Source organism: Erinaceus europaeus, chromosome 5, assembly GCF_950295315.1.
Source record: "Erinaceus europaeus chromosome 5, mEriEur2.1, whole genome shotgun sequence".
In the NCBI taxonomy this organism is placed as follows: Eukaryota; Metazoa; Chordata; class Mammalia; order Eulipotyphla; family Erinaceidae; genus Erinaceus; species Erinaceus europaeus.
The window spans coordinates 49,223,038-49,367,216 of record NC_080166.1 but is presented as its reverse complement, the minus strand read 5'-3'; the positions used below and the strand labels follow the sequence as shown (position 1 = coordinate 49,367,216).

The window sequence follows — 144,179 nt, the reverse complement described above, 5'->3', positions numbered from 1 at the left end:
ACAGAATTCAAGACACATATCCCAGTCATTCTTGGTCTTTGTGTATACAGCTTTGGTAATCTTTCCTATTTCTCATCTAGTTGCCTAAAACATATGCTTTTTGAAATATGTTAGATATCCTCCAGTTGTCCTTCCAATCTCCTTCTTTATCTTGTTTTGTGATCTGAGAGACTGACCTAAATGGATGATATTACCATGGCTTCTGGTTCCCAATTGGGTTGAGACAGGAGGGAGTATTGGAAGGAACTAGACAGAAGAAAGGAGACTGAAGTCAAGTTATTTTCCACTCTATGGATCCCAGTACAGCTCTTGCTAGATGAACTCTGACTGGGTCCCAATGGCCCCCAGTCTCTGCCTTAAAAAGGCTGACGGAAGTCAACAACTCCCAGTTAGGAACAACTCTAGAGGTACTTCTGCATCTCATGTCAGTGTCTTTAATGTCTGCTCACCCCTTTGTAAACAGTCCCTTAATTAAAATCATCTTGATGCCCTGTTTGAGTGGGCCATCTGTGTCCCATCAGGATTCTGACACAAACATATCAGACACCTGCAAGTTCCGTATCTCTCTTAACTCAATGTCTTCATCTTCAAACCAATAGTCTGAGATCGAAGTAGTCAAAAATTCTTTTTTTTTTTTTTAATGGTGAGGAAAGCAGAGGACATACAGAGTAACTTTGTGTATGTGGCTTCATAAAGGTTGATGCAGAATGAGACATTATATAGAAAATATGGGCTGGGGGTAGATAGCATAATGGTTATGAAAAGAGACTTTCATTCCTGAGGCTCCAAGGTCCCAGATTCAGTCCCCCCACACCACTATAAGCCAGAGCTGAGCAGTGCTCTGCTTTAAAAAAAAGAAAGAAAGAAAAAAGAAAATATGGATACATTTTTGCATACAAAGAAACCTTATAAGGATTACCCAGTAACCTTATAATCTTGTAAACCACTACTACATCAAGTGTAATCTTGTCACACTTATAAATAAATAATAAAAAGATTTGGGGTTCCAAAGACAGCTCAGTCTATGGAGTGCATCCTTTTCCCCTGACTGTCAATCAGAGCACCGTGCAAGGGACAGCTTCCTGAGCACTGCAGTGGTGTTGTGATGTCTCCTCTCTCTTCCTCTTTGTCCTTCTCTGTCTTTCATCCTCTATCTGAAAAGAAGAAAGAAGAACAAGGTGGAGGAATAGAAGGAGGAGGAGGAGAAGAAGGAGGATAGGAAAAGGGAGAAGAATTTATCAGTAACAGTAGAATCATGCAGGCAAGAAGCCCCAGCAAAATCCTGGCAGCAACAAAAATCATAAAGACTCCCCAGTTGTGGTCCAGGAGGTGGCGCAGTGGATAAAGCACTGGACTCTCAAGTATGAGGTCCCAGTTCAATCCCAAACAGCACATGTACCAGAATGATGTCTGGTTCTTTCTCTCTTATCTCTCTCATTAATTAATAAATAAAATCTTTAAAAAAGAAAGACTCCCCAGTTTCCTTGGTCTGACCCACTCCACCATTCCCCAATCCCCAGCTTAAAAGGGTAATAATTCTCTTAGATACAGTATTTAAATGGCTTTTTTCTTTTTTCATTTTTATCAGAGCACTGCTCAGTGGTGTTAAGGATTGAACCTGAGAACTCAAGAGCCTCAGGCATGAAACCAGTTTGCATAGCTATTATGCTGTCTCCTCAGCCTTAAATAGCTATTAATACATTTTGCCACTAACCTAGCAGTGCTCAGCTAATCATTGACTAGCAACTTCCGTTAAAGTCAACCTTTTTTTTTTTTTTGCCTTGAGTAACTTCCATTTGGAAATTGGAAAGCTTTCTTATTTTTTTTAATTAATTAATTTATTTTTATTTATTTATTCCCTTTTGTTGCCCTTGTTGTTTTATTGTTGTAGTTATTATTGATGTCGTTGTTGTTGGATAGGACAGAGAGAAATGGAGAGAGGAGGGGAAGACAGAGAGGGGGAGAGAAAGATAGACAGACACCTGCAGAACTGCTTCACCGCCTGTGAAGGGACCTGCCTGCAGGTGGGGAGCTGGGGGCTCGAACCGGGATCGTAACGCTGGTCCTTGAGCTTAGCGCCACCTGCGCTTAACCCGCTCCGCTACAGCCCAACTCCCAGCTTTCTTATTTTTATTGCCCTAATGACCAAGGCCTGTGATGTCTTAATCATCTTAACCATTCCTTAGACAGTTCCATCTGCCTCCAACCCTGATTCAGCAAACTGACTTTTTAATAAACCATTCAAGGTTAAGCCTTATGTAAAAATGTTAAACTATTGAAGTTTGGAGAGAGATACATCCCTTAGTCTCCCGGTGTGGTACATTCATTGTGTAGGTACCAGGTACGAACTCCCACTGATAATCCTGCTGGCAATAAAAAAATGTTATTAATTCATACATATATTCCTTAGTACTCTTTTACTATACAATTAATCTTTTTTTTTAAATAACAAATACTACAACACACATCTGTCTCAAAAGTTCTAAAGTTGGGAGTTGGGCGGTAGCGCAGTGGGTTAAGCACACGAGGCGCAAAGCGCAGGGAAAGGCATAAGGATCCCGGGCTGAGAGGCTCCCCACCTGCAAGGGGATCGCTTCACAGGCGGTAAAGCAGGTCTGCAGGTGTCTTTCTCTCCCCCTCTATGTCTTCCCCTCCTCTCTCTGTCCTATCTAATAACGATGACAACAATAATAACTACAACAACAATAAAAATAACGAGGGCAACAAAAGGGAAAAGAAATAAAATTTTTAAAAAGATTTTTAAAAAATTTTAAAAATAAAAGGTCTAAAGTTTTCTGAAGCAAACTGGAGTCCTGCTGTGATATTGCGGTCTTACTCTCTAGGGCAGTTCCATTTCACTGTCCCTAAAACAAAGAGGGTGAGTGAGAAATCAGTCACCTCTCCTTCTAAGTGTGTGACTCACCAGGTGATGTTGCCTCACCACTTTTAGAAACTCAGAAACTCAAACAATGGAGGTTCCATTTACCTTTGGTTCAGCAGATTCAGATTCCATAATCTTTCCCTCCCACTCTAACAAAATTGTTACTCATTAATTTTAAGGGGATTTCCTAACAGACACCAGCAAGGATTTCCTGGTGATGTGGGTTGACAGCTATGGAAGCATTAATAAGAGAAGTGATAAAAATCTTCTCCCTGGGAGTCTTTATGTAAAGCAAATTTAAGTGGGTCTTGTTAAGAAACAGTACTAGTAGGAGCTGGAAAACACGAAATAGGTAAAGTGTTATAACTTTTGCCATCCCTTTTCTTCCTCTCTCTCTCTCTCTCTTTTCTTTCTTTCTTTCTTTTTAATTACTTTGATCGTTATGGCAGGAGCTCTGTTCTCACACTACAAATCCACTGCTCCCAACAACCATTTTTTGTTTTACCTTTCTTTCTTTTTCTTTTTTTTTTTTAATTGTATATATATAATTTTTTTCTTTTTTTACCAGAACACTGCTCAGCTCTAGTATATGGTGGTGCTGCTGTGTGTGGGGGAGTGGGGGATTTGAACCTGGGATTTTGGAGCCTCAGGCATGACGTCTCTTTACATAACCATTATTCTATCTACTCCCGCCCAAAGGCATATAGAAATTGAGAGAAGAAAAGGAGATAGAGTGGGAGAGACAAAGAAAGACACCTGCAGACCTGCTTTACTACTTGTGAAACTTCCCCCTGCAGGTGGGGAGTGGGGGCTCGATCCAAAGTCCTTAAGCACTGTAATGTGTGCAGTCAGTTGGTTGCACCACCACCAGCACCCCCCCCCCCAAATATTGTTTCATCCATATATCTTACAGGTGTATGTCTAGTGTAACCCCATCACTAATGGGACAAGAGTCCAGGCAAAGCCATATTTTACCACAGGTGATTTTTTTTATTGTTGTTGTAATCATTATTGTTGTTGTTATTGATGCCGTCGTCGTTAGATAGGACAGAGAGAAATCGAAAGAGGAGGGGAAGACAAAGAGGGAGAAGAAAGATAGACACTCGCAGACCTGCTTCACCACCAGTGAAGTGATTCCCCTGCAGGTGGGGGAGGGGCTCAAACCGAGATCCTTATGCCGGTCCTATGAATTTGGGACTTTTGGTGCGTAGGCATGACAATTCTTTTGCATAACCACTGAGCTAGCTCCCCATTTTCCCATCCCTCCACCACCCCCCATTCCTCTTTACTCCCTTTTCTTGGCTTTTCGGCAATGGACCTTGCCTAGTTCAAATCTCACCCTGTTTTGCCTTTCTTTTCTTGTTTCTTCCATTTCACTTGTAAGTGATACAACTCTATATTTATCCTTCTCCTTTTGGCTGATCTCACTTAACAGGAGTTCTTCAAGTTCCATCCAGGATGAGGCAAAGGAGATTAACAGTGGCCAAACTAGAGGCCAGATTATCTCCACAAGAGACTGTAACACCATGTTTCTATTTGACAACTCTAATTTTTTGGCTTGCTTTCCCCTCATATTCTGCCGAAACTTGTTGAATGGGGTAGAAGCAAAGAGGAAACAGTTTCTTCTCCCAAGGTTAGGGTGGGGTGAGGGAGGGCTTACTAGTTCTTTGAGGGGAGTATCAGTTTCAAGAGGCCATTGTCACTGAGGTGGCAGCCAGGTGAGAAGATGAAGAGGTCAAATAACAAGGTGTATTTCTGAAAAGATTTGAGACACTATTTGGGAAACTCAGAGGTTGCTGAGGACACTTTAAAGAGCTGGTGGAAGACCCAGGTTTGTGGTAGGAATGGTGTACAGGTGAAAAATTGTATCCATGTGACCACTGTCATGTAAATTACTACTTCCCTAATTAAACAGTATTTTAAAAAAATAGAGACATAGAGATACTAGCTCCAAAGTAAAAAAAAAATAATAATAATAATAATAATAATAATAATAATAAAGCTTGCTTATCTGTTTGGAGGGCAGCTCACTTCTACCTCTAAGAATTGCTCAAATATTTCTGCCCACAACCTAGACTCCTCAACAAATTGTCAAGCTCAAAACAGAAAATAGAGATTCCCCTTGTTCCACAGTCAAAGGGACACCTTCCAAATCTTCATTCTCTGCTATGCAACTGATTTCTTCCCTAGGTGAACCACTTCCTTCAAGAAAGCACTGTTCTTGCACGACAGCTTCCCAACAATATCAGAACCATCACTGTAAATTATCAGCACATTTCTCACATCCTTACACTCCCTCCATTCTTAACACAATCAGAGATCAGCTATGGTAAACTGTGCCACAAAAAGCCGCCCCCAGTTCTCTCCCTCATAAGACACTGAAGTATCATCCGGAAAGAAGTATAATTCCCACAGCTTTAAAGAGTCCTTTGTGTTTTTTTTTTTAATAAGTCTTTTTAAAAAACAGAATTATCTGTTTTTATGTATTTTGTCAGAACACTGCTCAGCTCTGGTTTATGCTGGTAGCAGGCTTAAACCTAGGAACTCAGAACCTCAGATAATAGTTTGTTTGTTTTTTTTTTACATAACCACTATCTTATCTTCCAGCCTGAAGAATTCTGTTATCTCAAAGGAAAATTCTTAAGACAAGAAAAGCATTTTATACACATGTACACATTACCTCCACAAGAAGAAGTAAAGAAACACAGGTCTTGGGACCAGGCTGTGGTGCACCTGGATAAGCATACATATTACAGTGCTCAACGACCTGGGTTCAAGCCCCTGGTCCCCAGTGGCAGGGGGGAAATTTCACAATGTTTTCTCTCCCTCCCTATCTCCTCCTCCCTTCTCAATTTCTCTGTCTCTATCCAATGGTAAATAAAATAATTAATTAATATAAGAGAAACACAGGGCTTCTAAATTCAAGGCAAAGATGATAAAAGTTCCAGAGCAGTACTTTTTGACATGTGAATCCCTGGGCAACTTTATTTTGGGACCCTGTGCCAGACCTAATTGTATGAGACTCTTTGGTTGGGAGGTCTAGGGAATCCTGATTCTAAACAAGCCCTTCCAGCAATTCTTCTGTATAGTAAGATTTAAGAGTCACAGCACTGGAGGCAGTCTCACCAATTGCAGTGCCCACAGCAGGAGTACAAAAGGAAACCACAAGACCACCCTTCACCTTCAGCCCAGCTCCTTCTCACACAGCAGGGCTCACAAGTAGTCACCTAAGTTACTGATTTAAACTCTGTGTGTACACTCCTGGGCCTAAGTGAGTTCTCAAAAACTAGGAATCTGGGAGCCGTGCAGCGGGTTAAGCTCACATGGCTTTAAGCGAAAGGACCTGCAGAAGGATCCCAGTTTGAGGCCCCGGCTCCCCACCTGCAGGGGAGTGGATTCACAGGCAGTGAAGCAGGTCTGCAGGTGTCTATCTTTCTCTCCCCCTCTCTGTCTTCCCCTCCTCTCTCCATTTCTCTCTCTGTCCTATCCAACAACGACGACATCAGTAACAACAATAATAACTACAACAATAAAACAACAAGGGCAACAAAAGGGAAAATAAATATTTAAAAAATTTTTTTAAATGACAACAATAAAAAATAACTAGGGCAACAAAAGGGGGGAAATATATATATATATATATATATATATATATATATATATATATATGTTTAAAAAGAAACAACTAAGATTCAGTAAGAAGCTCTGCACCATCATGGCTGAACAGGGTGTTAGAGTTCTTGATACCAAGAATGTGGTGAAGAAGTGAGACACATGTTGTAATGATCTTGTAGAGAGTGCTAGTCCAGAAGAGTGTCCAAATGGAAGCCAAAGAAAAATCACCAGTGGAGATGTAAATTTCCTTAAAGGTGTACTCAATGATTTTACTAAACAGAGCTTCTCTGTAAAATGCATCAGTTCCCGAATTGCTCCTTTGTGTTCTGCTTTTCCCTCAAGAACAGTGGAAAGTAACTTCGTAGTGGAGTTCTTTCTACAAATAAAGGAACTGTGTAAGTTCAGTGGTAAGTTCAGAAAAGTTTTCTCTTAGAAAGTAAAAATGCTGAGTCAATAAATGAAGCAAGCAAGTAGAAAGATCTAAAAAGACACCTCAAAGTACCTAATGAAACAGTTTCTACTTAGACCTAGATACCCTCCTCACCTACTTCCTATTAAACTTTCCCCAGTCACTCCAAAGCTAACGTTGTGAGACAAGGTAAGGACTATAAAAATTGAATAAGGGCAAGAGACTGGCATACTTTAATGATGACTCTTTAGTTACTACCAGCCCACCCCATCACCTGGGGTCCTAGTCAGGGGGTTGTGGGGTTCCTACACAGACATGATGGGCCTAGACCTCTAACAGATCCCTCTTGCTACTGTCACTGGTCATCTCCATCAGGAACAACATAATGGACCCCTTTGTGAGCCCCTAATGGACCTTGCCCTCAATGTAGGGAATATTCCATTCTCCGAAGGGTGGACAACATACTCTACCTACCACCCAAGGAAGATGGGTCCTGAAATTAGTGCAGCCTGGAATGTTCCTAGCCATGACGACAGAATGTGAGCTCAGACAAACAGGGATGCAGAGGTTACACAGGCTCTTGTGCTGAATATGGGCCACAGATCAAATCAATGGGGTTTGTCGTTAACAATATTTATATACTTTCCTCATATTTGGGAGCTACTTTCTTCCCTGATCCAGCTTTCTAGCCCTTTTTCCAACTATGACACCATCTCCCCAGACAATAACTTGGGTCCACCTGCATATTGATGTCAGGCTCAGGAAAAATCTAATAAAGTCACAGGCCCCTTGGAATATACCTAAAATAGACCTACTAGCTTTTTCTAAAATGGAGACCCCAAATCTTCATCTGTAATATTCTTGCCTTTAGGCTCATGATTGGTCAACAATTTGTTCTGCTTTATATCTTAACTCCTTTTCAAACACCAGGTTTCAGATGCTAACATGATGCCAACCAGACTTCCTTGGGCAGACGACCCCACCAATGTGTCCTGGAGCCCCACCTCCCCCAGACCCCAGCCCCACTAGGGTAAGAGAGAGACAGGCTGGGAGTATGGATCGATCTGTCAACACCCATGTTCAGCGGGGAAACAATTATAGAAGCCAGACCTTCCACCTTCTGTACCCCATAATGATCCTGGGTCCACACTCCCAGAGGAATAAAGACTAGGGAAGCTATCAATGGAGGGGATTGGATATGGAGTTCTGGTGGTGGGAATTGTGTGGAATTGTACTCCTCCTACCCTATGATCTTGTCAATATTTCCATTTTATAAATAAAAATTTTTAAATGAAAATAAATATGCTTACAAATCTAAAATGACAGATTTTTTCAACTGCCACTGTTTTAAGCCCCTGGTCCCCACCTGCAGAGGGAAAGCTTCACAAGTGGTGAAGCAGTGCTGCAAGTGTCTCTCTGTCTCTTTCTCTCTCTCTGACCATCACTCCCCTGCAATTTCTCTCAGTCTCTGTCCAGTAATAAATAAATAAATAAATAATAAGATTTCTCTAAAAACCAACATTTTTGAGTATCCCATTTACCATAGCATGACATTTCCAAAAATTAAAATCTTCTACAGTACTGGAGGAGACAGCATGATGGTTACTAAAATAAACTTTTTTTTTTTAATATCTGAGGCTACAAGGTAGGTCCCAAGTTCAGTCCCCAAACATGACCATAAAATACCTTCTACAGTCAAATTAGCTATACAAGAGGGGAAAATGCAGGATGAATATTACCTCTGATGACATAAAGTGTTAATGCCATCAGTACTCAGGAATAGACAAGGAATAGACTTTACACTTCAGGAAGTTGGAAAATACTGTAATATGAAACTATTTCCAAGTTACCATTAGCACTCACAAACTTTACATAGGATTTTCAGAATGAAGGCTCCAGTTCTCTGCCTTAGACTCTTGGTCAATGCACTATGATGACCACACATGAAGTTTTCTGCCTAGACTCTCCTATCTGGGGAAAGTTCTCTTGTCTTGGATTATTTCTCAGCCATTAAGCTTGTGTTATATAACCCTACAGCCCTGCCAACTGTTTCTTGGGCCAGGGGCTCGTGATTCCAATTGGGTCAGCTTGATTTCCTGCTCTAAGAATTTAAAATTAAGAAAGACAGACTGCTTCTCTATGCAACTGAACGTGAAATATGCAAATTTGGGAGCTGCCGGTCAGTCATGAATTGTTCCATGTGAGTCAGGAGCCAAGAAAATTCATCTGCACAGACAAGTGAAACAGAAGTTCAAAGGAGTGGAAAAAAATGCTTCCTGTATTCCACAGCATTTGCACTGCTGGCTTTGGGTGAAGCAGTGCTGCAAGTTAACTCAAGAGAAATTTGGCTACTTGTGATTGTATTTTGTTACTTCTGTCAAAAACGGAAACACAAATGAGCAAACATTGCTCTTTCCCTTAAGTCCTCATCCAAACAGAGAGCATCTACTGCATATTAATCTTTAATTGTTTCTTTAATTCATCCCCTCCTGTCTAGTTCCAATGCCACACATTAACCTCATCACAGACCCCTGCAAGCGTCAACCCGGCTTTGACCTAGCACGTTATGATTGGGCCCTCCTCAATCGCTATCGAACAGGCCATGGCCGGTGCGCCGCTATGTTCCATCGCTGGGGAGCCAGAGACAACCCGAACTGCCCCTGCGGCTACAGACAGACTATGACCCACATAGTCAACGAATGCCACCTCTCCAGATTCAAAGGAGGTCTCGAAACTTTACAGGCTCAACCTGACACTGTTGACTGTCTACGGAAGAAGGGCAAACGCTAGAAGAAGAAGAATTCAGATACAACTTGAAGTCATATAGACCTTTATATCGTTTTGTTTTTTTTTTTTTAGACCTCATAGAGTTTGAATCCTAGTGCTGCTGCTAATTGTGTGATCTTGGTCAAGTTACTGTACCTTCCGAAAGCAGTTAGTAGTAGTATTTGCTTCATGAGGTTGTTAAGGATTAAATGATAGCACATAATAAAATTTAGGGCTACTAGTACTTAATACGTGATTATCATTGTTATGCTACCACTATTGTTTTTTATTTAAATTGTATTATTATAAAGAGAATGTTTGATTTACTCTGAGAACCAAGACTGATTGCAAATAGATGCAATCATATATGCTTTCATTATTTTAATACTTGTAATAATGTAGCGGGAGAAATTTTACTTTATTTTTTTTTCTCCAGGGTTATCTTTGTAACTTAGTGCCAGCACTACAAATCCACCGCTCCTCGTGGCCATTTTTTCCTTTTTTTTTTTTTATTTTTCTTTTTTTTTCCCCCTATTTTATTGGATAGGACAGAAAGAAACTGAGAATGGAGGGAGAGAGAAAAATAAACACCTGCAGACATGCTTTGCAGTTTATGAAGCTTCCCTGCTGCAGGTGAGGAGCTGGGGGCATGGAACGATCAAACCCTGGTGAGTCCTTGCACATGTGCACTTAACCAGGTGCACTTAAACGGCTGCACCACCGCGCATGTGCACTTAACCAGGTGCGCTTAAACGGATGCACCACCGCCCAGATCCCCAAAAGTTTGCTTTATTAACCTACATCTATGTTAATTTACTTTAATGCAGGTCTTTAAAGGTAGGAAAATATTAACACTTACAGTAGACAATGTACCAGATAGTCTAATAAGCATTTTATATACATGTTCTAACATAATTTAAAGCAGAAGCTAATACCTCTAAATCTAATATGATAATTTTATTTTTATTTCATTATATTGTTTTATAGAAAAAGAAAAAGCAGAGAGAAAGAGTTAAAGAGACCACAGCACCAGAGCTTCCTTCACTGCGGGAGGGGGCGGGACAGGGAGACCTGGCTCAAACCTAGGTGTCTCACGTGACAAAGCAACGCACTATCCAATTGAACTATTTTGCAGGCCTGATATTTCTATTTTAAAGAAGACAAAATTGTAAAACATTAATCCCCCAATAAAGAAAATTTTAAAAAGAAAATAAAGACAAAACAGCGAATCACAAGCATCGCTTAATTTACTAAGAGATAGGATAAAAGAGATAGATTTAGGATTCAAATACATGTTTTTCTGACTCCAAAGTACATATTCTTTTCTTTTTTATATTTATTTATTTTCATTATAGGATAGAGACAGAGAAATTGAGAGGGGAGAGCAAGAAAGAGAAACACCTGCAGCCCTACTTCACTCGTGAAGCTTCCCCCCTGCAAGTGAGCACCAAGGGCTTCAACCTGGGTCCTTGTGCACTATGATGTGCGTGCTTAACCAGGTGCACCACTTTCTGGCCCCTCAAAGTCCATATTCTTTATACTGGCTTATTTAATATCCTCATTCCCTGAATATGTGTTTATAGTGGGGAAAGAACTGGGAGAGTTTGTGTATATTGTGCCATATAATTTTATAGATACATCATTTCAACCTACCATGATAGTTAGTGATAGTCACCCAGAATCTCTTTGAAGGGTTAGTCATCTGAGCTTGATTCTCCTAAAACTCTGCCACCCTGGGGGTCAGGTGGTTGTGCAGCAGGTTAAGCGCACGTGGCTCAAAGCACAAGGACTCCGGTAAGGATCCCATTGGAGCCCCCAGCTCCCTACCTGCAGGGGTGGGGGGTGGCGGGTCGCTTCACAAGCAGTAAAGCAGGGGTGCGGGTGTCTGTCTTTCTCTCCCCTTCTCTGTCTTCCCCTCCTCTCTCCATTTCTCTCTGTCCTATCTAACAACACTGTTAATTATAACAACAACGATAAACAAATAGGGCAACACAATGGAAAAAAATGGCCTCCAGGAGCAGTGGATTCATAGTGCAGACATCGAGCCCTAGCGATAACCCTGGAGGCAAACAAAAAAAAAAAAAAAAAAAAACCCTGTGGAACCCTTAACTCCACCACGTACACTAATTACCATGAAGTAACAGTTTCACTGCCATTCTGGGCAGACTAAACGTATGTATACATTGGAGTTGTTGATATGGGGCTAGGGAAGTGGCCCAGTACTACTATAGTGTCTACCTGGTACCCATGAGGCCTTGGTTTGATTTTGTCACCACATGAGCACAACAATGAATTGCTGGCATAACAGATAAGAAGAGTCTGTCAATATGCTAATTGTTATATAGACATAAGCAGAAATGGATATTTAGCTTCACAAGGCCTTTGTAGCATGTAATAAACATGAAGTTGGAATACATAAATATATATGTATATGCATATAATAAGAAAATTAGAATGCTATAAGCTTTCTCAGTCACTTTTTTTGGCCTGCAGGGTTATCGCTGGAGCTTAGTGCCTCCACTACAAATCCACTGCTCCTGGAGGCCATCTTTTTTTTTTTCCATTGTTGTTAGTGGAAGTGTTGCTGTTATTGTTGTTGCTGTCGCTGCTGTTGTTGTTATTGGATAGGACAGAGAGAAATTGAGAGAGGAGGGGAAGACAGAGAAAGATAGAAAGAGAGAAAGATAGTTACCTACAGACCTGCTTTATCTCTTATGAAGCAACCCTCCTGCAGGTGAGGAGCTGGGGATGCTTGTGCCGGTCCTTGAGCTTCTCACTATGTGCGTTTAACCCAGTGCGCTACTGCCCAGCCCCCATTCACTTTTTTTTTCTTTTTTTTGAACTGTGAATGTAGATTCATTTGCAAAAGCTTTCTTTAGTGCTTAAGTGTGCATACTACCTTCAGGTAAATTCAGTAATAAAATTCAAAGGAGTTTTGATGCACACAAAATTAAAGAGAACAAATTAATATTTATTTGATTTTAACACGTAAAGATTTTTGATGTTCTGAAAGCCACAAAAATGAATTATACTATAAGAAAATATTTTTAGCTTATATGTAAATTCAGGTGGTAATAAAAATAAAATATTGGGGGAGCCAGACAGTGGTGCAGCCAGTTCAGCACACGTATTACCAAGCACAAGAACCCAGGTCTAAGCCCCTGCTCCTCCCCTGCATGGAGAACACTCTGAAAGTGGGGACACAGGTCTGCAGGTGTCTCTCCATCTCTCCCTCTATCTCCCCCTCCCCTCTCAATTTCTCTCTGTCATATTTAAGAAAATGATTAAAAAATGAAAAAAAAAATGGCCACTACGAGCTGTGGATTTGTAGTTCCGGCACCAAGCCCCAGCAACAACCACGGTGGCAATAATAACAACAACAACAACAATAATAATAATAGTAGTAGAAAATATTACTAGACATTTAAGGATTACCATCCCATTCACCAGCAGAGCTTAACTTGCATCAAAAATAGAGAAATCCAATTCTTTGGGCTCTAAAAGTGAGTAGGAGGAAGCAGGTGGTGGGGCACCTAGTAAGTGTACATTACCATGCACAAGCCCCCACGTCCTACCTACAGGAGGACAGGCTTCAGGTGCTAAAGGTGTCTCTCTGTCTCTTTCTTTCTCTGCCACCCTTTCTTCTCCACTTACTCTGTCTCTACCAAATAAAGAAAGGAAGAAAGAAAGAAAGGAAAGAAGGAAGGAAGGAAGGAAGGAAGGAAGGAAGGAAGGAAGGAAGGAAGGAAGGATGATCACAGGGTGGGTTAATGGAATAGTTCACTTAAATAGTGTCCTGCTTTGGCATGTGTTCATCCTGGGTTCAAGTCTGGGACCCATCACACTGAAAGAAGCTATGGTGCTGTGGTATCTTTCACACACTAACTCTCGAAAGAGGAGAAGGAGGAGGAAGAGGAGGAAGGGGAGGAGGGAAGGGAAAGAAAAGAAAAAGTATTCAGGCACCCAAGCCTCAGCTATAACCCTAGTGGCAATTAAAAAAATAAGAAATGAAAAACTGAAGATTAAGAAAATACTACCCTGAATATGAGACAAATCATGTGCCTGTATGTAATTTCCCCTGCAGAGTGTTGCATGTTGAGTTTTGAAATGACTGTGCAACAGAGGCTAGCATCTGTGCCTTCTCTATACCAAAAAGTCTTTGAGAATGCAATTTTATTCTAATGTCAGGATAAAGACTCAAGGATAATTTAAACTAGAAAAATATCCTTAGTTGAGCATGTTGACTACATTACTACCACTGTTAGATCCTAATCCTATTTCCTCCATCCTTGTGCTTTTTTTAGTGTACATTTTCTGCTAAAATTGAGGGTCAAAAAAGAATCACACTTCTGGTTCCTGCTGATAGTGTAAAACTAAAATAGCAGCCAATGAAGGCACATATCTGTGAAGTCTTAGAGTGGTTACTTACTGGCAATACCTCCTAAGGAGATGTTGCTTTTAAACAAAAAGAAAGAGAGAAAGAAAGGAAGGAAGGAAGGAAGGAAGGAAGGAAGGAAAGAAAGAAGGAAGGAAGATAGACAAAGGAATGAAAAGGAAAACAAAGAAATCATTGCTTTTTAAAAAATTTTTTTGTATAATCTTTATTTATTTACTGGGTAGAGACAGTTGGAAATTGAGAGGGCAGGGGGAGACAGACAGAGAGAGATGAAGCAAAGCTGCTTCATCACTCACAAAGCTTTCCCCTTGCAGGTGGAGACTGGGGGCTCGACTAGGGTCCTTGCACATTATAACATGTGTGCTCAACCAGGTGCGCCACCAACCCACCCCTTGTAACTCACTTCTTCAGTTTCTTGAAGAACACCCTCTTTATAAAAAACATTTCCAGGACCAGCGGAAGGATTCCGGTTCAAGTCCCCCGGCTCCCCACCTGCAGGAGAGTCGCTTCATAGGCAGGTGTCTATCTTTCTCTCTCCCTCTCTGTCTTCCCCTCCTCTCTCCATTTCTCTCTGTCCTATCCAACAATGACGACATCAATGACAACAATAGTAACTACAACAACAATAAAAAACAGCAAGGGCAACAAAAGGGAAAATAAATAAATAAATAAATAAATACAAAAAAACATTTCTAGGAAAATGATGCCTTCAGAAAAATAACTTTTCTCCTTAAACTGAAGTGGCAGGTAATGTACATAGCAAAGAATATGTGAGTTTATTTACATGGTCACTAATCAATAAAATGGGATATAAAAACTAGGTCTTCAGTAATATGTTAACACAAAATTATAGTTTTCATTAAATATAATTATATCAGGGGCCGGATGGTGGTGTACCTGATTGAGCACACACATTACAATGCCCAAGGACCCAGGTTCGAGCCCCTGGTTCCCATCTACAAGGGGAAAGTTTCATGAGTGGTGAAGCAGGTCTGTAGGTGTCTCTCTGTCTCTCTCCCTCTCTATCTACCTTCCTGATCTCAATTTCTGGCTGTCTCTATCCAATAAATAAAAAAAAGATAATAAAAAATTAAATATATGGGGGTCGGGCAGTAGCGCAGTGGGCTAAGTGCAAGTGGCACAAAGAGCAAAGACCGGCATAAGGATCCTGGTTCGAGCCCCCGGCTCCCCACCTGCAAGGGGGTCGCTTCTCAAACGGTGAAGCAGGTCTGCAGGTGTCTATCTTTCTCTCCTCTCTCTGTCTTCCCCTCCTCTCTCCATTTCTCTCTGTCCTATGCAACAACGAATGACATCAACAACAATAATAACCACAACAAGGCTACAACAACAAGGGCAACAAAAGGGGGGAAATGGTCTCCAGGAGCAGTGGATTCATGGTGCAGGCACTAAGCCCCACCAATAACCCTGGAGGCAAAAAAAAAAATTAAATATATAATTATATCTAATGATATAGTTGGTATTTTTCATTAGGTGCCACTGGTTAAGTGTGGCATGTTAATGTTCAAATTCATCAGTAATCCACTGAGCCAAGTTTCCCAGTTCTGAGCATATGGATGCAAGTAGTAAATCCAACAGAATAATGGTGAATCTCCCTTTGCAGTTATGCATTCAGGGGTAATAACCTTGGGAAATTTCAGTTCTGAATGGTGTTAGGTTTGTTAACATAAACTCCTAGTAGTGTGATAATTCTTTCTGGTGAGGAATGGGGCATAGAGCTCCTTACTTACATCTGTGAGGCCATGAGTTTGATTCCTGCTCCCACAAGAGAACAGAAAAGACAAAACAAGTAAAAACTTCATGGATGATGGAACAATGCCTTGGGTTTGCTTTCTCATTATCTCTCTTATTCTTATTAAGTATATATGTTATTATACCCATGTCTCAACAGTTGTACTAAAAACCATTTTTCCTCCAGTAAAATTATTTGGGATATATATATATATATGCATGTGTGTTGGATGGGGGAACAGAACTTTGACAGTGACTGTAGTACAAAACTATATATATATATATATATATATATATATATATATATATATATCCCTTTTGCCTTACTACACTGTTAAAATGAGAGAAAGTAAAAAATTGTCCCATCAGCGATTCCAGCAATATAATATCCAGGAAATCCATTCATTCACCAGTCCCCAGACAAATATTTACACAATAGCTGCTTTACTGATTACCAAAACATTATTAAGGAAAAATGCTGTGGAAAATATTTCTGCTAATTATTCATAAGTCACAAGTGAATCTGACTTCTTTCTTTCACTTCTAGTCATGGGATTAATAGTGTTGCACACATTCATTGAACTAAAGCGCCTGCATCATCTCAATCCAGAAATCATACAATTGTACTTCATTGCCTTATGAGTAAGTAAGGTCACCAGAGGTGAAGTAATGAACACTCTTTCTTCCAGGGCCTTCTGTTGTTGTTTGATTATTCACCCATGTTTATTCACGTTTGTTTTTCAGATAGAAACAGAGAAGCTGAGAGAGAGTGAAAGAGGCCACGACACTGAAGCCTCCTTCATAGCAGTAGGGGTTGGACTTGAAACTGAATTGCACACATGGCAAAGCAGCCCACAACCCAAATGAGCTATTTAGCCACTTGGGTCTTATTTTGCTGCATTTTTCTTTTTAAAAATATTTTTATTTTATTTTAATGAGAGAGGGAGAGGGCAAGAGAGAGAGAGAGAGCAGTGTACTGCTCAGCTCTTGTTTGCGGTAGTGCTGGGAACTGAACCTGGGGTTTCAGAGTCTCGGGCATGAAAGTCTTTTGCACAACCCATTCTGTTGCATTTTTCATGGCAAATTATATCAAATTTCATTCCTTGCAGTATTTCAGCCTAGTATCACTGAATTAAAAAAAAAAAATGACTAGGAATGTAGATGTAACACTTTCAGCTTGATATTTCTCAAGTCCTGTTCTGAATGAATGCACTGTTATAATGACCCATTTTTAAGGAACTTCACCTCATCTGCATATTCCAGATAGAAATTTCATTGGAAACTAACTCTTGTAATTAAAAGATATCAAAAAGGGAGTTGGCTGTTACAAGAGGGGATTGTGGTAAATTGAGAAGTGCCCCCTGTCCGAATATATCGAAATCCTAATTTCCAGAACCTGTGACTATAACTTTGAGATAATGTCATTACTCTGGATTGCCAAGAAAGAATTAAAATACCACTACAGGTGTCTGTTCTTATAAGAGACATACAGAAAGAAAGTTGACCCAGACACACAAAGGAGAAAAACATTTAAACTACTGAGACTGAAAGATTAAAACGATGGAACCTCAAACCAAGAAAGTCAAACAATACCTACATAATCTGTAAGAGTCATTCTCCCCTATAGCCTCTGAAAGAATGTCCTGGGGGCTGAGAGGCGCACACAGGCACATTACAATGCGCAAGGACCCTGGTTTGAGCCCCCGTTTCACTCCTGCAGAAGGGACGCTTCATCATAAAGCAGAGCTGCGGGTGTACTTCAAAACACTCTCGAATCATTCTAGGTCTTTTGTCTAAGACCTATGCCTCCCTCCTCTCTCAATGTCTCTCTGTAGGATGTAAAAAAAAAGTGAACAAAAGGAAAGAACTGACCACTGGGAACTGTGGATTCATCATGCAGGCATCAAGCCCGGGCAACAACCATGGTGGCAATAAGACTATTTTAAAAAATAAAAAATTTTAAAAAGAAAGTCCTTAATTTGGGGATTCTGACCTCCAGAACTGTGAGAGAATAAAATTCTTTTGGTTTAAGTCATCAAATGTGTTGATCAAGTTTGTTGCATTGCCACTAGGACGTTAGCACACATACCTCTACTAGATTCACTCTGATATCCAAATTTTCAGTTCAGCTAGTTCAATATCAAAGGTACTAGTCTTTATGACTGTCTCCCACCAATCAAATTCACAGGAACAAGCTGAAAATCATCATATGAGTCTATTCATTTACCAAGATAATTATCCCCATTTCAATAACTAGAACTAATGATATGCTTAGAGCATTCAGAGGTATATTTAGAAGGAACAAGATTCTTCTGATAGTCAAGCTTATACACTAGACTTTCTGGAACTTCATTAGTTTTGTCTGGAGAGCAGATAGAAGAAAAACAGGAACTATGGGAAGCCTGGGGAGATAACCTGGCCTCTAAGAACACCAACTGGCATGCCTGGAGCCCAATGGCCGAAGCTTCAATGCCCAGCACTACCTTATGCCACAACTGAGCAGTGCTCTAATCCTCTCTATTTCTCTCTCCTTCATAGTAAATAAATAAAGGAAGAGAGAGAGAAACACAACAGAAAAAGAGCAAGAGAAAAATCATCCTGTTGGAGAGGTGGTGCCAGCTAGGGCCATTGAAATAAAATGTCCAGTATTCAAGAAATGAAAAAAGAAAGTGGGAGACAGCAAGCATAATGGCTATGAAACAGACTTTAGGGACTGTGCAGTGGTGCACCTTGTTGAGTGCACATATTACAGTGCTTAAGAACCCAGGTTCAAGTCCCCTGTCCCCACCTATGGAGTTCACAAACAATGATGCTGTGCTGCAGGTACAGCTTTTCTCTATTCTTCTCTATCACCCTCTTTCCTCACAATTTCTCTCTGTATCTATCCAATATAAATGAATAAGTAAAACTTTTTAAAAAGACTTTAATGCCTGAGGCCCCAAAATCCCAAGTTCAATCCCCAGCACCTTGAAAAGCCAGAGCAGAGTAGTGCTCTTGAGGTGAAGGAAAGAAGGAAGGAAGGAAGGAAAGAAGGAACGGAGGAAGGAAGGATGGAAGGAAGGGAGAGAGGGAGGGAGGAAAGAAGGGAGGGAGGGAGGAAAGAAGGGAGGGAGGGAAGGAGGAAGGAAGGAAGGAAGGAAGGAAGGAAGGAAGGAAGGAAGGAAGGAAGGAAGGAAGGAAGGAAGGAAGGAAGGAGAAGGAAAAGAAGAAGAGGAGGAGGGGGGGTCGGGCGGTGGCGCAGTCAAAGCGCATGTGGCGCAAAGCGCATGTGGCGCAAAGCGCATGTGGCGCAAAGCGCATGTGGCGCAAAGCGCATGTGGCGCAAAGCGCATGTGGCGCAAAGCGCATGTGGCGCAAAGCGCATGTGGCGCAAAGCGCATTGACCGGCGTAAGGATCCCGGTTCGAGCCCCCGGCTCCCCACCTGCGGGGAAGTTGCTTCACAGGCGGTGAAGCAGGTCTGCAGGTGTCTATCTTTCTCTCCCCTTCTCTGTCTTCCCCTCCTCTCTCCATTTCTCTCTGTCCTATCCAACAACGAATTGCGTCAACAAGGGCAATAATAATAACCACAACGAAGCTACAACAAGGGCAACAAAAGGGGGAAAAAAATGGCCTCCGGGAGCGGTGGATTCATGGTGCAGGCACCGAGCCCAGCAATAACCCTGGAGGAGGAAAAAAAAAAAAAAAAGAAGAAGAGGAAGAGGGATGTGGAGAAAGAAAAGAAAATTTAAAAACAAAACCCCTGTCTGGTGTAGACATTAGTGAAGACAGGTCTAAATTACATTAAAAGGGAAGGAAGCTCTCCCAAAAGAGCAAAACTCAAATTCAAATAGATTAAACTCTTTACAGTTCAGGTGGTTACATGAGGCTTACAACATTATGGAGGAAAAGTAAAGATACACTGGGGTCCAAGTAAGCAAGAACATAGGCCCATGTTCATGGAGCCGACCAATGCTGGCAACACAGGAGATGACAGACACTATGATTAGTCAAAATTTTAGCTGGTTTCATGTCATGTTAAAATTACTATAGACATATCAAAATATCATTATATTCATCACTACTTTAAATCTATAGTAATGATCTCTAAGACTTTGTGAGAACTGTGATGGTTCTGGGAGAGGGACATAGAAATTTGGCTATAATAGGACCTTGCCAGACTTCCCTGGACAGACAACCCCACCAATGTGTCCTGGAGCTCTGCTTCCCCAGAGCCCTTCCCCACTAGGGAAAAAGAGAAGACAGGCTGGGAGTATGGGTCAACCTGCCAACGCCCATGTTCAGGGGGGAAGCAATTATAGAAGCCAGACCTTCAACATTCTGTATCCCACAATGACTTTGGGTCCATACTCCCTGAGGGTTAAAGAATAGGAAAGCTCTCAGGGAAGGGGATGGGATACAGAATTCTGGTGGTGGGAATTGTGTGAAGCTGTAACCCTCTTATCCTATGGTTTTGTCTATGTCTCCTTTTTATAAATAAAAATTTTTTTAAAAAATAAGAAAACAAAAAAAAAAAGAAAGAAAGAAATTTGGTGGTGGGTGCAGTGTGGAACTATAGCCCCTGTAATCTTATAATAGTATACAACATTATTAAGTTACTGATAAAAATAACATTAAAGCAATAAATAAGTTAATAAGTAAATAAATTTACAGTAATAGTAGCCTGAGAAAAAATGCAGTGGATAAAGTGTTGGACTCTTGGGGGTTGGGTGGAGGTACACCTGCTTAAGCGTGTGTATTACCATGCACAAGGACCTGGGTTCAAGCCCCTGGTCCTTACCTGCAAGAAGAAAGCAACACAAGTAGTAATGCAGGGCTGCAGGTGTCTCTCTGTGTCTTTCCCTCTCTCGATCTCCCCCATCTTAATTTCTCACTGCTCTGTCAAAATAAAATAAATTTTTTAAAAAATAAATAAATGCTTTTAAAAGGGGGGCAGAGTTAGACAGCATAATGGTTATGCAAAAAGACTCTCATGCCTGCCTGAGAATTCAAAGTCCCATGTTCAATCCCTGCACCACCATAAGCCAGAGCTGAGCAGTGCTCTGGTTAAAAAAAAAAAAAAAAAGTCAATTGGACACTCAAGTATGAGGGCCTGGTTTCAATTCCTATTGTCACAAGTATCAGAGTGATGCTCTGATACTATCTTTCTTTCCCTTCTCTCATTAATAAACAAATAAATCCTTGTTAAGATTGTAATAATAATTAGGAATAATCATATAATTCAATGTGTTAATAAAGAACTCCATGCACTATCTCATCTATTTATCACTGATATATTTGATTTCCTTGTAATGTTATGTATTCTACTTTATGCATTAAATAAAGGGGTCACCACGCTGTGAAGAAGGTCCAAACACACACACACACAAAAGTTAAGAGCCTCGGAGAACAGAATCTATTTTCTATCCCATTTATATTAATTAATTTAATAAATCTTTATAATAACTATTTTGTCCCATGCACAAACCCCTGAATCAAAAAATGTTTTGGAGGAGTGGAAGGCAGCAAGTTTAAAAAGGAAACAGAGAGCAGAGTAAAGCATTAATTTAAACCACAGCAAAAGTGTTACAAAAATAATGACATAATGAAAGCCATGAATTTAGGGACAAATCCATTTGAAGGATTTCTTAGTGCTATGTAATTTGTTGCTGCTAAGCTTCCAAACTATATAATCAGGCTGACAAATGACTAATGCTGGGCAGGTCCAAACAAGTGAATTCTAATTTTGTTTGGGACTATCTCCTCATTTTTGGACAGCCTTGTGAAATGCAGTGGTCACCTGTCCCTCTTTATGACTGACAAAAGCTTTGTGTATTTTTTCTTATCTAGACTACAGACCCTGCTTGAAGTAATTACATAGAAGCTTAGAACACATTTACTTTGTCATTCATTTTTTAATTATGTTCATATTGAAGAGAATACACGTATTTTACAAAAGTATGTGACATTTTGACTACACAATGTCTAAAAGAAAAAGAAGATAGAAAAAACAAATTTTAGTCCACCTTCTTCTTCTAGCATTTGCCCTTCTTCCGTAGCCAGTCAACAGCGTCAGGTTTAGTCCACCAAAACTCATAAACTCACTCATTGGTGTAGACCACTGATTGTTTAAAGAGAATAGATATCAGGTGCTAGCACTGAAAAACATGAGAAAACCATTCTGTCAAAATTTGAAGCTCAAAGTAGAATTAAAATGAATGAATGACAAGACAGCAGATCAAGGCTAGATCTTGAGGTAAAGAAGTAATGGCAAAAATATTAGCACCCACAATGTGAAATGAAAGACATGAAGCCAGGAAACATGAAAACCCAGAAAGGAAACAGGGCTGGTCAACCCAGCAGACAATGGAGGAAGGCTGCTAGGCTGCTTCCACCTCCCTCGGCCCACACATACTGCTTTCTCTTTCCTCAGCCAACACAAAGCAAAAGCCACAGAGAACACTTGTGTTGCTGAGACTTTGATCTTCTGGCTCTTAACACCGACTCTAGTGATCCTCTCTAAATAGTGAAGGTAGGCAAGATAGCTCACCTGGGAGAGTGCCTGCTTTGCTATGCATTAGATCCAGGTACCAGCCCAGCCCTACCACACGAGGCAAAGCTTCAGTACTGTGGTGTCTTTCCATCTTTCCCTCTGTCTCTTTATCTCTTTCTTTCTATCTGAAAAAAAAAAATCAATCTGAAGCAGCAAAGCATGAGCAATGAAAAGAAAATTAAAGTCAAAAGAACTAAAAGAAATGAGTATGGTATAGTAATAAAATGAAATGTTTGGAATCGGGGAAGTTTAAAAAGGGGTCTAAGAATAGTCTTCATTCTGCACAGGTCTGTCCCCCCACCCCCATACACACACATAAACATATATACTATTTTTGCCAACTAGTTAATTTAGTAGTAAGTCCTAAGGTGTGAATTTGTTCCCTGAAATTCATATGTTGGGAACTTTGTCTCTAACATGATAATATATGAAGGTGTGACCTTTGAGAGGTAGAAGATTCCTAAAACAGAGCCCTCATGAGTGAAATTTGAGCCTTTATGAATGAAACCCAAGAAAATGCACTTGCCCAGACCTGTTCACTTAATGGTGGCCTTTTTGGCCACTACCAGGCCACCCCACCACCTGGGGCCCAAGTCAGGGAATACTAGGATTTTTTTCATGGATATTATGGGCCTCGACCTCTACAGACCCCTCTCTCCACAGTCACTGGGTAACTTTAGTTAGGAATGTCATCATAAGCCCTCTTGTGGGCCTCTCTAGGACCTTGACCTGACTATGAAGTAGCATTAGTAGGGACTGCCCCACTCTCTGAAGGGAGGCTAGGTCGGTCAGCCTACTCTGTTACTTAAGGAAGACTGGTCCTGAAATGAGTGCAGTCATAATGTTCCCAGCTGTATCCATAGACTGTGAGCTAAGACTGACAGGTACCTGGAGGATATACAGTCTCCTGTGATATATGTGAATATATATATGGGCTCTGGGTCAGACTGATGTGGCAAACAGTTAATTGTATTTTATATTTTCTTTAAGTTTGGGAGCTACTCTCTGCCATAGTCCAATTTCCTAGTTCTAGTCTCAACTCTGACACCATTTTCCTAGATAATAGTTTTAGTCTACCTCCATATAACTCAGGCAAAAATCACTAAAGTCACAGGCCCCGAGAAAAATACCTAAAATAGACTTCCTAGTTACTTATCACCCTAAAAAAAATCCTTATTCTCACTTGCTCTATTCCTACTTCCTGGTTTATATTTATTAAACATTTTGTCCTGCCCCATAACTTACTGCCTTTAAGCCACCAAGTTGCAGAAGCTACTATGATTTCATGCTGACTTTTCTGGGTAGATAACCTTACCAATATGCCCCAGAACCTCAGCTCTCCAGAGCCTTGTTCCACTAAGTAAAGGTATAAACAGGCTGGGGGTAAGGATTGAACTGTCAACAACCATGTCCAACAGAGAAGTACCGGTCCCAGTTCAGGGCACCAGTTGCAGGTCTAGCTTCGTGGGCGGGAGACAGAGATGACCAGGGACTCATGGATGAGTGGTATGCAGTTCAGTCTTTATTCATGTGGAACGCAGCACAATCTAAGCTATCTTTAATCACAATCTTGTCCTTATCTATCCTGAGGCGGAAGAGTCAGGTCCGAAGAGGATGTAGTAGGATAGGGGGTGGAGAGATGGAAAAAACGTGCAAAACAGTGAGGATTAAACCAATGCCCTGGAGGCAGGGTGATGCTTAGTTAACAGTGGTTATGTAAATAGAACACAGTGTTAAGCAGGGGGGATTAAACCAATGAAACAGAAGGGGTCTTAGAAGCAGAATTTAGAAGTATACCAACAGAGAAGCAATTATATAAGCCAGAACTGCCACCTTCTGCACCCCAATAAGAATTCTGGTCCATACTCCCAGAGGGGAGAAATACTAGGGGAAGGTAACTAGAGGACACTGAACTCTAATTCCATCAGGACCCTGAGAGAGAAGAAGAAGAAGAAAGGAAAGACATTGAAAAGTTGTTCAGGTATAGGTGTAACTTAAAAAGAAATAGAAGGCAGGACTATAGACAAAATGGGGATAATATAGATAGATAGATAGATAGATAGATAGATAGATAGACAGACAGACAGACATAGAAATAATAGTAAACTCATATCTGCGACCTTGGGAGAACCACTGCAGTTTCCAATTAAGGAAATATAAACACAACTCGGGTGGTGGGAATGGTGTGGAATTGTATCCCTGATAATTTGTAAATTTGTAAATCTCTAATAAAAAAAAACAGGGGTCAGGTGGCGGCGCACCTGGCTAAGAAAATACATTACAGTGCTCAAGGATCTGTAAGAGAAAAGCTTCACCAATAAAGAAACAAGGCTGCAGGCATCTCTCTGTCTTTCTCTCCCTTTCTATCTCCCCTTCCCTTTTCAGTTTCTCTCTGTTTCTATTCAATGGTAAATAAATAAAAGGATTTAAAATAAAAAATAGAAAAATAAGTAAGAGAAAAAGAAAATGCCCTAGCCCTTTCTCCTAGGCAAGACCACAACAAAAAGACAGGGTCTTTGAGCTTGATTCTCACCAGATGCCAAATCTGCCCTGTTCTTGGACTTCCAAGTCTCTAGAGCTGTGAGAAATAAATTTCCTTTATCTATAAACTGCCCAGGGTCTGATATTTTATTGTAGTAACTCAAATAGACTAAGCAATGTTGTGCAGAGGCAACTCCTCTGTAATAGTAATTTCTCTTCTTTTTAACAGCAGTATGTTCCCCTACAATTCAGAGTCAACAGTTTTATGTTTTCTATTTTAACATGATATCAAGATGTGGAATGGCAGTCTTTACACCTTTTAGAGAACATGTTTCTACCAAAAGCAAAGAGTAAGTAGCATCAGAAGACATTTGAGTTAAATATAGGCATTAAAGTTCATGATGCTAGGTTATTAGCAAATCTACTGTTGTCACCAAAATCTTACAAGAAGGTAGGTGTTATAAAAGTCATCTGAATACTCCTTCATGGCTAAATAATGTAGTTAAACTGTAATCTATGATTTAACTTTCTACTGAAGCCTCCCTCGGCATGTCAGAAAAGGAAATTAAAAGTATAATTAAACTCTTTTCATTAGATGGAGCAATAAAGAAAGTTCTTTCACTCTAACTAGGATGGTGTTGCAATACAATGATGAGAGCATGGGAAATATTACCTGATATCAGACCAAGATGCCAACCAATCATTTCTTACAACCACACTCAGACTACGTTATGATTTCAAATCAAACTCCAGGGACTTTGGACCTTGAACAGTCTCCCTATTTTATTACAAATCTGGTATCCCTGGTCTTATCTAAACCCTTATGGAGCCTATACAAACATATTTCATTTTATAGCACTTTGTAAGCATTGTACTTTTTACAGATGCAAATTTTGGGGCTACATATAGACAGCCATTCTATCAACACCATTTTTCCAAACAGCACATGCTCACTTTCTGTATTTATGTCACATTTAAGGTTTGCACACTGGTTTTTAGGCATAATGCTACTGCACAGTTAGTAGGCTATAATATAGTGTAAACATAACTTTTATATGCATCAGGAAATCAAACTTTGTATATAACTGATTTTATTGCAAGTGTGAAATAGAAACTGCAATATCTCTGAGGTCTGCCTAAGTCTCCTTTTGTTTTGTCTGACTAACCACTATTTTTCAGGAATTGTCTCTACCTCATTATAAAGCCCATAGGGTAGCAGCAGGTTTGGGAATATTCTTATAATGTGATACTACCGCCTCCAGTCCTTAACTGACTAAGGGTAAACACTGGATTTTTTTTTTTTTTAACCACAGCACTGCTCAGCTCTGGTGGTATATAGGATTGAACCCAATACTTAGGAGCCTCAGGCATAAAAGTCTTTTTGCACAACCATTAAGCTATCTACCCCTGCCTGACACTGGACTTTAATGCTGTCCATTGGGCCCTTTCTCAGGAACATAAAAACCGTGGTTGAGATGAATGGGTCATTTCTCTTCAAGTGGCTACAGTTTAAGTGCTGATCTGAGAACTGTTCCTACTGACATGTGGATAGCAGATAAGAAAGCTAACCTACATTTAAAAGGGAAACAGATGTGGAGAAAAGGACAGCAATAAATGTCAAAAGAAGCCTTCAACTTGGATCAGCAATGGTAGAGAATGTTCCATCCTCCGAAAGGAGGATGGACAACATACTCTATGCTATACGTGAGGAAGATGGGTCAATATTGGGGCAGCATGGAATGTTCCTACTCATGACCACAGAATGTGAGCTCAAATCTAGAGGGATGCAGAGGTCACACAGGCTCCTAAGCTAATTATGGGCCCCAGATCACATCAAATCATTGGGGTTTACAGTCAACAATATTTATACCCCTTTCCCATATTAGGGAGCTACTCTCTTCCATGATCCAGCTTTCTGGTCCTTTTCCCAGCCATGGCATCATCTCCCCAGACAATAACTTAGATCCACTGGCATATCAGATTTCAGGCTCAGGGGCAAAAAGAAAAAGGAAAAAATAATAATAAAACACTAGTATGGCTACAGGCCCTTTGGAATTCAACTAAAATATGCCTACTAGCTATCTACAAAATGGAGGACTCCCCAACACTTTATCTGCACTATTCCAGACTTTAGGTCCATGATTGTTCAACAATTTGTTTGACTTTGTATGTTAACTCTCTTTTCAGCCACCAGGTTCCCACATGCGAGCATGATGCCAGCCAGACTTCCCTGGACAGACAACCCCACCAATATGTCCTGGAGCCCCGCTTCCCCAGAGCCCTTCCCCACTGGGGAAAGAGAGAGAGAGGCTGGGAGTATGGATAGACCAGTCAACGCTCATGTTCATCAGGGAAGCAATTACAAAAGCCAGACCTTCAACCCTCTGCATCCCACAATGATCTTAGGTCCATACTCCCAGAGTAGGAAAACTATCAGGGGAGTGCATGGGATACAGAGTTCTGGTGGTGGGAATTGTGCGAAGTTGTACCCCTCTTATCCTATGGTTTTGTCAATGTTTCCTTTTTATAAATAAAAATTTTTTTAAAAATGTCAAAAGAAGTCTGGATTTCCTTTTGCACTCCAGTGTGTGGCTTTATGCTTGTAGTTCTGGTGTTTCTTGGAGTCTATTAATTGCTCCATTTTCTGTCTAGTAGATCTACACTCTTTTTCATGTTTAAGCTAACTTGAGTTGACCTTCTGTTCCTTGCATAACAAGAAAGGATGAAGCACTGAGTTAGAGTCCTAGAGCTTCACAGGAACCCCATGGATACTTCTGGAAGTACTCAATGAAAAGTGGAGTGATGCTGTGTTGTCTTTCTCTCTTACATTCTAAAAAAAAACACGTAGATAAAAGAAGAAGACTCAAGTCATGACTAGGTTTCCCAAAAAGGAAACATTTCTACTGTAACTTATGCTGCGCTAAGGCCATATGACTGGTCCTAAACAGACCAGCTTCTAGATACTGATATGATCAAATTAATTATCAAACGTCACAGGTAATACTCCATATGTATAATTATTGTCATTTTGACTCTTATCGCCTCAAGTCTCTTCTACAAACTATTTAAGAGACTATTCTTTGTTATTGCCTCTCAATTTCACAATGTCTCAAGGCACAAAATCCTTAATAAGCTGAAGAAGTAGCAATAAAGTACTTTTGACCCATCAGTGAAGTCACAGTCTCTTTATTATAAAAACAAGGAGTGGGGGTCGGGCGGTGACGCAGTGGGTTAAGCGCATGTGGCGCAGAGTGCAGGGACCGGCGTAAGGATCCCTGTTTGAGCCCCCCCCCCACCTGCAGGGGAGTCGCTTCACAGGCGGTGAAGCAGGTCTGAAGGTGTCTGTCTTTCTCTCCCCCTCTCTGTCTTCCCCTCCTCTCTCCATTTCTCTCTGTCCTGTCCAACAACGAACAGCATCAACAATGGCAATGGTAATAACCACAACGAGGCTAAAACAACAAGGGCAACAAAAGGTGGAAAAAAATGGCCTCCAGAAGCGGTAGATTCATGGTGCAGCAATAACCCTGGAGGAAAAAAAAAAAAAAAAAAAAAACCAAGAAGTATATTGCCCTAGCAGAAACTGTATTGCAACACCCTGTATTGTCTTTTTGTCTACTTGCTTGCTTATTCCAGGCAACCACAGCAAAAGCTACATAACCTAGACTTCCTTGCAGCTAGACGTTGCAGTGTGATCACATTCTAACAGTAAACTGTGAGCCAACAGAATAAATGCATCTACAGGACGATCTTTTTTTCCTTCTTCCCCTTCTGTTTGATTGGAATGATGAATTTTAAGCAGTCATCTTAGACTAAAGGTCATTTTGGGAATTAGAAGGTCACAGGTATGCACTCTAAAATGTACCTCCTGGTTTTCCACTAAAGGAAGTGATGTCAGTAAATAGCCCACTGCTCTCAGCAGAGAGCAATGACATTCAGGTGACAGACATCCTTTCCAGGGTAGCCTTGAGCCAGTGAAAGATAACTGTGGGAGTCTAAGGACCTGAGAAGTTTGGCTTCACCCAAGACATCTCTAAGAGATTGGTCATGCCTGTATTACATCTTGACTTTTCCTCCAAACCAGACAAGCTTTTGTATGCTGCTCTCTCAGGGTATAATACCCTTTACCCACAAAGTCAAAGAGATAAGCTCCTTAGTGTCCTTCTGATCTTTGTGTGAAACACTATTTCAATAAATCTTCCCCTGACAACCTTACTTAATCGTGTAGACTATCTCGCCCACCTACACTGTTATGCCTCCTCAGCCTGCTCGCTTTGGTGTTGTTATTGTTCTGTAAGTCTATTACTTACTGAATCACTTAGTTGGGTTTTGTTTGTTAATGTGCTTCTTCTCTCTCCCCCTTAGCATAAGAACAGAGATTTTGGTTTTGTACATTGATGTATCTGACCTGTAATAAAGCCTAGCACATAGCAGAAACAGTAAGTGTTTGTTGGATGGGTAAATATTTGGTGAAGGAGGAAGAATTTAGCAGAGACTTGTTCTTGGGACCCTCATTTCCAAAAGCAATTTGGAAAGAATTTTTTGACAGCTGATTCATCAAATATTACATGTTCTCTGAATTATCCAATAAGAGTAATTGCTGATGTGTTTTAATGGAGTATCTTAAACCACTCCTTTAGTTGTTTATATTCATTGGCATTTTCATACATATACATACATTTAAGTATCACGTTGTCTTATTTTCATGGTGAAGACTGCAATTTCTATTCTGATGATATATCCATTAAAAAAACAAGTGGTTTCCAAGTCCAGAAAGATAGCTCAGCAAGTAGAACGCAGTAGTTATAGGTATGGGTTCCCAGCTTCAATTTATTTATTATTGGATAGAGAGAGAGAAACTCAAAGGAGGGGTGACAGAGAGGTACAAAGACAGAGAGACACCTGTAGCCCTGCTTCATCATGAAGCTTTCCCCTTGCAGACAGGGACCAGGGTTCCGAACTCTAGTCCTTGTAGACTATAAAGTGTGTACTCATTCAGGTTCTCTACTGCCTGCCCCCCCCAGCTTCAATCTCTAGTACCTCAGATACTAAAATTTGGTTTTTACCTCAATCTCCCTCTATCTTCTTCTCTCTCTTTCATACACACACACACACACACACACACACACACACACACACACACCAGTGAAAATAAGAATAACTTTGAAAATAGACAAGAAAACTGATTTTGTCTAGGATAAAACTTTTAGAAAAAGCAAATCTGAAATGTAGGCATCCAGGACAGTTTGCTGGGTTACATTACATGATAGGGAATGGTTGCTTCTAACAAGAACTGTCTGTTCTCAAGTACAATTCATTGCAATTGATTTATAGGTTAACTGTTTTGCTTCAGATTACAAGCTTCTGAAAGAAGACAGTATTCATGAGGTTACTGGAAGTTTCCTTTGAAGTCAACACTTCAGTAAAAACATGAACTAGATCATCTGAAGACCTGTGAAGTAGACCTAAGGATTTACTTCTGCAGCTCTGAACTCTCAGGGGACTTCCCTCTCTTGGACATATTCCCACTTCACCATTTGTTTTAAGAGTTAGTAAAGGTTATCTAAATGTCACTATGTGAATGAGAAAGGTAGTCGTGACATTGGGATTGATTACAGTTTAAACCAATCAGTTTTTATAAATACAAAGAAAATCTATTGAAATACTTGCAATAGGCGCTGGGTAGTGGCACACCTGGTTGAGGTACACATCACAGTGTACAAGGACCCAGTTTCAGGTGCCAAGTTCTCACCTGCAGTGAGAAGACTTCACAAGGGGTGAAGCAGTGCTTCAAGTGTCTCTTTTTCTGGGACTGGTGAAATAGCTCATTTGGATAGTGCACTGCTTTGTCGTGTGTGTGATCCAAGTTTAAGTCCCCAACTACACTGAAGGAAGCTTTGGTGCTATCGTCTCTTTCACACTCTCTCTCTACCTAAAAAATAATAATAATAATAAGCAAATAAAATGTTTGCAAAATAAAAAATAATAATAACTGGATTTATGAATGTTTTGGAATTTTTATTATTAAAGGGGGAGATGAAATTATGGCTACTGATGGCTTCATTCTTTGTATTTGGGGTAAGATACACTAACAACTTTAAGGGAAAAAGTTAGATACTCCATCACTGAAGGGGTTTTTAAGTTATCCTTAAAGCAAAGTTGCCATCAATTAGTCTTCCTCTTCCTCTCTTCATTCACTCACACTCTGTGAAGCAAGAGCAGAATTCAGAATATAATTTTAAAATATTAAACTTGCGCTCCAAGTCAAATTTGTCTTTGGGTAAATTTTCCGTCCTTTGAAGATAATAGTTCTGCCACAAACAATAAGGATTCATAAAGATTGCCTACTTTAAAAACCATATTAAGAGTCAGTTCCAGCCACCAGGTTTCAGATGCTACCATTATGCCAACCAGACTTCCCTGGACAGACAACCCCACCAATATGTCCTGGAGCTCCGATTCCCTAGAACCCCGCCCCACAAGGGAAAGAGAGAGGCAGGCTGGGAGTATAGATCGACCTGTCAATGCCCATGTTCAGTGGGGAAGCAATTATAGAAGCCAGACCTTCAACATTCTGCATCCCACAATGACCTTGGGTCATACTCTCAGGAGTTAAAGAATAGGAAAGCTATCAAGGGAGGGGATGGGATTCGGAGTTCTGGTGGTGGGGATTTTGTGGAGTTGTACCCCTCTTATCCTATGGTTTTGTCAGTGTTTCCTTTTTATAAATAAATAAAAAATAAAAAATAAAGACATTTCAATATACATGGTGACTATTGTTGGAAGGGTAGGGACTCAGAAGAACTATGGTGGTAGGTGCCATATGGTATACCTTGTGATCTTGTAATCTTATAAACCACTACCAATTACAAACTTAAAAAATTACTTGGGGGGGGAAAAAACAGATGAATGAAAAAACTGATTTGGTAAACACTGTTGAATGATGGTATCAAGCAAGCACATAAATGAGGCCACTACACCACATTTTTAAAAAATTTATTTCTATTTTTATGTAAAAGATTCTCATGCCTAAGGCTCTTAGATCTAAAGTTCAATCCCCAGCACCACCATAAGCCAGAGCTGAGCAGTGTTCTGATCTCAGTTTCTCTCTCTCTCTGTCTTCCTCTCTCTCTCTCTCTCTTTCTCTCTCTCTCTCTCTGTGTATCTCTTTCCCATAAAAATTTTTTAATGAATTTCTTCAGTTGCATAAGCGATTTTTATAAACAAAATTAAAAAGACATTTATTTAAAACTTGATCACCAGAGGCTGGGCGGTGGCACACCCGGTTAAACACACATAGTACTAAACTCAAGGACCCGCTCAAGGATCCAGGTTCAAGCCCCCACTCCCCACCTGCAGTGAGAAGCTTCACAAGAGGTGAAGTGGGTCTGCAGGTATCTATCTTTCTCTCTACCTCTCTGTCTCCCCCCACCTTGATTTCTCTCTGTCCTATCCAATAAAAAAATGGAAGGAGGAGGAGGAGTGGCAACCAGGATCAGTGGATTCATAGTACAGGTACCAAGCCCCAGCAATAACCCTGGAGGCAAAAAAAAAAAAAAAAAAAAAATATATATATATATATATCACTAGAAAATATTTCCTGACGACTTTGTTTTCATTGACTTTCCTCTATTCGCTATTTAAAACTATACCACATAATTGGGGCTAGTGGGTGGCACACCTTGTTGAGTGCACATGTTAAAATGTACAAGGACCAGAGTTCAAGTCCCCGGTCACTACCTGCTGGGCAAAAGCTTCACATGTGATGAAGCAACACTGCAGGTGTCTCTCTGTCGCTCTCTCTCTCTCTATCCACTCTTCCTCTGGATTTCTGGCTGTCTGTATGCAATAAATGAATAAAGATAATTTTAAAAAGTTTAAACTATACCACATAATTAACATTTACTTTCATAATGTTTGTATTATTTGATATTGTTCCGTGTGTCTTAAAAGTAGGTAAAAAAGATGTGGGTGGAGTTATGAAGAACGAGGTTAGGATGTGGATTTATAAAGTCATGACATAGTGGTGAGTCTAGAGGAGCACAGATACTAACCTTGTGTCCCTTAGAGAAAATTTAAACAACTTAGAGCAGGGGTCTCAAGCAAGTCCTAAGGCAGGCTTTGTTTATCATCAACTTTAAGTCAGTATGTCAAGAGTGAGAATTTGAATAGGAAAGATCCTGTCGGGACAAAAATTAATAATAAATATGATGATACACTGTGCTGCTTACCTCAAATGCTGTGTGAAACATAACTGGTGTGTAGCATCTAGCTAACATAAAAGTATATAAATATTGCTTGGTTTTTACCAAAATTGTAAATATCTATCTTCTGACTCAGCAGTTCTACTGCAGAGAAATTACCTTGGGCCAGGGATATAATTCACCTGGTAGAGTGCAAATACTACTGCCATGCATGAGGCCAAGGTGTTGAACCCAGACACCATAGGAAACACCGGATGGTGGAGCAGTTCTGTCAAACTCTTTCCCTTCTCTCTGCTTCCTTCTGTCTTACTCTCATGTCCTTTATCTAAAATTTTTAAAAGTAGGTAGTCTGGGAGATGGTGTCCTGGATAAGGCACTGGACTCCTCAAGCAGGAGGTCCCTAGTTCAATCCCTGGCAGCACAGCACATGTACTTGAGTGATTTCTGGTTCTTTCTCTCTCCTCCTATCTTTCTCATTAATTAATTTATTTATTAAAATATTAATAAAATAAAACTTTAAAAATTGGTAAATATGGCCTAGGAGTGGTGAAATCATGTTCAAGATCCCAGCCAATACCTCCAAAAAAAGAAAAATGTTAAAGATATATCTAGGGGCCAGGTGGTGGTGCACCTGGCTGGGTGCACATGTTACAATGCACAAGGACCCTGCTTTCAAGTCCCCAGTCCCCACTTGCTGAGGAAAAGCTTCACAAGTGGTAAAGCCGTGTTGCAGGTGTCTCTCTGTCTCTCTCTTTCACTCCCTTCCCTCTCGATTTCTGGCTGTTTCTATCCAATAAATAAATAAATATAATTTTTAAAAGAATAAAATCAATTAAAAAAATAATTAAAAAAAAGAAATATCCAAGGTGGAGGATAGATAGCACAATGGTTATGCAAAGAGACTCTTATGCTTGAAGCTCCAGAGTCCCAGGTTCAATCCCACGCACTGCTATAAACCAGAGCTGACAGGTATTTTGGTTTAAAATACATACATATATATATATATATATATATATATATCCATAAGACTATATGAAATGCATGCTTTCAGCATTGTTGATAAAGAAATGAAATAAAAATAACGCAAATAATTATATACAAAATTTAGTTATGTTTTCCTCTATTATTCATGCATGTGGCAAAGTAATATCCAGCTATTAAACTGAAATAACTCTATGGAAGTTAGTATAAATAGAAATCTAAAATATATTTGAAAGGAAATTTTTGGAGCAGTGCATATAAATTATTTTTATAAAATATAAATTGTGCAGATATAATTATGTTTGCTTAATGGAATTAACATTTTTGAAGTATCATGTTATTTGTATTAAAATCATCCTATTTGTGTAAATATTGGGATCAAAACACATATTTCTGGACTTCACACTAGATCTACTGAACTACTAAATCATCCTAGATATAATACTAATTTAGTAGATTGAAACAATCTTAGTCACAGTATCATTGATTAAATCACAATTTCAGTCACAATCTCTGATGATGTGATCCTTAAAATCTGCATTAAAGGGGGCCAGGTGGTGGCACACCTAGTTGAGCACACATGTGACAATGCACAAGGACTCAGGTTCGAGTCCCTGGTCCCCACCTGCAGGGGGAAAGCTTCACAAGTGGTGAAGCAGTGCTGCAGGTGTCTCTCTGTCTCTCTTCCTCTCTGTCCCCCCCAGATTAATTAATTCCTCTTAATTTCTGGCTGTCTCTATCTAATAAATAAATTAAGGTAATGAATAAATTTTTTAAAAAGAAAAACACTGCATTAAAAGACATCACTTAAATTACTATCATAAAGTGGTTTGCCTGTGTTTTCTTTTAGGTTTTAGGTCTTATATGCAAATATTTACTCCAGGGCCCAAGCAGGGCCACACCCAGTTAAGGCCAATGGGAGCAGTGGATTCATAGTGCTGGCATCAGGCCCCAGTGATAACCCTGATGGCAATAAATAATTTAATATATATACATATATATGTATGTATTTGCTCCATTTTTAATTACTCATGTCTGATGTGAGGTTGTGATCTAGTTTCATTCTTTTGCTTGTGGTTGTCTAGTTTCCTCAACATCATTTACTAAAGATCATTTTCCTGCTTACCTGTATGCTTTTGACCCCTTTGTTATAAGTTAAATGTCCATATGTGTGTAGTTACATTTCTTATTTTTTATCAGTAACAGAGACGACCAGAGACACACAGCTGAGCTGAGAACGCAGTTTAATCTTTATTCACTAGCGGGCAAACATGTGCTCTCCTGTCTTTCTGCTCAGCTGCTTGGCGGCAGAGAGGGACTCCCCAAACTAATCACCACACAGATCTGTCCTGCCTCCTTCTCCTCCTGCGGCAAGAACTCTGGAAGTCTGTAGGGGTTCCGGGGGCGGGGAGAAGAGGGCCCACGAAACTAGTAGGGGCCATACCACAATCTCCCAGAGGCGGCGGGGTGTGTGTGTGTGTGTGTGTGTGTGTGTGTGTGTGTGTGTGTGTGACCAAAACCAATGTGAAGTATACAACAATTTTCCCATTCTCTATCCTTCTGGGAGTATGGACCCAGGGTCGTTGTGGGTTGCTGAAGGTGGTCCACTCCCCAATAAAGTCCGCAAACCTATAGACCAGGTCCCCTGAGATAGAGCATATGTTCTCACGTGTCCATAAACCAGGGAAAAATATATACCTGAAAGCAGAAGTACACAAGAGTCTACAGAGAGTACCCCCCCAACACTTCATCTGCAATATTCTTGCCTTTAGGCTCATGATTAATCAACAATTTGTTTGGCTTTATACCTTAACTCCTTCTCAGCCACCAGATTCTAGATGCTACCATGATGCCAACCTGACTTCCCTGGGCAGAGGACCCCATCAGTGTGTCCTGGAGCCCCATTTCCCCAGAGCCCCGGCCCACTAGGAAAAGAGAGAGACATGCTAGGAGTATGGAACAACCTGCCAACATCCATGTGATGCTGAGGAATTATTCTGATGCAGTCTCTGCCCCCAGGTTTTACTATGCCCAGCGAAATCCTAGCAGTGCCCCCTTCAACCAATCCTGCCCCCACACGTCACCCCTGGTTGATGCCCAATAAAAGCTCTCTCACTTCCCCCCTCCCCCGGGCTCTCTCTCTCTGGGCTCTCTCTCGGCTCTCTCTCTCTCTCAGCGCCCTCTCTCTCTTGCCCTGTGGTGAGGTAGTGGGGACGGCCATTGTCGGCTGACTCCACGTGGCCTGTGCCACCGGCCTCCCCATCCAATAATAAAGATTTGTGTACCCCACTTGCTCCGGACCTCCTCTCTCTCTCTCTTCTCCGCGGCGCAGCCCGACATCCATGTTCAGTAGGGAAGCAATTACAGAAGCTAGACCTCTCCCCTTCTGTACCCCATAGTAACCCTGGGTTCATACTCCCAGAGGAATAAAGGATAGGAAAGTTATCAAGGGAGGAGATTGGATACGGAGGTTTGGTGGTGGGAATTGTGTGGAATTGTACCTCTCATCCTATGGTCAATATTTCCATTTCATAAACAAAAATTTAAAAAATAATAAAAAGAAAATAATTTCTAACTAAAAAAAAAAAAATTACTATCTGCCTCCATCCACCTGAGCCTGGGCCCATAAATAAATGTCTGTTTAGCACTAGAGTCTGTGTAGCCTCTGAGTCCCTATTGGTCTGAGTTCGCAGCTCATGTGGACCAAAATTCTTTATGGGATGCAGAAGATGAAAGGTCTCTATTCTATAATTGCTTCTCCACTGAACACAGAGGTCAGCAGGTCCATCCATACCCCCAGCTTGTTTCTCTATTTCCCTAGTGGGATAGAGTTCTAGAGAGGTGAGGTTCCAGGACACATTGATGAGGTCATATGCCCAAGGAAGTCAGAATGGTGTCATGGTAGCATCTGCAACTTGGTGGTTGAAAGGTGGTATGGTATAAAGCCTAACAAATTGTTTAATATGCAAAAACATAAAGGTAAGACTAGAGCAGATGAAACTAAGTGTCTTTGTATGGGAAGAACCTAGAAAGTCTACTTTAGATATATTCCAAGGGGCCCATGACTTTAGAAATTTTTGCCTGAGCCCTATAGCTAGCATGCAGGTGAACTAAAAGTATTGTCTGGAAATAGGACTAGAAAGCTGAATTTTTCCAGAGAGTAGCTCCCAAATATGAAGAAAGTATATAAATACCATGACCTAGGGCCCATATCTATTCATACTTAGAACAGTAGCCTGCGTAACCTCTGCATCCCTGTCAGTCTGAGCTCACCATTCATGGTCACAGCTAAAAACATTCTAGGTTGTCCTCATTTCAGGATCAGTCTTCCTCAAGTGTCACAGTAGGTTGACCCAGCCTCCCTTCAGAGAGTGGGGCAGTCCCTATCATTGTTGTTCTACATTGTGGGCATGGTTCTGTGGAGGCCCACAGAGGGCATATGATGATGTTCCTGATGGAAGTGACTAGTGATGGTAGAGAGAGGGATCTATTAGAGGTAAAGGCCTGTCATATCTATGGAGGAATCCAAACATTCCCTGACTATGGTCCCAGGTTGGCCTGATAGTGACCAAAAAGGCCATCATAAGTGAGCTGGTCTCTTGTCCTTATCCAGCTTTTATAGTCACTTGTTTATTGGATAAGCTTAGACTTTCTTCCAGTTGTTATAGCACTGAGTATCATTTGCTGTGTCCAACCCAATCCTACATTTACAACATCAGAATAAAGGCACAAGATTAGAGGATGTACATTCAGATTGAAGTCACTGGCAAGCATGATCTTGGTAACTTTTTGCCATAAAAAAATGTTGGTGGACAACTTCTCAAAACCCCCATGATTCAATATTTCTGACCATTGGCCAGCCAGGGACAGGACACTGCAGACAAACTGATTATTTTTTCCAATTTGATTATTTTATTAAAATTATCTTCTTCTCCTCCTCAGTCAGCTTTTTTTTTTTTTTCCTTATTTTTCTTTTTCCAGAGCACTTTTCAGCTCTGGTTTATGGTGGTGCAGGGGATTGAACCTGGGACTTTGGAGTCTCGGGCATAAGAGTCTCTTTGCAAAAAAAAAAAAAAGAGTCTCTTTGCATAACCACGATAAAATACTAGGTCAAGGTGTAGGAGAGTGATCACTTAAAAATGTAATAAAGATAACACAAATGGGGGCCAGGTGGTGGCCCACCTGGTTGAGCATACATGTTACAATGCACAAGGACCTGGGTTAGAGCCTCCAATCCCTACCTGCAGAGGGGAAATGTCATGAGTGGTAGAGCAGTGCTATAGGTGTCTCTCTGTCTCTCTTCCTTGCTATCTCTCCCTTCCCTCCCTATTTCTCTCTGTCCCTATCAAACGAATAGATAAATAAATAAATGTTTAAAAAGAGAGATAACACAACTGTATAGTTTCACAGTTTTCCATGACAGCTCTCATGCCACATTCTCCATCAACTTGTCATCTTCCCCCACTGGGTCACTGACCACCCTTTAAGACCCCTCCTCCTTTCCCTCCCTGTTTGAATCCTTGGATTTGCTGCAGCAGATCAAAGCTAATAAAACTCCACCCTAGGGGTGCAGGCGGTATTGCACTGGGTTAACACATAGTGCGAAGAGCAAGGACTGGCCCAAGGATCCTGGTTTGAGCCCCTGGATCCCCAACTGCAGCGGAGTCACAAGTGAAGCAGGTCTGCAGGTATCTGTCTCTCTATCCCCCTTATCTGTCTTCCCCTCCTCTTTCAATTTCTTTCTGTCCTGTCCAACAATAACAATGGGGAAAAAATGGCCTCCAGGAGCAATAGATTCATAGTGCAGTCACCGAGCTCCAGTGATAACCTTGGAGGCAAGAAAAAAAAATCTACACTGTATTTTCCCCTGTGGTGTATGTGTACTTCAAAAATACTTCTGATCTTCCCCGTTCTTCTTTGATATTCTACATGGTCAATCAATAAAAACCATGCTGGAGTTCTGCTTGGGTGGCAAAAAAACAAAATTAAAAAGAAAAATAGTCTCCAGGAACAGTGGAGTTGTTGTGTAGCCACTGAACCTCAGTGATAATCCTGATGGCAAGAACAAATAAGTAAAAATCTGTTATGTCTCTATATGCAAATAATGAGCTAGAAAAAGAAATTTGGAAAATAATTAATTTACAAATGCATCAAAAAGGCAGAAGGTATAGGTTTGACTTGGAGGAGAGGAGAGGGCAGGACTGTGGAACAAATGGGCAAATATAAATATAGACAGATAGTTATAGAAATAACAGTCAATCCATGTCTGTGACCTCGGGTGGGCTATTGCAGTTTCCAATGGAAGGAATTGGGACTTAGAATCCTGGTGGTGAGAATGGTGCATAATTATACCCCTGTTATCTCATACTTTTGTAAATCAATATTAAATAACCAATAAAAAATAATTAAATGTCGTGGATAAAATTAACAAAAGATATGAAAGACATGTTCACAAAAAACTATAACAAACTTATAAAAAATGGAACACATAAAGACATAAGATAGTCCATGTTTATGGATTGAAAGAATTTGACAGCATTAAAATGACTATCTTGCCTAAAATGGTACACAGATGCAGTGCAGTTCCTATCAAAATCCCAACAGCATTCTTCACAGAAATAGAAGGGGAAAGTCATGAAATTTATTTAGAACTACAAAAGACTTTAAATAGCAAGAACACTCCTCAGCAAAAATAACAAAAATGGATATCACACTCCCTGTCTTCAAACCATACAACAAAGTCGTGGTGATTTAAGTTGCATGATACTGATATAAAAATAATAAAAATATGCACAGATCAATGGACTAGAATTGAGAGTACAGAAATATTACTACATGACCTCTCTGTTATTTATGTCATTTAATACTATTTACAAGTAACTTTATCTTAGATACAGACAGGACCAGTTGCTTCTGGTCTACCTGGTCTAATATTATAGATGATTTAATATTTTTCAAAGTTATTACTAGAAATGCTTTAACAATTTAAGTCCAGTGTCAGAGTTCAATCAGCTTACAAAGTTGAAACATTAAGTGCTTAGACCAAAGGAATATATACTCAGAACTTAAATCTATGTATTTAAAGAACTTGGGATATTGAATCTATTTTCCCCTGTCATACTGAATAGTGATTTATAAGACTATAAGTTAATAACAGTGTGTATTAACACCTTCCTGCCACAAAAGGTCTGTGTCCCTACCCCCATCACCCTACGGTGGACCTGAAAATCTACGTCCCCCCAGAGTCTTTTACTTTATAGTACTCCAAACCCAGTCAAATTCTGTTTTGTTTCTCTTTCTGTTCTTTCTCAACTTCTGTTTATGAGTGGGATCATCCTATACTCATCTTTCTCTTTCTGGCTTATCTCACTTAACATAATTCCTTCAAGCTCCATCCAAGATGGGCTGAAGAAGGTGAATTAATTATTCTTAATAGATGAGTAGTATTCCATTGTGTATATATATCACAATTTTCTTAGCCACTCATCTGCTGTTGGATACCTGGGCTGCTTCCAGGTTTTGGCTATTACAAATTGTGCTGCTATGAACATAGGTATACACAGATTTTTTTTGAATGGGTATGTTATTCCTTATGATATATCCCTAAGAGAGGAATTATTGAGTCATAAAGAAGTTCCATTTCTAGCCTTGTTAGAGTTCTCCAAACTGGTCTCTATAGAGATTGGACCAATTTACATCCCTACCAGCAGTGCAGGAGGGTTTCTTTGTCCCCACAATCTCTCCAGCATTTGTTGTTGCTGTCATTTCTGACGTATGACATTCTCACAGGGGTGAGGTGGTCTTTCATTGTTGTCTTTCTTTGCATTTCCTTAACAGTCTGTGACTTGGAGCATTTTTTTCATATGTATGTTAGCCTTTTATATCTCTTCTGTAGTGAATATTCTGCTCATATCCTTTCCCCACTTCTGAATTGGTTTTTGTTTTTTTGTTTGTGGGTACTTGTTTGTTTTGCTGGGTTTGGTAAACTCTTTGTATACTTTGGTTATTAGACTTTTGTCTGATGTCTGGCATGTAAAGATTTTCTCCCATTCTGTGAGAAGTCTCTTTGTTTGGGTGATAGTTTCTTTTGCTGTGCAGAAGATTTTCAATTTTATGTAGTTCCATGGGTTTACTTTTGCTTTAGTCTTTCTTGCAATTGGGTCTGTATTATCAAAGATGCCAATGAAATTTAGATGGAGAAGAGCTCCCCCAATATTTTCCTCTAAGTATTCGATAGTTTCTGGTCTAACATGCAGGTCCTTGATTCACTTGGAGGTGACTTTTTTTTCTGGTGAGATATAGTAGTTCAGTTTCATTCTTCTGCATGTTTCAACCCAATTTTACCAACATCATTTATTGAAAAGCCTCTCCAAGATTATCAAAAATCAGATATCCATAAGTATGGGTTTATTTCTTGGCTTTCACTTCTGTTCCACTGGTCTATGTATCTATTTTTGTTCCAGTACCAGCCAGTTTTGATGATGATGGCCATATTATAAGATAGTTTGAGATCTGGGAGTGTGATGTCTCCATTTCTGTTTCTTTTTCTCAAAATTATTTTGGTGATTTGAGGTCTTTTCTTGTTCCAGATAAATGATTATGACTTCTATTCTATTCTCTTAAAGAAAATGGGTGGAATCTTGATGGGTATCGCATAAATTTGTAAATGGGTTTGCGCAGAATATTCATTTTGATGTTAATTCTTCCAATCCATGAGCATGGAATAACTTTCCACTACTTTGTGTTTTTTTTTTTTTTTCTATTCCCTTGAATAGTGACTCATAGTTTTCAGTATACAAGTCTTTCACTTCTTTGGTTAGGTTTATTCCTAACATATTTTATTGATTTTGTATATGTAAGTTAGGGGAAATATATATACTTTAAAGTAAAACTGTACAACAGTTTGCAGTGGATAGACTTAGACTCAATAAGCACAGAAAGCAAGTAAAAAGACCTAAAATAAAGACACCATAAAGTAATCAAATATTTACTACTTAGGCCTAGATACCCTCCTTTCCTACACCCTATTTCACTTCCCTCAATCACTTGAGCTCTAAGCTTGTCAGATAAAGTAAGTACTACAAAATCTGGATAAGGGCAAAAATCTGGCACATTTTAATGATGGCCTTTTTGGTCACTACCAAGCCACCCCATCACCTGGGGCTCTAGTCAGGGAATCCTGGGATTCTCACATAGATATGTGGTTTCTAGGACAGATTTGTTGTGATTTCCAGAGAAGGCAAACACAAATTCTCACTGTTCAGCCAGCTTGTAGGTTTTACAAACATGCTGTTAGGGCCAGAGTAGAGTTTGTATCTCTGTTCTTGTTCTAACACATGGCTGAGTGAGCACTATGCAGGTAGGATACTCTTTAAAGACAAGAACGCATGGAGAAAGTTCCATAAAGATGGATACATTAGTTGTAACTTGATAAATGGAAAGATTTTTTTTTTTTTTTTTTAGTAAAGAAGAAAAGAGAAGGGCAAATTACTTTGGTTAAGATCAGACACTAAGAGGCAGGGACTATGATGGTCATTGGAGAGGTAGGTCATCATAAAGCCTCTTGTGGGGTATCACAAGCTGATACCTTGCCCTCACCATAAAGCATAGATGCTAGGGACTGCCCCAATCCCCAAAGGGAGGCTGGGGTGTCCTGTCCTACCACTCAAGGAAGACTGGTTCTGAAAAGACTGGTTCTGAAATGAGTGCTGCCAGTCTTCCTCCTAGCTGTGACCATGAGATGAGAGTTCAGACCAATAGGCTCTTGTGCTAAATAGGCTCTTGTGCTAAATATAAATATATATATGGACCCTGGGTCATCCTGGGTCAGGTGGATGGAGGTAAACAGTTAATTTTATTCATAGAATTTTTTTAAGAATGGGATCTACTCTTTGCCCTAATCCAACTTTCTATCCCTTTTCTCTACATCTCAGACAATATCTTTATCCAACTTCATGGTAGCTATCCAACTCAAGCAAAAACTACCACAGTAGTAAGCCTAGAAACATGCCTAAAACGGACTTCCTAGCTTCCTTTCACCCTAAAATCCCTAATCTCATCTTCTCTGTTCCTACTTATTGGTCCCTGTTCATGAACCACTTTGTCTTGCTTTATGTCCTGCCACCTTTCAGATACCAAGTTGCAGACACTGTCATGATTCCATCATGACTGGGCAGACAACCTCACTAATGTGTACTGAAACCTCACCTCTCCAGAGCTCTGCCCCACTTATTTCAGAAAGAAATAAGGCTGGGATTCCCAGCACCCATGTCCAGCAGGGAAGAAATTACAGAAGCCAGAATTCCTACCTCCTGCACCCCAGAAGCAATTTTGATCCATACTCCCAGTGGGAGAGAAATGATAGGAGGAAGAGGAAAAGAAGGCTCTGAATTCCAACTCCATCAGGACCCAGAGAGAGAGGAGGAAAAAGGGAGGGACATTTGGTGTAGTAATAGGGTTATGTGTGGTTTGGAGGGGAAGAGAGGGCTGGACCTGGAAGAAAAAGGGGGCAATTATGTACAAATGTAGACAGATAGTTGTAGAGATGACAGTTAACCTATGTCTGCAACCTTGGGAGAACTACAATGGAAGGATTTGGGATTCAGAACTCTGGTGGTGGGAACAGTATGGAATTATGTCACTGTTAACATATAATTTTATAAATCAATATTAAATCACTAATAACATTTAAAAAATAAAAAGTATATATATAATTAATTTAGGAATAATAAAGATTTTGGCTAAGCAGGATTGCAATAACTTTGATCTTCTAAATGATTTGTTAACTTCATTGACATTAACAGTGGCCACTTTTTTTTTTAATTTTTTTAAAATTTATTTATTTATTCCCTTTTGTTGCCCTTGTTGCTTTATTGTTGTAATAATTATTGTTGTCTGTCTTCATTGTTGGATAGGACAGAGAGAAATGGAGAGAGGAGGGGAAGACAGAGAGGGGGAGAGAAAGACAGACACCTACAGACCTGCTTCACCGCCTGTGAAGGGACTCCCCTGCAGGTGGGGAGCCAGGGGCTTGAACCGGGATCCTTACGCCGGTCCTTGCGCTTTGCACCACATGCGCTTAAGCCACTGCGCCACTGCGCCACCACCTGACCCCCAACAGTGGCCACTCTTAAAAGAACATTCCTTGATGGAAATGATGCTTGGGCAAATCTATTGTTGTACTTAATCAAAGTTGGGCTTGTGGCTGGAAAGGCAGCTGGAAACTTGCCAGCAGAAGATATCCTCTTGCACATCTGTGTGAGATGCCAAATTTGATTCCCAAAACCTTATGTGACAGAGCAATGCTCTGGAAAGGAATAAATCCTGAAACAAAGAAAAAGGTAAGATAAGGGACTAGGTGGCACACCTGGCTGAGTGCACATGTTATAAAGAACAAAGACCTGGGTTTGAGCCCCACCCCCAATTTCCTGCCTGTAAGGGGAAAGCTCTGTGAGTGGTGAAGCAGTGTTTCAGGTCTCTTGTCTTTTTCCATCTTTATCATTCCCTTCCCTCTCAATTTCTGGCTGACTCTATGCAATAAATAAAGATAATAAAAGATTAAAAATAAAAAAGAAGGGAGTCGGGCAGTAGCACAGTGGGTTAAGCGCCCGTGGCAAAGCGCAAGGACCAGTTAGGATCCCAGTTCAAGCTCCTGGCTCCCCACCTGCAGGGGAGTCGCTTCACAGGCCATGAAGCAGGTCTGCAGGTATCTATCTTTCTCTCCCCCTCTGTCTTCCCCTCCTCTCTCCATTTCTCTCTGACCTATCCAACAACAACAACATCAATAACAACAGCAACAATAAAAACAAGGGCAACAAAAGGGAAAATAAATAAATATAATTTTAAAAAGTTTTAAAAAATAAAATAAAAAAGAGGCAAGAAGAACCACAGTGGATTAAAAATATATGGACAGATCTGTAAATTCCAAGCCAAGTTTGTTTAATTTTATAGAAATGAACATAAAATTCTAGGGGGCCAGGCGGTAGCGCAGTGGGTTAAGCACACATGATATAAAGCACAAGGACCAGTAAAGCAGGTCTATCTATCTGCAAGGTGTCTATCTCTCCCCCCTCTGTCTTCCCCTCCTCTCTCCATTTCTCCCTGTCCTACCAACAACAATGACAGTAATAACCACAACAATGATAAAACAACAAAAGGGAAAACAAAAGGGCAACAAAAGGGAAAAAAAAAAAAAAACCTCCAGGAGCAGTAGATTCATGGTGCAGGCACCGAGCCCCAGCAATAACCCTGGAGGAAAAAGAGAGAGAGAAAGAGAGAGAGAGAGAAACATCAAATTCTAATAAATTATTTGTGGATTATTATAGAGTACTAGATTATTTTTGTAGGTTGGTTTTACTGTTTTACTTTTTATATGTGGTACCAGTTGAATATAGGGCAGCGTACATGGCAAGGTATGTCTCTACCCACTGAGCTATCTCCCATGCTTTTACATTGTTTCTCAGCTTGTGTTACGGCTTTATAAGTAAAGCAATGGGCTCATCAAGATAGCTAGGAGAGTACCTGCTTTGTCAGGTTGGGATCTGACCCCCACCACATGAGAGTAGGCTCTAGTGCTATTGTTTTTCCCTTCCTCTTCTCTCTCTCAGTCTTTCTAGCTGATTTTGGCTCAAGCACATAAACTATAACTAGAAAAATGACTGGCACATAGTAGTGTGAGCTGTTTAATTGCTGTGAATTCCTTGCCTCATTGAACAGCCCGGGATGCATTGGATCGACCTTCTCGTGGTGCATCCCGTGAGTACCCATTCATTGGGGAAACTGACGATCCTTCCTAGCCGACTGAATCCACATGGATCCCAGTCACTTTCAAAGCCAGCAACAAGCAGCTCCTGACAGCTTTCAACCTGACCTGTTGACTGGCTACGGAAGAAGGGCAAACGCTAGAAGAAGAATTGAACAGCCTTGGGGGGGGGGGGGGGATAACATTTTCTTAGTGTAGATGATTTTTGTGAGTCTCAGAAGAAATAATAACATGACTCCTGCTTTGATCAGGGCATGGGGTCATTGCCAGGCTTCACTGCCCTGGACTGACTTTTTCAGCTCATTTATTTTTTTATTTCCAGCTTCAGTATCACTTTATTAGGGAAATGTTGGTTTGCAGGATTGTAGTCATGAGGGTACATTTTTCACATTTCACCAAGACATGTGTTAGCACATCTCAGCCTCTACTAAATGGCTATCTTGTCTTATCAGAGATCCTTGGACCCCCAGCCTATCTTTGTGTTTCTCTTTTTCCCCCCGATTCCGAGTTCCCAAATCTGTTGTAAAAGTCTATTGTTCACTGAGGATTCACCCTGAGGAATCAGAATTGTTGATGGAACCACAGTCACATTGACTTTTAGATGGCTGTTCATTACAAGGTTACTCACAGGTAATGTCAAAGATCCACATCTTGGGAGAAATGTTAGGGGAAGATGATTAGAGGGCTCTGAAACCCAATTTTATCACGACCTTGACAGAGATGAGAAAAAAAAGGAAAGACATTCTGAAGTAGTAATAGGTATAAGTGTGACTTAGAAAGGAAGAGAACATAGAACCATAAAAAGAAAAAATGGTGTATGTATATTTATAGAAATAATAGTCAGCCCATATCTGTGACCTTGAGAGAACCACTGCAGTTTCCAATGGTGGGAGTGGGGACACAGAACTCTGGTGGTGGGAATGGTATGGAATTATACCCCTGTTATCTTATAATTTTGCAAGTCATTATTAAATAATATTTTTTTAAAAGATCCAAATCTTGGTAAATACATATGCTTAATAATCTTAAGCCTTTTGGGTATGAAATAGAAATCTTTATGTTTGACATGTAGCTTGACTCACACATTTTTTTATGAAGCAGGAAAATACACATATATTTTTTAAACTACCTTTGTAAATGGATTAATGGTTTAGGCTTCTTAATTACATAACCCACAAGGTGCAAGGTATGTGTCAACAACCAGGATAAAACATAGTCTTTTATGAAGCAATTTAAAATTTAACAGCTGTGTGACTTGACTTCTTTTCATTCTTTAAAGAATTTTCAAGCAGATGAGTAGATGCTGTATGCTTACATCACAGAGACATCAGAGTTCTAGTAGACAGGAACTCAAAGAGTTAGGATTAAATTTTTGAAATCACAGAAGTTAAACGAACTAAAACTTGATCTAGTCCAAGTTTATTTCAAAACAAAGTTTCTGAAGTGAGTTTAGACTGTCATTTCTGGAGTGTAAAAGCACAAGTTGTTTTTAAAGCCGCTTGCCCAGTGTTTTTGTTTTTCTTTTTAATATTTATTTCCTTTTGTTGCCCTTGTTGTAGTTATTATTGTTGTCGTCGTTGCTGGATAGGACAGAGAGAAATGGAGAGAGGAGGGGAAGACAGAGAGGGGGAGAAAAAGACACCTGCAGACCTGCTTCACCGCCTGTGAAGGGACTCCCCTACAGGTGGGGAGCTGGGGGCTCAAACCAGGATCCTTACGCCGTCCTTGCTTTGTGCCACTAGCGCTTAACCCGCTGCGCTACCGCCCAAATCCCCCGTGGTTTTTCTAATAGAAGTTGCTTCAGATTTTAGAGTAGATTTAAGAAATCTTCCTTTGTGAAGTATGACCTCAAATGCGTAAGTGAAACAGAAAACTAAAGTCTTTCGACAACTTTTTAGGGTCTACTTGACCTGCCTAAAGACGTCAGTCAGGGAATGGGCGGTGGCGAGTATAAAGTACAAAGCACAAGGATCAAGGTTCGAGCCCCCGGCTCCCATTTGCAGGTGGCTCCCACTCACAAGCGATGAAGCCGGTCTACAAGTGTGGTCTCCCCTCTGTGTCTCCCCTCCTCTCTCAATTTCTCTCTGTCCTGTCCACTAAAATGGAAAAATGGCCGCCAGGAACAGTGAACTTCTAGTGCCAGCATGGAGCCCCAGCAACAATCCTAGTGGCAAAAGATAAAAAAAGACTTCAGTCAGGGGATTAGATGCACATGTGCATTGAGCGCGCGCGCAGACACACACACACACACACACACACACACTCTCTCTCTCTCTCTCTCTCTCTCCCCTTTTTCTTTTCCTTTTTTTTTAAATTTAAAATTCTGTTTTTAGTGATCATTGCGGTGAGATTAACAATGTCTAGAGAAGGCAGGACTGGAAAAGTGTGTTTCCTCCAAATCAAATACCTATTCTGGACGCGAGTCACATGGTTGAGTTTTCACGTGGCGGTGTAATCAGTGACCAGGGTCCCTGTCCACATGGTCTTCGTGCCCTGCCAGGATGGAGAGTCTGGCCCTTCAATTGTCAACTGGGTGGTCAAGTAACTCTGCAGCGAGGGCACAGTCCTTAGTCTTAAGTGTCTGTCTGTCCTTGAGTCATGGTTAGGTTGGTTTTGTGGGTCAAGGCAAAGAGCCCTACAGCAGGCAGGATACCAGCATCCCCCAAACAGATCAGGCTTCTTTTCGAGGAGCGCTGAGCGCTGAGGCCAAGGTCATGAAGAAGTCTTAAGAGTGAGTGCCACCCCAGAGGTGTTTCTTCTCTTCTCCCATAGCTGTCTGGGAAGCCCGAGTCACCCGGCGCCTCTGAGCACCACAACCAGGCCAGCCGAGCTGCAACCGCGGCGACGGTACGGTGAGATGCAACACTGAGCCCGCCCCGTCCAAGGCCGCCCACGGAGCCCCATGGTCACCGCAACAGCAGCGCCGGCTCCTACAAGTCAAAGAGCCAGCGAGGCCTCAGTGCGCCGGTTCCCGCCGCTCCCAGGCCGCGCGCTGAAATCAAACGCGACTCGGGCTCGTTGGGAGCCACGCCGCGCGCGCGCAGCTCTGGCCACCAGCAGGGCCCGGCCGCCGCCCTCCCGCCGCGGAGCTGGGCGGGGCCGCCCGGAGGCTGCGGGGAGACCGGCCGAGGAGGAAGGGACGCGGGAGGTGCGTGCTGCGCAGGCGCGCGGCGCCCCGCCTCCCCAGCGTCGGCTCCCCAGCGGGCGGCGCGGGCCCTCCCACTCTCCCCCGCGTCGCCTTACGGCCCCGGCCCGAGCTTCACCCCGGGGCCCCGCCTCGCGTGCGCGTCTTCCCGCCGGCCTGCAGGCCCGGGGCCTCCGCCTGCCTCCTCCCAGCCGCTGCTTCTTGCGGCCCCGGCCTGCGTCCACGCTGTCGCCCGGGCCGGCGCGGCCGCGGGCAGCGGGCCCCCCCCTCACGCCCACCCCGCCCCCTCCCCGCCTTTTCCGCCCTCCCGTCCCCCTCCCTCGGCCCGCCGCCGCCGCTCCAGATGAGGTGATGGCAACGGCCAACTTCGGCAAGATCCAGATTGGGATTTACGTGGAGATCAAGCGGAGCGATGGTGAGCCGCCGCCCCTGCGGGCCGGGCCCGGGTGCGGGGCTGCGGGGGTGCGGGGAGGGGACGCGGGCGCCGGCCGCCTCATCGCTCGCTGCTCGCTCGGGGCCGTGGGGGCGGGAAGGCGGCGGCCGCGGCGCTTTTGTGTGGCGTGTGGCGTGTGCGAGCCCGGCCGGCGCGGGGCCGCTGCGGCGCCCGGCGAGGGCGGGAAGGAAGGGCCGGGCCTCGCCGCGCCTCGCCGGGGACCCCGCGCCCCCGCGGCCATCGCCCTCCTCCCGGGGACTCCGTCGGGCGGCGGGTCGGGCGCCCCCTCCCCGGGGGTCTTTCCCAGTCTCCGGCCTTGTCCTCGAGGCTTGGGGTGGGGACCGGCGATGTCGGCCAACGGACGGCTGGCCAGAGGCCGCGGTGGAGGTGGAGGAGGGAAAGAAGAAACATTAAAATGAATAAAAAATAAATAAACAGAAGGCCCCGCCGGCCCGCTGGTTTCCAGAAGCTGCTGCCTCTTCGCCGCCCGTCCCTTCCTGGGAGACGGAGGGGGCTGCGGAGACTCGGGGCCGTGAATCAGGCGGGGCGCGGTGTGCTGGGGTGGGGGGGATGTCGGTCGGTCCCGCAGAGGGGACGGACCGACGGACGGAGGGAGGGGGAGGCGCCGCGCGGTGGGCGACCGGATGTGGATGTTGTCACACCCTCCCGGGAGGCACCTGCTTCATTTAGAAAAAAGAGAGAGAGAGAGAGAAAGCCCGCCGCGAGCCTTTGCGCTTCAAACTCGGGGTGGCGGGGCCACGTTTTATGACCCTGACTTAGAGTGTGGGATGAATGGGGCGCGGCTGCGGGACTTGGAGACGGTGTTTCAGATCCTTGTGATGGGGGGGGGGGCATACGGTGCATTTCTTCCCGTTCAGCCTGCGCGCAAGGTGCCCGGAGCTGTGAGGTCTCCGCACATGTGCGGTCGGCCCTCCTCACCCTCCCCCGTGCCAACTTGCCTCGCCCGTCCACGGCCCTTTGGTTTCAGCCGAACTGCCCGCGTGGGGTGTGAGGAGTGAAATGCCCGCTGAGCGGGGACTGTCGCCCGCCATTGTGTCTGACGTGCGGGGCTGCGATGGACCTGCGAGTGAGCACCGGGGTCTCGCGGGTTAGACCCCCTGAGGTCCAGGAGTTACCGGGAACCCATGAAGGAGCCAGTATGCCGCCTCTAATGGGGTGTGTTCTTGTTTTGTTTTGTTTCTTTAGGGGAAAAAAAATTTTTTTTTAGGATTTTCTCAAATTGTTTTTCCTTAAACGTTGCTGCTACCTGTCTTTTTTTTTTTTCTCCTAGTTTTGGAAATTTTCTTTTATTTGTTGGGTAGAGGCAACCAGAAATTGAGAAGGGAGGGGGTGATAGAGAGAGACAGCTGTAGCACTGCTTCACCAGTCGCAAAGTTTCCCCCCTGCAGGTAGAAGCCGGGGCTCTAACCCAGCCCGGGTCCTTGGGCATTGTGCATGTGCGCTCAACCAGGTGCACCTCCACTCGGATCCCTGTCACTTATTTTTATTTTATTTATTTTTTTAATCAGAGCACTAGTCAGCTCTGGCTTATGGTGGTGCGGGGGATTGAACCTGGGGCTTTGGAGCCTCAGGCATGAGAGCCTTTTTGCATATCTGCCCTCCACCCTCTGTCACTTATTTATTTTTTTTAGGTGGATGTACAGTAGGTTCGCTAGCAACAGTAGCATTTATACAGGAAGTCTTAGGATTTCAGGGGTACAATAAACATGTCAAATCTTGACTTTTGTAGCCTTTCCGTGGATGAAGATCTATGAGAAAAATAACAATATGACATTTGAAAGGCTTTTTTGGGGGGGGGTTAACATTTTATTTAAACTTATCGTACTTGAAACAATTTTGTTTCTTTGATAGTTATAGGGTCTTTCAGACTTCACCTGTGCCAGGTATTCTGACATATAAGGGCATATTCTTCCCCAAGTTCTGGTATCCTAAATCCATGTTTCAAAACATTTTATCGGTGAGAAACAACGGAAGTCTCTATATCGTATGCCATTTAATCTGTGGTCATACATATTTATTTATGGCCTTAAGTGTGCGATGGAGTTGATAGAAGTTGATAGATAAGCAGAAAGCTTGAACGAAATGATCATTTGCATTGGATGGTGTTGTTTTATAGTGGGAACTGATGTCTGGGACTCCTGAGATTGTTCCCAGCCACACTAGATAACTTGGCATGAAGCTGACTGGCTTGCAAAAATGGGCAGGCATAATTTATTTTCTTGCATATGTCTTTGTGTTATCTCTCAATGCATTTTCTGTTTTATAATCCTGTGATCGAACTTTGGTGTTGGATGCAGTGTAGAGATATATTCCTGTAGATTTAAAATCTCGTAAAAAAAATTACTAATAAAAAAAGCTTTTAGGGCTGGGATAGGTAGCGTAATGATTTTGCAGAGATTCTCATGTCTGAGGCTCCAGAGCCCTAGGTTCAATTCCCCCACACCACTGATTAACGCTCTCGTAATAAACAAATAAATATTTTTTTAAAATAAAATAAAAGTCTTTAAAATGTGTGGCGGTAGATAGCATAATGGTTATGCAAAGAGGCTCTCATGCCTGACACTCTGAAGTCCCAGGTTCAGTCCCCAGCACCACCATAAACCAGACCTGATCAGTGCTTTGGTTAAAAAAAAAAAAGTTTTTTAAAAAGAAATCTTGTGACTCTGTATGGCCAGGGGACTAGCTTATTTGGTAGAGTTCAAGACCTATATGCAGGTGACCCTGAGTGTAATTATCAGTACCACAGAACGGAGTGGTGCTCTAGTTCATCATTTATAAAATTATTCTTTAATAAATAAAATCAAGTTGCTCTAAAAACAGTAATCTTTAAAATCTGTACTCATTGTTTTTAAACTCTACACATTTTTGCATATATATATATATATATATGTATATATATATATATACTTATATAGCACTATGGAGTGAACTCACACATATACTATCAAGCAGCTTCTCCAACCCAATTTTTCATCATTCCTCTGTGTGTGTGTGTGTGTGTGTGTGTGTGTGTGTGTGTGTGTGTGTGTAAGAGAGAAATGATATGACAACGCTGCCCCATGATTTCTTGTGTTTCACTGGTGCCACGGCCATGATGCTTCCATATATTGCTAGACTCAAACCCTGAACCTCAGACCCCATCATACGCTCTGTTGGGACAATTATCTCTCCACTATGTTAAAACACTTCATAGCTGTGTAAACAAATATTTCTTTATGGGAGACAGCATAAAAGTATCAGCTCTGGTACACACTATGCCAGGGGTTGTCTTTGAGGAGTTGGGCATTGCTGGGTCTAGAGGAGATCGTGTAGAGAGCTCGGACCACAGGGGAGCTTGAGCAGCAGTATTGCTTTTTATGCATATCATGATGGGACAGTGACTTCCAGACCCCACCCAGAGACAAAAATTACTGTAATAATGAGCCCATGGTCATCTTTGATTTAGTCGAGTCCTGATGCTACTGTGCAAATTGTTCACCTGGCTCAAATGAGATTACAACTTTTGTGTAGATTGGTCAGGCCAATGAAGCAATTTATGATTTAACTGGAAAACTACTTATGATAAGTTGCCTCCCCCCCTCCCACACACACACCCCAGTCATTCTTTGGCTGCAATGGATTAGTGTGAGGACTTTTAATTACACTAATCCAGTCCAGCTAAGGAATGGCTAGCAGGAAACAGTTACAAAAGACCTGTAGCCAAAGATCCTCAACAATAAAAAACAAACTAAAACTGAGGAAGGATTTGACACCAGACTGACTTCATTGCTAAGGGTCTTTGGGCAGAGATCTTCTGTAATTTCTTCCTACTGAAAAGAGGCAGTGTGGTAGTAAGTTAAGAAGAGCAGAGCTTAGAGCCAGGTCATCTGTTATCTGTTTGGAGGACACAGCATATAAATTTCATTATTCATATGTTTGGGTGTCTTAATCTCTCAATTTTATATATGTAGGAACAAATCAGGAGTCACCAATATGTGACATTGTGTCAACAGCAGCCAGGGATCAGTCTTGCATAGCATAGAAAGCAACTGTGACAGTAAAGGAAGCAGTTTCTGTTGTTCAGGAACCTCAGCTCAATTAAGTTGTAGGAAATTTTCTTTTGTGGGAAAGCCACCAGAGAGCAGTATTACAAAGAGAGCTAAAATAATTGCCATTGAGTTTTACAGTACAGTGACTAGAAGGTATAAGCCCAAATTTGTGGTAAGAAAATAATTCTATTAATTAAATGGTATTAAAAAGTAGAGTGCTGTGGTCCAGGAGGTGGTGCAATGGATAAAACATTGGATTCTCAAGCATGAGGTCCAGAGTTCAGTCCCCGGCCACACATGTACCAGAGTGATGTCTGGTTCTCTCTCTCTTTCTCTCCTATCTTCATGAATAAATAAAATCTTAAAAAAGAAAAAATTGAGTGCTTTGATGCTTATTTAGGGCAAGCAATGTCTGATGAAGGAGCGATTATTTGTTTATTTTAATGCTGTGGCAATGAACAAGCCGTGGGTATAGTGTGCAGCACCTCTGAGGTAGTAGTACCCTCACACTCCTGGATCAATTTCATTTTACATTCTTGGAGGTGGGGGTATGGTAGCACACATGGCCTGAAGCATGGGGACCAGCCCAAGAATCCTGGTTGGAGCCCCCCAACTCTCCACCTGTTTGGGGGGTGTCGCTTCACAAGGTGTGAAGCAGGTCTGCAGGTGTCTGTTTCTCTTCCCCTCTTTCTTCCCCTCCTTTCTCCATTTCTCTGTCCTATCCAACAACAGCATCAATAACAAGGGCAACAAAATGGCCTTTAGGAGCAGTGGATTAGTGCAGGCACCAAGCCCCAGAGATAACCCTGGAGGCAGAGGAGAGGGAGAGGGAGAGGGAGAGAGAGAAGGAGAAAGGGAGGAAGGGAGAGGGGGGGTTTCTGGGAGTGGTGGATTCATTGTTCAGGCACTGAGCCCAGGGCCTTAACAAATGTAGGGCATTCATTCTACCTTCTAAACCAACTCCTGGACTCATAGAAATTATTTAAGTCAAATTCTCTACATTCTTTGCCATGTTTACTTTTCTCATTCCCCTTTACATGCCATTATAAAGCCGTTTAGAGACTAGACTGTGAATTTAGGTCATAAAAATTAACCAGGTGGAAGTTGGGCGGTAGCACAGTGGGTTAAGTGCACGTGGCATAAAGCACAAGGACCGGCATAAGGATCCTGGTTCGAGCCCTTTGCTCCCCACCTTCAGGGAGTTGCTTCGCAAGCAGTGAAGCAGGTCTGCAGATGTCTATCATTCTGTCCTCCTCTCTGTCTTCCCCTCCTCTCTCGATTTATCTCTGTCCTATCCAACAACAACAACAGCTATGACAACAGTAACAACTACAAGGACAACAAAATGGGAAAAATGGTCTCCAGGACCAGTGGATTCATAGTGCAGGCAAAAAAATAGCAAAGGAACAGATAGGTTGAAGCATATATAAACCCTTTGCCTATGTCTGCAGATGTGAGGTCACTAAGGAGCTAGGGCTCTGTGCCCTGTGGTGGAGGGAAATGGCACTATTTAGTGGTAGATAGATGTACTGACATTTTTGGGAGAGCTATGAAATTGCCTCGAATAAACAACATACTTAATAAAACAACATTTTTTTCAATAAAATGATAATAAAATTCAAAGTAGAGTAGAACCATTCAAAAATGAGATAAAAGTCATTTTTGCTCGCAGACCCTGAATGATTATGACATATTACAAAATAAAATGATTTCTTACTCTTTTCTTTATTGAAGATTTAATTAGGACACTTTATGATAGCATGGTATATGCTGGGCATTCTGATGGGCACTGAAAATGTAAATAGTAATAATAACACCCTGATAATTACTGCCCTTAAAAAAAGATACACAGGGGGTGGGGGGGGCAGGTGGTGGCACAGCTGGTTAAGTGCACACTTTACAGTGCACAAGGACTAGGTTCAAGCCCCTGGTCCTCACCTGCAAGGGGAAAGCCTCACGAGTGGTGAAGCAGGGCTGCAGGTGTCTCTCCGTCTCTCTCCCTCTCTGTTTTCCTTGCCTCTCTCAATTTCGCTCTGTCTCTATCCTATAAAACAAAAGATACACAGTGTTATTAGTATTGATAAGTATTCTGAATAGAAAATGCAGTTATGTATGTCATGCATACTTCCCTGAGTCTAAGGTCTGAGCTACCTCCGATTCAATCTTAGAGTTCTTAATGGTGCTCCCAGTCCTGGTAATCCCTGTCAGTCACTGGAAATTGACATTATATGTCATGACTAATCTTTTTGTTTGTTTTTACTTTTACTCTTCTTTATTGTAGTTCCATTGCATTATAGCATAGGTTTCAGGTATGTGTCATTCTGCTTTATGACTTTTATCTGTTTTGCTATCTAAAGAAATAAGGCTTTTAATTTAGAAAAGCCTGGCCCCTAGCACCCAGTAATAAATAGCCTGGTTTGGGTTGCTTGTAAACGCAGGGATGAAGGAATGAAGCATCAGTTAGTTGCTGGTGCTTCTATGTAACTTAGGAACAGTCTACAAAGTGCAGCCAAAGGCTTGCTTTTATTTTCCCCCCTCCCAGTGATCATTTTACTTGATAGCACAGAGAGAAATTGATTGGGGGAGATGGGGAAAAAGGAGATACTTGTGGCACTGTTTCATCACTTGTAAAGTTTCCGTGTTCTGTCTCCCTTCCCCTCCCCCCCCATCCCCACTCCAGGTAGGAAGGAATCAGAGGCTTGAACCCAGGTCTTTGTGCATAAGTAATTTGTGCACTCAACTGGATACACCGTGTCTAGTAGCGCACAGGATAAGGCACATGCAATCCCAGATTCTGACCGAAACACATGGGGGGCAAGTGCTATGGTGGCACTGGGGGAATCTCTGGTATCGTGCTATTTCTTCCTCTCTGTCTCTGCCTGAAAAAAAATCAGCCCCAGGGGTGAAATCACACATTAGTGAGGCCACAGCTATGCAAAAGAACAACAAAGAAATTAGATACTTTTTTTTAATATTTATTTTGGATAAACATAGAAATTAAGAGGGAAGGGAAGACAAAGAAGGAGAGAAAAACACCTACAATATTGCTTCACTGATCATGAAGCTCCTCCACTACAAGAGGGGACCAAGGGCTTGAGCCCAGGTCCAAGGACTGCGAGGAATTTTTTTAAAATCGTATGAAGGACTGTATCAGATACTTAAAGCCTATTGCATTGGTCAGAACTGTGGTAAGGGGTGGAGACAGCAATGGCTATGCAAAGAGACTCTGAGGCTTCAAAGTCCCAGTCCCAGGTTCAGTACCACCACAAGACAAAGCTGAGCAGTGCTCTGGCAGAGAGAGAGGAAGAGGTAGAGGGGGAGGGGGAGAGAGGAGAGAGGAGAGAGGAGAGAGGAGAGAGAGAGAGAGAGAGAGAGAGAGAGAGAGAAAGGGCAGGGGAGATTGAGCAGTTTTAGTGCTCAAGACTTGTGCATGAAAGGTCCCAAGTTTGACCTATGGTATTACCAGTAGCCAGAGCTGACATGTGTTCTGATTAAAATTAGAAGGGGTGCTGGTGGTAAGTAAATAACATAATGGTTACGCAGAGTCTCTAATGCCTGAGACTTCAAAGTTCCAGGTTCAGTCCTCCCTCCACACTGCCATATAAGCCAGAGCTGAGTAGTACTCTGGTAAAAAAAAAAAAAAAAAAAAAAATTAAAAGACCAATTTAGGAGGTGGCACTGGAATTGAGAATATGATGTTACAAGTTTGCTCTGGCAGTGCATGTGCCTGAATAATGCTCTGGTCCTGTCTCTCTCCTCTCATTAGATAATTTTGTTTTTAATACTGTGTATTTAGAGATGCTTACATTATATGTATATTTTAGTGATACCAAGTATGGATATATTTAGAGAATATGTTGGATAAATATAGTTGTAGGACTTCTGTTTCTAAACTGAGGAGCTAGTATAGTGGTTCACACACAGTTGAACTATTTGTGGAGCTTAGGGGGGGAAATAACCAAACAAAACAACCCTCCCACCAGTGTCTGGGCATATTACCCAGAGATGGTGTTTTAACTGATCACTGGTGTAAAGTAAAGCCTGAGCATCATTATTTTAAATTATCACATACACATGTCCTATAAGGTTTGTGATACATTGTTGTAGAAAAAGGAAATTTTTCTTTAACAGGAAGATCAGTTAATTGCTTTGTAGAAAAAGAGGAATTCCAGCCTCCTCCCCCACCCTCCCACAGCGGTGGCACACTGGATTAAGCACACATAGTATGAGGCGCAAGGACCTGCACAGCAATCTCCGTTTGACTGTAATATCAGAGGATGTATCCAACCCAGGCTTCTACCCCCAGACATCTTAAAAGGGAGTCTGAGATACAAGTTACTTCCAATAAATGCACATCAGGGATTTGTTTAAGCTGTATAATCAGTTACCTACATAACCACAACCCCCTCAGAATTCTTTGGGTGGAAATAAAAGAGTGACTAAAGAATCTGATTTATAGGGCTAGTTAATCCTCAGACCACATTAAGAGCAGCAGATACCAAAAATAAAAGTAAGTTTGTGTGTGCAGTTCCTTGAATGGTGGGGTGATGCTTTAATGTCTTTCCTCCCCTCTTTTTCTCATAGGAATATAGAGTAAGTCACATATACAAGGTCATGGCCCCACATTAACAAAATAACAGAAAAATAATCTGCTCTTATTCATTTAAAAGATAAAGTGTCTACTTTTTCTTTGCTATCATTTCTTTCTCTCTTTTTTGCCCTTTTGTCTTCTCTTTTTCACCCTCAAGATTCTGAATAAAATTTTAGTATTTATAATCTTTAATTTTGTTTGCAGTTTAGGAATTAAAAAGAATGGAGGTGAACAGTAATAAAGAATTTTTAGAGCAATGAAATTATTCTGTATAATACCGTAGTGGTGGATACATGTTATATGTTTTGTCAGAGTTTAGAAGATACAATGCTTGGGAGTCCGTTGGTAGCGCAGTGGGTTAAGTGCACGTGGGGCGAAGCACAAGGACCAGTGTAAAGATCCCAGTTCGTAAGGATACCAGTTCGAGCCCCCGGTTCCCCACCTGCAGGGGAGTCACTTCACAGGCAGTGAAGCAGGACTACAGGTGTCTATCTTTCTGTCTTCCCCTCCTCTCTCCATTTTTCTCTGTCCTATCCAACAACAATGACATCAATAACAACAACTACAACAACAATAAAAACAAGTGCGACAAAAGGGAAAATAAATAAAAAATTAAAAATGTATATATATATTTTTTTTTTTTAAAAAAAAAAAGATACAATGCTTAAAGTAGATCTTAAGGTAAATTATGGATTTGGGGTATTGATAATGTGTCAGTGTAGGTTCCTAGACTACAACAGTTGTTCTCACTGAGGACATTGGTACTATTAGTCTGGGATCATGTGAAAGCAATGGATATATGAGAGATCTTACTTTCTACTTCATTTGGCTCTTGTCATGAGTCTTTTCAAAAGAGGCTAAAGCTAGGGAGATGGCATAATGGTTATGCAAAAAAAGAACTTTAAGACCTTATGTTCTGAGATTGCAGGTTCTATCCCCAGCACCACAATAAACCAGAGCTGAATAGTGCTCTGGTCTCTCTTTCATTAAAAAAAAATTAATAAAATATTTTGAAATGATTAAAAAAGAGGCTGCACACATTTTCAGTGGTAAAAGTCAAAGCTATTTTTAAAACAGTGGATCACTTAATGCCAAGAATTTATGTGTATTTTAAGGACAAGGATCTATTGCATGGGTTACAGTTAAATTTTTATTCTTCATTTTGTTATGCTTAGTTGTTGCTCAGTATAACAGATTTAAGGTTCACTAACAACTCTTAAAATACGCTAAAGTGAGAGCTAACAGGTCAAGTCACATGGATAGTATACCTGCTGTGTCATGTCCATGATTCGGGTTTCAGCCTGGCTTCCACTGCATTGGAGGAAACTTCGAGGCTATTTTATCTTTCCCTCTCTTCCCCTGTCACACTCTCCCCTCCTCCCCCCTTCCCCTCTATCTTCCTGTCTTTTTCTATGTGAAAAAATTGGCCTGGAGCAGTGATGCCCTGGTGACAACCTAGAAAAAAAAAATTCCTACTTAAATATGCCACAGCGCAATGAGAAGATTCAAATATACTTGGTAAAGTTAGCCCTATTTCTTTTCTTTTTTATTTATAATTTTTATTGGTAATTTAATAATTGACAAAATTGTGGTATGAGAGATGTTTCTTTGTTTTTGTTTTAACCAGAGCACTGCTCAGCTCTGGCTTATGATGGTGTGGACCTAACCTGGGACTTTGGAGCCTCAGACATGAGAGTCTCTTTGCATAGCCATTATGCTATCTACCCTCATCCATTAGCCCTATTTTTGGCCTTCGGACATTTTGACTTTATAGTTCAAATGCCATGACAGATGTGTGTGCCTAGGAGCTTCATCCTTGAGATCAGTTAGCACACCAGTTAAGAGTTATGTGATACAGGACTGTAGCTGCAAGATATGCCTTTCAGCCACCAAGTTGCAGATGGTATCATGATCCCATCCTGACTTCCCTGGGCAGATGACCTCACCAGGGTGTCCTGAAACCTCACCTCTTGAGTCCTACCCCAAGAGGGGAAGATAGAAACAGGCTGGGGGGGAGGGGGGGGAGTCGGGCTGTAGCGCAGCGGGTTAAGCGCAGGTGGTGCAAAGCACAAGGACCGGCATAAGGATCCTGGTTCGAACCCCGGCTCCCCACCTGCAGGGGAGTTTGCTTCACAGGTGATGAAGCAGGTCTGCAGGTGTCTTTCTTTCTCTCCCCCTCTCTGTCTTCCCCTCCTCTCTCCATTTCTCTCTGTCCTATCCAACAACTACAGCAACAATAATAACTACAACAATAAAACAACAAGGGCAACAAAAGGGAATAAATAAATAAAATAAATATTTTTAAAAAAAGGGAAGAAAAAAAATCTAAAAAAAAGAAACAGGCTGGGGGGATTGACCTGCCAACACCCATATCCAGCAGTGGAACAGTCACAGAAGTGAAAACTCCTACCTTCTGCACCCCAAAAAGAGTTTTGGTCTATATCCCTAGAGGGGGAGGAATGTAGGGAAGATGACTAGAAGGCTCTGAACTCAAATTTATCAAGATCTGAAGAGAAAAGTGGAAGTACAATAAGTAGAGATGTGACTTTAGAAAGGAAGGGAGGGCAGGATCATAGAAGAATTGAGCAAATATATATATTTTATATAATTTCTAGTTATAGAAATGATAGTCAACCCATATCTATACCTTGGGAGAATATTGCAGTTTCCAATGGAGGGAATGGGGACACAGAACTCTGGTGGTGGGAATGGTGTAGAATTATACCCCAGTTATTTCATAATCTTGTAAATCAATATTAAATCACTCATAAAATTTAAAAAGATAAGCATGTGAAATATGGTTGTTTTATGTCAAAAAGTGAGTTGGTGTGCAAGTAATTTTTTTTATTTAGATAACATTGAATCACATCACTGTATGTTTTAATAGTACAAACTCACATCTCTACTGTTGTATATAATCACACCGTGCCATATGGGCAGTCTTTACCTTCTACTCAGTCTTGCTTTGCACCAAAAACTACTATAAAAAAATAACCCTGGGTCAGGGAGATAGTATAGCAGTTACACAACACTTTCATATATGAGACTCCTAAGGTCCCAAGTTCAGTCTCAAGTACCACCGTAAGTCAGACCTAAACTGTGCTCTGATAAGTTAGTACATAAATAAATAAATAACCCAGTGCAGAATTTTAAGAATGTACCCAAGAGAAATAAAATTATTTGTTTATATGACAACTTGTATGCTCATGTTTATGGCACTATGATTCATAATAGCCAAAGATGAGGAAAAACCTGCATGCCTACCAACTAATGAATAAACAGATTGTAAATATATTCATATAATGACAGTGCAAATATTATGCCATGCAATAATACCCAGTCACTAAAGACTATATTAGTATGACTTCATTTCTATGCAATGTCAATAAGCAAATTTGTGAACATAGAAAGTAAACTATTGATTTCATAAGGGCAAGTGATGGAGAAATGGAATAACAGTTAAAGAATATACATATTTTAGAGATGGAAATATTATAAAAGTTGTTATGGTTGTGGTCCAGGAGGTGGCGCAGTGATAAAGCTTTGGACTCTCAAGCATGAGGTCCCGAGTTCGATCCCTGGCAGCACATGTTCCAGAGTGATGTCTGGTTCTTTCTCCTCCTGTCTTTCTCGTAAATAAAATCTTTCTTAAAAAATAGTTACAGTTGTGTACCTAGGGAAAGATAGAGACAGGTTGGGGGTATGGATTGACCTGTTAACACCCATGCTCAGCAGAGAAGCAGCTACAGAAACCAGAACTCCTACCTTCTGCTCCCCATAAACAATCTTGATCCATACTCCCAGCAGGGGAGAAGTGATAGGATGAAGATAAGAGGACTCTGCACTCCAGCTCCATCAGCACCCAGAGAGAGAGAAGGAAAAGGAGAGGGACATGTGGAGGTAACTATGATGTAATGAGTGGATTAGAGGGGAAGAGAGGATTGAATCAGAAAAAGAAGGGGCAACTATGTATAAATGTGGACAGATAATGCTAGAGAAAATGGTTGGCCCATGTCTACAACTTTAGGGGAACTGGGGGGGATTGCAGTGGGTAGAGTGAAGATTCAGAACTCTGGTGGTGGGAATGGTGTGGATTTAAACTCCTGTCGACATGTAATTCTGTAATATAAAAAGAAAATGGAATCAGGCAGTAGCGCAGCAGGTTAAGCCAGGTAGTGCAAAGTGCAGGAACCAGCATAAGGATCCCGGTTCGAGCCCCCGGTTTCCTACCTGCAGGGGAGTCGCTTCACAGGCGGTGAAGCAGGTCTGCAGGTGTCTGTATCTTTCTCTCCCTATCTCTGTCTTCCCCTCCTCGCTCCATTTCTCTGTCCTATCCAACAACAACAACAACGAAAAATAACAAGGACAAGAAAAGGGAAAATAAATATCTGTGGACTACACTAAAAACTACTATATTCTCTAGGTGGATGAACTATATTATGTGAAGTATACTGCAAGAGAGTTTATATTTTAAGACTTAATATCGGTGGCATAGTGGTAAACATAATTGCCTTCTAAATTCTTGCTCCTTGCCTGTCTCTTAAATATTGATATTTTGCTGGTTGTATCACTGATCTTCTTTATCCCTCTACTTTCTGTAAGTACTGTGACCTACTTCTATTATTATTGTTGTTTTTTTAATGTATAATTGATACCATAAAATCCACCCCCTTTGAATTAGACCACTTTGGCTAAAGACTCAGTGGTCTTGCCTGGTTTAGGTCCTGAGTTTCATCCCTGGTACGGCTTATGTGTGAACTCATTAATAAATAACTTGAAAATCAAGCATGTAATTCATTTATTTTAGGTATATTCACAAAGTTGTATAGCTATGACCACTAGCTTTTTTTAAATTTATTTTATTTTTGAGAGAGATGCAGAGAGAAAGACACAGAGAAACACCAGAGCACTGCTTAGCGCAGGCTTATGGTGGTGCAGGAGATTAAACCTGGGACTTCAGAGCCTCGGGCATGACAGTCTCTTTGCATGACCACTGTGCTATCTACCCCCGCCCACCACTAGCTTTTTTATCTAACTTTTTTTTTATAATCACCCCGAAAAGAAACCCAACCTCGCTAACCTCAGCTGCTGTGCATTCTTAATCTTACAGCTTCTCATGATTTTAGACAGTTTAAAATTTTTCCTTTCTCCGTCAACAGTATGCTGGCTAATATCAGATAATACCCTTGAAGGAATCATGAACTCTTTAGGATATTTTTCTTACTCCCTTGTGCAGAATAAGTATTTGCCAAACTATGGGAACTGGTCTCCCATAGTTGTACTCAGTCTGTTTGTGTTATTTATCATGTGGTTCAGTCATCATAGAAACAACCCTAACAGATTTGGTTTCCCTGTCACCCCAGAGAAACTGAGACGTTCCCTTCTCAAAAACAATGGACAGAAGTAAGAAGTTGGAACATTTGTACTTTATATACAATATAAGTAAAAGCTGCTCCATTAAAAAAAATTTTTTTTTCATGAAAATTGTTAGCTGTATCATTCTCCTTTTTCTCTTCTGGTGCCAGAATTCTAGTCTTGTTTTTAAAGCTTTAGAAGAGAAATACAATAATTTAAAAATTGAGTCATAAACAGTAACATCTTAAATGTGATAAATCAAAACAAAAAGTTCTCTATGTTTGGCAAAGTTACCTTCCTCGGCGACTCACTAAACAGCAGCAGCACTGTTAGCAGTGTCAGCTGAGGCATATCTGTGTCCCTCTCTAATGACAACTTGTTCACAAGAGCTATTGAAAGAGGTGCGATGCTTACATAGTCCTCCTTAAGGATTCTTTTCACTACTGCTTAGATTAAATAGCAAAACTTGGGATATCACACTTCGGGAGTCTGACTTCTGCTGGATCTTCTATAATGATCTCTTAACAAATCACCACCCTCTTTTCTGCCCTCATTTGCTGGTCAGTAATATCTAGGAACAGATGGTCATTTACTGGTGGAGAGACTATAAATGATGTTATAAACTGCTTTGAAGTCATTGGCAAGATAAAAAATACTGTAGAAGTTGTACTATGTAGTTAACTGCTTTCTGCTTTCTAAATAATGCTTTGATTTGCCGGTTTTGGGTGTTTTTTTTTTTTTTTGGGGGGGTCATGTTTAGCCTTTCTATCTTAAAGCAGCATATTTGGCCATCTTTATTTGCTCAGTCTAACCATAAATGATGTCCAAAAATTGAATATTAAGTTAAAAAGGGAGGTAGATTATTTTCATGCTTCTGAAGGAGCATCCTTTGGAATTCTTGTAATAAGCTGAAGGAAGAAATTGTATTTTCTTTAAAAGACATCTTTGAAACAAGCCTCCTTAGAAACAATCACGTTTACATCTTGGGAAGATGCACTCAGATTTTTAAAATGTGGTCTATACTTGTACTTGGTTCTTTTAACTGTACAGTTGACTTGCTTTACTAAACTTGGTATTTTAAATACAAAATTTAATTTAAAAAACATTCAAAGTTTATAATCAGTAGTAAGATTTAAAATGGCAGTTTTTTGACATAGTGTTTTGAGATAATTTATCATGATTCTTTTTGCAGGAATTGACTTGAGCACTGCTCAGCTCTGGCTTACGGCGGTGTGGGGGATTGAACCTGGGGCTTGAGAGCCTCAGGCATGAAAGTCTCTTTTGCATAACCATTATGCTATACCCCCACCCAAAAAAGTACTTCTTTAGTATACTTATTTACCAGCTACTTGAGTATATTCATGTATTTTACTTATCTTAAAAACTTTCTGCCAAGCTTTGTTCTGATGGTTCTGTATTTCAGAGTAATATTTACTTTTCCTTCCTATTTTCTCTCGTTCCCTCCTCTCTTCCTTGCCAAAACATTTTACAGATTTTCTGTTTTTTTAACTTGACAGCATTAGTTTATAATCCTAGGTTTAGGATCATAGTTTCGCACTTGATTTGTCCATCTCACTGCACCTGCCACCCTAGTCCTGCACCATCACCTGGATGGAACCCTTCACCTACCCTTTAACCTATCCCCTAGGATAGCCACCAGAGTTCTCACAGAAGTTAGTCTCAGTGTGTTTATTCAAGGTTTTTTATATATATTTATTTTATTTATTTGTTTTCCCTTTTGTTGCCCTTGTTTTTCATTGTTGTTGTAGTTATTGTTGTTGTTATTGACGTCATTGTTGTTGGATAGGACAGAGAGAAATGGAAAGAGGAGAGGAAAACAGAGAGAGGGAGAGAAAGATAGACACCTGCAGACCTGTTTCACCGCCTCTGAAGCGACTTCCCTGCAGGTGGGGAGCCGGGGGCTCGAACCGGGATCTTTATACCGACCAGTTCTTGTGCTTTGTGCCACGTGCACTTAACCTGCTGTGCTACCGCCGAACTCGCGCAAGTTTGTTTTATCTATATCCTCACGAGTAAAAACATCTGATAGTTTTTTACTTCTTGTTTCTCTTAGCATAATCACCTCCAGCTTTATCCAACTTCTCCCTAAACCATAGAATGTCATTTTTTTAATGACTGAATAGTATTCCTTTAAATATATATCCTATAGCTTCTCTTTCTAGTGTTGATGAGCGTTTAGGTTAATTCATTTTGTAGCTATTTTAAAACATTTATCTATGACGGGGTGGGGTATCCTTTTGAATTAGTGGTCTGTTGAGAAAGTGCAAATGCTTTCTCCCAATTAATATATTGCCTTTTATCTTTGTCTAGGACTTGTAGGACTATGTTAAACCTAGTGGTGAGAATGGACATCCTAGTCTTATTCCCGATCTTAGAGAGAAATGCTCAGTTTTCCTTTATTATAGTGAGACATGTTCCTTCCATTTCCAACTTACTAATTTTTATTTTAAAATAGTTTTTATTTTCCAGGTAGTCTTGGTTTTCTAGCCTTTAAGTGTTTCACATGTACAATTTTTCCCTTCTTCAGAATTTGTTATCCAGCCTCACCAAATCACCAGAACCCCTCCACTAAAGTCCATTATCCCTCTCTCCCCTTTACTAGTGTCTCCTGCCCCAAAATCCTTCGTTGACCTCAGTTCTGTTATTCGAGTTCATAGTCTTCACAGTTTTGCTTATGTTTCTGCCTTTTTTTCTCACCCGTGAGTGAAGTTATTTTATATTTTCATTTCATGTGAGTACCTTCAGTATTTCCTGTAGGTTTGGCTTATTGTTGATGAATTCCCTTAACTATTGTTTCTCAGAAAAACTCTTCATGCCTCCTTCAGATCTAATTGATTACCCAGAAGGATTAAAGTATTCTTGAATGGAAGCATTTTCCTTTCAGAACTCTGAATATATCCTGCTAGTCCTTTCTAGCCATGAGTTTTTGTTAGTAAATAAATTGATAGTTTTACAGCATTTCTTTTATGACCCTTCGCTTTTCTCTAGCTGCCTTCAGAATTATCCCATTGTCTTTGCCATCTTACTTTACATGCCTTGGTGAACTTAGACTTGGATTAGATTCTTTTTTCTTTTTTCTCTTTAGATTTTATTTACTTATTAATGAGAAAGATAGGAAGAACCAAATATTCTGGCACATGTGCTCCTGGAGACTGAACTTGAGACCTCATGCTTCAGAGTCTAATGCTTTATCCACTACACCACCTCCTGGACCACTGGATTCATTTTTCTTGGAGTTCTTCAAGCTTTCTGGATCTGAATTTAATTTGGACAAGTGCTCAGCTAAAATTACTTCAGTAATGATTTCTATCCTTTTTTTCCTCTCTTTCCTGTGCCCCAATGACATGTGTGTCTCTTTGGTGCCTGAAGCATAAAAGTCTGTTACATAAACAACTGCCTGTTTTACTTCTCCCCACCCCAACTTTATTACTGTAAGTAGTGTTATGATTGGGACTGGGCGGTGGCACACCCAGTTGAGTGTACATAATAACCGTGCGCAAGGACTGGCGTTCGAACCCCCACTCTCCACCTGCAGAAGTGGTGGGGGTTGCTGTATGAGCTGTGAAGCAGGTCTGCAGGTGTCTTTCTCCCTCTCAGTCTCCCCCTACCCTCTCAATTTCTGTCTCTATCAAATAAAACAGAAAGAAAAGGAAAAAATGGCTGCTGGGATCTGTGGATTCATAGTGTCAGCAGTGACCCCCAGTGATAACTCTGGTGGCATGAAACAAACAAAAAAAGTGTTATAATCCGATTTTTATTTTCACTAATTTTAGTTTGTTTTTTTTTTTAATTGTCACTGGAGCTGATTTTTTTCCCCTCCAGCTGCAAAGAGACAGAGATTGTGGGAAAGATACCACAGCATCAATGCTTCCCCAGTGCATTGGGGGCAACCCTGGGTTGTTTTGCATGGCTAAGCAGGCACCCTCCCTGGTCAGCCCCTTTAGTTGTGTTATTTATTTTACATATTTTGATTTTGAAATGTTGATTATGGTCTTAATATTTTTAGAAGAGTGAATTGAAATTTTCATTAGGAACAGTTGAAGAGGAACTGATACAACTAATATTTACTTTTTGAGGAAGGCTTGCCTTATGTACACTGTCATGTGCCTCAACTCCATGATTAGAACACGTAGAAATACAAAAAATTAAAGAAAAACCAAAAACAACGTGGAGTTAGTAATCTTAAGTATGTCAGAAACAGCTGCAGCCATTTTAAAAACATCTTGGGTCTGAAAGGTATTGCTTGTCTTTTTCATACTAATTTCTAAAGTTCTGCCACCTATTCACTAAATAAAACATATATTTGTAGGCATTTTAAATGTTTAGACTTTTTAAATACTTGGAATGATGTTTTATTGGTATCCTCTACTTCTTGCTTTGGCATTTCTGCATTTGCAACCAAATTATACTTCATATGCTAAACAAGTCTTATGCCAGCTTAATTGGTTGCTGGCATTTCTTAGTTTCACAGCTGCTGTGAATTCAGCTGTGAACTAGGAAACATATAATAGGATCCTGTTTTTAGCGACCAAGAGACAATTGTCAACATTTAAAGCTTGTTTTTGACAGCTCCATAAATACATGAGCATATGGCAAGTTAAATAGCACTAATACCAGTCTTTCTGTGACTATCTTGATTTTTAAAGTTTAGAATGTGTTACAGTGTAGAATCTTTGTGTTTGTTATTTTTTTGCAGCGGTAAGAAGGTGGCTTGAATTCAGCTGTTTGTTCTTCTGTTCAGTCATTTGTTGTTTTTTAAACATTTGCCTTAATATTTACTAGTAGGGATTTAAGATTGAAATATGAGATGATTTTCTCCTTGATTTCACTCTAGCAAAAAGTTGAATTTAGATGATTTGAAGGTATTTCTTGAAATGACCTAATATGGAATGATTTTGACATAAAAGTTATGATTTCAAAATATTTAGTATATCTGTATTTGATTGAGCAGACAATATCTTTATAAATTATCCTCACATCTTCTTGGGGTGAAGTTTGCATTTCTCCTTTGTTGAACCATATGAAATTGCTTTTTTTTTTAAGTTACAAATGGTTAAAACTTCTTTTGAGAATTGTTATGGTTTTTATGTTTAAAATTCTGTTCTCCAGTTTTGAAAACACTCTTAGATGTATTACATATAATGCATATGTAATATATAGTCTATATAATTATATGTGGTATTTATCATATACAGTGCATTTACATGCATAAAATTCATTGTCTTTTATCATTGTTCTTTAAATTTTTTTTATTTTTCCCGTTTGTTGTCCTTGTTTATCGTTGTTGTTGTTGTTATTGTTGTCGTTGTTGGATAGAACAGTGAGAAAGCAAGAGAGGAGGGGAAAACGGGGAGAGAAAGACACCTGCAGACCTGCTTCACTGCCTGTGAAGCAAACCCCCCTGCATGTGGGGAGCCGGGGGCTCGAACCGGGATCCTTACTCCGGCCATTTGGCCCTTTTCGCGCTTAACCCACTGCACCACTGCCCGGCTTAACTCATTGTCTTCTTTAGTGATGACATTTTCTAGTAATTTTTAGTCTTTCCTACATCTTTTTTTTCTTTCTGTCTCTTGTAGCCCAGGTCTTTTTAATTTGGTGTTCATTTCTGAAATTATTCTGTTAAAAAGTATAAACATTTAAAATGCCTACAAATATATATGTTTTATTTAGTGAATATGGTGGCAGAACTTTAGAAATTAGTATGAAAAAGATAAGCAATACCTTTCAGACCCAGGATGTTTTTAAAATGGCTGCAGCTGTTTCTGACACACTTAAGATTACTAACTCCACGTTGTTTTTTTTTTTTTTTTTCTACGTGCTCTAATCATGGAGTTGAGGCATATGACAGTGTACATAGGGCAAGCCTTCCTCCAAAAGTAAATATTAGTTTTATCAGTTCCTCTTCAACTGTTTCTAATGAAAATTTCAATTCACTCTTCCAAATATTAAGACCATAATCAACATTCCAAAACCAAAATCTGGGTAAAATAAATAAATAAAATAATACAACTGAAGGGGCTGACAGCTGACAAAATAGCCCACCAGGGAGGGTGCCTGCTTAGCCATGCAAAACAACCCAGGGTTGCCCCCAATGCACTGGGGAAGCATTGATGCTGTGGTATCTTTCCCACAATCTCTGTCTCTTTGCAGCTGGAGGGGGAAAAAATCAGTTCCAGTGACGATTAAAAAAAAAAAATTCCTTTGCTTAGCTATAGTACAACCCACCCAGTCCAGACTTCACCCTGTGTTTCCCTTCTCTAACCTTGCTTCTTAATTAGTACCACCTATAAGTGAGATCATCTGGTATTCATCCTTCCTTCTGTCTTATCTCACTTAACATGATTCCTTCAAATTCCTTTCAAGATATGCAAAAGGAGAATATTTTATCGTTTCTGATGGCTGAGTAGCATTCCATTATGTGTATACACCACAGCTTTCTTAGCCACTTACCCACTGTTGAACATCTGGTTATATTTTAGATTAGTAATTCCCAATTTTTTTGGACTCAAAATTCCTTTTCTCAGTTTTAGAGTATTTTCTTTTGTGTAGTGACTCTTAAGTAAAAACTTAGATACCAGTATAATAACCGTTGACTATAAGAATTACTGTCTTGGGGCGGGGGAGACAGCATAATGGTTATGCAAACAGACTCTCATGCCTGAGGCTCCTAAGTCCCAGGTTCAATCCCCCGTACCACCATAAGCCTGAGCTGAGCAGTGCTCTGGTGTTTCTCTCTCTCTCTCCTCTCTTCATCTCTCTCCAAAATAAAATTAATTAAAAAAAATTAAAAAAGAAAAAAGAATTACTGTCTTGTGTGCCTCTGAGTTATTGTGGGTCATACTGATGGGAATTTGTAATGATTAGAACTATTTAAATAGTTAAATAGTTTGTAGAAACAAACTCAGGCAGTTTCTACCTTGATAATCACTTATTATACATGCTGAAAATGAATTTTCAGTCTAATCCAATTTCTTGTTTCTGATCTTTACAAATAGCAAATTGACTGATGGTTCCCTAGAGAAAACTCATTCCCTGATTCTGACAGTATGAGGAAATCCTTATAGTATCATTGTAAGTTCGAAGATTAGAGTTTCAGGTGAATAGTTCATGGCATTTTAAAAATCTGTATTTTCTTCCCACATAGGCCGAATACATCAAGCAATGGTAACATCTTTAAATGAAGATAATGAAAGTGTAACTGTTGAATGGATAGAAAATGGAGATACAAAAGGCAAGGAGGTATGATTACTGGGCTAAACTTGATTTCTAATCTATAATGAAGATCTAAATAGAAACTAGAGAGAAAAATAGAATTTTATATGGTGTATATATATCATAACTTATGTGTGCTATGTAATGCATTATTTATCATTCTTTGAAAAAATTTAAATGATCAGAACTTTCACTCAAATGTAAATTCTTCCTGCATGGTTGAGTAATGTTTTGCTTGCCAGAATCATAGACATGAATGACTTCATTTCTCCTAGTGGATTCTTTTTTTCTCTTAATTTCAGCTTGAGGGTGGGAGTAGAGAAAGAGGAGAGATATCACAGTTTTGCTCAACCATTCATTGAGCTTCCCCTGTTGCTGTGTAGGATTCTCTGGTGTGGTGTGGGGGCTCAAATCCAGATCCTTGCACGTGGTAGAGTGTACATGCTACCAGGTAAACTGTTCCCTGACCCTTAGTTGAACGTTTAATCAAAACTAACATTCAAGGGCCAGGTGGTAGTGCACCCAGTAGAGTGCACATGTTACAGTGCACAAAGACCCAGGTTTAAGGCCTTTGTCCCTACCTGCAGGGAGTGCAGGGGAAGCTTCACAAATGTTGATGCAGTACTACAGGTAGGGTGTGTGTGTGTGTGTGTATCTCGTCTGTCCCTATCCCTCTTTATCTCCCCTTGTTTCTATCCAAAATAAATAAAAATTACACACACATACACACACACACACACACATATTTAAAGACAATGGAGTTTTGATCAGTTTGATCACCAGCACATGTATCAGAGTGATCCTCTGGCTTACCTCTCTACCTTCTGTGAACATCTGTCATGTGTAATGAATAAAACAAATCTTAATAGAGAGATGATTTAAATATATGTAAGTTACAGTTCTAGAGGATCTTTTCAAATCTGTACTATGAGGCTAAAATTAATACTTACTCTCTTTGCATACATTTATTTGAAAATTATGTGGTTTGTTTTAAAAATACAGTCTAAAAAATATGTGTTTAAAAAAAAACAGATTGACCTGGAAAGCATCTTTTCACTTAACCCTGACCTTGTACCTGATGAAGAAATTGAACCCAGTCCAGAAACACCTCCACCTCCAGCATCCTCAGCCAAAGTAAACAAAATTGTAAAGGTTAGTGTTGAAAATTTAGAGAAGGGGGTGTGTGCTTTTGTTTGAAAAATACTTTGAAAATAATGTACTAAATATTGTGAGAGAGGAAAGCAGAAGCAGTAGAGACACTGTACCATTCTTTCATCCAAACTGGCAGTTTTTGTGTTTGCACTGTGATGTGAGGGAGACACAGGCTATGTCCTACCTGCTGTGCCACCTCTCTTGGTTTGCTTTTAAAAACAATGTTGGGGGGAGTCGGGCGGTAGCACAGCGGGTTAAGCGCACATGGCGTAAAGTGCGAGGACTGGCATAAGGATCCCGGTTCGAGCCCCTGGTTCCTCACCTGCAGGGGAGTCACTTCACAGTTGGTGAAGCAGGTCTGCAGGTGTCTTATCTTTCTCTCCCCCTCTCTGTCTCCCCTCCTCTCTCCATTTCTCTCTATCCTATCCAACAGCAATGACATCAATAATAACTACAACAATAAAACAACAAGGGCAACAAAAGGGAATAAATAAATATTAAAAATAAATTTTTTTAAATGTTGTGAACTGGGCTCACAAGCATGTGGTCCTGAGTTCAGTCCCTGATACAGCATGTGCGAGAGTGGTAGTCTCTTTCCCCCCTCACTCCTTCTAATAAATTTTTTTAAATCTTACTTGTTTCTGCTACCCACAGGAATACTTTCAGAAATTAAATTTGTCTAAATCATACTGTATGAAATGAGATCCTAGAAATTCCTGATTAGTTTTTTTTTTTTCTCCTCTCTAAAGATGAATGGCACCTCCAAAGTCCCAGGTTCAGTCTGTGGCTGATCAGTGTTCTGGTATAAAAAATTTTTTTAAAAAAGTAATAATCCTAAAAAATATATATGAATAGCTTCTTAGAAGATTGCATTAAGTCCATTTACATGTTACCCAAGCCTTTTAAAATAGCAATTCTTCTGTTTGCTTAGTAAAAAAAAAAGATGGGAAGTGATGGGGTGTAGTTCACCTGTCATATTATCTGTGAGAATAAGCCCCCTAATAGTTAATGGGACTACTAGAACTTAGTGACAAACTCTTGCTTTTAAATCAAGCTGCCCGTCAGCATTGCTGAGTCTGTAGTTTTTAGTGTTCCACAAATACGTGTTGCCTTTTCTACATTGTTGATCTTTTTTATAAAAATGCGTTTATACTTACAGACAACTAGCAAATCACTTGCCACAGCAATAACCAGGAAAATTTCAAACTGTATGAAAAGATAAAATCAAAAGATGCCAATATTAAGATACCAAAGATGTTAAAAATATCTAGCAAAGATATTAAAGCGGCCAACAAAAGAAGAAAATTTTTAATATATATTTTTATTTCTTTATTGGGGGTTAATATTTTACGGTCGACTGTAAATGCAGTAGTTTGTACATATATAACATTCCTCAGTTTTCCACACAACACTATAACCCCTACTAAATAAATACTTTTAAGTAGCAATTATAAATACATGTAAAACAAATAATCTTAGCAAAAGAGAAATTTTTTTAAAGATGACTTTAATTCTGTAGCTCACTGTCTTGTGGAGAAGACACACAGAAGTATCTAATATTATATAAAAGAACTTATCAATAAAATATTATCTTTGTACACCATACTTATGAAAATGAAGCAGATTTTTCAGTTTATGTAATTTCAGCATATTGAGAGTCATTACTTACAGGTCATTAGTTACCATTATATATGGAAAATATTTATAGTTTACCCTTCCCTTCTTGGCATGCCATTAGCCACCTCCAATGTGTACTAAAATTACCTGGAGAATTTTTAATTGTTGATTATTAAGTTCACTTACAGAGATTCTGATTTATCTAACTACATTGTAGGGAGGCCTTAGCATGAATATCTTTTTTTTAAATTTATTATTATCTTTATTAAATAGAGACAGCCAGAAATTGAGAGAGAAGGGGGTGAGAGGAAGAGACAGAGAGGCACTTGCAGTGCTGCTTCACCACTTATGAAGCTTTCCCCCTGTAGGTGGTGGGGACCAGGGGCTTGAATGTAAGTGATGTAAGTGCTTAACCAGATGCACCACCACCTGGTCCCAGCATAAATATCTTTTTAATGGTGCCCCATCTGGTTTGCATGTGGAATTAACACTGAAAACCACTAATTTATTCAGTAACTTTCTTCATGTAAATAAAATGAGGTCTCAGTCAACGAGTCAAAAGGCCAAAAAATGTGCTTCCCTCCTATGCAGTGTTGGAGTCTTTGAAAGCCTAATGAATAATGAAACCTTTCAGTATAACAGACAGTACAGATTTCATAATATTTTAACAGTGAACTGTAAGTTCATTTTATAAACTAGTATGATATTAATTGACCCCAACATCGTGGTTTTGGCAGGATAACAATGATTAATACTGCAAACTTTAGTAAAATTACTTCATCTCTCTTTGCTTCAGTGAATGAATGGCAATGATATTACTCTCATAGAGGTTACTGTGAAGATCAAACAAATAAATACCATTCCTTGAAGCAGTACTTTTATCATAATTGAATTCCTGGACACACACACACACACAGATATTAATGTTCATATAAGAAATATAAATATATATATCATGATAATAATTCACTACAACATTATAGTTTTTCTCTGTAGTAATCTGGAAGATATATAATTTTTCTCTAAACCATTATTTATAGTGGTCTTTAGTCTGTTTAGTTTTATATTATATGTCTACCTACTTTAATGAAAACAAGATGACTATATATACACACATACATATACACACATAAATGTGCAGGTATAGAAAGTAAACATTTTTCTCTTACAGAATCGACGGACTGTGGCTACTGTTAAGAATGACCCTCCTCCAAGAGATAATAGAGGTAAAGTAGAAGTTGGTTAATTAATTAACTTCTACTAACTTCTTACTGTGGTCCATTTGAGTAGCAGACTGGTTTGGGATGTAAGGGTTAATGGACTTAAGTGTTTACTTTTAAATCATGTCAGTTTGTCAAAATTAAAAGTATCTCAAATTCATACTTGTTTTTTAAAATGATTACCAACATCAAGTTTGGCTTTGGTTTTAGAAAAGAAATAGCATTTAGCTTGAGTTCTGTAGCTAAAATTACATTGATAGGACCTAAATCTTTATATTCTTGAGGGCCGGGTGGTAGCACAGTGGGTTAAGCGCACATGGCGTCAAGCGCAAGGATCGGCGTAAGAATCCCAGTTCAAGCCCCCATCTCCCCATCTGCGGGGGGGGGGGGGGGGGTCGCTTCACAAGTAGTGAAGCAGGTCTGCAGGTGTTTTTCTCTCCCCCTCTGTCTTTCCCTCCTCTCTCACTTTGTCTTATCCAATAACAATAGTAATAAGGGCAACAAGAGGAAAATAAATAAATTGAAAAAGATTTTTAAAAAATCTGTATATTCTTACTTTGAAAATCCTCCTAGTTTGTAGAACTGGTTATTGTACAGTCTGAATATACTCACATAAGTAGAAACTTGGTGATTTGATGATTTAACTTTTAAATATCAGCTCTTTGGAAGACTTCTTTTCACCTTTACTAGTTTTCTGTCATAAATTTAAATTTTTGGTTTTCTTATAGTGGTTGGTTCTGCACGTGCACGGCCAAGTCAGCTTCCTGAACAGTCTTCCTCTGCACAACAGAATGGTAGTGTTTCAGATATATCTCCAGTTCAAGCTGCAAAAAAGGAATTTGGACCCCCTTGTATGTAAATTATGTATCAAGGATTCAGTCATTTTAGGCATACATGCATTCTCTCTTGGTCATCCTGATAAGTCCCCAAATGGTAAACAGTCTAATTGTAAACTTGATTGCAAATTTCATTTTACCACCGTGAAAAATTAAATTTTTAACAGGTTTGTTGTTAGTTTGAATTTAAAATTCTGGCCATATACTAATTTGACAGTTATCATAGAAGCAATACTTTTTGCACCTTTCCAAGATCTGGAATTCTAAACCAAGAGATGACATGTATCATTATTTAGAGTCTTTTTTTTTTTTTTTGCCTCTTATTTGTATATTGTCCCTTTTTTGTTAAAGCAGCTCATACATGAAGTTCACATATTCATCACAGGCATGCACTACCACTGTATACCCTTTTTGTTGGTGTTGGTGCATTTATGTGTATATAGCAAAAAATATACATGAGTTTTTTTGTGCACAGGTATAGTGCTGTGAAAAAAATCACACTAGAACAATTTATCTTTCTCCTTTAGCACGTAGAAAATCTAATTGTGTGAAAGAAGTAGAAAAATTGCAAGAAAAAAGAGAGAAAAGGAGACTACAACAACAAGAACTTAGAGAAAAAAGAGCCCAGGTTAGTAATGATCTCATTTTGATTATGTATCAACCAAAGATTTGACTATCAGTGAAAGTAACTGGCTTGTGAAAAAATAGTCATCAAGGCACTCATGTAAAGAATTCAAGGGAGTCAAGCGGTAGCACATCAGGTTAAGCGCATGTGGTGCAAAGTTTAAGGACAGGCGTAAGGATCCTGGTTCGAGCCCCCGGCTCCCCACCCGTAGGAGAGTTGCTTCACAGGCAGTGAAGCAGGTGTCTGTCTTTCTCTCGCGCCTCTCTGTCTTCCCCTCCTCTCTCCATTTCTCTTTGTCCTATACAACAACTACGGCATCAATAACTACAACAACAAAAAAGGGCAACAAAAGGGAAATATATATATATAAAAGAATTCAACATAGTCCTTAAAGTGATATTGAAAAATTGCATAGACTCTTGTGAAGATAAGTTGTCAAAGCAGTTTTTACTACTTGTACTTTTCATGTTTTAGTAGGTATGTGTTAACTGTAGAATTTATATGAGAGAATTGTAATGTTGTACACATCATAATATTCAAGGAGTAATAAGATACTGACTTAATTTTTTTTTGTTTATGATTAATATTGTCCTATGTGATTGCGTGATTGTAAGATTCCAGGGCATTAGTTCCACACCACACTCACTGCCTAGGTCTATGCCCCACCTTTCTGTCTCCTTTTTTTTTTTAAAAAAAAAAAAAAAAGTATTACATTTATTTATTTATTTATTGGGTAGAGACAGCCAGACATTGAGAGGGAAGGGGTGATAGGAAGGGAGAAAGACAGGCGCCTGCAGCCCTGCTTCACCACTCGCAAAGCTTTCCCCTTGCAGGTGGGGACCAGGGGCTTGAGCCAGGGGTCCTTGCGCACTGTAACGTACGTTCAACTAGGTGTGCCACTACCTGGCCTCTCTACCTCCCTTTAGACATCTAAAATACATTCAGAAGAATATCCAGTTAAAATGCAAGAGTGTGACAAATTTATCCAGTAAGTAAAAATATTTTTTTTTTTTTAAAGAAAAAATGTGTACAAATCATTCTGGGCACTTTGTTTATGTCTGTATTTATTTATTTTATTAAAATACATGTTTTTAAATTTTTTAATTTATAAAAAGGAAACATTGACTAAACCATAGAATAAGAGGGGTACAATTCCCCACAATTCCTACCATCAGAACTCTGTATCCCTTCCCCTCCCCTGATAGCTCTCCTGTTTTAACCTTCTGGGAGTATGAACCAAAGGTCATTGTGGGATGCAGAAGGTTGAAGGTCTGGCTTCTGTAATTGCTTCCCTGCTGAACATGGGTGTTGACAGATCAATCCATACTCCCAGCCTGCCTCTCTCTTTCTCTAGTGGGGGAGGGCTCTGGGGAAGCAGAGCTCCAGGACACATGGGTGGGGTTCTCTGTCTAGGGAAGTCTGGTCGGCATCATGCTGGCATCTGGAACCTGGTGGTTGACAAGAGTTAACATACAAAGCCAAACAAATTGTTGACCAGTCATGGACCTAAAGGCTGGAATAATGCAGATGAAGAATTGGGGGTACTCCATTTTGTAGATAGCTAGTAGGCATATTTTAGTTGAATTCCAAAGGGCCTGTGGCTATACTAGTTTTTGTTTGTTTGTTTGTTTGTTTTTTACTCCCTTTTCTTTTTGCCCCTGACTGAGCCTGAAATCTGATATGCCAGTGGGTTCAAGTTATTGTCTGGGGAGATGATGTCCTGGCTGGGAAAAGGACCAGAAAGCTGGATCAGGGAAGAGAGTAGCTCCCTAATACGGGAAAGGGGAATAAATATTGTTGACTTTAAACCCCAACGATCTGATGTGATCTGGGGCCTATAATTAGCTTAGGAGTCTCTGTGACCTCTGCATCCCTGTAGATCTGAGCTCACATTCTGTGGTCATGAGTAGGAGGAACATTCCATGCTGCCCAGTATTGACCCATCTTCCTCAGGTGTAGCATAGAGTATGTTGTCCATCCTCCCTTCAGAGGATGGAATTTTCTCTACCATTGTTGATCCAAGTTGAGGGCAAGGTCCTGTGGGGGGGGCCAATTTTTTTCTTTTTGCCATCAGGGTTACCGCTGGGGTTTGGTACCAGCACTACGAAACCACTGCTTGTAGAGGCTGTTTTTCCCATTTTGTTCCCCTTGTTGTGGTTGTTATTGTTCTTATAATTGTTGTTGGATAGGACAGAGAGAAATTGAGAGAGAGATGGGGAAGACAGAGAGGAGAGAAAGATACCTGCAGACCTGCTTCACTACTTGTGAAGTGACCCCCCCCTGCAAGTGGGAAGCTGGGGGCTCAAATCAGGATCCTTACCTGCTGCGCTACCACTGAGCCCCATTGTTGTGGTTTTCTACCAGAGCACTGCTCAGCTCTGGCTTATGGCGGTACGGGGAATTGAACCTGGGACTTTGGAGCCTCAGGCATGAGAGTCTTTGCATAACCATTATGCTATCTACTCTCCACCCTACCTTAGTTATTTTAAGCAGTCAGTAAAAATAGGAAATCAGCATACTTGGATTTATTTTATTTTTATTTTTTGTTTTTTGTTTTTTTTTTTATTCTGCTGGAGCAAGGTTAGAAATTGGAAAACAGGACTGGGTGGTGGTTTAGTAGAAGAGCTCATGCCTTGCATATGTGAAGCCATGGGTTCAATTCCTGGCATCAAATAAAATGATGGAGCAGTGCTCTAGTGAATCTTTCACACAAATTCACACACACTGTAGATCTCATGGACACAAAAGCAACACCCCCCCCCCCAGTTTTTCTTAAACAGAAAGGGGAAGAATCCGATTAAAATTTTCTAGAATTTCAGCTTATCTCTGATTCCTTAAGATGAGTACAGTTTTTCTTTCATTCCATTTTCTAAAATGATTAAGGCATATGCATAAAGGATAAAGTTTCGAATAGACCAATGGTGACTTTAATTTGAAGTGTTTGGTTTGGAGTTGACAGAATGCGTGTAGTCTGTCAGAATTGTGAGTTTTAATGTGAAAAGTGAATCCTGGAAATAGTATTCATCAGGAACTCTGAGACTAAAATTTTAATATCTCCAGTTTAAGTTTGGTGTTGACTGTGAAATATAATATAATAGTCTCCGTTTTAATTATCAGACCAGGTAGAATACAATAAACAAGTCTACATTGTTGTGGTTGCAATAAAATTTTTTTTTCTATCTTCTTACAGGATGTTGATTCTACAAACCCAAACTATGAAATTATGTGTATGATCAGAGACTTTAGAGGAAGCTTGGATTATAGACCATTAACAACAGCAGATCCTGTAAGATTCTTTGTAACCTGTTTCTCTGGGCCTTTTTAATACACTTTTATACTTTAATACTTTTTTAAAATTTTTATTTATAAAACAGAAATATTGACAGGACCATCGGATAAGAGGGGTACAATTCCACACAATTCCCGCCACCAGAACTCTGTATCCAGTCCCCTCCCCATAGCTCTCCTCTTCATCCCTCTGGGAGCGTGGACCCAGGATCATCATGGGGTGCAGAAGGTGGAATGTCTGGCTTCTGTAATTGCTTCCCCGCTGAACACTTTAATCCTTTTTAATACTACAAATAAAAACAAGTTTGATAACCACTAAATTAATATTGTATTTAGCTATATAATTTTTCCTTCTCATAAGTAGATACTTAAAACATTAAAAAGAAGTTATCTGTGGTTTTACTTGCAGACATTTTAATAGCAGACATGTTTCCCATGGTGTCCTTTTCAGAGTAAGACTTCCATGTCTTCATAGGGCACAGTAACAATTTAAGAAGTGGAAATAGGGAGTTGGGCGGTAGCACAGCGGGTTTAAGTGCAGGTGGCGCAAAATGCAAGGACAGGCATAAGGATCCTGGTTCAAGTCCTCAGCTCCCCACCTGCAGGGGAGTCGTTTCACATCTGGTGAAGTCAGGTCAGCAGGTGTCTGTCTTTCTCTTCCCCTCTCTGTCTTCCCCTCCTCTCCATTTCTCCCTGTCCTATCCAACAACAATGACATCAATAACAACCAACAGTAATAACAATAATAAAACAACAACAGCAACAAAAGGGAATAAATAAGTAAATAAATATTTTTTTTAAAGTTGAGAAAGACTTGGGTGGATGGGTGGGAGAATACAGGTCTAAAAAGGATGACAGAGGACCTAATGGGGGTTGTATTGTTATATGGAAAACTGGGAAATGTTATGCATGTACAAACTATTATATTTACTGCTGAATATAAAACATTAATTCCCCAACAAAGAAATTTTTTTTTTTTAAGTTGAAATAACTGTGTTAGAGCATACTACTTTCATACTAGAGGCTCGGCCATATGCCAGAGCTCAATGATGCTCTCTTCTACCTTTCACTCTTGTAAAAACTAAAGAATAAGCAAATATTTTCTTTTTTTACCATCACTTCTATTTTTGTCTTAGTCCCAAGTTTATTCCTCTTTGGATTAGCTGTTAGTCCTCCCATCTTTTCAGTTTGCTCTTAGTTTGTTATTTTAAAATGAAGGTTGTTGACTTTTTCTTTCTATTATTTTTATTTGATAGGACAGAGAGAAATTGAGAGAGGTGGGGAGGTAGAAAGGAGTAAAGAGACACTTGAAGACCTGCTTCACTGTAAAGTGTCAGTCTCCTCCCCCCCCCCACCCACCCACCCATGAGAGGTAGGTGAGAGGTAGGGGCTCAAACTCAGATCCTTGTGCTTGGTTATATCTGTTCTCAACCATGTGTGCCACCATCCGGCCCCCTGTTATGACTTTTAATAGTCAGTGATAGTTGTTAAGAATTTTAGTAGACTAGAAATCTAATGCTTGAAAAAATTGCCCTTACTCAACTAGTTTCTGTAACTATTCAATTTCCTGTTGCAGAATAAGAATTTATTAAGCAGTAGTATTCTTGTAATTTGGTTCTTATTTTAAAAGTTTTTCTGATGTAGCATATACAGAATATATTTGGTACATAAAATACATTTGTGTTAAGTGACTGTATTGGGATTTAGTAAAGCTCTTTGTAACACTTCTACCCCCAATATTTTAGGCATTACTTCCCTTCCATGTATTTAACCTGCTGTTTCTGAGCTCATATTTTAGGAAAAGATTGCCATCCATTTTCTGAAAAGGATCATCTAACAAATATTTTTCTCAGGGCCAGGTGGTGGTACACCTAGTTGAGCGCATCTCTTACAGTGCACAAGGACCAGTGTTCAAGCCCCTGCTCCCCACCTGAAGGATAAAAGTTTTGCAAGTGGTAAAGCAGTGTTGCAGGTGTCTCTCTCTCCTCTTCTCTGTCTCCCCCTTCCCTCTCAATTTCTAGGTGTCTCTATCTAATTATTAAACAAAGATAATTTTTAAAGCTTTTTTTTTATATTTATTTAATTTATTTATTCCCTTTTGTTGCCCTTGTTGTTTTATTGTTGTAGTTATTATTGTTGTTGTCATTGTTGGATAGGATAGAGAGAAATGGAGAGAGGAGGGGAAGACAGAGAGGAGGAAAGACAGACACCTGCAGACCTGCTTCACCGGCTGTGAAGCGACTCCCCTGCAGGTGGGGAGCCGGAGTTTGAACCGGGATCCTTATGCCGGTCCTTGTGCTTTGCACCACCTGCGCTTAACCCGCTGCACTACAGCCCGACTCCCTAAACAAAGATAATTAAAAAAAATTTTTTTTCTCTTCATGAACAATATGATCTTTGTTACAACTACTCAGGTCTGCCTTTGTAGTAGTTTGAGAGCATCAGACTCTATGAATGTTTCAGAACATGGCAAAAGCACCTATCCGGCGAGGTTATACCACCAGGTCATATTTTGCCAATCCCCATTATATCTTAGTTATTATTAAGAGATAGTTGTATATAAAAAAAATGTGTAAGAATTGGTATGTTTATCAAATTGTTTCTTGTCTGTATGTTTTAATCTCTTTGTCAGCAGGTTCCACATCTGTGCAGATTCACCATAAATAGAAAACATGCACTGTGTATTTAGGCCTATGATAATTGTGACTGACCACAATGAACATGTACAGTTAACTCTTGAACAGAATGAGGGTTTTAAGGATACTGACATTTAAATATTTATTTATTCCCTTTTGTTCTCCTTTATTTTTTTTAAAGATTTCATTTATTATTTATTATTATTAATAAGAAAGATAGGAGGACAGAAAAAGAACCAGACATCACTCTGGCACATGTGCTGCCGGGGATCGAACTCAGGACCTCATGCTTGAGAGTCCAAAGCTTTATCACTGCGCCACCTCCCGGACCACTGACCTTTATTTTTTAACTCTAATAGCTGGTCCATAATATACCCAGTTTCTGTATCCAGGAATTTTACTAACCTAACAGCTGTGGGTGAATCTTATCAATTTATGTTTATTTATTTAGGAATTATTCCTTAATTATATTGTATGTGTGTGTATATATATATATTATTTATTTATTTGCCTCCGAGGTTACTGCTGGGGCTCGGTGCCTGCACTACCAATCTACTGCTCCTGGAGGTTATTTTCCCCCCTTTTTGTTGCCCTTGTTTATCGTTGCTGTTGTTATTGGATGGGACAGAGAGAAATCGAGAGAGGAGGCGAAGACAGGGAAAAGAAAGATTGACACCTGCAGCCCTGCTTCACCGCTTGTGAAGTGAACGCCCCCCCCCCCCCCCCGCGTGCGAGGGTGGGGAATTGGGGGTTCAAACCAGCATCCTTACTCCAGTTGATGCACTTTGCTGCGCCATGTGTCCTTAACCCACTACGCTACCGCCCAGCCCCCTGTATTTATATTTTATCAGTTCTTACAAGTAATCTCCGGATAAAGTATATAATAGACTATTCATGAATGCCATTTTCTATCAGGAACTTGAGCATCCGTGAATTTTGGTATCAGCAAAGCTTCTGGAGCTAAACCCAAGGGACGACTATAATTAACTTTGTCAGCAACTTTCCATGTAATCAATCTTCAGATGTGACTTTTTAAATACGAAGTACTTGTTGAAATTAGCCTCTTAACTTGAGGCTAACAGTAGTGCCCTCTACAAAGTTCTTTCCTACCATTTTCCAAGTATTAAAATAAGCAAGTTTCCATTGACACTCAGATTTCAGAGATAATTATCTTTGAAATTTTAAAATTTGCATATGCTAGTTGTTATGAACTTACATAATTTTATGCTAAGCATAAATTTAAAAAAATTATTGGGGGTGCATCATTGACAGTAAACATAAGTACAGTTGTTGGTACATGTGTAAAATTTCTTAGTTTTTTGCAAAAAATTCTTTTAACACCCCACTTCCACCTCCACCTAGGTCCTCCTTCACTGTGATGCCCCTCATCCTCCCAAAATCTTTTGCTTTGTTGCAATTCACCAAACACAGTCCAAGTTCTGCTTCCTGTTTCCCTTTCTCTTATTTCTCAATTTCTGTCTGTGAATGAGATCACTACATATTCATCCTTCTATTTTAAGATTTTATTTATTCATGAAGAATGGTAGGAAAGAGAAAGGGAAAGAACCAGACTTCACTCTGGTACATGTGCTCTTGGGGATTGAACTCATGAACTCATGCTTGAGAGTCCAGTGCTTTATCTATTGTGCCACCTCCTAGATCACTCACTTAACATTTTATAACCTCTAGGAAAGGTATTATATAGTTAACTTTGCAGTACTTTACATACCACTCATAATTTAATTTTTTTCCTAGATTGATGAACATAGGATATGTGTTTGTGTAAGAAAACGACCACTCAATAAAAAAGGTATGCTTACTAGCACCACTTCTTTTTTTTTTAATTATTTATTTATTTTTGAGAGAGATGCAGACACACACACACACACACACACACAGAGAGAGAGAGAGAGAGAGAGAGAGAGAGAGAGAGAGAAACACCAGAGCACTGCTCAGCTCTGGTTTATGGTGGTGTGGGGGATTGAACCTGGGACTTAGAAGTCTCAGGCATGAGAGTCTATTTGCATAACCATTATGCTGTCTCCCCTGCCCTGCAAAAGGTATGCTTACTGAGCTTTAGTGAGAAGTTACTTTTGTTCTGTTTGTAATGTATTTTCATACTAACAAAAATTATATAAGCTTAGAAGAGTGAAATGTAAATCATTTCATTTCTATATAACCATTTTGCAGGTTTTTATAGTTAACACCTGTTGATCTGTTGATGTTTTATTAGTCATTGGCATTCTTGATTCTTGTATTTTATTTATTTGTTTATGAGAAAGGTAGGAGAGAGAGAGAACATGAACCAGACATCACTTTAGTACATGTGCTGCCAGGGATTGAACTCAGGACCTCATACTTGAGAATCCAGTGCTTTATCCACTGTGCCACCTCCCAATCGCCATTCTTGATTTTTATTCATAGAAATATTTTTTCTTGGTTACTTTTTTTTTCTTTTAAATTTTTTATTTATAAAATGGAAATATTGGCAAGACCATAGGATAAGAGAGGCACAACTCCACATAATTCCCACCACAACTCCATATCCAATGGTTACTTTGTTTTTGATGTTACTGTCTTACTATCTCATTGAATGGCTTACTTAAGGTTTAATTACATTAACAGATTTTAATATATTTATCTAAATTCTTGTTACTTGAAATTTTTTGTATTCAAATACTGTGAAAATTACTGAAAATTGATTTTCATTTATTTTTTAGAAACTCAAATGAAAGATCTTGATGTAATTACAATCCCTAGTAAAGATGTTGTGATGGTACATGAACCAAAACAAAAAGTAGACTTAACAAGGTACCTTGAAAACCAAACATTTCGTTTTGATTATGCCTTTGATGACTCAGCTCCTAATGAAATGGTTTACAGGTAAGTAAATTCATTTTAAATCAGAATATTGTTCTTACTGTGTGTTTATCAATGTCCTAAAACTTGTAGGGATCTTGGCATATATATACAGGTGTGATAAACTTTTTTATTCTGGGCTGAAACAAAGCAAAAAGTGTAAGTACTATATTACACTTACATATCATATGTATAGAAGATGTTTCTGGGAAATGTTAATATTTTCTGGACTTTTATATATATATCTTTTAAACTATTACTAAATCACTATTTACATATAGAGAAATAAAAATATGAATGTTAGATAGTGATATTGTGAAATATGGGGTCAGGCAGTGAGTGGCACAGCTGGTGAAGTGCACATGGCGTGAGCGCAAGCACAAGGACTGGCACAAGGATCCCAGTTGGAGCCTCCGGCTCCTCACCTGCAGGGAGTCTTTTCACAGGCGGGTATGTGTGTTGCTTTTTTTTTTTTTTTTTAAACCTTATACTAAGATCACAGTCTTCTTCACCTCCTTAGACTTTTTTTTTTTAACTAATCTACTCTTGCTTCATACAGCATTTCTGTTTGATTGTTGAGATTATAAAGGTTATGTTTCTCTCTTTGTGCTATATTTTGCAAAGTCTTTTTCACTTTATATTTACAGTTTTTAGCTTTTCTAATACTGATCCTGTCCTAAGTATATTTGTGTATATGTTATGAGAGAGAAGTGACAAAAAGAGAAAATACTGCTCAGTTCTGGCATGAGCTTGTGTTAGGAACTGAACCTGCAATCTGGAGCTTCAGGCATACAAGTTAGTCTGCTAATGAACTGAATTGTCTCCCCAGAATTCCCTTTTATATTCTACTTAATTGAGAAGTTCTTTTTGTCTCTTCCTGCCTTTTTTTTTTTTTTTAAGAGAGAGAAATTGAGATGGGGGAATAGAAAGAGAGAAGAGAGGAGTCAGGCAGTAGTGCTTCGGGTTAAGTGTACATGGCACAAAGCATAAGGATCCTGGTTTAAGCCCCCAGCTCCCCACTTGCAGGGGAGTCGCTTCACAGGTGATGAAGCAGGTCTGCAGGTGTCTGTCTTTCCTCCTCTCTCCATTTCTCTGTGTCCTATCTAACAACGACGACAACAGCAATAATAACTACAACAATAAAACAAGGGCAACAAAAGGGAATAAATAAATTTTAAAAAAAGAATGAAGAGATACCTGTGGCACAGCTTCACTGCTCATGAAGCTTTCCCCCCAGCAGGTGGGGGGATTAGAGGCTTAAACCTTGAGTCTTAATAAATTTTTTAATCCCAACAGCATATTTTTAAATGTCCTTTGAAACCATTGTCATCTGACACATTGTTAGAGCTTAGTACTTGCTGAATAACTGATTTGTGAGTTGCTTGAATTTTACTTTAAACAGCTTTATATAGTTCTAAGATAGATAGTCATTTAAGTGTTTAAAATCAACAAGCTAAGTGATCTCACAATTGAAACTATTAATTTGTTTAGAATCAATTAGGTATCTTTTTTTAAGATTTGGTATTACTTTTCATTTCTTGTTTAAGAATCAATAGCACATTCTGACTTACAAAGTTTATTTTAAGGTTTACAGCTAGACCACTAGTGGAAACTATATTTGAAAGGGGAATGGCTACGTGCTTTGCTTATGGACAGACTGGAAGTGGAAAAACTCATGTAAGTAATTATATCAGTTACATCTGATGTGAAGTTGCAGTTTATTTTTTTTCCTTATGCCTCAGTTCTAATACCTAGTTTTTCAAAGATTTATTCTTGATAATTCCTATTCTGTATTTTCTTTTTAATTTACAGACTATGGGAGGTGACTTTTCAGGAAAAAACCAAGATTGCTCTAAAGGAATTTATGCATTAGCAGGTAACTGTCCTTTCTGCATAGCATTTATAATTTTCTCCTATAATATTGATCTGACTTTGACATAAGATCTAGAAATATTGTCTAGAAACAAGGATAAAGTTAATACTCAATATACTTGAGGATTCCTCAAATTCTGATTGAAGAGAGCTATGAAATTGTTTTAGTGGTAAAAATCTTGATTTGTGACTAGCTTCTTTTTTATTATTGCTTTGAAAGTGATATTACGGAGATAGCATAATGGTTATGCAGACAGACTTTCATGCCTGAGACTCCAAGGTCACAGGTTCAATCATAAACCAGAGCTGAGCAGTGCTTTAGAAAAAAAAACAAAAGAGGTTTTGTGATCACATACAAGAATTTATGCTATTTATTTAGAATAAGTAACATATTTTAACTAAAAAAATACTATTTCTGGTATTATTGTTCAGCCAAATTAAGGGGTTTACATTAGTCTTCCTACTTATTATCTACTATCATTCTAAATAAAGATTTTAAAATTGTGGTCTGGAAGGTGGCACAGTGGTAAAGCTTTGGGCTCTCAAGCATGAGGTCCTGAGTTCGATCCCCGGCAGCACATGTACCTGTGTGATGTCTGGTTCTTTCTCTCTCCTCCTATCTTTCTCATAAATAAATAAAAAAATTTAAAAAAAAAAGATTTTGAAATAGAAAATTTGAATTGCATTTTTAAAATGATCTGCTACATTTTAACACATTTTTTATATGTAATTTTTGACAGCTCGAGATGTCTTTTTAATGCTAAAGAAGCCAAACTATAAGAAGTTAGAACTTCAAGTATATGCAACTTTTTTTGAAATTTATAGTGGGAAGGTAGGTAAAAACTTAAAACTTTTTAAAAATCTCCATTGATGAAGTGTGGTTTACAGAAATTGTTGAAGAGCTAAAGGTCCACAGGTCCACATCTCTTCATATATATACCTCACCCTCCACCAGCTGTCATCCTCTTCTGTCATAGGTCACTGGGTTCCCCAATCACCCTCCTTAGTTTTTTTTATTTTAATATTGATTTATGATACTGTAAGACAACAGATATAATCCACTTCTTTCCCACCACCAGAGTTCTGTCCCCATTCCCTTCATTGGAACCTGGAGTAGTTCTCCCAAGATCACGGTTACAGATTGATTATTTCTACAACTACCTACCTATATATATTTTTTGCCCATTTTTTGTCCTATAATCATGCTTCCTCTTCCTTTTTCTTTCTTTATTGTTGTAGTTATTGGTGTCTTTGTTATTGGATAGGACAGAGAGAAATGGAGAGAAGAGGGGAGAGAGACACCTGCAGACCTGCTTTGCCGCTTGTGAAGCAACTGCTCTGCAGGGGGGGAGCTGGGGTTCGAACCGGGATCCTTATGCTGGTAGCCCTTGTGCTTTGTGCTACCTGTGCTTAGCCTACTGCACTACCGCCTGACTCCCCCTTCCTAAGTCCTTTCTAAGTCACACCTATATCTATTACTATTTCTAAGTATCTTTGCAGAGACATAACAGGGTAAGGGATTGAGAGGAAAGGTATCAAGAAATAGAAGCAAAATCCCAGAAGTTCCAGGACTAGGAGAAGTACAGATTATAAAGAGAATGGGTAAGGTCTCTTGTGGTCTTAGAGCTTAAAAAGGAGTTAGATAATTATTATAACCAAGTTAGTTGGAAGCTTGATTTTCTTTGAAAATCCATGGTTAGGATTTACTGTACTATACTTGTCCTCACCATATTTTATGTCATTTAGTGGTATCTACTAATAATAATATCTTAGATACTGACAGGACCAAATGATTCTGATCTATCTGGTCTAAGGTTGTAAGTAGTTTACTTTTTTTTTTTTTTTTAGAAAAAGGGTATTTTTTTGAAATGCTTAAACAATTTAAGCCCAGTATCAGAATTCCAATGTTTACAAATTGAAACATTAATTGCTTAGACTAAAGGAATATATATTCAGAACTAAAACCATGGTGGTTGAGGAACTTGAAATACTCAACCTATTTTTCCCCTGACACTGAATTAATATTTTGGGCCCCTTGTCAAAAATTAGATGAGCATGGGTATGGGTCACCTAGCCATTTCTAAGTATATAAGTTCAGTGGCATTAAATGCTTTAACTGTTACGCAACCATCATCACCACACAATTTTTGCATGAATCTGAGGTGTTCTGTTTGAAGTTATTTTATCATGATTTTTAATGCCGTGAGAACTGTTCAGGTTCGGCATTAAACTAGAGTAATTTTCTGTTCTTTGCACTTTTATCTTTGTTTTATGTGGTATCCAGAAATTAAATTAGACTCTCATACATGCAAAGCATGTGTTCTACCACTGAGCCATCTCTTTATTCCTTGGACATTTCTTTTTTATTGCTTAAGAGTTTTTTTTTTTTCTTTTAGTAAAAACAAATTAGTGGGCAGATTTTACTCATTCCCAGCCAACTATCATCTTCCCATTTTTAAGGGTGAAAGATTTATTAGAATGTGAGAGGACCTGAGCATTACTCTAGCATATGCAATACTAGAGATTGAACTCATAACCTCATGCTTGAGAGTCATAATGTTCTATCCACCATGTCACCTAGATGATATTGTGTATTACTTTTCTAATAATAATTACAGTTACTATAACTAATTCGCTAAAATTATTTTTGGTCTCTGAATGATTCATTATTATAGAACTGATTTTTTGTTTTTTAAAGCTAGTGTTCTTGTTTGAATTTGCTTTTCATAGGTATTTGACTTGCTAAACAGGAAAACAAAGTTAAGAGTGCTGGAAGATGGAAAACAGCAAGTTCAGGTAGTGGGATTACAGGAACGAGAAGTCAAATGTGTTGAAGATGTACTGAAACTCATTGACATAGGCAACAGTTGCAGGTAACTCTTTTTTTTAATTAAGAAAAGTAAACTTGGGGCTGGGCGGTAGCACAGTGAGTTAAGTGCACACGGTGCAGAGTGCACAGACCAGCATAAGGATCCTGGTTCAAGCCCCCGGCTACCCACCTGCAGGGAAGTCATTTCACAAGCGGTGAAGCAGGTCTGGAGGTGTCTTTCTCTCTGTCCTATCCACAATAATAATAGCAACAAGGGCAACAAAAATGGGGGGAAAAGGGCTTCCGGACCAGTGGACTCATAGTGCAGGCATCAGGCCCCAGCAATAACCCTGGAGGCAAAAAAAAAAAAAAAAAAAAAGGTGAACTTGGGCCAGAAAAGATGACTTGCTTGAATAGCGTGTGCTATTTTGCCATTCGTGTGGCCTATGCATGTTTGGCCCAACAACCACTATATTGAAGGAAGCTTTGGTGTGTGGTCTCCAACTCTCTTTTCCTCTCCCATTTTAATAAAACAAACAAACAAAAAACATAGGGCCAATGAAAGTAGTCAGAATGGCCAGCAGTCTAAGGCGCTGCGTGCAGAAAGGGCCAATGAAATAGCGCATGTGGGCAGTGTGCTGCTTTACCATACGTGCAGCCCAGGTGCAGGCCTGCTTCCTACCGTATTGAGGGAAACTTCAGTGCTATGCTCTCTTTAGCTACCTGCCTCTCTGTCTTTATTTGAAGAAGAAAAGGAAATAGGGACACTTAATTTTATAATCTGCTTTGATGCGTTGTATATAACAGAATTAAGTCAACTTATTCAATACTTGTTTGAAGACATTTCATAAAATTTTGACGTTATATTTAACTTTGAAAAGTTACATGTAACTTACTATAATATACATATTACAAATACATTAGAAATATTTTATGCTTTGAAAGTCAGGGCCCATGAGACAACTCACTGGGTAGAATGAATGCCTTATCAGACAGGGGAGGCCACCGAATGGTATTGTGATCTAAAAAACAGTATTATGATCTCAAAAGTAATTTTTGTTTTTGTCTTATGTAATGAAAATATTGTGACTTGAACATGTAAGTTGAGAATTTTTATTAATCAGAATGTCTTCATTCATACCGTAGAACATCCGGCCAGACATCTGCAAATGCACATTCATCTCGGAGCCATGCCGTCTTTCAGATTATCCTTAGAAGGAAAGGAAAACTACATGGCAAGTTTTCTCTCATTGACTTAGCTGGAAATGAAAGAGGAGCTGATACTTCAAGTGCAGACAGACAAACTAGGCTTGAAGGTGCTGAAATTAATAAGAGCCTTCTAGCACTCAAGGTAAATAAAAAGTACTTAATTATGCAGTTTTTTGTTTGTGATTTTAAATTTGTTTACTAGCCATGGAATGTTAGTATTTAATTAAGAGGATATCAAAATTTGGTTATTGTTTATATCTGCATTTAATAGAATTATAGGGAAATTTTCTTTAGGGCTGGGAAAATAACATAGTGGTTATGTAAAGAGGCTTTTATGCCTGAGACTACCAAGATCCCAGGTGGCCTTTTTTTTTTTTTTTTTTTTTCTCCTTTCCTTTTCATTGGATAGAACAGAGAAAAATTGAGAGGGGAGGAGAAAGTCACCTGCAGACCTGCTTCACTGCTTGTGAAGGGAACTCCCTGCAAGTGGGGATTGGGCACTCCAATCTGGGTCCTTACGCATATTTTTGCATTTAGTACTATGTGCGCTTAACCAGGTGTGCCCTGTTGCCCTCAAGACGTTTTCTTTATACACACTCTTTTTAGGGTGTTTAAAAGATCTGCTGGTTGACAGGCCAGTTTGAGACTACTGAGGGGGAAACTAACACGAGCATTAGTCATTATTGTCTTCTTAGAAAAGTGCAAAGAACCACAGAGCTAAGCTCAGATAGTTTCTGGAGCTAATGTAGAATAGGTGTTTTTTTTTTTTTTTTTTTAATTTAAGAAAGGAGTAATTAACAAAACCATAGGGTAGGAGGGGTACAACTCCACACAATTCCCACCACCCAATCTCCATATCCCACCCCCTCCCCTGATAGCTTTCCCATTCTCTATCCCTCTGGGAGCATGGACCCAGGGTCATTGTGGGTTGCAGAAGGTAGAAGGTCTGACTTCTATATTTGTTTCCCCGCTGAACATGGGCGTTGACTGGTCGGTCCATACTCCCAGTCCGCCTCTCTCTTTCCCTAGTGGGGTGGGTCTCTGGGGAAGCTGAGCTCCAGGACACATTGGTGGGGTCTTCAATCCAGGGAAGCCTGGCCAGCATCCTGATGGCATCTGGAACCTGGTGACTGAAAAGAGAGTTTTTTAAAAAATTATCCCAGTATTATGTCTCTTCTCTGACTAGAAAAGCACAGGTTGACAGGACTTTAAAAAGCTATGGTTTTTTTTTTCTCCTAAATTATATTTTAAAAGTTTGACTTTTTATGCTTATCTTATTCCCCTTCTAAACACTGGTCCTAGTTTCCAGAAGACTCCTTTGGGAGTAATAAAGTAGACTTTTTTTTTTCCTCCAGGGTTATTGCTGGTCTCGGTGCCTGCACCATGAATCCACCGCTTCTGGAGGCCATTTTTTCCCCCTTTTGTTGCCCTTGTTGTTGTAGCCTCGTTGTGGTTATTATTATTGCCATTGTTGATGTTGTTCGTTGTTGGATAGGACAGAGAGAAATGGAGAGAGGAGGGGAAGACAGAGAGGGGGAGAGAAAGATAGACACCTGCAGACCTGCTTCACCGCCTGTGAAGCGACGCCCTTGCTGGTGGGGAGCCGGGGGCTCGAACTGGGATCCTTATGCCAGTCCTTGCACTTTGCGCCACATGCGCTTAACCCACTGCGCCACCGCCCGACCCCCTAAAGTAGACTTTTATTGTTGTTGTTTAACCTCACAGTCTTGAATTAGGGTTTGTGTAGGAATATTTTGCTATGTTATAAACCAATAAGAATGTTTAGAGCTGTCAGATCTTAAATGTTAGAGTTGTAGTAAGAAAACTTTTAAAATATGGCCAGATTACTCTTTATAAAAATATTAATCCGTGAGACTTTCTTAATTTTCAGGAGTGCATCAGAGCCTTAGGTAGAAATAAACCTCACACGCCATTCCGAGCAAGCAAACTCACTCAGGTGTTAAGAGATTCATTCATAGGTGAAAACTCTCGTACTTGCATGGTAAGTTTCTAGAAATTATAATTGCACGTTGATAATAATAATTTCAAACATACTGCAAGTGAACAGCTGTATGATCCCTGTCAATCTACTACAGGATAACATTTCAGTTATAATATATTCAACTTATGCCAACACATGAGTCTTAGAACTGGTTCACGTTGAGTGTGTGTATGTGTACACACTTCCCCCTCCTGCCGCCCCGTTTCCTTCTCTTGAGGATGAGTCACATGTTTCCACTCTTATATGTCTAGCAATTTTGAATTACATTGTCCTTATGAGTTAATACTTGTAGACTCTAATCCTTTTATGTGCTTCTAGAGATCATTTCTTTTTCTTTTTTTTTTTTTTTTATTTTGAGCAGGTGTTAACTTACCTGAGCTCTTCATAACCACTGTGGTCCATACCTGAAATTAAAATCTCTTGTTTACTTCTTTTAGGCTTTGAGTTAGTCTTATATATGTCCAGAAGTGGAATCAAACAGACGATTGAGATCATATGTAGAATTTGAGTTTTGCTCCTTCTGTGATTTTCTATCTTCTGAGACAGACTTCACTTTCCAGCTGCTAAGTCCCTACCTTCAAATTCTGTCCCTTTAGTTTCTTAACCAGCGAAATCTCAGGTTTCTAACGGAGTTTTAATTATCCTGTGTGATAACAGGACAAAATTAACTTACATACATACATGCATACATACTATAAAAGAGGGGAGGCAGATCACTTAGTGCTGTTCCCTTCTATGTGCTGACTTGTATTTTCTGCCCAATTTTAATCATTTGTTAGCATCCTTATAGAGTTTCTCTCTTAATAGAAACTTCCGTTATTTCGTCATAGGTATGGGAGAACAAATTATCTAGAGTGATTATGACATAGCTTTCCTGGTAGGGTGCATCCCTTACCATGTGTGAAGACACAGGGTTAGCCCTTTACCACGTAGGAGCACTGTGGGTCACTATGTAAAAGTTCCCCCATCAGTGGAGCAGTGCTATGATGTCTCTTCTCTCGTTTCCCTCTACCTGAAATAAAACAAATTTTCAGGTTCAGAGCAGTGGAATCATGCAATTGTGAGAACCTAGTACCATACATATACACACAGAGGAAAAAAAAAAATCTTTTATTCATGTAATATTAAGAATAGACTTTAATGAGCTATATATCAGCACCACTATATTCATTTATAATCGTATCTTTACCATTGCTTTTTCCCCCTCTATAGATTGCCACAATCTCTCCGGGAATGGCATCCTGTGAAAATACTCTTAATACATTAAGATATGCAAATAGGTATGAAAAATGATTATCCATTTTAAAATTTAACAGTAGTAGAGCAGAAAATAGCTTAATATTTGATGGGATAAATCTTATTAAATTGTTTTGTTGACTTTCAGTTTTTTTCACATTATTAAGATGACATTGAAGCCTTTTCTCTGAGAGAGATACAGAGAGAAGAACACAAAGGGAAACCAGAGCACTGCTCAGCTCTGGCTTGTGGTGGTGCTGGAGACTGAGCCTGGGACCTAAGAGCTAGAGTCTTTTTGCATAACCATTATGCTGTCTCCCCAGCCCTAGAGTCATGATTAGCAGTTCCTAAAAAAAATAAATGGAAATACACAGTTTGGGAAGAGACAGACTTAATAGAGTAAGTCTTTCCTAAAATATGATTATTTTTTTTACTTTTATCAGGTTGTGTGCGATGTTTATTACATTTAAGCATACTAAAATGATAGTCACCAGTCTATATTTCTTAAATTGTTTTGCTATATGCTGAATATTATTTTTGATAACATCCTATACTGTTGTATTTTGAGTAAGAAATGTTTGCATAGTTATTTTTGCTGTTCTGTATGAACTACGTATTTTTAAACGTAACAGTGGTTTCACATATTTTAAAACTAAACTGGATCACTGCATATGAAAGGACAAGGAACATTAAAGCCTTTTACTCCTCAAGTAATAAAATATCCTTCAGGCTGGATTGTATTTCAGAGATTTTTCATTCTCATTACATAACTGTAGAGTTTCACATTTCTGTTATCACAGATTGTATTTGTGATCTTAGCATTAAAATTCTCTTGTATTTTATTTCTAGTTTGAGTTTCTTCAGATTTTGTTGAGCACAAATATTTGTCCTGTTTCTTTGTTTTAATTACTATGAAGGTTTCTTAAAATCTGTTCAGTTGTCAAATACACCTGCATACAGGAATACCCCAAAATTAGTGAATAATTTACTGCATACTTGTAGAATGATAGGGGCTGGATAGTGATGCACCCGGTTAAGTACACGCATGACCATGCGTGCCAGTCCCTATTCAGGGCACCATTTGCCGGTCTAACGACCAGGGACTCATGGCTGAGCTGGGAAGCAGTATCTCTTTATTGCGGGGCTAGCTTCGCAGGAGAGACTGGGACTCTCAAGAGTTGGAAGTGTGTTAAAGCAGAAGAGCAGCTGTATATATACTCACCACATAGGGTGGAAACAGGATGTGACTTAGAGAGGGTGGAGCAAAAAGAGATTGGTTGAAATCAGGGTGTGACAAGGAGAGGGGGCAGAGCAAAAAGAGTATGAACCAGCGGGGATTAAACCAATGCCCTGCAGGCAGGGTGGGTCTAGTGGTTATGTAAATAGACCACAGAGATTAAGCAGTACTGCCCAACACATGCGCAAGGACCCAGGTTTGAGCCCCTGCTCCCTGCCACCAGGAGCGATGCTTCATAAGTGATGAAGCAGGTTTGCAGGTATTTCTCTTCCTCTCTCCTACCTCCCCATGTCCCCATTTCTATCTGTCTTATCTAATAAAAATAGAAAGGTAAGAAGGGGGGATTGCCACAGTGGATTTATAGTACTAACACTAAGCCCCAGCCATAACCTTAGTGGTGATAGATAGATAGATAGATAGATAGATAAATAGATAGGGGGCTGGGGAGATAGCATAATGGTTATGTAAAAGACTTTAATGAGCCTGAGGCTCTGAGGTCTTAGGTTCAGTCTCCAGGTCCTCCATAAGCCAGAGTTGAGCAGTGCTCTGTTCTTTCTCTGTGTCTTTCTCTCTGTAGCTCTCTTTTAATTAAAATAAAATGGTTTTTAAAAGATTAAATAAATAATATACTTCTAGAATGAAAATTCCTGTCATCAGATCAGGTAACAGAATTTTGCCAACTTCCCCCTAAAGTTACTACTCTCTCTTCTGGGTCACATGGATAATGTTTCCCCAGTTCATTCAGCCGGTACAGCCTTTATCCTGACTTCTGATGGATAATTTTTCTCATTTTTCTTTAAACTTTTTTGTAACTTATTATTATTTGTTAGATAGTGACAGAGAAATTGAAGAAGAAGGGGGAGATAGAAAAGAGGTAAAAAGAGACAGCTTCAGTACTGCTTCATAATTCATTAAGCTTTCCCCCAGCAGGTGGGGACCAGGGGATTGAACCTCAGTCCTTGCGCGTGTGCCAGTGTCTGGCCCCTGTTTTTTTATTTTTTAGATAATCTTTATAATTTATGAATGTATCCCTGAACATTGATAGCTAATATATTCTTTAAAATGTAACAAGAGTTTTAACTGTTTTCTAAATTCGATTCCTTTTAACTTTGAATTGGCTGAAATTCCTCATGAATTTCATGTACTTTGAGTTTGTCTCTCGATAGATAGATAGATAGATAGATAGATAGATAGATAGATAGATGGAGATAGAGATATAATCTCTCTGTGTATGTATGTATGTATACACACACACACACACACACACACATATATATATATATATATAGTAAATGGGGAGAGGTCTAAGATGTTTATTTCAAAATTTTTCACAAGAATGGCCCAGGAGTTGGCAAAATCAATAATAGGGTAAAGCATCACATGTGTCTAAACATTTAGTACAAATAATTCTACTACCACTTCTGAGGAATAAAGATTTTTAGCTTCGCTTAATAGTAATTTAAGTCCTGTTGCTAGTAGGCTTTGTATTGGATGTGAGAATTTTGAATAGAGGGGAAATATATGGCTAGGGACTCATAAGGTATCTAGGTGAAAAAAATAACTATTGAAATAAACTTGAAGATTCTGAAAAGATAAGAAAAGGGATGGTAGTATTAGCTATTTAGATTTGTGGTTCATTTCATGGCTCATTGTGACAAGGAGGAAGGGCAGATGAATTCAGATTGAACCTTTGACAGAGTAGACATTACCAGTAGGTCAAAGAAAGATTATAATTAGAAAAAATATATTAGTTTGATATATATGAAATTATTAATGTGAACTATACAACTATTCTTTATTTAAACTCAGTAATTTCATTTGAGTCAAGAGAAATAATGAGAAAAAAAAAAGGTATGATTAGTTTATATTGAAGTGTTTAACTTAGGATTTGTCTTCAAACTTTGGTTTGAACCTTAGCTGTGCCACATTTTCTTGAGTAAGAAAACTTTCTTCTGAGGTAACTTCCCCCCGTAAAGTGCAGGTAGCACCATAAGCTTGTTTTAATGATTGAATAATATAGAACCTATGAAATTGCTCATTTTAATATCTGACATTTAGAGTTCATTTTCCTAAGATTCTTTTTAATTAAACCAAACATAGAAAAAATACTATTTCAGTGTGTACCAGTGGTGCTTTGTAGTTAATACCATTTTAGATGCATAGGAAAGAAGTCAATTCATTCCAAACAGTGGATACTACTTGATTTGAGACCTGGCTTGGTTTTTTTGTTTGTTTTTTTGGGTTTTTTTTAGGGGGGGTGGGTGGGAGGTTAGGAAGTATCTGGGACTTATTAATACTGAAAATTGATTAAGTAGATCAGTAGCAGGCTTTTCAAACTTAAGTGATGATTAAATTAAACTTCTAGGAAGAATCATAAGAAAAAGTGAGGTCACTTCACAGGCGGTGAATCAGGTCTACAGGTGTCTTATCTTTCCTCCTCTCTGTCTTCCCCTTCTCAATTTCTCTCTGTCCTATCCAACAACAATGACATCATCAATAACAACAATAGAACAAGGGCAACAAAAGGGAAAAAATAGCCTCCAGGAGCAGTCTACTTGTGGTGCAGGCACCTAACCCCAGCAATAATCCTGGAGGAGGGAGGGAGGGAGGGAGGGAGGGAGGAAGGAAGGAAGGAAAAAGTAGGCCAAGTAGAAAAATTTTGAGATTATGGAGCTGAGGAATCAGTAATAGGATGGATCTGAGATTCAAAAACTTGTTAAAATTGGCTAATGTTCTTTTTAGGTATAATAATTATACTGGATACTGAATGAAAACTTGAAATGTGTCTTACTGTCTTTACAAGCGCATTTTCTTTTAATTTATTGCCGTCTGGTGCTGCTGCAGAGTAAAGGAGTTTGGAATTAGTCCATCAGACATTCCCTTCTCTCAGGGTGGTGGCAGTCGCCCCGATCTCTCTCCTTCCTATGAGTATGACGACTTTTCTCCTTCAATTACCAGGTCGACTTCATTCTATACATAGATGTTTGTTTTAATAGTTTCTTTTGGATTGTGCTATGCATAAATATTTCATTTATACTTTTATCCTGAACCACTTTGTTTTTCATTTTGTTTGGCAGGTGGTGACTGTACTGCATGAATTTCATCTCATTGTACTTTATTTACTTTCAAATGTTGACTTAGAAATCAGACTTCCTACCTCCCTCCTTTTTTTTAAAGATAATATCATCTTTCAGAGTTTTTTTTTTTCCATCTATACATTCTTATAAATTCTCTTGCCTTCAAGGAAATAGTAAGGGTCCTCTAGCATGTCCTCTTCCAAATGGATAACACTTTTAATTTATAGAACTTTAATTCTATAATCCTTGTACATAAGAAATGAACATATAATTATTTGAAGGTTATGACTATCAGAAAACTACAAAGTATATTTTCTGATTTTTGGCAGTAATCTAAGTGCCACTCTTAGCTTATATAGAATTTGAAGCAAAAAATTTCGTATTTGCTTTGAAACACTACCTCCATATTTGGCTAATTCTCAGATATTATGTACGATGATTGTATTTAAAGTAATTCTGAGTTACGTGAGTCTAGAGACTAAACAGCTTAGTATACTGTTATTATTTGAAATGCCACAGATTTCAAGTAAATTTGATCTAGAAAGATGATATCATCAACCTTAGTATGTTAATTGACTTGCCTTTATATGCATAAGTTATTAATTGTTCCTTTGCATAAGTCTTGTTAATTCGAGATCTTCTTGTGTATTTATAGGGTGAAAGAATTGACTGTCGACCCCATTGCTGCTGGCGATGTCCGTCCAATAATGCACCACCCACCAAATCAGATTGATGACTTAGAGGCCCAGTGGGGTGTGGGGAGTTCCCCTCAGAGAGATGATCTAAAGCTTCTTTGTGAACAAAATGTGAGTGACATAATAGTAGTTATAATTGCATAATTTAATATTTGAAAACTTATCTAAGTCAGGGGCCTACCACTCCTGTTTGGTGTGTTTTGTTTTGTTTTGTTTTTAGTATTTATTTTATTCCCATTTGTTGCCCTTGTTGTTTTATTGCTGTAGTTATTGTTGTTATCGTTGTTGGATAGGACAGAGAGAAATGGAGAGAGGAGGGGAAGACAGAGAGGGGGAGAGAAAGATAGACCACCTGCAGACCTGCTTCACGCCTGTGAAGCGATTCCCCTACAGGTGGGGAGCCGGGGCTCAAACTGGGATCCTTATGCCGGTCCTTGCGCTTTGCACCATCTGTGCTTAACCCGCTGCGCTACCGCCCGACTCCCTTTTTTTTTTTTTTTTTACAAATATAGTTTTACTGACTCATGACTGTGCTCCTTCATTTACGGGTTGTCTGTTTTCTTCCCATACCAGCAGTGATAAACACTGCATGACATACGAGCCAAAAATATGCACTGTCACCTTAAGAAAGTTTGCTGACTCCTAACCTAAATTTCTTTTTTATTTATTTTGGATAGAGAGCAAGAGGCATTGAGAGGGAAGGGTGATAGAGAGGGAGAGTTACAGACACCTGCTGCGCTGCTTCACCATTTGGGAAGCTGCCCTCCTATTGGGGGCTTGAATCCAAGGTCTTTGCACACTGTAATGTGTGTGCTCTACCAGGTGCACCATTGCCCAGCCCCAATTTTTTTTCTTTCAGCTTTTACACTGATATGAAATGGAGTGTTGGTTAAAGTAACATAGAAGGGGAAAGGTTTTAAAATTATACATATAAGACTGGGGGATACAGTACAGTGGTTCACACAAGACTCATGCCTAAGGCACCAGATGTCCTAAGGTTTAATTCCTTGAACCAGCATAAAAGCTAAGAAGTACTCTGGTTTGGTTTGGTATTTATCCATCCATGTATCTTTTAGAAAGAGAAACCACAGCACTGTAGCTTTCTTCTTTGTGGGTGGTTAGACTCAAACACTTACCGAAGTGAGATGTTCCACCTGCCACGTGAGTGTGCGTGCGTGCGTGCGTGCGTGCGTGCGTGCGTGTGTGTGTGTGTGTGTGTATGTTATTGTGGTTGTTGCTGTTTTTTGTTTTGCCTTGCTTTAAGAGTTACAATTACAGTAGCCTGGGAGTGGGTGTGGTATTTAGAGCAATAAATTTACAAGATGAGATCACATGTTATGGAGGGCATAAACTGAAATCCTTGTGCTTGGTACTTGTACACTCTACTAGGTGTGCCACTGCCTGGCCCCTCCATTACTCTCGACCTGTAAAAGAAAATGTGGCTTAGCCTTTCATATTGTATTTCAGGACATAGAAAAGCTATTTTGGGGGAGCCAGGCAGTGGCACAGGAGGTTAAGCACACATGGCGAGAAGAACAAGGACCAGAGTAAGGATCCCGGTTCAAGCCCCCGGCTCCCCACCTGCAGGGGAGTCACTTCACAGGCAGTAAAGCAGGTCTGCAGGTGTCTGTCTTTCTCTCCCCATCTCTGTCTTCCCCTCCTCTCTCCATTTCTCTGTCCTGTCCAACAACAACAACAGCAATAATAACAACAATAAACAACAAGGGCAACAAAGGGGGGGGGATTTTTTTAAAAAGAAGAAAGAAAAGCTATTTTGGGGCCGGGCGATAGCGAAGCAGGTTAAGCACACATAGTGCATAGCACAAGGGCTGGAGTAAGAATGCCAGTTCAAGCCCCTGGCTCCCCACCTGTGGGGGGGGGGGTCACTTCACAAGCGTGATGCAGGTTTGCTGGTATCTATCTTTTTCTCCCCCTCTGTCTTCCCCTCCTCTCTTGATTTCTTTGTCCTATCCAACAATAACAAGCACAAGGGCAACAGAGTAGGAAAAACGGCCTCCAGGAACAGTGGATTCATGAGCCCCAGCCATACCCTGTAGGCAAAACAAAGAAAAAAAATAAAAGCTATTTTTAGTAGCCTGGGAGTTGGCACTTGGAACCTCGAGTTGATTTCTGACACTGAATAATATACTTATGGTGCTCTTGTCCTCTCTCTGTGTCTCTGTCTCCCCCTTCTCTCTCATTAATGACATAAAAAAAAAAAAACATTTTATTTTAAGGAAGAAGAGGTTTCTCCACAATTGTTTACTTTCCATGAAGCTGTCTCACAAATGGTGGAAATGGAAGAACAAGTTGTAGAAGATCACAGGGCAGTATTCCAGGTAAGATGGAGCCTCACATCTTAAAATCTGGTTCCTATCCCAATAACCTAAAATAAAACTGTTTCTGTGTGCATGCTTAAAGTCTCCTTTCTAGCCTCTATTCCTTCTTTGGTGTTGAAAATTCTGTCTATAAATCAGTATCTGTTTGTAAAGCTGAATGTACAGTTTCACTTTGGGTCAACATTTTTATTCAGGGGGTGGGCAGGGCAGGCCAGACCACAGCATCCATGCTTCCCTTGGGGTGGTGGCACTCCTACAAGGTGCCTGGGCTTAGATATGGTTCACACAAATGGCAAGGCTTATTCCCTTGCCAGTGACCTCTCCACCCTGTAAACAGCTCTAGTCCATTCAAGTTGAACTAAAGTGTAAAGACAAATCTTAGATCATTCCAGAATAAGATGCACATTCATTGAAAGATAGTAGTTTTAGGACTAGAGAGGTAGCTCTTCTGGTTGCTTGAGTGCCTGCTTTGTTTAACATGCCTGGGAGGGACTGTGACAGTGGAGGCAGCTGTGGTGCTACGGCACCTTCCTTTTATATCTGAATGAAAGAGTGACCCGGAACAGCAGAGTTGTTCGTGTGCAGGACCTGCCTCCACCAGATAAACTGAAATAAAATGTTAATTTTAACTAAACCCTTTATATGACTCTGTCTGTCTCTCTCTCTCTGTCTCTGTCTGTCTCTCGATGTCCTTCTCCCTCTCTGATACAGAGGCAGAGAAAGAATGAAAGAGACCACAGCAGCTCCAAGTGAGCTATTTTACCAACCCTATATGAGTTTCTTCAGAGGCCTGTGTATTTAGATTAAATTGAGGACACTTGGGAGTCAGGCGCTAGCGCTGCGGGTTAAGCGCACGTTGCGCAAAACGCAAAGACCGGTATAAGGATCCCGGTTCGAGCCCCCGGCTCCCCACCTGCGGCAAATCATTTCACAGGTGGTGAAGCAGGTCTGCAGGTGTCTGTCTTTGTCTCCTCCTCTCTGTCTTCCCCTCCTCTCTGCATTTCTCTCTGTCTTATCTTAACGACATCAATAACAACAACAAGAAAAAGATAACAAGGGCAACAAAAGGGAAAATAAAAGAAAAATAACAAACAATAAATTGAGGACACTTGGCAATTTAAGAAAATGCTCGGGGGGGCAGGTAGTGCACTAGTTTAAGCGCACATGGCACAAAGCGCAAGGACAGGCATTAAGGATTTTGATTCGAGCCCCCGGCTCCACGTGCGGGGGGGAGAGGGGGGGGTACCTCACAAGCAGTGAAGTAGGTCTGCAGGTGTCTGTCTTTCTCTCCCTCTCTTGTTTTCTCTTCTCTCGATTTCTCTCTATCCTATCCAACAACAGCAATGACAACAACAATAATAAAGAACAACAAATAAGAGAACAAAAGGGAGGAATGGCAGAGCAGTGGATTCGTAGTGCAGGCACTGAGCCCTAGTAATAACCCTGGAGGCAAAAAAAAAAAAAAAAGAAAGAAAGAAAAGAGAAAATGATCTGTATGCTCATCTTACAAAGCACAAAACTTACATGCCTGAGGCTCCTGGTTCAATCTTTGCAACTGCATCTACCAGAGTGGTGCTCTTTTCTCCCGTGAAACTGTCTATAATATAATAAATATATAATTATATATAATAATAAAATATAATAAATCTTAAAACCAGAAAATTGTTTGTCATTTAAAAACCATCCTTTCCTTTTCTGACACTGTATAATTAAATATACATATGAATAAATATACATAGTAGGCCTTTGTTAAATAGTTCTACTTGGTGATAAGAGTCAGGTTTGATTAGTCATTGAATTACATTGCTGTTTGGGAAATTACAATTGTATGTACCCAGAACTACTAATTCTGAATGATGTGACCTTGCTGTAATCCATGATTTATGGTGGTGTTAGAAAATGACGTTTATACATTCTACATCCATAAAATCAGTTAATAATAAAGGATTTTCTTAAAAGTATTTATGAATAGAAAGTAACTGTTAGACTTAGTTCATTTGACTCATATTGGCTGTCCATTAAGCCCCTTATAGTCACAATTAAAAAAGTCTAGTTTTTTATTTTTTATTCCTCTTTTTAAAAATAATTTACTTACTGAATACAGAGAGAAATCAAAAGGGGAGCTAGAGAGGGAGGCACCTGTAGTACTGCTTCACAGCTCGTGTCTCTGCAGGCGGGGTCTGGGTTCTTGAACCTGTCTTTGTGCATTGTAATGTGTGTGCTCAACTGTTGGCCCCAGGACAAGTTTTTTTTTTAATATTCTCTTTTGTTGCCCTTGTTGTTTTATTGTTATAGTTACTGATGTCGTTGTTGGATAGGAGAGAAAGACAGACACCTGCAGACCTGCTTCACCACCTATGACGCACTGGGGAGTCATAGTGGGGACTGGGGAGTCCCCACTGCAGGTGGGGAGCTGGGGGCTCGAACCGAGATCCTTATGCTGGTTCTTGCGCTTGCGCCACGTGCGCTTAACCCACCTCGCTACTGCCCGGCTCCCCCCCTCCCCTTTTTTTTTTTTTTTTAAATACATGAACACTGCTTCGCTCTGGGAGTGCTGAGGATTGACCTTGGGAGCTCATAGCGTCAGGTGTTACGCTATCTCCCTAGCCCTAAGAAACATTTCTTAATTTTACTCTATAAATAGAAATATTCTGTGGATAGAGAATGCGGGTTTGAATGTTTGATTATACTTACCACATGGAATTCGTATTTGTCTTAGAGTGATCCATATTGGATTATTTTTATTATTTGTCTTTTTTAGGAATCCATTCGATGGTTAGAAGATGAAAAGGCTCTCCTAGAGATGACTGAAGAAGTGGACTATGACGTAGATTCATATGCTACACAACTTGAAGCTATTCTTGAGCAAAAAATAGACATTTTAACTGAGCTTCGGGGTAATTCTATTTTCATTTCAGTGTTGAAATTTGCTAAAATTTGTAAGTAATCAGTAAAAGAATTGCACATTACAAGAAGATATCTGACATTAAAACTATAGGTTCCATTACATCTTTCCATGGTATAAAGGCAGATTAAATCAGCCTGTTTTTTTTTTTTTTTTTCCCTAAAAAAGAAATATGGAGTTAACATTTTACATGCTCTCTACTCATTTTTTCTTTGTCTTTTAGATAGTATTTTTTTTATTAGATAGACAGAAATTGAGAGGGGAGGAAGAGATAGAGTGGGAGAGACAGACACCTACATTCCTGCTTCACCACTCGTGAAGCTCTCCCCCTGAAGATGGGGACCAGGGGCTTGAACCCGGATCCTTATGTACTGTGATGTGTGCGTTTAACCACCTCCTGGCCCCAGTAAGAATATTTTATGATCAAAAGGGGAAAGCATGTTTTAAATCAAGACAGGAAATGGGGGGATTTGAGAAACAGATCAATGGGTAGGACACATGCCTTCCCATGTGCATGGCCCAGGTTCACACCCCAGCACCGCATGAGAGTTGCTGTGGCATCAGAAGAAGCTCTTTGGACTATGGTGTGCCTGTCTTTGTCTCTGTCTCTTTCTCTGTTTCCCTATCTGAGTGCTAGAACAGTCTAGATAGAGTAGTGACATTATAGGTGCTTAAGGCCCATACATTACAAAAGGAAAAGGAAAAAAAAAAAAAAGTGGGAGTGGAGGTAGGGGCAGTCATAAGATTACTACCATTTGCTTGGCAGGCGAAGTTTGTGTCTTACACATGCAAAACTTCATGAGTTTTTCTTACCTTATATACAACTTCAGATTTGGTTTTATTGTTCTGCTCATTTCTTAGACGTCAGTAAATTAGCTCCAATTATCTGTGATAGGCATCTGGATGTAGTTGTATTTCCAGATTGAAATTGCTAGCTCTTAGCTCCAAAGCTGCTTGATTCTTTTTTTTTTTTTTTTTAATATTCCCTTTTGTTGCTCAGCTCTTAGAGAGGGAAACTGACTTAGAGATAATTTTGTTATTAATATAAGACGCTTAATAGCAGTTTATTTCTATAATATTATCAGGTACCATATATGTTCATCCTTAAGTTCATTTCTAAATTTTCTGTGTTTTAACATCATTGTTCTTTTGAAGAGATTCCAGCTTTGTATCATCCATTTGTCCTGTTAACACTTTGAGTTAAATAAGGTCCAGTGTTTTTTGAATATTTATTCATTTTTTTACATATTTAAAAATGTTATCCAAAAGGAATTTAAATACAATTTTTTAATTTTATTTATTTTCCCTTTTTGTTGCCCTTGTTGTCTTTTTGTTGTTATTGTTGTTGTTGGAGTACAGAGAGAAATGGAGAGAGGAAGGGAAGACAGAGAGGGGGAGAAAAAGACACCTGCAGACCTGTTTCACTGCCTGTGAAGCGATTCCCTTGCAGGTGGGGAGCCGGGGGCTCGAACTGAGATCCTTACGCCAGTCCTTGCACTTTGCACGTGCGCCTAACCCATTGTGCTACCACCCGACTCCCTTAAATACCATTTTAAGGAATGAGCAATAGTACACCTGGTTGAGTACATGCATTACAGTGCAGAAGACGTAGGTTCAAGCCCCCAGTCCCCATCTTCAGGGGCAAGTTTTATGTGTGGTGAAGCAGTGATACAGGAGGCACTCTCTCTGTCTCTATCCAAAATAAAGATTTTAATTAGGTCCAGATGGTGGCATATCCCATAGTGCACACATGTTACAGTGAGCAAGAACCCAAATTCAAGTCCCTCGTCTCCTCCTATGGGAGAAAAGCTTCACAAGTGACAAAGCAGTGCTTACAAGTATCTTTCTCTCCTGTCTGTCCCTTCCCTCTCAATTTCTTTCTCAATCCAAAACTTAAAATATAAACTTAAATATATATCCAGTTTGGGTTGGGGAGATAGCATAATGGTAATGCAATATATATATATATATATCTTTATTTTGCCACCCAGATTATTGCTGGGGCTTGTAGCCTATATAGTGAACCCATAGCTCCTGGCAGCCATCTTTTTTCTTCTTTCCTTCCTTTCTCTCCCCCTCTTTCTTTTTCTTTTCCTTTGATAGGACAGAGAAATTGAGAGGAGAGGGAGAAGTAGAGGAAGGGAGAAACAGATACCTGTAGTACTTGCTTTACCACTTGTGAAGTTTCCCCACTACAAGTAGGGACCAGCAGTTTGAATCTGAGTCTTTGTGCATGGTAACATCTGCCCTTAAGCAGGTGTGCAACCATTCAGCTCCCACAAATAGTTTCATGCTTGAGGCACCAAGGTCCAAATTCAGTCCCCAGCACCACCATAAACCACAACTGAGCAGTGCTCTGACAAAAATTAATTAGTTACATTTTTAACTGAACACTGAATATGCCAGACCAGAAACCTGTTGAAGATAGATGTAAGAAAAAATAAGTATTTACATAATGAAACTTGATATAATTAGCATTGTGCTTAGTTCTGTCTCTTAATAACAAAACAAAAAGAAAAATTCCGAATTATGAAAGAGAGCGGACTTGATAGAACCCCTAAAGTTGTGTCCTGGATTGCTCGTAATACAGTACTTACTCCCTTGTTCTTTTCTTTTTCCAAGATAAAGTGAAGTCTTTTCGTGCAGCTCTACAAGAAGAAGAACAGGCCAGCAAGCAAATCAACCCCAAGAGACCCCGCGCCCTTTAGATCTGCTGCTCAAGGATCCCCAGAACCTTCACTGTTGTCACATCCAATGGGGTCAGCTGTAAGGGCCATCTGAACGTTTGAAATTTAAGTGTCTGTGGAAAATGTCTTGTTCCTTCACCTGAGTGACATTTGAATTTTGTGAAACACTCCTTTGTCTACAAAATACTTCGCGTTCAGGAGACCCAACCAAGATTTGGGGAACACGAAGCGTTTCGCTTCACTCACCCAAACAGTGATTTACTTTTGGAGATCCTTGCCAATTTCATTTCCTTTATGATGAAGTAAGATTGTGGACCTGATCCAGAGATGAATAGTAGGGGGAAGCATTTCCTTTTAACTTGGTTCAGTTTTCGTAGCAAGACTGAACAGTTTTAAATACTTTGCGTGCATGCATACCTCATCAGTGATTGTACATACCTTACCCACTTCTAGAGGCAGCTGTGCTCACCTCTTCCTGCTTTGTGCCTTGTCTAAGGCTACCGACCCTAAATTTCTGAAGCACAGCCAAGATAAATTACATTCCTTATTTGTTACTGTAAATTATCTTTATTGTGTGTACATTTTTTATTGTATTTGAGACATTTTTGTGTGTGACTAGTTACTTTTGCAGGATGTGCCATATCATTGAATGGAACTAAAGTCTGTGACAGTGAACATAGCTGCTGGACCATTCCATCTTACATGTAAGAACTCTGGAATTATGATTTTAAAACCATTTAAATGTGGTTATAATTTTCTCAGCATTTTCTTTGTAAAGAACTAAAATATAAACTAGTTGGTGTATAATAAAAAGTAATGAAATTCTGAGAAGGGTTTTATCTTAGGAAAATACATACATATATATGTATATGTATATATATATATATATGCAGTGTGTATTCCAGTGTGGTAATAACAAGACTAATAGTGCAGTCTGATCCTTACCAATACCATTACTTAAGTTAAAGTGTCCATTAGCACCCGAAAGTGTTCCTTTTAAAGGTCCTATAAAAGGAAATTGGCTCCTGATGCATGAACAATTTACATGTGCATTGAAATTAGTCCATAATAAAAACTTAGTTTAAGCCTAGAGAGTACATAGCTCTCTTGAGGAAGAAATAAGTTTTAAAAAAGCTTACCTTGCCTTAAGTGGCAGATCTAACCCAAGTTCCATCCATTACCTGTTGTGTAATGTTTCACCATTGTTTGGTAAGAATCACCAAAATCTCGCCAACAAATTGATGTAGGGTAGGCTACTTTATAAATGGTAGCGTTTATTTTCGTAGAGTGCTTATTTTCTAAAGTGCTTCTACAAGGAAGAAAACTGGCCTCTTTTCATGTAAATATTTTTGTTAAAAGATTTCTATATATCTCTAGGAGTTTCCCTGATTCCCTAAGTTCAGGAGTAGATTAACAAAGTCTGCTAAGGATATCTTGTTTTGATTTACTCTGGGGATCTGTTAGCTTATTCATAGGAGTCAAAGGGAAGCTATGAGTAGTCATATGAGCCAGATTCCCTACTTCACTGTTCATAGAACTCAGAGGGTGGTTGTGGGAAATCCTACTACTATGATGAAAAGCTCCTCTGTAAACTTGAAATCTAGAACAAGCGTAGATTTTCAGTGTGCTTATTAAATAAATGAAACCTACAGAATGAGTTTTAGAGATAATTTACTTTAATACAGTCAGTCACCTTTGTTTTGGAAAGGACTCAGGCTTTCTTGTAGCTAGGTTTTATTTGTGTTTATTTTTTAAAGAGGAAAAATGGAGAACTGTTAATTATTGTCCTTGTGGAAGCCGTTTTTAAAACAAATCTAACCTTTAAAGGGCAATAAAGAGATGTGTCTTTGCTCATTTTAAAGCACATTAGTTTATTTAAATTAGATGGGTACAATCTCTGGAAGGTCTCAGTATGTCCAGATGTGCTGTTTTATACTATAACAGCTTATCAAGTTATATTTTAAAAAATAGTACCAGAAAAGATCTTGGTTAGAATGATCTCCATAAGTTTTACAGAAAGGGAAAAGGTCATAAAAGGGACTAAAACTCAGTAGTTCATACGGATAGAGGGAAACAGAAGACTGAATTAAATACTAAGTTAAAATTTTCCTATAATAATAGAGATGGGACAGGTAAACTTTGCAGAGTAGTTTTATGAGATTTTTAAGTATATTTAATTATATTTATGTAACAAAAGTAGCTTGTGCAGCTATTATTTAAAGGATAAATTTAGTATTTTGGATCTAGATTAGACATTCTTTACTTTCTTGGGCTTGAAAACTGTTGTCCCTATTAGGCAGTGACAGGCATTGTTTTAACTATGTAGGGACACTTTAACCTGTTGCTTTGAAACAATATTTCAAAAACTATAATAAAACTAGATTTAATCAGTCTGCCTGTGTTGAAATAATTTGGAAACACTATTAGCTATAAAGAAAACCAGCTATCCAGGAAGACAGTTTGATAGATTTCCTTACTCCTAAAGCTGCTATAATGCTTTCTTAAAGCACATTAACAACACTTAGAGGCAGAGCCCCTGCAGTCCTGCTCCACCACGCATCAAGTTTGCCCCCTGCAGGTAGAGACTGGGAGCTTCTGCTGAGTGCTCCACCGCCCAGCCCTACAGGAAGGTTTTCATTTCAAAGCTAGTTTTGATTTATCGAAACTTTCATTAAACCTATGGAATTTCCCCATGAAAGAAACACTGTTATAGGCCCATTTCATTCGAATTGAGCATCATCATTTTACAGATGAGGAATCATGCCCAGAACTAATATGTCTGGCACCATATGTAAGCAATAGCACACTGAGGTTTACCCAGAAGCCTGACATAACCTGTAGTTGTGAAGAGATAGGGTATTATATGCGGTGTCTAGGACCAACAGAACAGAGATGAAAAAGTAAATCATTTTAAGAAACATTTTATTATATATAGATATGAGTAACAAGAAAAATGGTATGGGTAATATATGACTAAGTTTAGTATACTTTTAACGAGCCATTTAAGATGCATGAAGAGCTCATAGCCTAAAGAGATCAACCATCACAGTGATATATAACACAGAAAATACAAGAATAACTTCTTTATACAATAAACTGACAAGCATAAGTATTGTGCAAGTCTGCTGCTCTTGAATCTGAAGGTTAGTTATCATTTACAGCTTTGACCCTGCCCATATTAAAAACTCTGGGTCCATAATATCCACGTGTCATCTTAAAAATTCGAAGTAACAAAGTGACAACAGTAATAACTGTACCAAAAACAGCGAAGCACATAGAGTCCTGGAGGAGCTTAAGCATATAGAAAGCTCATTTCAAATTATTCAAAAATATCCAAGTCCAGTTTGTTTTAAAAATTATCTTCCAGATACCTAAGAAAAATGGATACCTTCTGCGTTGAATCCATGTAGCAATCTGTGGGAGGGGGCAGAAATCAAGATGGGATAGCATTAAAGTGAATTTAGTAAATAACAATGCAGTGGCTGTACTACCAATCCTGAAACAAGAACACATCAACAAACCTATCAAAGAAGCCCCTCTGCCCCAACAACACAAGTCACTACAGAAGCTTTTTTTTACTTGCTAGGACAGAGAGAGACTGAGGGGAGAGAGAGAGACACCTGCAGCCTGCTCTTAGAGCTTCCCCCCTGTGGCTGAGGACCTGGGCTTGAAACCTAGGACCACACACATGGTAAACCAGCTTTTGCTGGTTGTGCCACTGCTTTTCAATATGTTTTTATAGTAAACAAAACCACAAAGTCATTTTTTGTGCCTCTTGTCAAACAGCCTTTGTCTTAAGACAAATTTGATTAAAACTACTTTTGACCTCTACTATCTCAGGCCTAATAATTAGTTGGTACTGTTCCATTTCAACATAGTGAATAAGTAAGAAATTTAGGAGTTAGAAGCTTAAGAGAGATGACTGACTAATCTTACATATCCATTCTTCCTCTCTGCTCACTGTTCTTGAGGGTTGAAATAAATACTGACACATTGCTCTGCTCTACATGCCTAGTTTGTAAACTGCATTTGCCTAACAGCCTTGAAGGAATATGATGAAAATGAAGAAAAATAAGATGAATTATTTTTATTTAGACGCAGCCCAAGATTATTTTCAAGATGTTTCCATAGAATGAGGTTTAAAATGAGCTGAAATTGTCTAAAAAGGGAATACTGGGACTAATATCTAATGAAGACTGTAAAACCTTCTGGTCTACAAATATAAGCCTAGAAAAATGAAATTAGTTATTTCTGACAACTTTGAATTTTATTCAGTCTCTAGACATGGACACTTCAAACATGAATGAATTGGTTATAATGGCAAAAACTTCTCTGCAGTGACAATTTACTAATTAGGAAGTCAAAGTGTTAGTGATTAAGAACAGTAACTACAAGTTAGTAATTACCTGGGTAAATAAAACTTTACTGTTTTCATAAGGCTTGTTTTAAGCAAAGAAAACAAATTTTGGTCTACACTGCTAAGATAATTATGATGATCTTTTTTTTTTTTTTTATGGTGGTGCTGGGGACTGAACCTGGGAGATAGATCAGTGCTTCAAGCATAAGTCATTTGCACAACCTGCTGTCTCCACAGCCCACATTGTTTTACTTTAGGCATGTTTAAACCTTGCCTCGGTCTATAAAACAAGTAACTATTTCATTACGCCTGACAGAAATGATAACCAAGTATGCTGCTATTAACGCTTAAAAACTAACAGCTATTTCCAATATAGGGGGAGATGAGGAATTCTTAGACTAAATTGAAGAGACAGACTATGAATGGAGTTAGGGCAGGAGCATAAACACAACAACACAACACACTGGCAGAGGCTTCGGGCTTGACTGTTCTTTACCACTGTTCTTAAAGAAATGTTCATTCCGCTGCAGCTAGTACCCTCCATCTTGTACACCAAATACTACTCCTTACCATGGAAGTGCTATGCAATAAGTCCCAGGAAGCACCTTATACCGCTTAAAAGCCTTTAAATATCTCATCTGAAGGTGTCACAGTAACCGTGATGAAATGTGAACACTTAGGAAAAGAAAAATGTAATTACCTGATGAAGTCATCTATGTCCATGGAACGGGCCCGCTTGTCACTAAAACCTGTGCTGGTTAGGATCTGCTGTATCTTGTCTGCTATGCTGAAATCTTCTGGTATTACCTTAAATCAAAATAAGATTCAAAATAAATGAACAACATATCTTTAATGAAGTCACCTTGACTCTTTATTTTTTAAGTCTGGTAAGTAAATGACTGTCACCTTTAACCTCTCTGTTCATAACAGTCTGAAAGCCTATTTGTGGGTGGGGAAGATAGCATAGTGGTTATACAAAGAGACTCATGCCTGAGGCTCCAAAGTCCTAAATTTAGTCCTCAACACCACCATAAAATAAACTTTTTTTCTTGGGGTGGACTGTGGCACACCTAGTGCACATGGTACTATGCTCAAGGACCTGGGTTCGAGCTCCTGGCTCCCCACTTGGAGCAGGGACATTTCCCAAGCCATGAAACAGAACTGCAAGTGTCTGTCTGTCTCTGTCTGTGCCACCGCCGCCGCCTCCTTTCTCAATCTCTCTGTCCTATGAAAAAAAATTTAAAGAAAAAAATGACAGGAATGGTGGATTTGTAGTGCCAGCACCAAGCTGCCCCAAATGGAGGCCAAATAATAATAAATCATTCTCTTGGCACAAATTTTTTCAGCTGATTTTCCACACTTGAGAATACTAAGTATCTTATACTCCATATCTTTCATCCAAAGATTTTAAAGTATAACTTAGTATTTTCCTATTTAGGCTATTGAAAGAACTAAAAAGTTACAGATGTTTGTATATACACGTGACAGATGTTTGTATATACAGGTGAAAATGAAACATGAGGCTCACAACATAAGATTTATTTATTTTGTTAGCAGAAGGAATAGAGAGAATAGAATTGGAGCATCATCACTCTGGCACATGGGATGCTAGTGGTTGAACTCAGGACTTCCCATTTGAGAGTCCAAGGCTTTATCCACTGTACCACTTCTCAGGGACCCAGCCTATTTCACTATTTCAATTTCTAGTTATTCAAAAAAAAGTTACTGTAACAGAGCCAGGAAGCGGCGCACCTGGTTAAGCACTTACATTACAGTGCACAAGGACATAGGTTCAAGCCCCTGGTCCCCACTTGCATGCAGGGGGAAAGCTTCACGAGTGGTGAAGCAGGGCTGCAGGTGTCTCTCTTCCCCTCCCCTCTCAATTTCTTTGTCTCTATCCAATAATAAATAAAAATATATTTTTTAATTTTTTTATATTTTCCCTCTTGTTGCCCTTGTTTTTTCATCTTTGTTGTTGTTATTTATGTCATTGTTAGATAGGACAGAGAGAAATGGAGAAAGGAGGGGAAAATAGGGGGCCAGAAAGACAGACACCTGCACATCTGTTTCACCGCCTGTGAAGCAGTCGACTCCCCTGCAGGTGGAGAGCTGGGGGCTCGAACCGAGATCCTTAGGCTGGTCTTTGCGCCACGTGTGCTTAACCCACTGCACTACCGCCCGACTCCCAAAAAATATTTTTTAAAAAAATTACTGGATCTGCCAAGATAGCTCACCTGGGAGAGCTAGACTAGCCTTCTTAGACATGGTGTGTGTACCCAGGTTTGACCCCTGCTACACCACGTGAGAGTACTTTGGCACTAGGGACAGCTTCAGTGCTGGGATGTTCATCCCTACTCCCCCTTCTTCCCCCAAAATTTACTACAAATGCAGCCTGGGGTTGGACGTGTGGGTGTGATTCAGTGGTAGAATGCAGGCCTTGAACACTTGGGGGTCCCAAACTCAAGTCTCCTTCACATGCGTCCCATTGATGTTCTGGTGCACTTGCTCTGTCACTCACTAAAACTTGACTGAAAAGATAGCAACTTAAGCTTGTGACTGCTGTGTGAGCAACAAACAAAAAGGGGTGGTGTCACTTCAGAGAATACCCAGTGGTACACATTCTAAGCTCAGTACATATCTCCAAAGCATCAATGTGATTATTGCTCAGCTTAATCTGGATAAAAGCAGCTCACTCAGAAAGTAAGTCACCATGCTCTGGATTTCTGAATTCAAAAAATTATTTTTGCCTAAAGGACTTTTCTATAATCTCCCTAACTAATATACGGCCAGGAAAGCCTTAGCAGTGATTTGGATTCTTGTACTAAGCATCAAAGATAAAACTGTACTAGACCTAGCAATTAATTACCTGTAGAAAGAGTGACAAGTACTGGGAATAGGACAGGCCACAAATGATTTTTTAGATACTCAGAAAAAGTGGCCTGGAGGTTATGTGATGGATAAGGTTTTGAACCTTCGATCATGAGGGCTCAAGTTTGATTTCTGCATTGCAGATACCATTGTAGTGCTTTAGCTCCCCCCATCTCATTAATAATATATTTTTAAATAGGATATTCAGACAGAAAATATTTCTTTATATTTCATTATATATGATAAAATGTTTTCATTAGTTCATTTCTTGTGATTCAAAAATCCTAGGGAACATAAATATATTTTTGGAATATATTTTAATTATCTTTGGCTTATCTTTTTTTTAACTTCTTTATTGGGGAATTAATGTTTTACATTCAACAGTAAATACAATAGGCTTATCTTTCAAATAACTGCATGGACTTTATCAGCTATAAATTATCAGGTTTACAATAAAAAAAGATAATTATTATCTTCACATTGTAATTATATCAATGATGATTTCCATTCTCTCCCTGTTAGACATCTTTTAAATAAAAAATATTTTATAGCTTTATAAATAAGACCAGAAAAGCCAATTATGGGCTGGGGAAACAGTGCAATGATAACGGAAAATATTTCCATGCCTGAGACACTGAAAGTCCTATGTTCAATTCCCAGTAAGTCAGAGCTGAGTTGTGCTCTGCTAAAAAAAAAAAAAAAAAAAAAATCCAACATTTACCAAATGAAGAGAAATAAAATTGCAAGATTCTAGGAGTGTTATTATTTTTTATGGTGGAAATATTTATGAGCTAGTCATAAATTATACCTCCTCATGTGCTGGATCTGAGGAAAGAGTTTAAGGTATTTTCTGTAATCTTTTTTTCTAAAGATTAATTAAAAAAAAAAAAAAAAAAGAAAGTAAGTCACCAGTGTTGCTCCGAATATTCAGCAGCAGTAACATCTAAGGCTCAAATTGAAATCAACCTAGTTATGCTACAGATTATGGAATAGACAAACGAATCTATAATCTTATAATTATAGATGAAAAAGTAGAGACAACACAACAAATCACTGAATCTTAAAAAAAAAAAACAAAAAAAAAACGGGAGTCGGGCTGTAGCGCAGTGGGTTAAGCGCAGGTGGTGCAAAGCACAAGGACCAGCATAAGGATCCCGGTTCGAACCCCGGCTCCCCACCTGCAGGGGAGTCGCTTCACAGGCGGTGAAGCAGGTCTGCAGGTGTCAGTCTTTCCTCCTCTCTGTCTTCCCCTCCTCTCTCCATTTCTCTCTGTCCTATCCAACAACAATAACAATAATAACTACAACAATAAAACAACAAGGGCAACAAAAGGGAATAAATAATATAAAAAAAAAAAAAACCGAATCAGGTGGTGCGCAGCGCAAGGACCAGTGGGTGTAAGGATCCTGGTTCAAGCCCCCGGCTCCCCACCTGCAGGGGAGTCGCTTCACAGGCGGTGAAGCAGGTCTGCAGGTGTCTGTCTTTCTCTCCTCCTCTCTGTCCTTCCCTCCTCTTCTCTATCCTATCCAACAACGACATCAACAACAGTAAAACAACAAGGGCAACAAAAGGGAATAAATAGATATTAAAAAAAAAAAAACTTTCTGCTTACAGTATTGTGGACTGAACAGTGAATTCTGTAGTTTTTCTCCAACAGCTGTTGCACTGCACTTGACCTAAGAAATGACAGGAAGAAATGGCATCACTATTTCAAGAACGACTTTGAGTTCAATGTAAGGTTAAATCTATGTTCCATATGATGATCTTAAGGAACTGAAACATGATAACTTTATGAAGCAACCACAAACTAGTTACATGTTTTAAAGTAAAAGCCTGGGGGCCAGGCAGTGGTGCACCTGGTTAAGTGCACACATTACAGTGTGTAAGGATCCAAGTTTAAGCCCCTGGTCCCCACCTGCAGGGGGAAAGCTTCATGAGTGGTGAAGCAGGGCTGCAGGTGTCTCTGTCTCTCTCCCACTCTGTTTCCCCTTTCCCTCCCAATTTCTCTCTATAGTCAAAATAAATATTAAAGAAATTTAAAAAATAAAGTAAAAGCCTAGTAATAACCATATTCAAAGGTCCAGGTGGTGGTGTAGTGAGTAGCTTACACATGTTACAATGTGCAAAGACCTGGGTTCAAGTCCCTATTTCCATCCTTAGGAAGGGAAGCTTCAAGAGTGGTAAAGCACTGCTGCTGGTGTATCTCTTTCTCCTGTTTCCCTCTTGCTGCTCCCCCTTAATTTCTGTCCCTACCCAAAATAGATAAGATATTTAATTCAAGGGGTCAGGTGGTGGCACACCTGGTTGAACACACATGTTACAATGTGCAAGGACCTGGGTTCAAGACCCCGATCCCCACCTGCAGAGGGAAAGCTTTGCATGTGAAGTGGTGCTGCAGGCGTCTCTCTCCCTATCTCCTCCTTCCCTCTTGATAGAAATCAAGCTGTCTCTATCCAATAAGTAAAGATAATAAAAAAATTTTAGGGGCAGATGGTGGTGCACCAGGTTAAATGCTCACATTACAGGGTACAAGGACCCAAGGTTCAAACCCTGGTCCCTACCTACAGGGGGAAAGCTTCATGAGCGGTGAAGCAGGGTTGCAGGTGTCTCTTAACTATCTCCCTAACCCCTCAATTTCTCACTATCTCTATAAATATTTAATTCATTTAAAGTATTTAAGTTCTAGACTCCCCAATAAAACATTACCTCAAAAAACTGTTCTTTATTATTTTTCACTTCTCCTGTCCTAGTTCCCAAACTGCTATTATATTTTTCCAAATCAATAAAATGACATGAATGTTTGACAAGTGGAGAGGGGGTCATCATCACCTGATTTTGCCCAGGAATTATTTGGGAGCTATGCAGTCAGTTTGGGGATTTTTTTTCTTCCTGTTTTGCCAAAACAGTTTACCCCACAACCAAGTCCAAGAACTTGCTTCATTAAATTCTATTGATGAAGTACAAAATCCATTTCAAAGATAAAGTCAGCCTAAATAAAATGCCTCCTCTGAGATAGGACTTGCATACCTGAGGCTGTGGTTCCATCTCTAGGACTGCGTAAGCCACGGCAGTGGTCTGGCTTCTCTTGCTTTTCTAAAATATTTCTTTTCATCAGAGGGAGACCAGAGCATTACTCAACTCTGGCACATGATGGTGCCGAGGGCTGAACCTGGGACTTTGGGGACCTCTGGCATACAGCTCTGGTGTGCTATCTTCTCAGTCCTTTCTCTTAATAAATAAAAAAGTGACCCAACCATGAGGTCTTGAGTTCAGTCCCCAAACGCGGATGAGCCAGAGTGATGCTCCTTTGGGAATTACCTCAGCAAGCTATATAACACAGATTAGGAAGCCTGCAGCCCACGTTCGATCCCTGAAGCCAGAGATGATTAGTACTCTGGTCTCTCACACACAAAAATAAGTAAACTAAACAAAAAAGGACAGGAGCCAGCTGGTGGCACATAGTGGATGAGCACACGTTACAATGCGCAAGGACCCGGGTTTAAGCCCCCAGTCTCCACCTTCGGGGGTAAAGTTTCACAAGTGGTGAAGCAATGCTGCAGGTATCTAGGTCTCTTCTCTCTTATTTTCCCCATCCTCTCGATTTCTCTCTCTCTACCCGATAACTAAAAAGTGGATCAAGTGTGGCGTGAGAGCTGACAAGACAGGTGAAGTGCTGGTCATGCAGGCCAGCACTCGGGTCCTGAGTATGTGCCCTGTCACGGCTCTGAGCCAATTTTCCTTCACTGAGGTGGGGGCTGGGTTTAAAACCTGGGTTGTACCATGAGAAAGCAAGCCACTCCATATGAGCTACCTTGCTGACGCTGAACAAATATTTTTTCTTTTTTTCTTATAACATGAATAATCTTTATACTTTAAGGTATCTGTTTGGGAAAAAGATCAAATTTTAGCACTCAGTACAACAGGCAGGGGACTTCATATACTCTATATTGGCAAAACACTTACTTGAAAGCAGCAGACAATGTCTTGTTCTTCCTAACAAATGTGATCCTTACCAAACCATCCCATTCCTGAAACAGAAGGCACATATTTTTCTTATAGACACCTTGCCCATATTTGCTAACAGTTCTCTTTTAATATATATATATATATATATATATATATATATATATATATATATATATTTAGAATGAAACTTTTGGAGTAAGATGTGTAACTGAGTTTTGTGCTGCTTCTGCATCTCACTGAATACTTTTATCTTCAATTAAAAAAAAAGTACATTATTACACATCTGAACCAAGAACCACATGACATTTAAGCCTAAGAAAAAGATGAATCCAAAAACACTTGGGATATAGCTGTGCAATACACCTGAGCCTCCTTAAAGTAATGACAAGTAATGACCAGTCGCTTTATAGGCGGTGAAGCAGGTCTGCAGGTGTCTATCTTTCTCTCCCCCTCTCTGTCTCCCCCCTCCGCTCCCCCATTTCTCTCTGTCCTATCCAACGACATCAATAACAACAAATAATCACTACAACAAGAATAAAGACAAGGGCAACAAAAATGAAATATTTTTAAAATCTTTTAAAAAAGAAGTAATGAGCACACAATCATGTGCTTGTTTGTTTGCTGTCACCAAAGCTTAACTGCTGTGGCTGACATTTTCAGGTAGAGCCAGAGGGAGAGATGCCACAGCATCTTTTTGGTTTCTGCAGGCATTTTCCATGCTCTTTTTCGGTCTTCTAAATTACCGTGTGTTTAGTTATTCCATCTCCACCGCTGGGATGTATCAAAATATCCTGTCTGGGGAGTCGGGCGGTAGCACAGCAGGTTAAGCGCACATGATGCAAAGTGCAAGGACCAAGGACCGGCGGAAGGATCCTGGTTCCAGCCCTGGGCTCCCCACCTGTAAGGAAGTCGCTTCACAGGTGGTGAAGCAGGTCTGCAGGTGTCTGTCTTTCTCTCCCCGTCTTCCCCTCCTCTCTCCATTTCTCTCTGTCCTATCTAACAACGATGACATCAACAACAACAATAAAAAAAAGGGTAACAAAAGGGAAAAATAAATATTAAAAAAATTTTAAACGAATATATATATCCCTGTTTGGAAACACAGGTTGATTTGCTATTTTCCTGCTTCGTGGTCGTATGTATACAACAGACATCTCTATTCACACTTTTAACGGTTTGTATGTTTGTTTCCCTTTGCTGATAACCAATATTTTTTAAGATAAAATTATTGGAGGTGAAAGAGTGAACACCAGAGTATCACTCCGATATATGCATTGCCAGGGACTTAATGCAGGGACAAACTCAGGACTTTATGCAAGACAGTGCATCACTATTCCAAGGCACCACCTCCTGGACCACTGACCCAGCATGTTTTTTGTCTGTCTGTTTGTTTTAAGGTTTATGAGGTCTGGGAGGTGTCAGAGTGGATAAAGCATTAGACTTTCAATCATGAGGCCCCAAGTTCAATCCCCAGCAGCACACAGACCAGATTTATGTCTGGTTCTTTCTCTCTGTCCTCCTTTCCCATTAATAAACAAATAAAATCTTAAAAAGAGAGAGGGGGAGAGGAAGGAAGGAAGGAAGAAAAAGAAAACAGATTTATCCATGAGAAAGCACCAGGCCAGAAGTATTACCCCATCATCTGCAGAGCTGAGAATCAAACGTGGGGACCTAGGTAATGCAAGTCCTGAACCCCACAGCTGAACCATTTCTTTGGCCACATACTTATTTTTCATTTTTAAAAGTAACTAGTTTATAATCTAGTACTTTAATCTCACCTGAAAATTGATAGGTGGTGGCGGATTCCTGGGTTCTATTCTTACAACACTGGATTCTACTTTGGGCGGAGGTTTGAAGTTATTCTTTCCAACCTGTTAATCAGAAAATGTTTAGTCCACTCAAAACTAACCTTAAGGGAGTCGGGCTGTAGCGCAGCGGGTTAAGTGCAGGTGGCGCAAAGCACAAGGACCGGCATAAAGATACTGGTTCGAACCCCGGCTCCCCACCTGCAGGGGAGTCGCTTGACAAGCGGTGAAGCAGGTCTGCAGGTGTCTATCTTTCTCTCCTCCTCTCTGTCTTCCCCTCCTCTCTCGATTTCTCTCTGTCCTATCCAACAACGACAACAATAATAATAACTATAATAAAACAAGGGCAACAAAAGGGAATAAATAAAATAAATATTTTTTTTTTAAAAAACTAACCTTAATAAAAAGAGATCTTGGGGGGAGTCAGGCAGTAGCACAGCAGTTAAATGCATATGGCGCAAAGCCCAAGGACCGCGTAAGGATCCTGGTTCGAGCCCCCGGCTCCCCACCTGCAGCCGAGTCGCTTCACATGTGGTGAAGCAGTTCTGCAGGTGTCGCTCTTTCTCTCCCCCTCTCTGTCTTCCCCTCCTCTCTCCATTTCTCTCTGTCCTATCCCACGACAATAGCAACAATAAAAACAACGGCGACAAAAGGGAAAATAAATAAATACAATGTTTAAAATTACGTTTGAAAAAGAGATCTTGGGGCCAGATGGTGGTGCACCTGGTTGAACTCACATGTTACAGTGTGCAAGGACCCAGGTTCGACCCCTGGTCCCCACCTGCAAGGGGGAAAGCTTCTTAAGTGGTGAAGCAGTGCTGCAGGTGTTGCTCTGTCTCTCCTCTATCACCCCCTTCCCTCTCAATTTCTGACTGTCTCTATCTAACAAAGATTTAAAAAAATAATAATTAAAAAAATAAAAATAAAAAGAGATCTTGGGAGTCAGGCAGTAGTGCAGCGGGTTAAGTGCAGGTGGCGCAAAGCACAGGGGCAGGTGTAAGGATCCCGGTTTGAGCCCCCAGCTCCCCACCTACAGGGGAATCGCTTCACAGGCGGTGAATCAGGTCTGCAGGGGTCTTTTCCCCTCTCTGTCTTCCCCTCCTCTCTCCATTTTTCTCTGTCCTAACAATGATGATATCAATGACAACAACACAAATAACTACAACAGCAATTTTAAAAAAAAAAGGCAACAAAAGGTAAAATAGATAAATATAAAGAGAGAGATCTTAAAATGGCTGCTAAGTGACCAAGTTGAGACCAACCAAAGAAATTATAGTGTGGGCTGGTCAAAATGAAAATGATGCTAACTTGAATTATAAAGACCAAACCATGCAGGCTGGGGAGATAGTATGATGGTTATGCAAAAAAAGATATTTATGCCTGAGGCACCAAAAGTCCCAGTTACAATCCCGAGCACCATCATAAAACAAAAAAGCTTAATGTGCAGCTTGGCGATACGAGAATCCGGCATGAAGCCCAGCCAGTCTATCTTGGCGTTACTCTCGATCGCACTCTGTCACTTCACGAACATCTCATAAAAACTGCAGCAAAGGTGGGCGCGAGGAATCACATCATTGCAAGACTGGCCAGCTCCTCATGGGGCGCGAGCGCTTCCACACTACGATCATCATCTCTGGCATTATGCTATTCCACTGCAGAATACTGTGCCCCAGTATGGTTCCGTAGCCCCCATGTCCACTTGGTCGATTCCAAATTATATTCCTCCATGAGGATCATTTCTGGAACCATCCGTTCCACCCCGGTTCCATGGCTGCCAGTTCTTAGCAACATAGCCCCGCCAGATATTCGTCGGGATGCGGCATCATCTAAGTTCATTTCCCACGTCTACGCTCGACTGGACCTGCCAATATACGCGGATATCTTCGCCCACCCTGTCCAACGCTTGACATCTCATCATCCAATCTGGTCCCCTACGCCTACACTGAACTTCTCTGTTCCAGACTCTTGGAAACAGAGTTGGCAGTCAGCTGAGATAAAGAACAAACACCTTATCACAGACCCCTGCGAGCGTCAACCCGGCTTTGACCTAGGACGTTATGACTGGGCCCTCCTCAATCGCTATGGAACAGGCCATGGCCGGTGCGCCGCTATGTTCCATCGCTGGGGAGCCAGAGATGACCCGAACTGCCCCTGCGGCTACAGACAGACTATGACCCACATAGTCAACGACTGCCACCTCTCCAGATTCAAAGGAGGTCTCGAAACTTTACATCAGGCTCAACCTGACGCTGTTGACTGGCTACGGAAGAAGGGCAAACGCTAGAAGAAATCATAAAACAGAGCTGAGCACTGCTCTGTTTAAAAAAAAAAAAAAAGTTGGCCAGGAGAGATAGCATAATGGATATGCAAAGTGACTCTCAAGCCTGAGGCTCTGAGGTCCCAGGTTCCCTGCACCACAAGCCAGAACTGAGCTTTGCTCTGATTTAAAAAAAAAAAAAAAGTTAAGGCAGTGGTACACCTGGTTAAGTGTACACATTACAGTGCACAAGGACTCAGGTTCAAGCCTCTGATCCTCATCTGCAGGGGGAAAGCTTTGCAGGTGATGAGGCAGGGCTGCTGGTAGCTAGCCGTCTCTCTCCCTCACTATCTCCCCCTCCCCACTCACATTCTCTGTCTCTAATAATAAATTTTTTGAAAAATAAATAACCATAAGACAAATAAAAATTTCTCTAAGTGTCAGCCAAAAACTGAAGCAAAGGCAAATGTAAATGCATTTCAAGAGTCCTTATGGGATTTCCTGAAATAGGTAGAAATTTTAAGAACTCCATAAAAAAGCACTTTGAACAGAAAAACTTCAACTTCAAAATTTAAAGGAGAAAAAGGTAAACTCTAGGAAAGGCAAATGAATACCACCACAGTGACAGGCCTCAAGTGAAATCCCAGTGGAAGGATCTTACTCAGTATTTTTAAGCAAGACAGGTTTGGTCACCCTTTGAACAAGAAAAAAATTGAGGGCCATAAGATAGCTCACCTCATAGAGTCCACACTTTACCAAGCCCCTGGCCACCACATAGGAGAGCCATGCAAATAAGTTTCATGGGGGTCGGGCGGTAGCACAGTGGGCTAAGCACACATGGTGCAAAGCACAAGGACCAGCGCAAGGGATCCCGCTTCGAGCCCCTGGCCCCCCACCTGTAGGGTGGTCGCTTCACAAGTGGTGAAGCAGGTCTGCATGTATCTGTCTTTCTTTCTCTCCCCTTTTTTGTCTTCCCCTCTTCTATTTCTCTCTTTCCTATCCAACAACAGGAATAATAATAATAGCAACAATAAACAAGGGCAACAAAAGGGGAAAAAATAGGCTCCAGAAGCAGTGGACCCATAGTGTAGGCACTGAGCCCCAGCAATAACCCTGGAGGCAAAAACAAAAAAAAAAGTTTCATGAACAGTGGAAAGGTGTTTGGGGTTTGTCTCTTATACTCTATCTTTTTTTTGTTTTTCCCCTCTCTCTCCTTTATTAAAAGATAGAGAAGCAGAGAGAAACTAAGAGACCACAGAACCAAATCTTCCTTCAGTAAGGTGGGGGCCAGACTCAAACCTGGGTCACATGACAAAGCAGCACGCTGAGCTGTTACTACCCCGTATCACCCTTTACCTTGGCACTGAGGGGCGGGGGTGATACTAGGACTAGTAGTGGAAATCATGCAGGCATGAAGCCCCAGCAGAAACACAGGTAACAAAATGAAAAAATGGAGGGGGGAGAGGCAGAGAAGTTCACCGAGTAGAGTATAAAACTGACCTCCCACGAGGACCTGGGTTTGAACTCCTGGCACCATACAGGAGCACCAGGTTTGGCACTAGTGGGTGCTTTGTACATGATACAAATGTTCTCTTCCACCCCTAAAGTTAAAAAGGAAAGTCACGTGGTCCGGGAGGTGGCGCAGTGGATAAAACTTTGGACTCTCAAGCATAAGGTCCCCGGCAACACATGTACCAGAGTGATGTCTGGTTCTTTCTCTCTCTCCTATCATTTCTCATGAATAAATAAATAAAATCTTTAAAAAAAAAAAAAGGAAAGTCACACATGCACTGGACCCCAATACAAACAGAGAGAAAAAGATGAGCCTAAAAGTGAGAACAGGGCCGGCAAAATAGGTCACTTGGATAGTACACCGCTCTGCTAATGTGTGAGACTGGCACCCAACTCACTGAAGGAAGCTTTGTGCTGTGGTCTCTGGTCTTTTTCTCTCTCTCTCTCTCTGCCTTTGTTTCTATCTGAAAAAGTCACCCTAAAGTCTTAAATCCCCAGTGATGATTCCTGCCAAAAACAAAACAAAAAAAAAAGAAGAAAAGGTAAAGAAAAAGAGCTTAAGTCAGGGTGAGGATGAGGAGATTGTGAAAACTGAAGTGCTTAGCAACCAGTTAAGTACTCCAGAGCAAGCTGTACAAAGCTGTCAAAAACAGTTGCTTGACAACAAAAGGGCAACAAAAGGGGGGGAAAATGGCCTCCAGGACTCCAGGAGCGGCGGATTCACGGTGCAGGCACCAAGCCCAGCAATAAGCCTGGAGGAAGAAAAAAAAAAAAAAAACAGTTGCTTGTCACAACTTTGCAAGTCAAAAAGAGATGCTGAAAACTCACAAGTTACTAGGAGTGGGGGGAAAAGGAACTGCATAGGGGCTTGATGCTTAAGAGCAGAAAAACTAAAGCAGCATGACATGCATGTCCATCCTTACCAGAGATCTTCGAGACATGAGAGTCTACTTGAGTTTATTTGCCTTTAATTACTCCATTTACTGAAAATCACTCCTACTAATGTGGAATCTATCAGAAAATTGGTGGAAGTAGAAAGAAAAACAAGCATCTCATACAATGTTTTCCTGTCAAGCCCATCATCCTATTAAAGTAAATGTAAAAGCGTTCTGTTACTCATTCAAGAAAGCTAAGCATGCATGCAGGCAAATCGGTAATCAAACAGGCTCTTCTCACTGCAGGTACAGAATGAGCTAAGTCACATTATTTCATTAATTATTACTTACTTTCATTAGATGGTCCACACGTGCTAATAACTGTGTATTAATTGACAGTCTACAGTATAATTTGTCTCCAGGTTTTGCAACCAGCCGAAGAGCAAATTCTCTTTGAAACATAAGTACAGCACATCTGAAAAGACAGGTATAAAGAAAATGGGCATTTTCAACCTTAAATTCATTGTAACTTCAATGAATTTTCTTGACTGGTTAACAAAATAAAGCAGTATCTCGGGAGGCCAGCGGTAGCTCAGCGGGTTAAGCGCGCGTAGCGCAAAGCACAAGGACCGGCTTAAGGATCCTGGTTCGAGCCCCCAGCTCCTCACCTGCAGGGGAGTCACTTCACAGGCGGTGAAGCAGGTCTGCGGGTGTCTGTCTTTCTCTCCCCCTCTCTGTCTTCCCCTCCTTTCTCCATTTCTCTCTGTCCGATATATCCAACAATGACATCAATAACAACAACAATAACAATAAAAAACAAGGGCAACAAAAGGGAAAATAAATAAATTAAAAAAAAAAGATTCTATTTAGTATATATGAGAGAATATGTTGTGTGCCTCACACGAGACAGAGAGAAGAAAAACAAGTCGGAGCACCACTCCTGTACATGCAGTGCTGGGGGCTGAACCGGGGACCTTAGGCCCAAGGGCCTGCTGCTCTATCAGTTAAGCTATTTCCCCAGTCACCAAGAAGTTATTTCAGATCAGCACTAGTTCATCCACCCTTTCTAGGAAAACAAACCCCAAGCAAACAACATTGGCTCAAACTGTAATATAAAGGGTAGCAAACCACCTGCTGAGGCAGGAAAGTCAGATTTTGATATTCAGTGTTACAGCCTGGAAGGTGGCACAGTGGATAAAATGTTGAACTTTCTGGCATGAGGTCATGAGTTCAATGCCTGGCATAACATATGCCAGAGTGATGCTCTGGCTTTCTTCCTTGCTTACTAATACAGAAATCTATTTATTTATTTATTTATTTATTTATTTATTTTAGTGTCCTCTTGATTTAAAAGGTTAAGTGGTTTGCATAACCACTTTTGCACAGTGGTTATGCAAAAGCCTGAGGTCCCAGGTTCAATCCCCAGCACCAGAGTCGAGCAGTGCTCTGGTTAAAAAAAAGAAAAAAGAAAAGAAAATGGACTTTTTAACCAGAAGAAATGGGCTTTTGGAGGCTCATAAGCAGCTGAACATCTTCAAAGTTGACCTTTGACTTTCAAATTTTAACTATGAGTCACACTGATGAACACATTTGATATTATAACGCTGTCATTATAAAAAACTGTGACATGCTAAATTTATCTTATAATCAATCACTAAGGAGTTTTTATTTACTACTTAAAAATAATTGGCATGGATTATAGACAGCAGAAAGGAGACCACAGCAATTGTTCAGGTGTGAAGTTAACTATAACCACGTTAATGGCAAGAGATTTGCGTAAAAAAGGAAATGCCATCGGTTTTCAAAGACTCTTAAGATTCACTTACACTATGCCACCCCAAAGCATTGTCAACTGAAAAAAGAAAAACACAGAGACAGACTTCTGCACAAATCAATACTTTCACAAAACAAAATTTCTAGTAGTCTCTCAACTGAAATAATTTCCTTTAGCTATTTTCATGACATTGCTGGTCTTTAGAAGATTTGACAGTAATTTTGGTCTTCTGTCACGAACCTGAAGAAAGGACGATGCAGCAACAGTTTGAAGATAAAAGGAGAAGATATCTGTAAAAGAATTAACTAGTTACTTCTGGGAGAGACACTCCAGAGAAACACGGAGTATGACAATGCTCCTGGCAGTCCGCAAGCATACGCATACCTGGTAAGGCAAGTTTGCCACACAAGCATCAAAGAATGGCAGATCTGCTTTTAACACGTCACCCACCATTACTTGAAGTTTACTGGCTATGGGGCTGGAAAAGAGACGATAAAGAAGTGAAACAGTACTGTTCCATCAAATTGGAATGTACTTTAATCTTATTGTGTATATACTCACGTGCCCTGAACTCTTTTGTGAAGTTCAGCTACTAGTCTTGGGTCTAGTTCACAAGCAATTACCTAGATTTTTTAAAATGGGTTTTAAAAGATTAATTATAGAGTATAAATCCTTCCTCTTCTCAATACTAATTCATACATGATTTACATGAATTACATTTTCCTCAATTCTACCGTCAATCATCAATATTTCTTCAGTTTTATCCCACCATTTAAAGCAAAAATACCATCCAAAAAAATAAAGTGGGGGGGGGAGTGGGGGGGGCCCTGTGGTAGCACAGAGGGTTAAGAGCACATGGAGCAAAGCACAGGGACCGGCATAAGGAACCCGGTTTGAGCCCTCGGCTCCCCACCTGCAGGTGGGTCACTTCACAAGCGATGATGCAGGCCTGCAGGTGTCTTTCTTTCTCTCCCCGTCTTCCCCTCCTCTCTCGATTTCTCTCTGTCCTATCCAACAACAGCAATGGCAACAATAACAGTAACAACAAGGGCAACAAAATGGGAAAAATGGCCTCCAGGAGCAGTGGATTCATAAGTGCAGACACCAAGCCCCAGCAATAACCCTGGAATAATAATAATAATAATAAAGCCTTGGACTATGTGTATCTCACCCTAATAACTGACAGAATTATCATATTCATCATATTCATAAGCTTCGGAACTGAAGAGATGATGGAAAACAAGATTAATACAGAATACACAGAAGGGGTAACTCCTCAAATGAGGGATACAGGGTAAGATAAATTTTTTTTTTAAAGTTTTTTATTTATTTTCCCTTTTGTTGCCCTTGTTGTTTTTCATTGTTGTTGTTGTTATTGATGTTGTCGTTGTTAGATAGGACAGAGAGAAATGGAGAGAGGAGGGGAAGACAGAAGGGGGAGAGAAAGACAGACACCTGCAGATCTGCTTCACCGCCTATAAAGCGACTCCCCTGCATGTGGGAAGCTGGGGGCTTGAACTGGGATCCTTTCACCAGTCCCTACGCTTCACACCACGTGCGTTTATCCCGCTGCGCTACCTCCTGACTTCTAGGGCAAGATAATTTCACTTCAGTATCAGCTAAAGTTGCACTGACTTCCAGGAAAATCAAGTCTACAGTGTAGATACATGTGCTCCTTACTCTATTTGGTTCCTTGCTCCATTCTCTCCCTTCTCTGTAGGGTGACTGAATTCAGTTGCCTTGGCCTTTAACTTCAGGCTGGGGTTGGTCATGAAAGGCACTAGCCATTTGATGCTCAGGAGAAAAATATGTTTCCTAATGCCTGCCCCATGCCTTGCAGAAGTTCTGGCAGTGGTGGCACTCCACTGCATGTGACCCGGTTCTTTCTGGACTACGGCAGTACACTCCTTTCCCCTTGAGTCTCTGGGCCTTTGGGAGCTTCCTGCTTCCTGCTGTCCAGTCCTTGAGTGCTTCACTAATTTCACTGGTTCCCATAGCCCATCTCCACACTTCTAGAATTAGCCTTTTCACAAAACTCTTTGCAGGTGAGTTCTTTAAAACATGTGGTCTACGAGTCCAGGTGGTGACGCACCTGGTTGAGCACACATGTCACAAAGTGCAAGGACCTGGGTTCAGCCCCCGGTCCCCACCTGCAGGGGGAAAGCTTTGCGAGTAGTGAAGCAGTGCTGCAGGTGTCTCTCTGTCTCTCTTCCTCTCTATCTCCCCCTTGCCTCTCAATTTCTGGCTTTCTCTATCCAATAAAGATTAAAAAAAAAAAAAAGTGTTGTCAACTTCTGTCAGAAAACACAATGGCTACATTTACTTGGATACTGTAAGAGCCAAGAGACAAAGGTATTGGCAGTGGCCAGGGAGCACTCCAAGAGGCCTGCACTCCATCTCTATAGAGCTCTTCCCCCAGTGTTCCAAATTCCAGTAACTCTAAGCTCCTTTCTTTGTTTTCCTGAGACTAAAGGTAGCAGACGGTCTTTACAATTATAATTTTGGGGCTGCCTTAGTGTTTCATTTACTTTTGGGTCTGTAATAATCATGGAATGAGTTCCCTACATAGGAATCACTGTGAAGTATCTGATATGGTTTCTGTTTTCATTACTGATAATATCCCATATTTTCTTTTTAATTTTTTAAAAATTTTTAATATTTACTTATTTCCTTTTGTTGCCCTTGTTTTATTTTTGTAGTTATTATTGTTGTTGTTATTGATGTCATCGCTGTTGGATAGGACAGAAAGAAATGGAGAGAGGATGGGATGACAGAGAGGGGGAGAGAAAGATAGACACCTGCAGACCTGCTTCACCGCTTGTGAAGTGATGCTCCTGCAGATGGGGAGCCAGGGGCTCAAACCGGGATCCTTACGCCAGTCTTTGTGCTTTCTGCCACCTGCATTTAACCCACTGAGCTACCGCCCAACTCCCAATATCCCTTATTTTCTAAGATAAAGCTCCTGACAAAGGATCAAGAGTCACTGTTACAGCAAAAGCAATAATCAAAGTAAATTGACGCTTGCATGTGCTGACAAGGTGTTAAGTCCCCCTTTTTACCTTTTTTGCCTTTTCTAACAACTTTACAGTCATATTGCCAGTTCCAGGTCCGACTTCCAGTACCACATCAGTTGGTCTTAAGGCAGCCTACAAACAGCAAGATTGTGTGAGATTTTCTAGTACATCTGAACACATAATTCATACCCGAATTTCTTTGTTCATAAGTGCTCAGCTAGAAGATCTTACTCTGATCCCATTTTGAGAAAGTTCCTACATAAAACATGTGCTGAACTAACATCAACATTAGGTGCAAGTAGAACTCTAACATCTCTAATGTGGAGCAACCGTGAGGAGTCCGAAAATCAGAATAGCAATTTTTGGAGGAAGAATTGGCATTTTACTATCTATACCTCAAAAATGATTGGGGGGGGGGGGGGGTCAGGCGCTAGCACAGTAGGTTAAGCGCAGTGGGTTAAGCGTTCGTGGCGCAAAGCACAAGGACCAGCTAAGCATCCCAGTTCGAGGCCCAGGCTCTTCACCTGCAGGGGAGCTGCTTCACAAGCTGTGAAGCAGGTCTGCAGATATCTATCTTTCTCTCTTCCTCTCTGTCTTCCCCTCCTCTCTCCATTTCTCTGTCCTATCCAACAATAACAACAAACAATAATAATAACCACAACAACGATACAAGGGCAACAAAAGGGAAAAACACAGCCTCCAGGAGCAGTGGATTCATGGTGCAGGCACCAAGCCCCAGCGATAACCCTGGAGATAAAATAAATAAATAAATAATGATCAGGGTGCAGGTGGTGGGTCACCCAGGAGAGCACATGTTAGCATAACATGGACTTGGGCTTACGCTGCTGCTCCCCAACTGCAGAAGGAAGCTTCACCAGCCATGGGACAGTATTACAAGTGTCTCTCCTCTTTCTCTTTCCCTCATCAACCAGAAAAAAAAAGGGGGGAGGGGCCAAGGAGAAGATGGCAACTAGGAGCCAGGCTGTCATGTATGTACAGAGCCCTGCGGATAACCCTGATGGCAGAAGAAAAAGAAAAAAAAAACTCCGATCTCCAATAACATTTTTCCTTCTATTCTATCTGTGAGTAAAAGTCACAGTCCTACCCAACTTGGGAAAGATAGAAACAGGTTGGGGTTATGGATTAACCTGTCAATGGCCATTTCTGTCAGAAAAGCAATTACAGAAGGCAGACCTTCCACCTTCTGCACGCCATAAAGATCACTGGTCTGTACTCCCAGAGGGATAAAGAATAGGGAACCTAGGGATCAGGCAGTAGCGCAGCGGGTTAAGCGCACATGGCACAATGCACAAGGACCAGCGTAAGGATTCTGGTTCAGCCCGGCTCCTCACCCACAGAGGGGTCGCTTCACAGGTGGTGAAGCAGGTCTGCAGGTGTCTCTTTCTCTCTCCCTCTCTCCATTTCTCTCTGTCCTATCCAACAACGATGACATCAACAATGACAACAATCATAACTACAATAATAATTAAAAAAAAAAAAAAACAAGGGCAACAAAAGGGAAAATAATTGGAAAAAAAATAGGGCACTTTCTGGGAGTTGGGCGGTAGCACAGCGGGTTAAGTGCACATGGTGCAAAGAGCGAAGACCTGCGTAAGGATACCGGTTTGAGCCCCAGCTCCCCACCTGTAGGGGAGTCACTTCACAGGCGGTGAAGCAGGTCTGCTGCAGGTGTCTATCTTTCTTTCCCCCTCTCTGTCTTCCCCTCCTCTCACGTCTCTGTCCTGTCCAACAATAACGACATCAATAACAACAATAATAATTACAACAATTAAAAAATAGGGCAACAAAAGGGAATAAATTTTTTTTCTCTTTTTTTTTTTTTTGTCTTTAATGTCTCTTAATGTTGACAGTGGAATAAATATTTTTTAAAAATAGGGAACCTTCCAATGGAGGGGAGGGGATATGAAAGTCTAGTGGTAAGAACTGTGTGGAACTGTACCCCTCTTATCCCACAATCTTGTTGATCATTATTAAATCACTAATTAAAAAAAAAGTTCTGGGGAGTCGGGCTGTAGCACAGCAGGTTAAGCACAGGTGGCGCAAAGCACAAGGACCGGCATAAGGATCCCGGTTGGAACCCCGGCTCCCCACCTGCAGGGGAGTCGCTTCACAGGTGGTGAAGCAGGTCTGCAGGTGTCTTATCTTTCTCTCCTCCTCTCTGTCTTCCCCTCCTCTCTCCATTTCTTTCTGTCCTATCCAACAACGACAACAACAATAATAACTATAACAATAAAACAACAAGGGCAACAAAAGGGAATAAATAAATTTTTTTTAAAAAAAGTTACCACTATACCACTCTTTGTCTTTCATGTGCTTGCAGTATACTGAACCTAGGATTTCATTCAACTGAGCCACCTCCCAGGCAACTAAAACTGTAATGTTCACACTGGAATAGCATGTAGTATATGTTACACATGCCTGAGATTCACAGCATATACTGTACAAGAATTTGTCAGTTCACAACATATGTATAGTTGAAGGGACATAAGAGAGCCCACATGCTGTCCACAAAACTGGGTCTTTACATGCACACAATCTTGGTTCCATAGTTTTCATGCTCCAAGTAAATTTCAGATGACTCAAGAAATTTATAAACAAAAAGGTTGGGAAAAAAAAAAAGTACGTCAACCACTATTTTGCAAACTACACCAAATTCACACAACTACCTAATGCACTTGTCTACAAGATGCTTCCTTTATAACCATGGAATCATATGCAACACATATTTAATACTCTACCAGTAAATCAGCCATTAAAAAAAAAAAAAAGTATGTGGCCTGGGCTTACATGCTAGACCCTCAAGTATGAGGTTCATTCTACTCCTAGCATCACATATGCCAGAGTGATGTTCTGGTTGCCCTGGCTCTCCTTCTCTCATAAATCAATAAAGGAGTCTGGGCAGTGGTACGCCTAGTTGACAGTGCATGTTACTAAGCTCAAGCCCCCTGTTTCAAGCCCCCACTCTCCATCTGCAGAGGAGATGCTTCAGGAGAGGTAAAGCAGGTCTGCACGTGTCTATCTTTCTCTCTCCTTCTCTATCTGTCCTTCCCCTCTCAATTTCTCTCTGTTCTATCAAATAAAATAAATGAAAAAAAAAAAGGGAAAAACGGCTGCCGGGAGCTCCCCAGCAATAACCCTAATGGCAAATAAATATCTCAAAATATCTACAGATAACATCAGCAACTACTGCAGACAGTTTATATATGGTCCTGGATTATACTATCTGTCTGGCAGTGTACAACATTCTCTGTGTGTTATTTAAAACATCTTAGGCTTTTGTTAAGTAAAAACCAACAGTGATAGACTATACTTAGGGAAAATCATTGGAAATAGTAACAAACTGGGGGGTAGACAGTGGCACACCTGGTTAAGTGCACACATTACAATATGCAAGGAACCAGGTTCGAGCCCATGGTCCCCACTGGCAGGGGGAAAGCTCTGTAAGTAGTGAAGCAGGGCTGCAGGTGTTTCTCTGTCTCCCTATTTCCCCCTCCCTTCTCAATTTCTTTCTGTCTCTATCCAATAATAAATAAAGACAAGAAAAAAGAAATGGCAACAAACTGGACTCAACAAGTAAACATCCAATCTATAAAAAGAATTTGGACCAAGATGAATCCTAGACTCATGCCAAAGAGGCCTTGTATATCCTAAGGAATGTTTCGATTTGTTCACAAGTGTTTATAGAGCATTTATGTTGTGACAGCCAGCCACTCTGCAAGTTAGTGTAATAGTTACCTTTTCTGTACCTTGTTACACTCAGTACAATAAGATACTTTTACAGACCACATCCACATAACTTCCATCAGAGTATAACATTTATTTTATTAGCGTTGTTAATCTATTTCTATGTCTAACTTAAAAATTATTTTTAATTTTTATATACATGCTTACTTTTCACTAGAGCACTGCTTAACTCTGGATTACCGCCGTGCTGGGAGATTGAAACTGGGACCTAGGAGCCTCACCATGAAACTCTTTTGCTTAATTATTATGCTATCTCCCCAGTCCCGAATTCACAAATTAAATTTGGGACTAGCCGCTCGCAGATTCATTGAGTGCCACTGTTACAATGCACAAGGACCCAGGTTCAAGCCCCTGGTCCCCACCAGCAAGTGCGAAGCTTCACTAGTGAAGTAGTGCTGCAGGTGTCTTTCTCCCTCTCAGCTTCTGTCTCTATCCAAAGTAAATAAATAAAACATTACATTCAATTAAACTTTACAATAAGTGCGTGTGTGTTTTTTAAAAAAGAGTGTATAGAGGATGTATTACTATTTGGAAGCTTCAGATACCCACTAGGATCTTGGACTGTATCCAAGGGGTGAGGACTACTGAATTCCGAAGAATAAAAAGCAACAGCCCACCCAACAACTCTCCCCTTTGCCTCTTCCACACCCACCTTATCGATAATGCTGTTCACAATGAGAGGATTTTTCAAAATGTGCTGCCCAATCCCCGTGTTGAACATGAGTCCTGGAAGAAAACCGGAAGAGTCTCAGTGCCCCGACTAAAAGTAGCCATCAGTCCCAGACAAGGAAACAGACAGGTTGGGGGACTATCTGTACGCATGAGCCATCAGGGGTCCCTCTCGGGCCGGGACGGGCGCAGAGCCTCCAATGCCGCCCTTCCTGCCGCGGGAGAGAAGCCGGCGGTCGGCGGCCGCCACCCGGAGCCCCGGGATGCGCAGGCTCCTGCGGCCCTGGCCGAGGCTCGGGACAGAGCAGGGTCCACACCTCCCGCGCTCTTCAGCTCTCGGCGCTGCTGCTGCCGCTCCCGGCGACGATCGCTGGCTCCCGACTTGACCTTCGGCATGTCTGCGGGCAGCGGGCGCGGACCCTCGAGGCCGGGGAGAGTCTAAGCCTGCTACCTCCACTCACTGCGCCACGTGGGGACTATTGCCATCTCACGGCGCCGCTGCCACCGGAGATACCGCGTCACGCTCTCAGAAAGAGGGCGGGGCTTCGGGCCCAGGGGCTTCAGGGATTCGTAGTCCCAGCTGCCGAAGGAAAGCCTACACGGAAGGGACTACAGATCCAGAAGGCATCGCGCTACTGAGTCTCGCAGCCCGGATTGGCTACTTTAGACTAAGGGCGGGACATGTCGCCCCTCTAGCTCAGCCTACTTGGTTGGTATTGGTTAAGTTGCAGTACATGCTTTTATAGCGGGTTTAAGTTCTGCGCGTGCTTAGTACTTTATTAGGTTATGTTTTGGCATCTCTGAAACCCAAAGACAAGACAGCTTCTTCCTTCCTTCCTTCCTTCCTCTCTTTCGATCTCAGAGCACTGCTCAACTCTGGTTTATGGTGGTGCCAAGAGTTGAACTTGGGACCTTTGGTGCCTCAGGCTCAATGAAAGTCTTTTTGCATAACCATTTCTCTCTCCAGCAACAGTTTCGGTCTCGCTCCAGTTAGCTAACAGCTTATGATGGGAAGGATTTCCAAGACAGTGGAAATTTTCCATCTAGTTCCATTAAGCCCCTTGCGTGCCTTAGTGTCCTGCTACCCATTCCCTGAACATTTATTGCACTCCAGCTTTGCATTCACTACTATTGGGTGCTGGAGATTATGATGATGACGATGGAGAGAGAGAGAAAATGATAGGGCAAGAGAGCAGAGCGAGAAAATGAAGTATCTACAGCACTGCTTAGTTACTCTTGAAGCTTTTCCCTGACCTGGAGCTCAAACCCAGGTCCCTGTCCATGCCAACTTGTGCTCTTACCGGTTGTGCCAATACTCCACTCAAGGGTGATGGAGATTGAATGCTAAAAGAGAGCGTAGTCTTCTCAATGTTTATTCTTAGACAAATAACCCGAAATAAAGAGGGAAAAAAGTCAGGAGCAGGGTTGCAGGTAGTGGTGCACCTGGTTAAGAGCACATATCACTATGATCAAGGACCCAGGTTCGAGCTCCCACTCTCCACCTACAAGAGGTATGCTTCACAGGCAGTGAAGCAGATCTGCAGGTGCCCTTCTCTCCCTCTCTTAACTCCCCTCCCCTCTCCATTTCTCTATGATCTGTCAAATAAAAATAGAAAAAGAAGAAGAAAAAAAAAAGGAGGGGGAGTCAGGCGGTGGCGCAGCAGGTTAAGCACATGTGGTGTGAAGCGCAAGGACAGGCATAAGGATTCCGGTTCGAGCCCCCGGCTCCCCACCTGCAGGGGAGTCACTTCACAGGCGGTGAAGCAGGTCTGCAGGTGTCTGTCTTTCTCTCCCCTTCTCTGTCTTCCCCTCCTCTTTCATTTCTCTCTGTCCTATTCAACAACAACGACATCAATAATAACTATAACAATAAAACAACAAGGGCAATAAAAGGGAATCAATAAATATTTTTAAAAAGATTTAAAAAAAAGGAAAAAGTAGATGAGGGAGCAGTGGATTTATAGTGCAGGCACCAAGTCCCAGCGATAACCACGATAACAGAGAGAGAAAGGGAGAGAGAGAATCTGTAAGTATGATAGTAGGTATGTATTGACTATAATTTATCTGATGGTTAAGTTCCATGAGTAGAAAGTCCACACCTGTTTTTCGGGGGAATGACTTTTGTTTCTGTACCCTCTTTCCTTGACAAAACTCTTCTGGGTGCATTTATGTACATCCTGAACCTTTGTTTTATTTTTTTAAAACTTTGCTTTGCATATATTTGCTTATTTGTTAGATAGAGACAACAACAAATAGAGAGAGAGGGAGAGGGAAAGGGAGAGGGAGAGAGACTCCTGTAGTGCTGCTTATCTCTAGTAAAGCTTCCCCCCTGCAGGTAGGAGCCAGGGATTTGATGGGGGGGGGGGAGTCCTTACCCATTGTAATATGTGTACTCAACCAGGTGCCCCACCTCCTGGCCTCCTTGTTGTATCTTCTTTTTGATGTTACTCCAACTTGGAAGAAAATAAACAGGAGCCAGGGAAATAGTATGAGAATTTAATCAACAGATTTTCATACCTGGGGCACTAGAGGTCCCAATGCCCTGTACCAGCATAAACCAGAAGTTATCAATGCTCTGGTTAAAAAAAATGAGAATAATAATAAATAAATAAATAAAATTGAACACCATATACCACTGTACAGTGAGTGGGTGGTACAGTGGATAAAATGTTGTACTCTCAAAAATGAGGTCCCAAGTTCAATTCCCAGCAGTACATGTACCAGTTTAATGTTCTGGTTCTGGTTCTCTTTCTCTTTCTCCTCTTATTTGTCTCAATAATAAATGAATAAAATCTTTAAAAAATTGACCTCACCAACGTGTCCCAGAACCTCACCTCTCCAGAGTCTTGCCCCACTAGGGAAATATGGAAACAGGCTGGGGGTGTGGATCCACCCACCAATGCCCATGTCCAGTAGAGAAGCAATTACAGAACCCAGACCTTTCACCCTGCACCCCAGAAAGAATTTTGGTTCATACTCCCAAAGGGGGAGAAATGTTAGTGGAAGATGACTTAGAGGGCTCTGACCTCCAATTCTATCAGAACTCAGAGAGATGGGGGGGGGGGGGAGACGAAGGAGGAGGAGGAGAGAGGGACACTTGAAGTAGTAGGTCACTGAACTTCTCTGTTCCAGACTCTTAGAAACAGAGTTGGCAGTCAGCTGAGGTCAAGAACAAACACCTCATCACAGACCCCTGCAAGCGTCAACCCTGCTTTGACATAGCACGTTATGATTGGGCCCTCCTCAATCGCTATCGAACAGGCCATGGCCGGTGCGCCGCTATGTTCCATCGCTGGGGAGCCAGAGACGACCCGAACTGCCCCTGTGGCTACAGACAGACTATGACCCACATAGTCAATGACTGCCACCTCTCCAGATTCAAAGGAGGTCTCGAAACTTTACATCAGGCTCAACCTTACGCTGTTGACTGGCTACAGAAGAAGGGCAAACGCTAGAAGAAGAAGAAGTAGTAGGTGTGAATTAGGAAGAGAAAGCAGGAACATAGAAAAAAATGGGCAAATATGTACAAATATAGATAGATAGTTATTGAAATAATAGTCAGCCCATATCTGTCATCTTGGGGGAACTACTGCAGTTTCCAATGAAAGGAATAGGGACACAGAACTCTGGTGGTGGGAAAGATGTAGAATTTATTATGCCTGTTATCTTATAATTTCGTAAGTCAATGTTAAATCACTAATAAAAATTTTTTTAAGTGGGGAGGCCTGAAGATAGCCTCCTCACCCTGAGATTGAGCCAGCGCCTTATTGTAAAACAAGGTTCTGAGTTCAAGCCTCAACACCACCCTCTCTATAAATGAAAAGGCGGGGAGGAGAGACAGGTGGTGCGCCTGGTTAAGAACACATGGTAATGTGCTGAAAGACCCGGGTTTGAGCCCCCACTCCCACCTGCAGGTGAAGCAGTTCTTCAGATATCTATCTTTCTCTCTCCTTTTCTATTTCCCCCTCCTCTCTCAATTTCTATCTATCCTATAGAATAAAATAGAAAGGAAAAATAAAAGGAAAACATTGTTCCCAAGAGCTATTTAGCTACACTGTATATATAGGAGACCCTGAGTCTGTTCTTAAGACTACATTAAAAAAAAATGGGGCCAAGTTGTGACACACCTGTACACACATTAACAGGGATGATAAACTGCATTCAAGCCACTGATCCTTACCAGCATCGGGGAGGCTTTATGAGCAGTGGAGCAGTACTGCAAGGGTCTCTCCTCTCTTACTCTTAACTCTCTCTCTCTCCCTCCTCACCTGCTTTTCCTCCTTTTGCCTCTCACCCCTGACCAAAAATAGAAATAAAATGAAATTTAAGGAGTTGGTCAGTAGCACAGCAGGTTAAGCGCAGGTGGCACAAAGCCCAACAACCAAAGCAAAAATCTCGGTTTAAGCCCCCAGCTCCCCACCTGCAGGGGGGTGGTGTCGCTTCACAAGCAGTGAAACAGGTCTGTAGGTTTCTCTCTTTCCATGTCTCTGTCTTCCTCTCTTCTCTCCATTTCTCTCTGGCCTATCCAACAACAACAACAAGAAAAACAACAATAATAACTACAATAACAGTAAAACAACAAGGGCAACAAAAGAGAATAAATAAATATTTAAAAAGTGAAATTTAAAATAAAGAGAGAAATAAGAATAGAAACATTGTGGGAGTCAGGTGGTAGGTAGCGCAGCGGGATAAGCGCAGATGGCGAAGCCGGAGGACCGGCTTAAGGATCCCGGTTAGAGCCCCTGGCTCCCTACCTGCAGGGGAGTCGCTTCACAGGCGGTGAAACAGGTCTGCAGGTGTCTGTCTTTCTCTCCCCCTCTCTGTCTTCCCCTCCTCTCTCCATTTCTCTCTGTCCTATCCAACAACGATGACATAAATAATAACAACTACAACAATAAAACAAGGGCAACAAATGGGAATAAATAAATATTAAAAAAAGAAATGTTGAAAAAAAGAATAGAAACATTGTGGCAAGGTTTGGTGGTGGCATTGGCATTAGATATGGCATTGGACTCTCAAGTGTAAGATCCCAGATACGATAGCTAACATTGCATGTGGTATACAGGTAATCTATTTCTCTCTTCCATTGATTAATAAATATATATTTTTATCTTTTATATATTTTTATTTTTATTGTATTTATGTATTGGATAAAGACAGCCAGAAACCAAAAAGGTAGAGAGGAGACAGAGGGAGAGAGACACTTACAGCCCTGTTTCACCACTCACAAAGCTTTCTCCCTGCAGGTGGGGACCAGGGGCTTGAACCTGGGTCCTTGTACATTGTGATGTGAGTGCTTAGCCACTGCCTGGCTCTATAAATAAATAATTTTTTAATATTTATTTATTTATTTATTCTCTTTTGTTGCCCTTGTTTTATTGTTGTAGTTGTTACTGATGTCGTCGTTGTTGGATAGGACAGAGAAATGGAGAGAGGAGGGGAAGACAGAGAGAAAGATAGACACCTGCAGACCTGCTTCACGGGTTGTGAAGGGACTCCCCTGCAGGTGGGGAGCTGGGGGCTTGAACCAGGATCCTTACGTCTATCCTTGCTTTGCACCACCTGTGCTTAACCTGCTGCGCTACTGCCGGACTCCCTAAATAAATATTTTTAAATACTAACATTAACATAGGAATTGACTCTGAATGTAATTATTTTTGCACTTATGTAATTATAAAAATAATTTAAGGGGCTGAGGAGACAGCATAATGATTGTGCAGAAGACTGTCATGCCTGAGACTCTAAGAGCCCAGAATCATCCCAGAACCACCTGAGCCATGCCAGAGCTAAACAGTGCTCTGGTCTCTCTCTGTGTGTGTGTGTGTGTGTGTGTGTGTGTGTGTGTGTGTGTGTGCGCACGCATCTTTCTGTCTCTCTCATTAAAATAACAAAGTAAATTAAAATATTAAAAATTCCGGGGGCAGGCGGTGGCACACCTGGCTGAGCTCACACACTGTAGCATGCATGGTTGCAGGTTCAAGTCCCCATCTCTACCTGCAGGGAGACAGCTTCAGGAGCAGTGGAGCAGGACTGCAGGTGACTCTCTGTCTCCCCCCCCTCAATTCCTCTGTCTCTATCCAATAATAAATAAATAAAAACTTTTTTTTTTTGCTTCCAGGGTTGTTGCTCCTGGAGGCTTTTTTTCCCTTTTGTTGCCCTCATTATTTGCCCTGGCCAGCGGGGCGGTGAACGGGCTAGGAACCTCGGGACCTGGAATGACAGGGACAAGAGACGCGAAAGAACGACAGCAAGACAGGTTTCTGATCAAGCTGCAAAATTGTATTGTGTTCACAGGCATTATAAGGCTTTGGGGAAGGGGGGAAGTGATGGATGAGGAGGAGGAGGGGGAGCAATCATCAAAGTGGAATGTTCCTTGCAACATACAATGGCCGAAACCATGTTTGTTACCACAACTATGTGTTGTGTCACTTGATTTCTGATAAATGGTCTACCTGAGGGGAAATGGTCTGCCCAGGGGAAAATGAAAACTTGTCTCGAGGGCTTCCATTGTTTCAAAGCTTATCAAGCAGAGAAATGGCTCCTGGCAGTTATTTTATCGCTGTTGTGGTTATTATTATTGTTGTTGTTATTGATGTCATCCTTGTTGGATAGGACAGAGAGAAATGGAGAGAGGAGGGGAAGACAGAGAGGAGGAGAGAAAGACAAACACCTGCAGACCTGCTTCACCACCTGTGAAGCTACTCCCCTGCAGGTGGGGAGCCGGGGGGCTCGAACAGGGATCTTGATGCCTGTCCTTGCACTTTGCGCCACATGCGCTTAACCCACTGTGCCACCGCCCGCCCCCAAATAAAAACATTTTTAAAAAATTTAAGCAAGCGAAGGTAGTGTAGCCATAGCACACAGAACTTATATGTGATGGTGACGATTTCATGATGGCCTGGTTTATATCTTTTCTTTATTAATATAATGATTTTTGGGACTGGCTAATGGCGCACCTAGTTGAGAACACATATTACAGTACACAAGGACCGGAGTTAGAGGCCCCAGTCCCCACATGCAGGGGGAAAGTGAGTGGTGAAGCAGGTCTGCAGGTGTCTGTCTCTCTCCCTCTCTATTGCCCTCTCAATTTCTGGCTGTCTCTATCCAATAAATAAATAATGGTAATTTAAACATTTAAAAAAGAAACTTTAAAAAAATAATCATTTACAAATATTTAATTAATTTATTTAATGAGAAAGAAAGAGTGAAGAGGTGGGGGGAAAGAGAGAGGGAGACGAGCACTGCACAGTTCTGGCTTACAGTGGTGCTAGGGATTGAACTAGGGGCCTTTGGTGCCTCAGGCATCAAATAAAATGATTTTTCAGTTTGGATGTACACAATAAATTCATTACCATTTTTATAGCTTTTGTCATTAATATAATATATTAAATCTTGAAAAAGAACTAGGGAAAAAGAACTATCATAGTGCTTGCTTTGCTAGAGGAAGGAGCTGATTTAACTTTGTTGGACAGTTTAAAATGAAAATTTTAGTTCTGTGCTGGAAAATATCATAAAGAGTAAAATAAGATATGAGAATTTTCCTTTATAAAATGTTGTTTCTTACAGACTTTTAAAGTATTCTTGGGGCACTAATCAGGGAGTCCTGAGATTCTCAAACCTCCTAGAACTCGAATAAATCCCTCTCTCCATTTCTATCAGGAACAACACAATAGACTCCTTTGTGGGCCCCCATAGGACCTTGCCCTCAACTTGGATCAACAATGGTACAGAATGTTCTATCCTCCGAAGGGAGGATGAACAACATACTCTATATTCCACCTGAGGAAGATGGATCAATACTGGGCAGCATGGAATGTTCCTACTCATGACCACAGAATGTGAGCTCATATCTACAGGGATGCAGAGGTCACATAGGCTCCTAAGCTAATTATGGGCCCCAGATCACATCAAATCGATGGGGTTTACAGTCATATCCCTTTCCCATATTAGAGAGCTACTCTCTTCCCTGATCCAGCTTTCTGGTCCTTTTCCCAGTCATGACATCATTTCTCCAGACAATAATTAGGATCCACCTGCATATCAGATTTCAGGCTCAGGCAAAAAAACAAACAAACAAACAAAACACTAGTATACCTACAGGCCCTTTGAAATATAACTAAAATATGCCTACTAGCTATCTACAAAATGGAGGGCCTCCCAACTCTTCATCTGCACTATTCCAGGCCTTAGGTCCATGATTGGTCAACAATTTGTTTGGCTTTGTATGTTAACTCTCTTATCAACCACCAGGTTCCAGATGCTAGCAGGATGCTGACCAGACTTCCCTGGACAGACAACCCCACCAATGTGTCCTGGAGCTCTGCTTCCCCAGAGCCTTTCCCCACTAGGGAAAGAAAGAGGGAGGCTGGGAGTATGGATCGACCTGTCAATGCCCATGTTCAGCAGGGAAACAATTACAGAAGCCAGACCTTCCACCTTCTGCATCCCACAATGACCTTGGGTTCATACTCCCAGAAGGTTAAAACAGGAGAGCTATCAGGGGAGGGGAAGGGATACAGAGTTCTGATGGTGGGAATTGTGTGGAATTGTACCCCTCTTATTCTATGGTTTAGTCAATGTTTCCTTTTTATAAATTAAAAAATTTAAATATATATTTTAATAAAATAAATAAATACAGACATAAACAAAGTGCCCAGAATGATTTGTACAAAATTTTTCTTTTAAAAAAATTAATTATTTTTACTTACTGGATAAAAAAACAACCAGACATCCAGAGAGTCAGGGGAGATTGAGAAGAAGAGAGACACCTGCATCTCTGCTTCACTACTTATAAAGCTTTCCCCACTGGCAGGTGGGGACTGGGACTGGGGCTTCAAACCCAGTCCCTGTGCATTGTAACATTGTACATATACACTCAACCAAATGCACATGTTTTTAAAAGTATTAAAATTGTTTTTATTTTTTAAATATTTATTCATTGGTTAATCAGAGAGACGAAAGAGGAAGTAGAGAATGAGGTGGAGGAGACAACCTGATTATCACTGCAGTAAGCAATGTCAGGTCTGGAACTCAGGACTTTGTGCTTGAAAGTCCACCACTTCACCCACTGCAGCACCCCTTGGGCTGTACTTTATTATTTATTTATTTATTTAATTTTTGTTGCCCTTGTTGTTTTTATTGTTGTAGTAGTTATTATTGTCGTTGTTATTGATGTCGTTGTTGGATAGGACAGAGAGAAATGGAGAGGAGGGGAAGACAGAGAGAGGGAAAGAAAGACAGACACCTGCAGACCTCCTTCACCGCCTGTGAGGCGACTCCCCTGCATGTGCACTTAATCCGCTGCACTACCACCCGACTCCCCCAATCTATTATTATTATTAAGGTTCCTATATATATTAATTAATGAGAGTGAAATATGAAAGAGAACCAGAACATCTCTCTGGCAGTTTATTCACTGCAACACCTCCCGGGTCACAGGCTTGTTTGTTTAGAGGACCAGAGTATCACTCTAGCACATTCGGTATCAAGGACTCAGCACAAGATGACATGCTTGAGAGTCCAAGATTTTATCCTCAGTGCCACCTCCCAGGTGATCTTTGAGTGAGAGAGAGAGAGAAGGAGAGAGAGAGAGAGAGGGAGAGAGAAGGAGAGAGAGAGAGAGAGGAGTAGAAGGAGGAGGAGGAGAGAGAGAGAGAGGGAGGGAGAGGGAGAGGGAGAGAGAGAGAGAGAGAGAGAGAGAGATACCAAAACATCATTCTGGCACTTGTGATACCAGGGATCAAGTTCAGGATGTGATGTTCACTGGTGAGATTCTCTCCCTATTTCATCAATTGCAACACCTCTCTGATAACCAGAATTGGCTTTATTGAAGGATTCGTAAACCAGCCAGAATCCCTTTGAGCAAATAAAGTGGCTAATTTGGTCTCTGTTAATACCTCTAATCATTGCCAGTGAATGTCAAGTGATCATAAATATATTCTCAGTGCATTCTACCAGATAAATGTGTCATCCCATTCACTACCATAAAATAATGCCATTTTGCAAAATTAAGCTTTTTTTGAATGCAGTATATTATATCAACATTTAACACTGTATTGAGGGTTCTATTTTGGATTATAATATAGCCTTTTTTATTTCTTTATTGGGGAATTAATGTTTTACATTTGACAGTAAATACAATAGTTTGCACATGCACAACATTTCTCAGTTATAGCCTTTTTATAAGTATTTATTTATTTATTTATTCCCTTTTGTTGCCCTTGATTATTTTTTATTGTTGTAGTTATTATTGTTGTTGTTATTGATATCGTTGTTGGATAGGATGGAGAGAGGAGGGGAAGACAGAGAGGGAGGACTCCTATCGACACCTGCACACCTGCTTCATCGCTTGTGAAGTGACCCCCTGCAGGTGGAGAGCCGGGACTCCAACCTGGATCCTTACGCCTTACTTGAGCTTTGCGCCAAGTGCGCTTAACTCGC

The 144,179-nt window shown here is 40.4% G+C and overlaps 2 protein-coding genes across 11 annotated transcripts; one reads left to right on the top strand and one right to left on the bottom strand.

Moving 5' to 3' along the window:
• Window positions 1–48,561: 48,561 nt before the first annotated feature.
• Window positions 48,562–109,270, top strand: KIF2A (kinesin family member 2A). 4 transcript variants are annotated; one of them, XM_060191290.1, is made up of 21 exons: window positions 48,562–49,330; window positions 70,509–70,603; window positions 71,609–71,728; window positions 74,517–74,571; window positions 75,294–75,416; window positions 75,929–76,029; window positions 79,217–79,312; window positions 83,706–83,760; window positions 84,671–84,833; window positions 86,396–86,486; window positions 86,622–86,685; window positions 87,422–87,513; window positions 89,412–89,554; window positions 90,637–90,841; window positions 92,591–92,701; window positions 93,914–93,981; window positions 98,019–98,132; window positions 98,907–99,057; window positions 101,184–101,285; window positions 104,047–104,182; window positions 106,813–109,270. In XM_060191290.1, exons 1-21 carry the CDS (start codon window positions 48,673–48,675, stop codon window positions 106,896–106,898), a joined length of 2,829 nt encoding a protein of 942 aa, XP_060047273.1. In that variant the 5' UTR covers window positions 48,562–48,672; the 3' UTR covers window positions 106,899–109,270. The 4 variants fall into 4 exon arrangements, with proteins under 4 accessions (XP_060047273.1, XP_060047274.1, XP_060047275.1 ...); XM_060191291.1 differs by having other exon boundaries at window positions 48,563–49,330; window positions 75,294–75,359; XM_060191292.1 differs by lacking the exon at window positions 98,019–98,132 and having other exon boundaries at window positions 48,566–49,330.
• Window positions 109,271–109,782: 512 nt separating this feature from the next.
• Window positions 109,783–134,255, bottom strand: DIMT1 (DIM1 rRNA methyltransferase and ribosome maturation factor). 7 transcript variants are annotated; one of them, XR_009549953.1, is made up of 14 exons: window positions 134,057–134,255; window positions 133,723–133,796; window positions 129,389–129,437; window positions 127,463–127,512; window positions 126,853–126,914; window positions 126,676–126,769; window positions 126,532–126,581; window positions 124,869–124,992; window positions 119,847–119,939; window positions 118,066–118,130; window positions 117,130–117,206; window positions 115,715–115,778; window positions 111,935–112,041; window positions 110,258–110,291 (listed from the first exon to the last, which is right to left on the bottom strand). XR_009549953.1 is itself a non-coding variant. In XM_060191294.1 (13 exons), the coding sequence occupies exons 1-13, from the start codon at window positions 134,133–134,135 to the stop codon at window positions 110,249–110,251; spliced, it is 954 nt and encodes a 317-aa protein (XP_060047277.1). In that variant the 5' UTR covers window positions 134,136–134,250; the 3' UTR covers window positions 109,783–110,248. The 7 variants fall into 7 exon arrangements, 6 of the variants coding, with proteins under 6 accessions (XP_060047277.1, XP_060047278.1, XP_060047280.1 ...); XM_060191294.1 differs by lacking the exon at window positions 117,130–117,206 and having other exon boundaries at window positions 109,783–110,291; window positions 134,057–134,250; XM_060191296.1 differs by lacking the exon at window positions 110,258–110,291 and having other exon boundaries at window positions 111,925–112,041.
• Between the last annotated feature and the right edge of the window lie 9,924 nt (window positions 134,256–144,179).

Bases quoted from the DNA above. Each gene is read 5' to 3' on its own strand.
- KIF2A (XM_060191290.1), top strand. From the start codon at position 48,673: ATGGTCACCGCAACAGCAGCGCCGGCTCCTACAAGTCAAAGAGCCAGC. The intron at 86,487-86,621 runs GTAAGTAATTAT...TTTAATTTACAG, and splicing joins CTGGAAGTGGAAAAACTCAT to ACTATGGGAGGTGACTTTTC. The intron at 93,982-98,018 runs GTATGAAAAATG...GTGCTGCTGCAG, and splicing joins ACATTAAGATATGCAAATAG to AGTAAAGGAGTTTGGAATTA.
- DIMT1 (XM_060191294.1), bottom strand. From the start codon at position 134,135: ATGCCGAAGGTCAAGTCGGGAGCCAGCGATCGTCGCCGGGAGCGGCAG. The intron at 126,915-127,462 runs GTGAGATACACA...TAAAAAATCTAG, and splicing joins TAATTCTGTCAGTTATTAGG to GTAATTGCTTGTGAACTAGA. The intron at 118,131-119,846 runs GTGAGATTAAAG...CTTCTGTTTCAG, and splicing joins CACCACCTATCAATTTTCAG to GAATGGGATGGTTTGGTAAG.